The sequence below is a fragment of the Nansenia antarctica genome (genome assembly GCF_963989245.1).
Source record: "Nansenia antarctica genome assembly, chromosome: 4".
NCBI lineage: Eukaryota > Metazoa > Chordata > Actinopteri > Argentiniformes > Microstomatidae > Nansenia > Nansenia antarctica.
In genome coordinates, this window is record NC_137689.1 from 58325045 (window position 1) to 58460201 (window position 135157).

A 135157-nucleotide genomic window follows, 5' to 3' on the forward strand; every position below is an offset into this window, starting at 1 on the left:
AACAATACCCAAACTCAATACTGTTTGTATACACAGGCTTAAGCATGTGATTGGGCCGGGCCAGTGTCCGTGTAGAAAATGAACCAATGAGCCGCTGCCCCCTTTTTGGGGATATTCAACGGCCTAAACCTTGGCGGCCCACCTGCCATCGGGCATGTCAGAACCAACAAGAACCTGAACCTATGAATGTTACCTGTACATTAGATGTAATAAAATACATTCTGATTCTGATTCTCTTGGACCCCTGGTCTGGGATAGGTGCTATAGAAATTATAAAATATTTTTTTCTTCTAAAGATTACACAAATCCACTGTAGGTCCTGACAAGTCATTATGCTAGTAGGAACACCACATGAGCAAGTTTACTAGGCTGTGACAATATACAGGGCGGCGCTAGGGGGTGGCTACTGGGGCTCAAGCCCCGGATGTTTTCTGAAAAGCCCCGAATGTTTTACTTAAAAAAATATATATAAAAAAATAAAAAATAAAAAATATCTTGAGTAACGTGCAGTACCGGAGTCCAACAGAGAGGCAGCAGCTGCGCGACATTAGCCTGCGTACTGCGTAGCCTGCCCTGCCCTGAAGAAGAAGTGATCTCAATCAGTGCCTGACTTGCAAAATTGTAAGGATGGATATCCCAAAGTTGTTTTCAACAAAACAAGCGCCAAGAACTGTTGCAGCAGCTGTATCAGCAGCAAGAATGACATCACCAGCAGTGATGACATAGATGATGTTTCAGGTTTGTGAATCTTATTAGAAAGGTGACTGACTCACTGACACTACTTTTCCGGTTTGCTGATGCTAGCTGGCTATCATAACATAACGTTATGTTATAATGAAAATGAAACATAGCAAGGTACTGTTACGGTACATGGTAAGAAATCAAACAAAGGATAATACTTATACAAATAAAGTGAATAACAGGCTGATAGTCTTTGATATCTGCACTCTGGTTGACTGAGTAACAAGTGAAAAAGAATGATGTAACGTTAATGTTACAGCTAGTAAACATGGAGTAACCACATTAAGTATGCCCTTATGGTAGTATGTATGTATACAGAACATGACTCAAATCTATCCTAAGATGTAACGCTAACTAACTAAGTTTGTTTAATGTCCCAGGGGGGATTTGATTTCACAGTACTATACACAGGCCAACAATACATGTAATATATCGTCATATAACACAGGACAAGACTCTAAATACAATATAAGTGGTGAGCACAGAGTCTGCCCTGATATACATACTGTAACATAACTAGCCTCAGCCCATCAATTATGTAATTCTATACAAATATAAATGATGGTGACTGACTGACAGGGGGAGCTACGTGTGCTGACCTCCCTCTGTGCCCAGAACCACCACAATTAGTTTGCTTCATTAAAGGGTGTGAATGTATATGTGTTCTCCAGTGCCTTTTGTCCGCTTTAAGGTGGTGGTAAGTTGAAGGTTGAAGGCAAACATTTCCGGCGCGCTCCGCCCGCACATTACATTCTCCCTCTGGGCTAAGCCCCGGATCTCCTACGATCCTAAATCCGCCCCTGCAAGACATGATACTGTACAGTATAGTATATCACGGGAAATGATAACTACAACAACTAATGATACAATCCATTTGGTTTGGTCATGCAGAATGCCAGGTCACCCTGCTAAGCAGGTACCGGTGTTAAACCGGACACAGAGTCTATGGTATGGTATGATTGTGCTGGTTTTTGGGGTTAAAAGTGTATGGCCTCCCCGCTATGTATATTGTATTATAACTATATTATAATATAATAATAATAATAATAATATAATAATAATGATTATATAATATAATAATAATAATAATAATAATAATAATGAAATAATAATTTAAAAAAAATATATATTAATAATGATATAATAATATAATAATAATGATTATATAATATAATCATAATAATAAAAATAATATTAATAATGCTATAATAATATAATAATGATTATATAAAATAATAATAATAAAAACAATACAAATAATAATAATATGAATATTAATAATGCTATAATAATATAATTATTATTATTATATAATATGTTAAAATAATAATAATGCTATAATAATATAATCATAATGATTATATAATATAAAATAATATATAATAATAATGATTATATAATATAATAATAATAAATAAAATAAAATAAAAATAAAAATAATATAATAATAATAATAATAATAATAATAAAGAAATAATAATAATAAAATAATAATATTAATAATGATATAATAATATAATAATAATGATTATATAATATAATCATAATAATAACAATAATAATAATATTAATAATGATATAATAATATAATAATAATGATTATATAATATATTAATAATAATATAATAATAATATAATAATAATGATTATATAAAATAATAATAATAATAATAATAAAAAAGAAAAGAAATAATAATAATGATATAATAATATAATAATAATGATGATATAATATAACAATAATAATAATAATAATAATAATAATAATGCTATAATAATATAATCATAATGATGATATAATATTATAATAATAAAATTAATAAAATAAAAATATTAATAATGATATAATAATATAATAATAATTATATAATAATATAATCATAATTATAATAATAATATATATACTATATAATTATAACTATATAATATAGGTGTTAACAACAATTACAATATTGTTGTGGAACAGATAAAGCCCATAGTCATAGTTCTGGCCAGAGAGGAACTGGCTCCAATACTCCACAGAGAGAGACAGCAAGCGCTCCATCACCTATGAACATCAATAACAATGTCTCAATCAGAACTTGAATATAGACCACTGTGAGGAGAAAATAATGTATAATAATAATAATAAGTAATATACATACAGTATATGTATACAGTATACATACTCTACAGTATATGCATAGAGTGTTGTATGGGTGTGATCCATAATAAACATCTGTTAAAAGGTAGAAGGTCAACTTCTTTAGCAGAAGTACAATGCCTTAAATTCAGCTGACGGCAAATATTTCAGACCTGGATCAAAATCATGTCAAATACTACGTCTGCTTGATTTAGCTGAACAATTGCACTTTTGTTACTATTCCAACCGGAACTCAACTCTTTGGCATGCATTTTACCCATGTCTGGCACATGTCTAATATCTATATGATAAGATATGACTTCATCCATACCCGTGGCTGCCTATTGGTGTCTTGCAAAATAGTCATTGGATCGGGATCTGAGACGGCATGGCCAACCAAGGTGGGCCCGAACACACGGGCGAGGTTGGTGACATCCATCTTTGTGTCAACTACACACTGGGCCACCCTGTAAGGAGCAGAAGTTTCAGCTGTGAGTTTAAGCATTTCAGAATAAGATAAAAAAACAACTTTGTTCCTAAAAGCAGAACATGGAGTGACCATGAGGGAAAATGCTGACCTCTTAAGGTGGATCATCAAAAAGGCCAGAGTGTCTCTGTTGGGTTGAGGCAGCTCACTGATGGTCTGGTATATCATTGCAAGGCTAATGTCATCATCTTTGATTTCTGTGGGCAAGGAGTGGAATTAATTTAACTTGCATGCAGTAACGATAGAACAAGGCCATGATATGTTCTGCACGCTTCCACGAAGCACTACCAAACGGTTAGAAAAATGAAATGAAAATGTTAGCAATGGAACATGCATGCACATGTGCTTAGGCGGTAACTACTATGGTATGGACCAACCTGCTGCCTCCATGAAGGTGCGGTTGAGGCGGAAGGTGAGCAGTGGCTCTGTCAGTTTCCTCAGGAAGTGTTTGAGGAGACCTGTGATGGAGTTGATGTCCTCCACCTTGCAGAGGGGCGGCGCTGTCTTTGTCCTCAGGAACTTCTCCTTCAGCTTCTTCACTGTACGCTCGGCGCCCGAAACACGGTACAGACCCGTGTCACGGGGTGACATTTGCATGCGGAACCTTTTTCGTCTGTGTTTTGTTTCCCTTCGGTCGGGCGCACCGTTGGTGTTATGGTCACTGCCCCTCCTGTGCACACCTGGTGCTGGTTGATGGTGATTGGGGACTGGGAGTGGCACTCTTCCCCTTTTCTCAATTTAAGGTGCCAGCAAGCAGAGGAGGGGAGCGCAGTTCGAGAACGAGTGGCCAGACGGGAGTACAGAGACACCGAGTGCCGATAAGACGACCACTAGACGAACCCCTGCTGGATACCAGAGGGACCCGCGTGGAATCGAGAGAACGCCTGACTGGGGATAAGGGAGGGTGTGGCACAAAGCACCCTTCCCAGAGTTAAGTGGACTTTACGCCTTACCTCATCATCTGTCGCGGCCTGTGGGCCACTGTAGTCCCGCTGTTGTTGACGGGAACGTCCGGACTATTAGCTCGCCTCCTATACAGACATAGTGTTCTAGGGTTAGCCCCTCCAGTGTTTCTCGTGAACTTTATTTTGCTTTTGCTTGGTGTGTCTATTCTTTTGAGTAGTGTTGTTTATGACGAGCTAGTGGCAAGCTCCTTATTTGTGTGGTTTATTATTTCTGTCTTCTCGACAGTTGTGTGGTTTTCTTTGATCATTTAGTTTTAAGTATTGTTTTGAGTTGTATTATTTTGGAGATCGAGGGCTAACCCTATGGTCTAGCGTAGCTGGGAGTTAGTGGAGGTGCGCACCTTGAGAGTGACTGTCGTCTATAGACCACCTGTTGAGTCCCTCTCCCTCCTGTCCTCAGCGAGACCATTGGCGCCACGCCGGGATAGAGACGTGCCGGACCTTAGGGTCCTTGACCGACGGGATACGGCCGGGAGTTAACCCTGGGGGGGAGCCCGAGTCGAGACTCCATCGGATTACCCCATCCCATTGGACTCTGTTGTTTTTAAAGACTCTATTTTTAATTAGCTTTTGTAATTCCTTTTAATAAAGATTCATTGTGGACTGTTCCTGGTCTCTGGGTGTTGTCTGGGTAACCTTGGTTGGCTCCTCAACAGTATCCTCTTAGAAGGCAGGGGTGTTGGAAAGCTTTAGGGCTGCCCCTGCCCCGTTACACCCGTCTGGGGACGAGGGGATGAAAGAGAAAAAAAAAGAAGAGTGTGATTTAGTGAATACACTGATACACATTGAAATAAAGTTGATTCTGTATGAAAGGGAATGCCAGATGACAGTAGGGGGAAAAGAGCTATAATATCTATGCAACAACGATGCATTGACAATGTTAGTCAGATATGTCAAATGTGCTGATATTTGTAAAGCCCATCTATGTTCCTATTAACCATTTGATGACTGGTTAAAATGACGACTGACCTCGTGCATCCCCCTGTGTTCAATCTCCTTGACACAGTCGAACACTAATGCCGGGATCATGGGAGAGACGGTTGGAGCGTAGTCTGCCAGGGTGGCCTACACATGGGAGAAACATACATAGTTTGTCTAAGATCTTGGACACCACAGTAATAGAGCAAGACATACAACTATACCCAGGTAAAAACAAAGGCTGAAGGTGAGGGAAATATGGAGCTCTGATCAGTTGAAGTAATGGATGCCTTGACTAGGGTTGGACGGTATCACATTTTTGACACCGTTAAACCTTCCCCAAGTTTAACTGCGGTATAGAGTATTACCGCGGGATTAAAAATCACATGGATTGATTTGTGATCAAATCACTAAACTTGCACACAGCCGTGTTAAGATTTGCTGGCTCTCCCTTGTCATTCAGTCGGAACCCAAAATGCTGCCAAATTGCAGCAGTTGCAATTTCTTTAGACACTAACTATGTTGTGCTCGCCATCTGTTTTTCTAATACTCTCTTCTGAGGAGAAGCTGTCTTTGCTGTCTTTTAATTTGACAAATGACATTGTTTACAAAAAGTTCTGTCATCACTACATGACAAAACAAGATGATGATAGTAAACAGTGTAACAGACAATAACAGTCTGTATAACAGTGTTACAGGATAATAACAAACAACATGAACAAAACAAAAAACTGCTTACAGGTTTGTCTTTTCCTCGACCCCTTCTAATGGCTCTCCAAAGGCCACAGAACCATCCACATCCTTTCTTCTTCCCTTTCACCTTAGTAGACTTGACCAGGCTGTCAATCACTACAGCAGGCTTGATGTCCTGGTTAGGCTGAAGCAGGCTGAGGAATGCATTGGACTTGATATCCTCACTTGCCTGGAGAAGACTAGTGTCTATCATTGTAGGCTTTAGGGTGGCCATGACCTTAGAAAGACAATGCAGAAAAAACCTTTACAGAACAGCTATGAATTGGACATTCCAGTTACTGGTTGTAAAATAAATGAATAATGTATTAATAAAGATAATACAGATCTAAAATGAGAATAACAGTACAACAGTGTATCAGAGAGGGACAGTAGGAGCACTGCTTACAGGTTTGTCAGGCTTGAGGTCCTGGTTTGAGTTGACCAGGCTGGTGTCAGTCACTGCTGGCTTCAGGTCTGGGCCAGGCTGAAGAAGGCTGGCTTCAGAAGGCATGACCTCCTCACCAGACAGAAGCAGGCTGGCTACAGAAGGCTTGACCTCCTCACCAGACAGAAGCAGGCTGGCTACAGAAGGCATGGCCTCCTCACCAGACAGAAGCAGGCTGGCGTCAACCACTGCAGAAGGCTTGAGGTCCTCACCAGGGTGGACCAGGCTGGTATGAACTGGACATTCCAGTGACTGGTTGTAAAATAAATGAATAAAGTATTAATAAAGATAATAAAGATCAAAAATGAGAATAACAGTACAACAGTGTACCAGAGAGGGACAGTAGGAGCACTGCTTACAGGTTTGTCAGGCTTGAGGTCCTGGTTTGAGTTGACCAGGCCGGTGTCAGTCACTGCTGGCTTCAGGTCCTGGCTAGGCTGAAGCAGGCTGGCTACAGAAGGCATGGCCTCCTCACCAGACAGAAGCAGGCTGGCGTCAACCACTGCAGAAGGCTTGAGGTCCTCACCAGGGTGGACCAGGCTGGTAACAGAACCTCTCTGCTCGTGTTCCTCCAGCAGGAGTTGAAGAGTAGCTGAGTCCATTTTAAACATGGGCTCCCACACCATGCTGTCAAGGCCTGCCACATCTGAGGCTCCGGATTGGAGGCTGGTGGCCAGAATGGGGGCTGAGGATCACAACAGATTTTTGTCTCTGAAGACAACAATATTTGACAACAAACATATCCTTTCCCCCTCTCAGAACTCTTAAAAACGACATAAAGTATTTTAAAAGCCATTAATAATAAACCCTACACCAATGAATTAGATATATAACAGTATTTGTTTCTTGAATTGCTTGGAAACAAGAAAAACATATGTGAATTGAGCCAATTTCACCTATATTTCAATGATATCCCCATGCACCAAGGTTTACATTTTCAATACAAGACTGCATTTTAAAACTACAATTTAAATTATAGGCATGAGGTCCTCACCAGGGTTGACCAGGCTGGTAACAGAACCGCTCTGCTCTTGTTCCTCTTCTATCTCTAGCAGGGGTTGAAGAGTAGCTGAGTCCATTTTAAACATGGGCTCCCACACCATGCTGTCAAGGCCTGCCACATCTGAGGCTCCGGATTGTGACCAGAGACCCCAAGCATGTGATGGCGACGGCGTGCTTGGGGTCTCGTCCCCACGGGTGGGCGTGTTCTCGTCCACCTCCTCCATGTGCACAATGCCGGAGGAGGATCGGCGGTGGTGGTCGTCAGAGGGGGAGGCGGGGGAGGAGGCGGTGGGGGAGGCCGGTGGGGAGGGGGGGTCGGGCTGGAGGACGGAGATAGCTGAGCGGAGGCAGTTGAGCCACTGCTGCTTGTGGAGGACGTCGTTCCCCTGGAGGGTGTGAGACTGACCCTGGGACGGGTCCTGGAAACGCACCCGGAAGATGTTCTTGGCTTTGTCTGCGTTGCTGAAGGCCCCTCTGAAGGACCCCCCCATCCTGACGTCCCCGTCCTGCAGGTCGTCCAGGACCAGCTCCTGGACCGCGATGGGCTGGCGGTACACCTGGAACACCTGCCGCTCGTTCCTGGTCACCGGCCGCGTCATCACCAGAACCTCGTTGAACAGGAACACGTGTAGCTTCGTGCCGCTCTTGTTCCAGAGCTCTCCGTGGCAGAGCAGACTGTTGCATTGTGGGATGCGGGGGTGCCTCTGCCTCTCCTCCAGGTACTCCAGCTGGGCGGAGTAGAAGCGGCACTCAGACTCCCCCTTCCTGCTGTTGATGTCTGACAGCACGCCCTGGATGATGCTGATCGCCTGCTCCAGGAGGAGGGTGTCTGGGTGGTCGGCCGGCGTGTGTCTGAGGATCTCCTTCAGCAGAAGCGGGTACTTGACCAGGCGGGAGCGCGGGATGTCCAGGAAGCTCCAGAGGTCCAACTTCCTGCTGAAGGGCGACTCCAGACAGCGCTGCAGGAAGTCCTGCACCCGGTGGTCCTGCTTCTTCTTGTCCAGCAGAGCCTTGGCCGCAAGCTGGTTACTGCAGTACTCCCTGTACGCATTCAGCCCTGGGAGCCAGCTGACTACGATCTGCCCGACCTCCCCCACGGTCCCGTCAGGGCGCGTGGCCCGGCCCAGCTGGGCCAGCAGGTCCTCGTGCAGCGGGATGTAGGCGTCCAGCTCCCCGAAGATCTGGCTCAGCTCCTCCTCCGACATGATGGACAGCTTCAGCATGGGGTGGTGGTACGCCTTGCGTGCGAGTTGGAGATCCTCAATCAAGTACTTTTCTCCGCGAGACAGCTCAAATATGGCCTCCTGCCTCTTGATCTCCTTGGTGGAGAAGGTTCCCTTCTGGCTGACGTCCAGCGTCTCGGACCACAGCGTGCTGTTCCTGCGCTCGGCCTGCGGCCTAGTACCTATGACCAAAATCACAGCCGTGCTGATATTCAGTATAACACACTCCCTCTCGTGTGATATTGCTTAAGTATTTGTTTCTTGTATTGCTTGGTAACAAGAAAAACTGTATACTTTGATTTGAGCCAATTTCACCTATATTTCAATGATATCCCCATGCCCCAAGATTTACATTTTCAATACAAGACTGCATTTTAAAACTACAATTTAAATTATAATTTCGTATTCTCACCTGGAAAGTAATGGTAGTCCATTTTCGTCCGTAATTAATATTCCAAATAGGTTATCACTGTGTGACTGTCTTGATCGCAAGCAAAGAAGAACTAAATTATGGAGTTCTTCAGAAGTTATAAGAATGTGTTTGTAGTGATGCTGTCATTGTGATGCTGTATCGAAGAGATGGATTCGGATTCTTCGTAACTCTTTGTAACCACTTCCTAAATTCTATATGCGACACATTTAGCTACAGTAAAAGAAGTCTTAGCAAAATTGCTTTTAAAAGAAGGTCTTATACAAATGATGTTGTTGGCCCACACATTCAGACATAATGGGCTTTAAAAACGCCGTCCCTACTGTGACTTGCGAAATGGAAAAGTATATATTGTAGAGATACTTTACGTCCCAATATTGAATAGGCTATAGTATTCAATAACATCCGTTAGCTATTTTATCTTCATGTCTTTATAAACTAAGAATGTCTACTTAAGAATTGCATACGAGGCAAGTGCACGTTTGGGTGAAAAATGTCAGTGCGTAAAAAGAGCGGACAAGGGATGTGCGCACTGGGCCCAGTATTGCGCGCCTGTTTGCTTTCGAATGAATTGCTTTCAGACAGAAGGCTGAATACATGCCGTTTTGTTGAGAAACCTCCATCCGTACCAGCCAGTCTCGGATCCAGTCTCTTTCAGACAGGGGTGTTTGGAAAACTAGAGCTGCAGCTACTTTCCCAAACTCTTTGTCACTGTATGCAAGTCTCTCTAAGATGTCATGCTTTTGGTCTTTAACCAAGTTGGGAGACGTTGTTTTCAACGGCAATGTTTCTTTCTCTATGTCTGAACTCATGCTCCAGTGAAAAACGGGCCACAGTAAAAATAGCTGGCCACCTATTGTCCTGGTCATGGTCTAATATTTCTTTCAAAATGACTTTAAGATCGTCCACAGACTCTGGACAGGAATCAAAGTTTATCTACCTTATCATGCTGGTTTGGACAAAGACACAACATTTAATTGCAACCATTGTTCTGTGCAAGAACAAACATTTTTAGAAAATGCTGCCCAATAAGAAATATTGATATTTTCACTGTGGTGATATGTGATGAAAGGTTATTGTAGCTGGCGGTGGTTGGAACGGACTTGTGTCGTAGTTAAAAAGCGCTTCTGCATCATCCAGGGCAGTGTCAACAGAGATAGGGCAATATGCCTCATAGCATCATTGCCTAAGTGATATTTGGGCCAAATTGAGATATCTGCCTAACTCTACTCTCCTAACACTGCTGATTCACTGCGCATTATTGCCTACGCTATCGGCCTATCAGAATGCTTGTTATATTACAAAATCAACACAGCTTTACCTCATTTGATTTGTGTGTTCTCTTATCTTTCCCATGTTGATGTATGAATATGGGAATATGGGATCTGTGTCACCTCATATTAATACCCCAGAAGTCATGGATTACTGCTTGAAAGAAAAACTCTCTGATCAACAGCCAGTAAAATATAAATGGAAAAAATGCTTCAGTTATATTTTGTTCATAAGAATTTCTAGGTGTGCCAGTAATTGTGGCACACGTGGCCCTTAAAACCCACCTCTTCAAGCTTGCCTTCACCAGTTAACCCTCTCCCCCTCCCCTTCTAATGTGTCCCCAGCACTACCTTAATTAGGCCCCTATACTTTCTTTTATTTCTTTTATATCTTTTTATTACTACTCAATCTTTTCAGTTTGTAAAGCGTCTTTGAGTGTCATGACATAAATATGACTTAATGACATGGAGACAAGATAATCCTGCTCAGCACAGCTTGACATCAAATGTAGTCAGAGGTGTTGCAATTGTTGCAGTTGACCTCAGTGATGTGTGCGTTCCTCTGCTGTTGGACTCAGACACCAGTGTGTCTGTCCTGAACACTTACCCAAAATGGTTCTGCTCACTGCCACTGTCATGGTGTCTATGGAGACACCAGAATTGATGTGGTCGGCTCACTCTGAGTGACTGTTCGCTATGGAACCAAGGTTCTGCCCAACTTGGGTTTTCATGTCGCCAAGCGTGGAGCCACTCTGAGGGGATGGAACCCTTCACTGCTCTGAGGTTCTCCCTCTGGGGTTCTCCCTCTGGGATTTTCCTCAGGAAATAATTGTTTTGAACAAAACTATGTGTGCCCAGGGCTGGACTGGGACAAAAATTAGGCCCTGCCTTTTGTCTCAGACCGGCCCACCACAATTGGTCGGACACCTCCCATCAGTACAACATCCTTGCAGTCTGTTCAATATGCATATGATGCGTATTTATTGAACCATTCATCAAAACCCCTATAGAGCGCAGTAGTGTCATAGATAGATCACTGTTGACTAACTCCAAGGTGATGAGACGTGGCTGCTGAGCAAACAATACCCAAACTCAATACTGTTAAGTCATTGTTAAAGAAGAAGATATGCTTGAAGTCATAGGAAAGATTCCAATTATTTATTACAATTATAAGTAAACAATAAGACATTACCATTATATTCACCTTAGAGAGTTTAGGCCCTGACAGAATGGCATCGTTGCGCAGTGTTTGAATACTAGGTAGGAGCCATCAACATTCCACTCATAGCTAACTTTGCTGCTGGGGGAAGTGTGGCTGGTACTATCCGTTTGATAAAGAAAGACATATTTAAAAAGCTTATCTCTGACCGACCTATCAGGCCACAGAAAGCCAATGTCAATAGATAAGACAAAAGATGGGTGTTGCCCTAGCAACCAGGAGAGCCAAAGAGGTGGAGTTGGAGTGATTATTACTGGAGTTGAAATCTAATAATTTAGAGTTGTAGAGTTTTATAAAACTGCCAAAAATGATTCAGCAGATTTGTCCCTTTGTGGTTCTATCAAAGATAAAAGACTTAGTCTCTCATTGCTGGATGTTGCATTTAAAACTGTATGCATGTGTGACCCTGACCCTAATGTGTTCTACTACAGTACTACACTTTCAGTTTACCAAACCACTAACCCAACCTATGGGATATAAATCGATCACACATGGATAACATTGATCTAAATGGATAGTTCACCCAAATTACAAAATCACATACTGTATCCACACATGGTTGGTGTTGATTGAAGTCTGCCCTTCTCCATAGACTGATTTCAGGGTAGGGCCTATAGAACCAACTAATATTTATGTGATTTTGTAAACTATCCCTTTGAATCATTAAATGCATATGCAGTGGTTTCCCAGATGACCACGACGACTGTTCTGAGGCCATCCCAAGCTGACAACATCCTAAAAATGAAGACCGGAGGCAGAGATTGAATGTGAATGAATCAAAGCCGTTTATTTGATATTAATAGCAGAATATACAGCACTACCATTTGATGATAGTGGGAATAAAAACGGAAAAAACAGAGGTACCGGGGAAAATGGAAGCATGATGCAGACAAAACACTAATGCGCGCAATGTAAAGCTTTTTATGTCGAAACAGCAAATATAAACAGCACACAAACACACAACTGAATCGTCTGAGATAAAAAAGACTGGGATGTTCTGCGAAGGTTTTAAAGTGCCCAATACATCAACAACTTGAACAATATTTAAAAGCTCCAAATGTATGCAGTCGTTGAAACATGTAACACTGATACAGCTAGTTGTTATTTTCATTACCTTAAACGTTTTCGTTTTTTAATTTTTTCTAGTTTTTTTTTTTTTACACAGCTAATAATATTGCACAGATGAGAGGCGCAAATACTATTTTTGATGTCCTACCTTGTTTGTAGGGGTTCATATACAGAGCTTTAGAAAGAATTCAGACCCAATATGCACTGCTCAAATTGAAAGGAAACTAGTACTGAAATACATGCAAACAGATAGTAGTATGCAGTCATAATGGTTCCATCTCAGTTGTGTAAATATTTCACAGAGTAACTGCCTGCGTTGGGGAAGTTATGTGAGCTTTGGCACACACTGAACAATTCAGATGAGCAAGGACATCGACTTGGGCCTTTCTAACATTGGAACATCTGTATAGCTCTAGGTGTACTATCAGTAACAGTAAGTATAACAGCAGAGATATACTGTTTGTCTGGCTCCAAGTACATTATATTAACCATAAAGAGAGTTTATGAACTTTGGTATTTTTATCAACATAATGTTAAGGTTCATGAATGACAGAAAATGTTAAAGCTATTTCTTTGGTTTGGTTGTTGTCGTTTTCCACTAGGAATGATAAGGTACATGTGTTTGTTATCATTGGTTTGTCACTGGTTCATCATCATCAGCCTTCGTTTTCAACAACAGCAAATCATTTCCCTCAATGTCGGACACTCATACACTATACCCAGAAATGGTACATTCTCAGAGGGGCAAACATCACCCGCAGTATTATAACAACAGATCACAAAAGACATGGTCTCACCGACACAGTTCAGAGTGGATTTGTGTGAGATAGCTGTTGAATTGGTTCTTTGGTAGCTGATTCTGGTCCAATACATTCTTGCTATCTCTTTGTTCATAATGCTTGAATTGAAACACAATTTTCAAAGTCAAAGAAACAAAAGAAAACAGAAAAGATTGGCTTTCTTTAGAATGGTCTCATCTCTCTATCCTGGCTTTGAATCTAATAGCAGAAAACTGCAAGATTTCAAGTTGAGTGTCTCCATTTGAGACATAACAATCTAACAGAAGAGTATAAATTATACATGACAATAGTTTTCATCTCAAAATAAGTTTTTTGGGGTGTTCGAGTCACAAGGACGATTCATTATGTATAAGACCATTGTGATTTCATTATTTTTTTCTTTACACATAGGGTGGGAACAGCATGATCTCTGAATATCTCTTTCATTTTGATCATGATTCAATTGCTTACTATGATTCAACACCACAATTTCATCCAGTTCCCTTCTGTGTTCCAACCAATGAAAACAAAAAATCCATCCTTTGAACATAAGCAAAACACAAACAAATCACTGAAATTGAAAGAAAATTAATACTGTGTTATACCCGGGGACAGCACACATCTGCTATTTGGTCATACTTATTTGATCTTTGGAATTAAGCTTTTGCTTAGAAAATTAAAACATTTTGGAGGTCATCCTTTAGTTCTTCCTGGCATGAGATACTGCTATCACTTTGTTTTTGGTCTGAGCCGTTGTCAAAGGGCTCCTCAGAAAGGGGAATGGTTCCTCAGACCTAGATTAAGCCTACAGCTAGACTGCAACAAGCATGGACAGTCTCCATCCAAAATACCACTCAGTCCAGGACGTGGGCTTAACCTGTAACCAGGGGAACCAACCCAGCTCTCCAGACATTTTGTTCTGTAAAGCATTGGAGAGCGAGATTGCAAGAGTTTTTTTTAAATGTGTGTGTGAGTGTGTGTTTATTTGTAATTATTTAAATAACAAATGTTCTGTTTCAAATATATTTTTTATTTGTGTGTGAGTGTGTGTTTATTTGTAATTATTTAAATAACAAATGTTCTGTTTCAAATATGAATCTTTTATCTCCACTCTGTAAATAGTTATTTATTTAACCTCAGGGTTTTTAAGAGGTTAAATTGTTTATTTGTGTGTGAGTATGTTTTTTGTGATTATTAAAATAACAAATGTTCTATTTCAAATATAAATCTTTAATCTGAGTTTTATTTGATCATTTAGACACATTGCTAATAGCAAGTGATGCAATCCACGAGAGAAAGAAACAGGTCTGATCATTTTATAACAGATCCTGTCTCACAAAGATACACATGCAACTTGAATAGAGTATCGTACCTATAGGCCCATAGCACAGTCATTAAACATCATTAAAACAACATGCAACTTGAATAGAGTATCGTACCTATAGGCCCAGAGCACAGTCATTAAACATCATTAAAACAACAGCAACGTGTATATCATCTTCTGTCATGTCACATGAAGCAAGATGTTGGCTCAAGGGATCTTGAATTTACACAAAACAATACTGTTGTGGAAAGACAGTTCATCGCTGCAATATGTGCAGTGCACACAATTTTGTTTTAGTTTTTTGGCCCAGTCATCATGTCGAAGTTTGGACTGAAGTGTACGTTGAAGCCCAAATCCAATTTATCCCATTCCAACACTGGGTGTGGTTTTAACCTTAAAATATAAAAATACCTTTTATCAAATGGGGACACTCACTGGCAAGTAACACAACAAAAGTAGTCATTTCATAAACAGTGTTTTCCACAGAGACATCAGCCAGGGGTGTGACACTATTTACATCCCAATAACCACTGTAATGAGCTCCATACCAATTGTAATGAGCTCATTGACAATTTTGGCTGGGTTTCTGTGGAATGTTATTAAAAAGGCACAACAAAATACTGGAAAGAAACATATCACAATAATGAAAATGACAACAACATACTACTCATAAAACATACATTAAAATAAGATCAAACATGACTATACACCCAACTACTGAAACATTCAAATGTAATAGCAAGGTAAAAAAGGGGTTTGTCGATTTGATCACAGACAGGATGTCTGCTAGGTGCCTCATTCATCTGTGACACAAAGGACCCAGAACACTTGTAAAGTGTAAAGTGGTGTCAGCTGGGTCAGGCAATTCATTTGACTCCCAAGCATAGAGAGTGATCGACCCCGAGTCATCTGAATAAATTCGCTAGACAAGCCAATATATTGTAATGCAGTGGATTCGGTGAGTAATCCCTACTGCTACCTAGTTAACTAAAATATACTTTACATCAGTGGCGGGCGGTGCATTTCACACCTAGGCCTTCAGTGATGTCCTACCTGAATTATTCCACCTCTTAATACCATCATTATGACACGCCATGGCTCTAGAAACTATACATTTAGACAGAAACGCAGTATAACCGGGCGTTGCAATTGTTATTATAGCTGCACCTCGTCTGGGTGTATTCATTGCATGAAAACGAAAGCGTCAGTTATTATTTCCCTAACTTTGCTTATCGGCCTGTCGATCTTGATAGGAGTACCGTATCGAGTCCATTCTGGTTATCTTCCTCGTGTTCATACAGTCACGGGGGTGTGTCGTTTTCTACGGTAGCAAGTGATTAAAAGATCGCATTGAAGTCCCACTTACTCACACAGCTGAGTCAGCACACACATTATCTACGGACCCCAAGGTGGCTCCGTACATATCTACATCTCTTGCAGAAAAAATAAAATGCTTTGTACTCACCAAAACAACTGATTATTTGAACACAAAATCCATCCTCCTTTCTTTCCTCAAGAAGACTTCAATGTCTCTGTTGTACAGTTTATCAGTTCCACCAATAAGTCCTTTTCTACATGGATAGCGTCGCTAACGTCGGGGTTGGCCGTTCTCTTCTGATTATGTCTAGCTTTTCTTGGAAAGTTCTTCTTGAAAATGTCATTGTTATAATAATATCTGCCACCAAATCTACCTCTTCTCCTCCTTCAGCCATTGTGGCTGCTTGTAGAACAACAGCTTCCATCTACACAAATTAGCGAGATCAAGTTCAGTCTGCTAGCTCTGCCTCTCAATAGTGCGTATCCAATCAAAAGACGTGCAGGTGCTGATCAGGTGGTGCGCCATCCAGCAGGCGCGTTCGTCGGATTTGCTCGCCAACTCGAGATCTGACCACGGTACGCCACAGTCATTTTCTCGTTCACTTTAAATTACAATCTTTACTCGCGCCACTGTTGAATCTGCAGGCGGGCAGATTTCTTGGTACCCTGGCAACACATTATGGCTGAAATGAAATGAAATGATTGGATAAAAGCTAAAGGCCAGCCCTCCAAATGGCTGGAAGCAGCGCAACCAAGAGGAAAGCTATGAAATGAAGAGAATAGACTAAGGGAATAATTGAATACATATTTGTGGGAAAATATATCAAAATTAAATATCATCAGTCAGTATATTCTGATGATGTTTAGGCCAGCAGAGAAGGCCTTGCTGGCCCTGACGGCCCACCACTGCTTTACATTAATAGCTGGCTCACAAAACAAGCTGTGTTAGTTGACTAGCCAGTGTGTCATTGATTTTCATTGAAATGTATTCTCATTTTTCGAAATAAAAGTGCAAACATTAAACAGCTTCCACCCCACTGATGGAAATGTGTTTGTGTTGATGAGAAGTGATAATATCTTGTCTTCCTTATTGTTGTATTATTAGTATTTGTACCCCTCAGTAACCCCTCAGAACTGAGGTAGAGCTTTGCTTTGTATCTTGCTTCTCTAAGAGCTCTTAATAAACGGAGGAGACTTTGTTTCATCACATCATGTACCCTTAGTGGTAAGTTCTTGTGAGCCTAGCAACTCACGTGTATCTTTATTATTGATTAATTCGTAGAAATTACACGACAAGACACAGATGTATGTCACCCCTCATGGTTGAAACTCACTTGATCCATATTCTAGAAGTGTTGCTGAGTCCAGTGGTAGTAATCATGTTTAGCCTTGGAAGATTATTTGTGTACAATCCATTATTTGGATTGTACACAATCACGCCACTCTATCCCACCTGGAGAGGGGAAACAGCTACGCGAGACTGCTCTTTGTGGACTTCAGCTCTGCCTTCAACACCATCCTTCCAGACAGGCTAGTGACCAAACTACTAGACCTGGGACTATCACACTCTATATGTGCATGGATCAAGGACTTCCTGACCGACCGCCCCCAGAGGGTGCGGGTGGGCTCCCACACCTCCACAGCCCTCAGACTCAGCACTGGGTCCCCCCAGGGCTGCGTGCTAAGCCCCATCCTCTACAACCTCTACGACTTCACCCCCGTCCACCCCAGCAACTCCATCGTAAAGTTTGCAGACGACACCACCGTGGTGGGCTGCATCTCGGGGGGGGACGAGGCGGCGTACAGTGATGAGGTAGAGCAACTGAGCAAGCTGTGCAAGGTTAACAACCTGCTGCTGAACAAGTCAAAGACCCAGGAAATCATCGTGGACTTCAGGAGGAAAAAGTCTGAGATCCAGCCCCTGCTCATCGACGGAGAGAGCGTGGAGAGAGTCTCAGCCCTCCGATTCCTGGGGGTGCACATACAGGATGACCTGTCCTGGAAGAACAACACAACAGCCACCATCAAGAAGGCACAACAGCGGCTCTACTTCCTGAGAGTCCTCAGGAAGGAACACAACAAGCAGGAGATAATGGTGGCCTACTACCGCGGCGCAGTGGAGAGCATCCTCACCTACGGCATCTGCAACTGGTTCTCCAGCTGCACAACCGCGGAGAGAAATGCGCTACAGAGAGTCGTGAGAACAGCCCAGAAGATCACCGGCGCCCCCCTCCCCTCTCTGGAAGAGCTGTACAACACACGCTGTCTCAGGAAGGCCTCCAAGATCTCCAGAGACCCAACCCACCCTGGGTACGAACACTTTGCCCGGCTGCCCTCGAAAAGGCGGTACAGGACCATGGCCGCAAGGACAAACAGACTGAAGCACAGCTTCTACCCCAGGGCCATCCAGGCCCTGAACACAGCAAAGACCTAGGTTCTGGGCCCTGGACAGTCTGGACGGATTGATGGCAGCTGCTGGACTGAAAAAATCAGGTGTAGTGCTGAGGCACAAATATGTACAGTTCTAGCCTGCAAACTGCGACACTTCAAATGAATGTGCAATAACACTATGTGCAATATGACAACCCTAGTCGTCTATCTGTACAGTATAGTATAGTGCAGGGGTCGGCAATAGGCGGCCCGCGGGCCATTGCTGGCCCATCACCAATAATATTTGGCCCAGCAGAATATTTGGAGAATCCACTCTTTTTTTTTTTTTTTTCTTTTTTTTTTTTTTACAATATCCGACCGACAGTCCCACATATAGCGCCTATAATGTCCGAATAGAGAATCTACCTCCACCTGAATAATGCTTATTGTACTTTTATCCATGTTGAGAGTGAATGACACAGGGACAGACAATCAGGCAGCGGGGTGCACCGAAGCGCACTGACGCTGAACCCCTCATAGTGAATCATAAGTAGGTGGACAACGTGTAGTGCTGAAATAGCCGTGTGTGGTTTGAAAAAAATAACACCAGCTCAGTAAATAATTCAAACGTAATGTTTACGTATATGTGACTGCAACACACATATGAACAGTAACAAAGCAAATTCAGTTTAATATTCTGAAAAACATTGACAACAAAATCGGTGAAAAAAAGAAAAGAAAGAAAAGTAATCCGCTTATGCGAGGGGTGGTGGTGCATAGGCCTATGCTCCTGAAACGACAGAGCAAACACGCTATTAGGGATAATAATTACAATGAGCCATTCATTCAAAATATACAAAATACAATTAGGTTATTAAATACAATAACGACAGGCTTGGTACTCACTTAATGTGAAAAGTGGCATCTCCCATCGGTCAGTATTTGCTTGATATCTGGTTATATGGACGTCACTTTAATCCGCAGGCAGTTCTCAAGTTTTTTTTTGCATCAATCGATTCCTCTCGTGCGTCTTTATCACATTCATTGAGGAAAAGGACGACTCGCATGTATAGAAAGGGAACATTGTGAGCACGGAAGATGTGAGTCTCACAACGGCTTTGCGTTGATGAAACCAGGTAGGATGAACATTATAGTTCGCTGTCCATTCCTCTTTAAATGCCCTGTTTTCACCGTCAACTTTCCTCTTTACACCTTTGGAGAGTGACATGATGTTTCTCTTGCTAGTTAGCAGGTTAAATGTTTAGCTAACTTCACCCGGCAGGCAAACAACCAATCCAATAATAATGTGACCTTGTCTGGGAGGAGGGGGGAATCATTCAGAATGAAAGTATGTTAAATAATTATTAGAATAAGCTAGGCTGCGCTACATCGTCAGTCCACACATTTATTATTCAAAACTATGGAAAAGGGTGAAACTACGTTTCAACGTTGTTGAGAATCACAACACAAACTTGCTAGTCAAGCCAAAATACTGCAACGTAATGGATTGGACTGCTACCTAGTTAACTACAACACTACTTTACATTGTTACCTAGTTAACTACAACACTACTTTACATTGTTACCTAGTTAACTAGAACACGACTTTACATTGTTACCTAGTTAACTACAACACTACTTTACATTGTTACCTAGTTAACTACAACACTACTTTACATTGTTAGCAGGCTCACAAAACAAGCTGTGTTAGTTGACTAGCGATGTGTACATTTTTCGAAAGAAAAGTCAAAGCATTAGAATGTGTCACATTTTTTAACAATCAATTACTTATGAATGAATTAATGGTCTTTATTGTCATTGCTACAGTACAGGTACCAAACAACGAAATTTAGGAGGGGTGGCTCCCCTGGTGTTAGGAAAAAAAAAAAAAAAAAAAGTTCGGGCCCGCCATCTAGTGGCTCAAAATGTTTTTGGCCCGAGGCCAAACCTAATTGCCGACCCCTGCTGTAGCGGGTCATCCGGTGTCTTGGTGTCATTTTACGCGGACATTTTCAGGTCGGTTCAAGGCGGTTGCATTTTTTCTGAGTTGGGTTGTCCCACTCATTGATTAGATCGTTTGAGCTAGCATAAACTATTCTGCCGGGCGAGAGAAAGTAGTGTGAAACGTTAAGTGAACTTGAAAATGATAGCCAATCAGTAGCTCTTATCGGAATGAAAGAACTACTGATTGGCTGTAAGCATGCTTACCATGGCCACATTAAACAGCGGGCTGAGGCATCGGAAAAAAAGAAAAAAGAAATGTTCACGCATTCGAATGTACGTGAGGGAAAGCAGAGAGAGGAGTGCTTATAATGCAAGCAAGCAGGCAGAGTAGGAAGTGCTTACTCCTGCAGGTGGCGCCAAAATGCAACGTCAAAATGAATGACTCCTGCTGCCCTGGGACTTAAAATACGACTCTTTTAATGAAAACAAACAAATGGTTACATGCACTTTTATTTTAATATTTTCACTGTCCTTTTTTATTTTTCCGTTGGGTAAGCACTGCTTACCTCTGCTTATATGGACGGCACGTCCTTGGTGTGTGTATTGTATACAGTGTGTGTGTGTGTGTGTGTGTATGTATTTATGTATTATATACAGTGTGTGTGTGTGTGTGTGTGTGTGTGTGTGTGTGTGTGTGCTGAGTAGAGATCAACGTGGGTCTTATGTGTAAATTACCGTAGCGTCTTGAGTTAGAGATTTGTGCATTAGAATTTTGCCTTGACCTGTGAAAGTCTCTGGGCTTGACCCCTGTGAAAGTCTCTGGGCTTGACCCCTGTGAAAGTCTCTGGGCTTGACCCCTGTGAAAGTCTGGGCTTGACCCCTGTGAAAGTTTCTGGGCTTGACCCCTGTGAAAGTCGATGGGCTTGACCCCTGTGAAAGTCTATGGGCTTGACCCCTGTGAAAGTCTATGGGCTTGACCCCTGTGAAAGTCTATGGGCTTGACCCCTGTGAAAGTCTATACAGGTTAACTCTGGCACATCTGAGCTCTTATCCAAGAGATCAGAGATTAGAAAGACTTCACACACAAACACAGGAGGCTAATTCCCCATGTCAGACAAGTGTGTGTGTGTGTGTGTGTGTGTGTGTGTGTGTGTATTGAGCGCCCCAGTCCTACTCGCTGCAAAGGTGGACATAATGTTTAGAACCTATAGACACACTTCGTTGCATAAATGCATTTCATGAAGTCCAGAGAAGCTTTGCAGAAGCTTTATTTTGATCCATGCCATGATGGTAATTGTGTAGCATATATCTGATATAGTGATGCTCCGATCTGATCGGCGCCGATCAGTATCGGCCGATATGGCCTTGATCGGTTTTGATCGGAGTTCTCAAAACGGCCGATCAAACATGACCGATCAGTTTACAAAATGGCGTCGCCAGTCTGGAAATATTACACAGTGTCGGAAAGAGACAACAAATATGCCGTTTGTAATGTCTGCTCAAAAGAAATACCTTGCGGAGGAACGCACGCAAGGTCTTTCAATACCACGAATATCATACGGCATTTGCTGCGTTCGTCGATTCGCTCAGAGAGCGCCGAAGCGCACACTGGGCTCGACGTCATAAAGGGACCGAGTGCTTTGATTGGACGAGAGGCGTTCCACGAGTGCTGGTCAGAGTTCCAGCGCGACTTCACGAGCGTAGTGTAGGTAGTGTTCACCGACGTCATGTGACCCCGCGAGCAGGAAGTCACTTGGCCCATAGCAACAACAACTATTAGCGCGTGAGTTTTAGGTCTTCCTCTGTGCACCTTGCACAAGTGTAGATAGCGAGCGACTTTTCAGCAGCAGGACATATTTTAGATGATAAGAGGAACAGGCTGAGTGCCAAAAACGCTGAGATGCTTGTATTTCTCAAGGCTAATCTGCCAGTGATGCTGCTTAATCAGAAGTAAGGTTTGAGTCTGAAATCTCCTTAGGTGCAATGTTTTGTTTTTTTGTTTTATTGATTATTGCTGACTTGCTGTCTTATCTCCTCCTAAATATGACTTGAAACTGACTGACTTGAAACAGTATTTTATATTTGGCTATAGCCTGTTTATGTTGCAGTTTAGTTTGGGTATGTTTATTGTTCCTCAGGAAAGCTACAGTTACAGTATAAGCTCCAAGTTCTCTAAGAGCCCCTAGTTCCTCTCATTCGAGTGGAATGTTGCACATTTGATGTGACAGTGTACATTTTATTTATTATGATTTTTATTTTCACATTTTATTTGTTTTTCCTGAAGTAAGCTACAGGTGGTTGTGAATTCAATAAAACAGATGGTCGTCAATTCATGATACTTTCTCATCTCCTAATTTCATTTAAATACTTAATATACAATGTCAATGGTGTTAAGAATAATTTAAAACATAAATAATGCTACACAATAAATAGAATGCTTCAATTGCCATTTTCGACGCTGTGATCGGTGATATCGGATCGGCAGATCACTGTTTCCAGTGATCGGTGATCGGTGATCGGCATCCAAAAACCCTGATCGGAGCATCTCTAATCTGATAGCATATCCGATGAGGTTCTGTGGAAAGCTCTTGGAATACCTCTCAGGCTCACTATCAGGTAAATATATCTATCAGGATGTCAGCATCCTATTTCACCTGTGTACACACACAGACTCCAAAAGAGCTTGTCATATAGCCAAGTTAGGTGTCTTTAGTGCGATAGGTGTATTTGGGGCAAACAATGAGTCAATAGGAGAGAATCTAAATTTAAATAATTTTATTGTGTCTTCTGTGTATTGTGTGACTGTCTGTGTGTGTGACTGTGTGTGTGTGTGTGTGTTTGGCCATGAGAGTCCAATCCAACCCCTCCCACACTTCTCAGTGTCTGGGCCTTAGGGATGCAGAATGGCGTGTCCTCTGTATGCAATGGCTGTCATACTGGCGCTTCAGCTCAGTCTGGCGCTCTCCTCTCTTCTGGGCGCGGCCCACATAGACCCGCCTCCCATTGACTGTTTTACCATTCATGTCGTCAACGGCCTTCTGGGCGTCCTCGTGCCTTAGGAAGTTGACAAAGCCGAAACCTTTGGACTTCCCGCTGTCATCAGTCATGACCTGGACTCTCAGGGTCGGGCCATATTTCTCGAACCTCTTCGCCAGCCTGCGATTGTCCATGTCCTCTCCAAGGTTCTTGATGTAGACGTTAGTGAACTTGTCATTGAGCAACGTGCCGTTCATGAGGTGGGGGGCAGCAGTGGTCTGGGCCTTGGGGATGCAGAATGGCAGAGCTGCAGGCCGGTTGGGGTTGATGACTGGGTTGGGCACGGCGTCAATGCTGGCCGTCCTCTGCATGCACTGGCTGGAGGTGAGGGCCTGGCTGGTGGTGAGGGCCTGGCTGGGGGTGAGGGCCTGGCTCTCCCTGCACTTGCTGGTGGTGAGGACCTTGCTGGGGGTGAGGACCTCCATGCTGTCGTCCAGGTTCTTCACATACAGATTTACACCCTGGTAGAGAGAGACCCTGTTTAGTGAGATGATTTTTCAACCCCTCAAATACATAGACAATAATTACAAAGTACATCAACTTCTATGTTAGTATTAATAAAAACTAAATGAGAGTTTTATTTTCTTTATCCCCCATTTGGTGTTTGAACAGAGAACTTTTTTTTTTGCCCTAAACACCCACCCAGCCCAAACTCTCAAGTGAGAGACAAAACAAATTGAAAAAATAAAATAAATAAATAAATAAAAGACAAGCACAAAAACGCAATGTATAATTTAAGTAAATTAAATAATTATAATAAATTAAAAAACACATAGAAAATGAAATGAAATTAAACAGGGAGAAAAGTACAAAAGAACAGATACACTGGGTGCTCAACTCAAACAATAAACAAATTAATCAATTGGGATCCAGAGAGGAAAGAGTATTTACATAAGAAATGATAGGTTGCCATCTTTTATAGAAATTCGCTATCGAGCCTCTTAATGAATATTTCACCTTTTCTAGTGACAAAAATTAGATCAAGTCGTTTAGCCAGGTCGTAGCAGAAGGTGGAGTTGGACTTTGCGGGATGCTTACCTTGACCACATTGGCATATGAAGCCTTGGGTTGGTCGTCCCCGGAGGCAGCCACGGCCGTCCCCGGAGATAGCCACGGCCATTCCTCAGAGGTGGCCTCGGGTTCTACCTGGACCTCTAGGAGGGGGGCTGCTCCCTGGACCTGGTTGTCCTCGGGGGCGGCCATGATGGGGGCAACCGTGGCCACAGAGGCATTGGTGGCCTCGTCACCCGAGCAGACCTGCTGCAGGAGCAGAACAGAGGAGGTGTGGCATCATTCATGGTATATCCAAGAATATACAAATGCAAATTATACACTTGACTTAATAAAAACTAAATGAGAGTTTTATTTTCTTTATCCCCCATTTGGTGTTTGAACAGATAACTTTTTTTTTTTAGCCCTAAACACCCACCCAGCCCAAACTCTCAAGTGAGAGACAAAACTAATTGAAAAAATAAAATAAATAAATAAATAAAAGACAAGCACAAAAACGTAATGTATAATTTAAGTAAATTAAATAATTATAATAAATTAAAAAACACATAGAAAATGAAATGAAATTAAACAGGGAGAAAAGTACAAAAGAACAGATACACTGGGTTCTCAACTCAAACAATAAACAAATTAATCAATTGGGATCCAGAGAGGAAAGAGTATTTACATAAGAAATGATAGGTTGCCATCTTTTATAGAAATTCGCTATCGAGCCTCTTAATGAATATTTCACCTTTTCTAGTGACAAAAATTAGATCAAGTCGTTTAGCCAGGTCGTAGCAGAAGGTGGAGTTGGACTTTGCGGGATGCTTACCTTGACCACATTGGCATATGAAGCCTTGGGTTGGTCGTCCCCGGAGGCAGCCACGGCCGTCCCCGGAGATAGCCACGGCCATTCCTCAGAGGTGGCCTCGGGTTCTACCTGGACCTCTAGGAGGGGGGCTGCTCCCTGGACCTGGTTGTCCTCGGGGGCGGCCATGATGGGGGCAACCGTGGCCACAGAGGCATTGGTGGCCTCGTCACCCGAGCAGACCTGCTGCAGGAGCAGAACAGAGGAGGTGTGGCATCATTCATGGTATATTCAAGAATATACAAATGCAAATTATACACTTGACTTAATAAATTCACAAACCTTGTATGTGGTCGTACGGTCCAGCTTCTTGCTGTCAAATTGGCGCTTCAGCTCAGTCTGGCGCTCTCCTCTCTTCTGGGCGCGGCCCACATAGACCCGCCTCCCATTGACTGTTTTACCATTCATGTCATCAACGGCCTTCTGGGCGTCCTCGTGCCTTTGGAAGTCGACAAAGCCGAAACCTTTGGACTTCCCGCTGTCATCAGTCATGACCTGGACTCTCAGGGTCGGGCCATATTTCTCGAACCTCTTCGCCAGCCTGCGGTTGTCCATGTCCTCTCCAAAGTTCTTGATGTAGACGTTAGTGAACTTTTCAACAAAAACATCCTTGTCATTGAGCGTGCCGTTCATGAGGTGGGGGGCAGCACAGGTCTGGGCCTTGGGGATGCAGAATGGCAGAGCTGCAGGCTGGTTGGGGTTGATGACTGGGTTGGGCACGGCGTCAATGCTGGCCGTCCTCTGCATGCACAGGCTGGAGGTGAGGGCCTGGCTGGTGGTGAGGGCCTGGCTGGGGGTGAGGGCCTGGCTGGTGGTGAGGGCCTGGCTGGTGGTGAGGGCCTGGCTGGGGGTGAGGGCCTGGCTGGGGGTGAGGGCCTGGCTGGTGGTGAGGGCCTGGCTGGTGGCCGTCCCCGGAGATAGCCACGGCCATTCCTCAGAGGTGGCCTCGGGTTCTACCTGGACCTCTAGGAGGGGGGCTGCTCCCTGGACCTGGTTGTCCTCGGGGGCGGCCATGATGGGGGCAACCGTGGCCACAGAGGCATTGGTGGCCTCGTCACCCGAGCAGACCTGCTGCAGGAGCAGAACAGAGGAGGTGTGGCATCATTCATGGTATATTCAAGAATATACAAATGCAAATTATACACTTGACTTAATAAAAACTAAATGAGAGTTTTATTTTCTTTATCCCCCATTTGGTGTTTGAACAGAGAACTTTTTTTTTTTAGCCCTAAACACCCACCCAGCCCAAACTCTCAAGTGAGAGACAAAACAAATTGAAAAAATAAAATAAATAAATAAATAAAAGACAAGCACAAAAACGTAATGTATAATTTAAGTAAATTAAATAATTATAATTTTTAAAAAAACACATAGAAAATGAAATGAAATTAAACAGGGAGAAAAGTACAAAAGAACAGATACACTGGGTGCTCAACTCAAACAATAAACAAATTAATCAATTGGGATCCAGAGAGGAAAGAGTATTTACATAAGAAATGATAGGTTGCCATCTTTTATAGAAATTCGCTATCGAGCCTCTTAATGAATATTTCACCTTTTCTAGTGACAAAAATTAGATCAAGTTGTTTAGCCAGGTCGTAGCAGAAGGTGGAGTTGGACTTTGCGGGATGCTTACCTTGACCACATTGGCATATGAAGCCTTGGGTTGGTCGTCCCCGGAGGCAGCCACGGCCGTCCCCGGAGATAGCCACGGCCATTACTCAGAGGTGGCCTCGGGTTCTACCTGGACCTCTAGGAGGGGGGCTGCTCCCTGGACCTGGTTGTCCTCGGGGGCGGCCATGATGGGGGCAACCGTGGCCACAGAGGCATTGGTGGCCTCGTCACCCGAGCAGACCTGCTGCAGGAGCAGAACAGAGGAGGTGTGGCATCATTCATGGTATATTCAAGAATATACAAATGCAAATTATACACTTGACGTAATAAATTCACAAACCTTGTATGTGGTCGTACGGTCCAGCTTCTTGCTGTCAAACTGGCGCTTCAGCTCAGTCTGGCGCTCTCCTCTCTTCTGGGCGCGGCCCACATAGACCCGCCTCCCATTGACTGTTTTACCATTCATGTCATCAACGGCCTTCTGGGCGTCCTCGTGCCTTTGGAAGTCGACAAAGCCGAAACCTTTGGACTTCCCGCTGTCATCAGTCATGACCTGGACTCTCAGGGTCGGGCCATATTTCTCGAACCTCTTCGCCAGCCTGCGGTTGTCCATGTCCTCTCCAAAGTTCTTGATGTAGACGTTAGTGAACTTTTCAACAAAAACATCCTTGTCATTGAGCGTGCCGTTCATGAGGTGGGGGGCAGCACAGGTCTGGGCCTTGGGGATGCAGAATGGCAGAGCTGCAGGCTGGTTGGGGTTGATGACTGGGTTGGGCACGGCGTCAATGCTGGCCGTCCTCTGCATGCACTGGCTGGAGGTGAGGGCCTGGCTGGGGGTGAGGGCCTGGCTGGTGGTGAGGGCCTGGCTGGTGGTGAGGGCCTGGCTGGGGGTGAGGGCCTGGCTGGGGGTGAGGGCCTGGCTGGTGGTGAGGGCCTGGCTGGAGGTGAGGGCCTGGCTGGGGGTGAGGGCCTGAATGGGGGTGAGGGCCTGGAATGAAGATGAATATTAGGTGAGGGCCTGAAATGAAGATGAATATTAGGACCATTGGTGGATATTTGGTACTAAAAGGCAGCACCTCCACAGAATCTGTGATTCTAATACACTGGAGACAAACAATATGATGCTATGATAAGTTGGTGCTTACCCGGGCCTTCTCCTTATAAGATTGCAAGTCAGATACCAGCCTCTCCAGCTCCTGGGTTTTCTCCCTGGAGATGCTCAGTTCCTGCCTCGCCTTGTTAGCCTGACCCTGAAGCTCCTGTGCATGGCGCTCTGAGGCCTCAGACAGGGCCTTCTCCTGAGAGGCCTCAAGCTCCTTGGCCTGGGTCTCACACTGCTGCACATGCTTTTCCTATACAATGCATAAGAAGAGAGACATTTTAACTAATTACATCACCAATTGTTAGGAAAGGGACAGGGAGGGAGAGAATGATCAGGAAAAGGTCTGGTCAAGTCCCTATAATTTATGTGTTATAGGTTAATATGTGGCAGCACTCAAGAAAAGGCATTTCTAATAACATTCAAAGCCATTTCGGTAGTCTTCACCAACCTCTTATTTTCCCTGACTTTCAATGTTTTATCCAGATCATCACTCACCAGGTCAACAATTTTCTTCTGCAGGCTGTTTAGCTGACCCTGATGTTTGTCTGTGATCTCCTTCAGCTCCTGGTCCTTCCGGCCCAGTTCCTGCTGTTGTTGCTCTTCAGAACGTGCCATCCGTTCCTTCTCCTCTGCCAGTTGGGTCTGTAACTCCTCTAACTGCCTAAGAAAAGGAGGGGGAGAGGGGGATAACTAAACTACTACTACAAACTAGAGGCTCATTCTATGGAACAGTTTTAAAGAATGATAGACTGAATATTGATCATATCGATGGCCGAAACGCAAAACCTCCTATCTGCAAAATGTTCTGATTTGCGGTTTTCACTTTAAATTAAAGTAAAGGCCGATTTAAAGTTCTGCGTCGAATTTACGTGCGTAGCTTACGTAATCTACGTAAGGGGTCTCGCACTTTACACTTCTGCGTAGGCCGCGCTGCAATTACACCGTCACATCGCTAGGTGGCAGTGTGTTTTCTATGCCCCTGTGCTGTGCCTCTTCCGGTTAGGAACTCAACGGAGCTCAAAGCTCAAAGCGGCATAATAGCGATCTTTTTGTTGTTATGCTTGTTGTAAATAAAAGTTCTATGATGCATTGAAATGACACTAAACTAAGATAATACGATGGTTATCATAATTTTTCAAATCTTTATTAATGAGTAATTACAGAAAAAGTAAATGACATTTCTGTCATGGCTTCCGCATTTTGGCCGACGAGAGAGTCGGAATCATGTGCTACCAAGCGGACCAATCACAGAGCTTATGGTTGCGTAGAAACTGACGCGTTCTTAAATGTTTGGAGATGTGCGCGTCAAGCCTCTCCGTAGGCAAGGCGGGCCCACGCTGGCCGACGCAAGGCTACGGCGTCGATTTTACGCAGAAGTTTAAATCGGCCTTCAGGCTGCACATGATAAGTCTGTCTGTGAAAAAGTGAATTTTGCAGATAGGAGGTCTGAAGTGTTGAAAAACCCACTCAATATAACAAATAACAGTTTTAGAATCACTAAATACTTATAATTTGTGAATTGGATTCACTGTATCGCCAGCCGTCCTGTTCCTAGGCTACTGGGTTAGAGATACATGGCTTTTAAACAAACATGTTTTAAAATGTTCATGTTCAAAAGCAAGGACTGTGTGATCATCTAATTATGTGTAGTTATGTTGATGTTCTATCAGCGTGTTCTGATGTGCTAAACATGCAGTTACATGTCAGTATAGCGATGTTTTCTTTTTAGCTGCTAGGTAGCTCAACGAGATGATACCAACATTCAAATAAGCAAATCTTCTTTTCATAATCTCTGAACTGTAAAATTACCTTGCCCTACTTGGGGACTTTTTCACCAGACCATGTCACATATGGAGACAAAATTAACCTCAGTAAGACCTGATAAACCAAGATAGAAATATGGTGAGACCTACTTTAATATAGCAACTATCACATGCTTTATGAGCAACATCTTACTATTTGAGATGAGCATTAAAACTACAGTACAAGTACAAGATGAGTAATTTGTGAATATTTTGTATTCTGTTCAGCAAGCAATGTAAAGACACTTCAACATCACCCAAGATTATACAACTGTAATTTCTTAAATAACACTAAAGGCAAGTCAGGTATCAACATTTGTAAGATAAAAATTAACGTTTCATTGTTCTACAACAGAGCAAATAACATTTGGATTGGCATGTTTGAGGACACACCTCTGCTGAAAATGCAATGTACGAGAGACTTCATCAGAACATTTTTGGGCTGTTAAAGGCATGTACCTTTCTTTTTGAGTGAGGTCTTCATTCATTTTGGTGAGCTGTTCTGAGCGATCACCTGTTGACTTCATCATGTCTGAGATGTCACTTTTGAGTTGGGCCTTGTCCTTTGTGATCTGATCAAGTTTCTCATCCCCAGCCTTTAGCTTCCTCTCCAGGCCTGAATGTGAGAAACACAATTACATCTACTAGTCAGTCCCTGAACAAGAACACACGCCGTTTTGTTACAACATACGCATATTTCCCACACAATGGACATGTCAGTAAAGACAACTTTCCCACACAATGGACATAAACACAACTTTATCACCAAGGAGAGCAATAATGGTGATATTTTGTGATTTTTTTAATCATCACGTGTCCCCTTTTTAACCAGGCATATTCACACTTACACCGGTGTTTTATGGAATGAAAAATAACCCATAAGGAAGACAATTCATTGGAATTTACTCACACTTTACTCAACTAGAAAAAAAAACAATGTCACATAAATGGTGACTTGTACTGTGTGTGTGCTGTACGTTAAACACCACAATTCTGGCCAAAGCTCTGACCTGCAAGTTGGCTCCTTAGAGCCTCTGATTCATCGGAGAGAGATGTGCATTGCTCCTCCTGTTTGCCAAGCTTCTCAAGCAACTCTGAAAGAAGGAGTTGAATTCAGATTACTTCATGTATCTACAAGTAAGATCTGTCAAACAAAAAGGGTATGAAAGATCAACCCAAGTAAATACATTTACCTTGCATAGTTTGTGTTGATTTAATCTTCTCATCTGTGCTTTCTTCCAGTTTTTGTTTCTGAGGAAATAAAAAAAGTTATTAGTATGTGTGTGCATGCTGGAATGTGTTGTTCCAAGACACACCTCAAAATTACTCACAATTCATAATGAGACATCAAGTTATGCTTATACTAAAGACTGAAATTATGGTTTATCCATGATGATATAATAAGTCAAAACCTCTATAGGCATCTAGCCTCTTGAAGAATGTGTCACCACCATGTGATGAATCTTTGTAGCACAACATTGCATTCTTTGTAGCATTCACTAGCATGCTGATGATGCTATGCTCTTCCTTACCTGAGCTTACCTTAAGTCCTATCCCAACAGTCATGCCACCCATGCCCAACCCCTGGCTCCTCACCACCCTTCTGTAGGCCCCATAACTCACCAGCTCCTGCTCCAAGGAGCTCTTTTCCTGCTGAACAGAGGTCAGGCTGTGCTGCACAGAGAGAAGCTTCTGCTGCTGTCCTTCCAACTCAGAGCTTAACTCGTTGAACTATAGCACAGGCCAGATGGTGACACCATGCATGGACATGGAGGACATTTTGAAGAAAACAAAATGACAATAAGTAAACAAAATAAATATGGAGGAAAGGGTAATAATGAATGAAAATAAATTCAAGTAAGGAATTTGATGAAAGGGATAAGCTATAACAGATAGTATCATACAGATGTATTCCATGATCAATTGGCAAATGTGTTAGTTATAACATATGGGATTGGATATACATTTGGAGATTGAAATGGTGATTGACAATGGGAAGATGGATGTAGGCCCACCTTGACGCCCTGTGAGCGGGCCTGGCTCTGGGCCTCCTCCAGCTGGGTCCTCAGGCTCTGGAGCTCTAAGTTACCTTGAGTTTCCTGGGAATTCAGGGCCTCCATAGCTGCCACCTGCTCTTGGGCCTCTCTGGCTCTGTCCTGGACCTGCTGGACTAACTTTGCTTCGTTGTCTTCCAGCTCCTTTACCTTAATCTCAGCAGCATGCAGTTTGCCCAGCACATCCTCCATCTCCACCAGGTGCTGCTCCTCAGCACTCTCCACACTGGTCCGCAGAGACTCATCCAGATGCTCCTTCTCTTCTGACACAATCAGCAGCTGTGATTTTAGCTCCTCTGTCTCCTGTGCCAAGACTGCAGCCCCTGCCCTGTGCCTGGCCCCTGTCTCCTCCAGCGCTAACTTGTGGTCCACCTTCAGCCTCTCCAAGGCACTCTTGGTCTCTACTAGCTCTGTCGCCTGGGCACCTTCCCCTTTGCTGAAGGACACCTTCAACCCCTCCATTGCTTGTTGGTGAGAGGCAATGGCAGATTCCAGCTTAGAGCGCCACAACTCTATGATGTCTGCATTTTCCTTCTCACCTTGGCTCAGGCGCATTCGCAACTGCTCGTTGTCACCGGAGAGCCTCCCGGATGAAGCCTGAAGCTGGGCCTGTGCTTCACGGTGGGCTTTCTCTTCAGCCCCCATCCTCTCCTTTAGCTCAGTCAGCTCACCCTGTTGATTGGCTTCCTGAGAGGCCAGCTGAGCTCTTAGTGTGATCACCTCCTCAAGAAGAGGTGAGGCAGTGGAGTCAGCACCCTCAGAGACCTGTTGGGACTCCAGACGCAACCGCAAGTCGGCCACTTCCCTTGTCCGCAGAGAGAGGTCCCTCTCCAGCTCCATGATGCGGGACTTCTCGGACACCGTGGCAACCTATAGGACAGGACAACTCTGGCTCAAAAAGAGTGTGTTCTGTATACACTTGCAAGACAAGGTAACTGCTGAATATCCCTGGCATCGCGCAAGTCTTTGAGGAAGGGTCTGTATTGAGTTTAAATAGGGCCCTATACAAACACGTGGCAGAGAGGTCCATCATAGCAGTAGTATAAGTACATCAAATGACACTCTAATCCCACATTTGTAATAGGATGCCTGTTCCTAATGTATTGTGCTGCCCTCTAGTGGATATAGTTTGGTGGTACCAAAGTTCAAAACACCAGAGGTGTGCTGTGTGAGAACTGATATTATCAGTTCTCACACAGCACACCTCTGGTGTTTTGAACTTCACCCCCCAGGAGCTGCAGTGTCTCCTGGTTTTTATACTTCGAATTAGATCTGGAAACCCAGACGTGTACACTCTCAGTGATTCATTACATCAATTGAAAAAAGAAAACCAGCAGAGACTGTGGCCCTTAAGGATTGCAGTTGAATGCCCTTACCATATTGGTTGTGATACACCTAAGGGAGGAACACATTGGCTAGGAATAGGAGCAGGAGAAAGACTTGCAAGAGATGGGGAACCCCAGATAAGCAGGCTGGGAGGGTCAGGTGTCTGAGACACAGGATAAAGAATACATTTACATTTTGAAAGTGTTTATTTATTTATTTATTTTTTTACATTTGAAAGTGTTTTTTGTTTATATATACTTTATATTATAATATACCAGTCACATTCTGGAATGTGTCTGAATGTTAAAGTTCCATAAGTATAAGTAAAGTAATAGTTTGTAAATATTTTTTATTTTATTTTTTTCCTAGGTTCATACCGAACTGGACCGTTGCTGCCCTAGTGTCTATGAATGTATTTGGCAAGACAGAACCTGTGTCTTTTCTGAGAATAAAACCATTCCGGAAACAGGAGATAGGCTCCTGCCCTAAGGTCCATTAGGCTCAAGGATCATCGGTTGTCAAGGCTACGTACCTTGTGTACAGTGGGATGTCCATGTCCGCCCTCCTGTAGTAGCTGGATCCAGAGAGTTGACTTTACCACGGAGCTGTTCTGCTCTGCGTGCGGGCCTCCCTCATCTGTGCTGGGATCCAACGCAGCAGCATCGTCCTTTGACACAATGACAGATACAATATTTTTGTTTGTTTGTTTCTTTTTATTATTAGTACTGGATCTTTTCAGTTTGTAAAGCATCTTTGAGTGTCTAGAAAAGCGCTATCTAAGTCTAATGTATTATTATGATTATTATTCTTATGATTGCATTTTTTAAATATATATATGCATGTATACTGTATGTATTATATATATGCATGTATACTGTATTATATATATGCATGTATACTGTATGTATTATATTATATTAATATTCAACACTTTGACACATTGTTTACAATTTCTATAAACAGTTCACAAGGCATATACACATTACTACATTGTATAGCTGTATTATAGAACATCAAGTATCTTTACAGTTTCATTTACATTAAACTTCACTAAAGTGTCAGTCTACACGCCATGCAACAGCATACTTCAAGACAATATCTTCATTAAGATGCATTGCTCTAATGCCTAACCTGTACAACATACCGTGTCACTGTCCGAGTGAGACGAGAGTGAGATGGTGGTCTTCTCACTGTATTCATCACGGGATTCCTCACTCTTTTTTGAACATGTGAACATAAGAACATGTGAACACGTGACGTTAGAATTATAAGGTTCTATCTCCATTTTTGGTCAGAATTGAGTTTTTTACATAATCTGATCCATTAGGTGTTTATTAACGCCTGTGTGGTGTTATTTTAAAAATGCTGACATTTTTGAGTTAGTAATTAATAAAATACAAAGGTTCCATCTCACAAAACATAATGGAATGTAAAAACTTTGACGCTCAATATCTCTGAACTGCCCTAAACGGAGATAGAACCTGATCATTCTAAGCTCACGAACATAAGAACATGTGAATGGCTCATGAATAAAACTAGCAGCAGCCTGTCCTTACAGACAATAACACACCATTGAATCTGTCTCGTTAGACTTGAAGGGGCAATCTGGGATTGGTACATGCAGAATTATTATTATTATTATTATTATTTTCTTCTTTTTTTTTTTTTTACATAAAACTTCCAATGAGTCCCAGATTTAATTTAACCTTTATTTTAGCAGGGAGTCTCTTTGAGAGCAAGATCTGAGTTTACAACCATGCAGAATACAAATACAAAATTACAACATTATAAAACAATCAAGACAAAAACAAACACATAGAGGTCCTCAATCAAAACGTTAAACTGTTAAACTAGCTTCAGCACAAGAACAACCCACTGAAACGCTCTCTGCAGATTGGCCCAGCAGACGTGCATATAGATATCCATACTATATATACATCTATATGTTACGGTACATGTGGGAAAACGAGGGTTAGGGTTAGGTGCTACGTCGACTTTTGGTACATGCTGGCATGTCTAACCCTCGTTTTCCCACATGTACCGTAACATATACATATACAGTAGTGGCGGCTGGCCGATAGAGGGCGCTGGGGCGCCGCCCCCACCTTCACTTAGTTGCGTTTTTTAAAAATAAACATTGTTTATTCACAAAATGCGGCTGATATTCTGTCGGCGCCTATCAGCATTAATTAAAAATCCTCATTTATATACATTAAACTTCACTCAAGTGTTAATCTGCACACCATGCAACAGCATAATTCAAGCCAATATCTTCATAATAATAATAATACTTATAGCATACTTATATAGCGCTTTTCTAGCGACTCAAAGACGCTTTACAAACTGAAAAGATCGAGTAGTCAAATAAAAAGAAACAAAAAAAATAGATAAAATAAAGTATAGCCTAGGGGTCTAATTAATTTTTTGATGACTAAATCGAAGTGTCTTTGTAGGACAATCTACTCTGCATACTGCAATTACACCTAGTAGATTTCGGGCGGAGAAGCGGCGAACAAGCAACGGCAGCGTCCGGCATTTCTTTCTCTACATGATATCATACTATAATTGTTAGATGACTATACATAATATCGTTCTGTATTTATCAGAAATGACGAGAGTAGAACATACCGTGTCGGAGTCTGACATTCTGGTCTGTCTGTCAGTCACTCTCTATCACTATATATCTCTACACTTCTCTCTACTCTTCTCTTCTCAACAACTACTAGAATGGTGATAGAATATCATATCTGGCGTCTGGAGATTTCACGGCGTCATAACCCCTCTGTGACGTCATAACGGGTTGCTAGTATTCCGACATGGAATGTCTCTTCATTTGCATACAAGTCAAATCCTTCTTATTTAATGTGTCAGATAATAATAATAATAATAATAAAAAATCATACATAATATAATATATACCTGTGTATATATATATATATATATATATATATATATATATATATATATTTGTGTAGCGCTTTTCTTTGCTAGCATATCAGCCCAATAGAGCTCTCAGGTCTTCTGGCGCTGGTTTTCTCTGTGTACCACATGTACAAAAGAAGAGATTTGGTGAGGCTGCATTCTCATGTTATGCACCCAAATTGTGGAATGCACTGCCAGTTTACATTAGGGATGCAACCTCAGCACATATGTTCAAGTCAAGACTAAAAACCCATCTTTTTAATATTGCCTAATATTACCTGCTCTCCTTGGTTTCCAATGTAAGAACTCAAGAAAATGTCATGGTTACAAAGTTGTGTTAAAGGCATTTTCACCAGTATTTTCACCAGATCAAATTTCCATCGCCCAAAAACAAGTTTTCCTTGTTTTTTTCCCATGTTTTCTCACTTTAAAGTGCTCTATAAAGTATCATGGTGTGGGGCTGTTTCTCCTCTCGTGGTACTGGCAGACTTCATATCACTGAAGAACAATGAATGGAGCCATGTACAGAGAGATTCTTGAGATGAACCTGCTGCCATCCACCAGGGTGCTGAGGATGAGACGTGGGTGGACCTTTCAGCAGGACAACGATCCAAAGAATACAGCAAAGGAAACTCGCAATTGGTATCAGAGAAAGAAAATCAACTTGTTGGAATGGCACAGTCAATCACCTGACTTAAACCCAATTGAACATTTGTGGAAGCATCTGAAGATCCAGATTCACAATAGGGCCCCCCGCAATCTTCAAGACTTAAAGACAATCTGTCTTAAGAAGAGTGGGCCAAAATCACACCTGAATACTGCGGGCGATTAGCTACTTCATACAGAAAAGCGCCTTGAAGCTTAGCTGTCATTACAAACAAAAGCTTCTCCACTAAGTATTGAATTAATTTCAGTTAGTGTGTTCAATACTTTTCCCCTGTTTCATTCCACTTTATTACACAGAACTGTATTTACATATGGACTTTAAGGTTTACATTTTTTGTCTGGATTGTTTGAGTTAATGTGACCCGTGCGCTCCTAGTCAGGGGATTACGGTTAACAGGAGGGCGGGGGTTAAAAGGAGGAAGTGGAGCGCCAGTTTGGGAAGTCGGAGCCCTTGGAGGAGACTTCCGGGAAGACGGTGCTGGATGGCGAGAATGGCGGATCATGGCAGAGGAAGAGGGTGGGACCGGACTGTGAATGGACGTGAGATGACAGGTGGTAGGAACAAACCAGGAAGTGAGGAGGACGCAGGAATGGTTGTAGATGGCGGGGAATTTGAGAGTCCGATAAATAGGAAAGCTAAACGTAAAAAGAAGAAACAGCATCATGATGAATACAGTTCACGTACTGAATCCGATGATGATGTAATTGTTGAAGAGATAATTGATCGAAAGGAAGAGAATAATAAAGTAATTCTGAAACTGCTTGATGAAGGTGCTTCGTTTGGTGAATGGAATCCGATTCGTCTAACCACATCGATAAAGAAAGCGATAGGAGATGTGAGTAGTGCAAGAGTTCTACGGAATGGATCACTTCTGGTGTTTTGCAGAGATGGTTTGCAGCGAGGCAAGGCTACAAAGCTTACTATGCTTGAGGGTAAGAAAGTGCTAGCAACATTGACCAGTGATAAAAAGATGGTTCGAGGTGTGATATCGGCCATTCCTTCAAATGTGTCCATAGAACATATTAAGGATCACTTGAAGGGAGCTAAAATCAGTGAGGTAAAGCGCCTGAGAACCACTCGCAATGGAGAGAAGTGTGATAGTTTGTCAGTTCTTCTGATATTTGACGAGGAAAGGTTACCTTCTAAAGTATTCATCGGATATATGTGCTATGATGTTAGGCTATATATTCCCCCACCACTGAGGTGCTTCAAGTGCCAAAAGTTTGGGCATGTGGCGGCTGTGTGCAAAGGCAAGCAGAGATGTGGAAGGTGTGCTGGTGACCATGAGTATGGGAGATGCGAAGAGAATGCCAAACTAAAGTGTTGTAACTGCGGGGGGGAACATAGCTCTGCTTACGGGGGTTGTGAGGTCAGTAAGAAAGCAGCGGAAGTACAGCGTGTAAAAGTTTCTCATGGGATCACATATGCTGAAGCAGCTAAAAGAGTGATGAAGCCAGGTGGATTCACCGCTAGTGCTGAGATCGTCAGGGCAGAACAAGGAGAGGAGAGCAGCATAACTAAATCATGTGAGGGATGTAGTAAAGTAAAGGAAGATACATTGGTGGTGGGGAAACATGATTTTGTACTCTTTATGGTTGATGTAATTAATTGTTCCTCACAAGCGAACAGTAAGACAGAGAAGATAAAAAATAATAGTGAAAGCAGCGAAGAGATATCTGGGAATAAAGGGTCTGGAATGTGATGGAGTTGAGAAGATTCTAAAACTAAATGCACAACTACACTCATCACCTGGTGATGCTGGTCCTTCATAATGTGCTTAAGTATATTACAGTGGAATGCAAGAAGTCTCATTGCTAATGGACAGGAATTTAAAAAATTTGTTGTAGACTTACAAAAGAAACCTAATGTAATATGTATACAGGAAACATGGTTGAGACCGCAATGGGATTTTGTAATACAGGGTTATGTAGGTATTCGGAATGATAGGAAGAATGGGAATGGTGGTGGTGTGGCTACATTTGTTAAAAATGGGACAATATTTAAAGTAATTAACTTGGGGAAAGAACATGAGTCAATAGTGGTGAAAATTTGGACAGGGAAAGATGAGTTTGTAATAGTGAACTATTATAATCCATGTAAAAGATTATGTCATGACACATTAGATATGGTGGGTGCACAAGCACAGGGTAAAGTGATATGGTGTGGGGACTTTAATGCACACAGTGCATTGTGGGGGGGTGAAAGAACAGATGCAAATGGTTTAATTATAGAGGAATTTATAGAGGATAAGGGATTGGTGTGTATGAATGATGGGAGAGGTACTAGATATAATAGTGCTCAAAATAAGGAGAGTGCAATAGATTTAACACTGGCTTCAATGGGAATTGCAGGTATCACAAATTGGGAAGTGTTAAGGGAGTCTACAGTGGGGAGTGATCATTACCCTATAAGTATTATGCTTGGAGTAGAAGTAAATCAAGAAGAGGACATTAAGATACCGAGATGGAAGTTGGATAAAGCTGACTGGGAGAACTTTCAGCAAATTAGTTGGGTCAAGGTTGAACCGTTACTTAGAGAGGAAATATTAGATGTGGATGAGTTTAATGAGAAGTTGGTGTCAGCCATTATAGAGTCAGTACAGGAAACAATACCGATGAGTAAAGGGTGTAAAGATAGGAAGAATGTACCTTGGTGGGATAAAGAGTGTTGGCAAGCAGTTAAGCATAGGAATAGTTCATTTAGACAGTTGAAAAAACATCATTCTCTGGAATCATTAATTCAATATAAAAAGGCAGTACGGTAGTTAGGAAAACTATAAAAACAGCTAAACGGACATACTGGAGGAAATATTGTAATACGATAGGAAGGGAGACTAAGCTGTCTGATATATGGGGAATGATCCGAAGAATGAGTGGAATTAAAAGGAATTATGTAATACCAGTGTTGACAGGTAGCAATAAATCAGCAGTCAGTAATAAAGATAAGGCAGAACTTCTGGCAGAAACACTAGTGAAAGTTGACAGTTCGGGTAATTTAACAGTAAATGCTAGACACCGTAGGGATACAATTCTTGCTCAGAATATAGATGTTAATGTAAAGAAGAGTGCAACAAGGGATAGTTTAGATTTACCTTTTACATTGCTTGAATTAAAAAGGGCTGTAAATGTGAGGAGGCAATCATCACCAGGGAAGGATGGTATTTGCTATAGTATGTTAGCTCATATGAAGGATCATGCATTATATGTAGTATTAAAGTTGTTTAATAAAGTGTGGGAATCAGGTAAAATTCCAAACAAATGGAAACACTCAATCATTGTACCTATTTTAAAACCAGGCAAAGACCCATCAGATCCATCAAGCTACAGACCAATAGCACTTACATCACAGTTAGGGAAAACTATGGAGCGAATGATCACAGAAAGGCTAACATACTATTTAGAAAGTAAAGAGTTGTTCTCTCCTTTTCAAAGTGGGTTCCGTAGAGGAAGAAATACTATGGATTCCATTTTACGTCTTGAGTCAGAAATTAGGAAAGCTCAAACTAACAAAGAAATGGTGTTAGCTGTCTTTTTCGATGTTGAGAAAGCTTATGATATGTTGTGGAAGGAAGGATTGCTAATCAAATTAAGTAAACTGGGGGTAGATGGTAGGTTATATAACTGGGTGTTAGATTTTCTTTTTGGCAGGACAATACAGATAAGGGTAGGGACAGAACATTCAAAGGAATACAGGGTTGAGAATGGGACTCCACAGGGGAGTGTTTGTAGTCCAGTATTATTCAATGTCATGATTAATGACATCTTTGAACAAATAGAAAAAGGAATAGGGAAGTCTTTGTATGCAGATGACGGGACCTTGTGGATAAGGGGGCGGAATCTGAGATACATAGAGAAGAAAATGCAGATTGCAATTGAGAAGGTGGAACAATGGGCAAATGAGTGGGGGTTCAAATTATCTATACCTAAAACACAGGTAATAGTTTTTTCTAAACGATCGAGAGAAGTGTCATTGAAATTATATGGGCATACTTTAGAACAGGTTCATGTAATTAGATTCCTTGGTGTTTTATTTGATGAAAAGTTGACCTGGAAACAGCACACGGATAAAGTAAAAGATAAATGTAAAAAGGTCAATAACCTGTTAAGATGCCTGTCAGGGAGAGATTGGGGAGCAAGCAGAGCAGCATTGTTTAATGTGTATCAGGCTTTGATGAGGGCTTCTCTAGATTATGGATGTTTAGGATACATGTCAGCAGCAGTAAGCCATCTTAAAAAGTTGGATGTGCAACAATCACAAGGACTTAGAATATGTAGTGGAGCTTTTAAAACATCCCCAGTAGCAGCAATACAAGTTGAAGTTGGGGAACAGCCACTGTGGATACGCAGAATTAAACTATTGTTAGCTTACTGGGTTAATCTCCAAGGTCAGAATAGTTCACATCCAACTAGGTCTATTGTACAAGATTGTTGGGAGCATAATAAGACTCATTATATGAGTTTTGGATGGATAGGGAATACAATAGCAAAAAGGTACGATTTAGATAAATTACGGTATAGTCCAGTAATCCCGCACTCAATTATTCCACCCTGGTTATATGTGAATCCATTAGTAGATTTAGATATACAGCAAGAACTACGAAAGAAGTCCAAACATGCACATCCTGGGAATGTGGTACAAAACTATATTGGTCAGCACTATACAGGCAAGTTCTTAATTTTTACAGATGGCTCAAAAGACCCAGAGACAGGACGTACAGGAGCTGCAGTATTCTTCCCACAGTATAAAACAGGAATTAAAAAAAGAACCACTGATCATTTATCAGTGTACACAGTGGAGCTCCTAGCAATATTGACAGCATTAGAATGGTTGGTAGAGAATAGGGTTAGTAATGCACTCATTGCCTCTGACAGTTGGGCAGCACTGTCAAGTATCAGATCGTTGAAATCATGCAGACAGGATATTGTTTTCAAGATCCATCATTTAATTTATGTAATATATAGTATGGATATCACTGTTTGCTTTGTTTGGGTTCCTGCTCATGTAGGGGTAGAAGGAAATGAAGATGCGGATATATTAGCTAAGCAGTCACTTAAATCAGAATCAATAGAAATGGATATTCCACTTAGTAAAGCTGAGGTAAAATCAATCATTAAAAAACACATGCAGGAACTATGGCAAGAAAACTGGAACAGAAATGAAACAGGAAGGCATTTGTTTAACATTCAAAAGAAAGTCGGAATAGGAAGTAGGATGGGCAGGAACCGGAAAGAAGAGACAGTGATATCCCGGCTCAGGATAGGTCATACTGGGTTGAATGACACACTTTACAGAATAGGAAAACACCCAAACGGCACTTGTGCACACTGCAATAACCCGGAATCTGTTCAGCATGTGCTGCTGGAATGTGGAAAATATGAAGAACAGAGAAAGCTCCTGAAAGCAGCAATTCAGAAAGTTAAGTTAAGGTTTACTGTAGGGAACTTACTTGGAAACACAGATAAAGTAAATAACCAGGTAATTAAATATCTGAAAGAAACAGGATTGATAGGTAGGATTTAACCCTACCCCTCCCCACCATTTTGTTTATTTCTTTCATTTACATTTTTCCCCCTACCCCTCCCCACCATTTTGTTTATTTATTTCATTTACAATTTTCCACCTGTCAAGCTAACGTTCCACACAGTCCGGTAGGGGGTGGTAATGCGCCACACAGTCCAGTAGGTGGCGGTAATGCACCTTAAGCTGGTTGCCAACCGCCAATCAAATAAAAAGAAGAAGAAGAAGAAGTACTAATGTGAGTCCGTCGAGGTCGCCAGCTAGGAGGGAATGTATTTTATTTCTGGAGTGATTAGACGTCCGACAGTCCCGTTTTGAGCAGCGCCGGTATCTCCACATTCATTGGTGAAAACGCAGAAATGTAAGTAAAACGTGTTCGCAGCCAAGTCCTGCATTGCATTGTTTCATTGTTCTCGTAATGGTGGTTGTTTCTTGAGGAAAGTTTAAATGAGGTGAACATACTAATCAGAAGATATGTTGTATCTGTTTGATCGTTTCTACCGGAATACACCACGGATCAAACACATGTTCTGATGAGTATTTAGATTTCATATCAACATTCCACACGTTTTCGTCTGTCCTTTGTGCAACTCGTGTGAGGCCTTGGTTTGCAGTTACAAAGTCACAATGTCTGCTCTGAATGAGGTCGAAATGGGATAGACTGGATATCAGAGTAAAGAACAGTGATATTCTAGACTTAATAGGGTGAATTTACAAAGGCTGAATAGATGAGTCGCTTTGAAAGTTGTTGACTTCTGTTACAGTGTCCTCGTTTCCAATCTAGACCTTATTTATCTATGAAATATTGCAGAATGGCATTTCTAGTTAGTCTGCTTAGTTGAAAGGTTAGATAGATATGAGGTTGGAAAGATAGAAGGTTAGTCAGAGTTTGATAGATAGATAGATGGATTGTATGTTACAGATAGATAGATAGATATGAGGTTGGAAAGATAGATGGTTAGACAGAGTCAAGTATGTTAGAAGATAGATAGTATGATAGTATGATAGATAGATAGTATGATAGATTGATAGATAGATAGTATGATAGATAGATGGATTGTATGTTACAGATAGATAGATATGAGGTTGGAAAGATAGAAGGTTAGACAGAAGTATGTTAGAAGATAGATAGTATGATAGTATGATAGATAGATAGGAGCCTGGGTAGTTCAGTGGACTGGGTAGAGGGTTGGTTGAGTGTTTGGGTGTTGGTTGGTGAAGGAGTTGAGAGTGGGGTAGAACTGATAGCCAAGAGAGTGTTGTTGTGTAATCATTCTAAGAATGTTCTGCAGGTCTCTTGAGTCTTGAGTTTCCATAGACCTCCATGTTAAAAAGCGCTCTTAAGTCAGTAACGCTTAAAAAGTTGAAAAGGTATCAAAAACAAAACTCCTAGAAAACCCCTGCTGGTTCTATAACAGTATTACATGAAAATGCTTCATGAAGGGAGATTCTCAATGCAGAAAAAACACTCCTATGTTGGGTCCAATTGTCTACCCTGTGGCAGAATGGTGCACTTGTTCACAAATCCTGCAGGCATTCAAAGGCATTGGATTGGTGGCTAGCTTCATGGTAGCTTGCCGCTTTACAAAGGCCTCATTCGCCTCTTATTCACCCATTCACACACCAACGGCACACCACCATTGATGTGTGAATGGGTGAATGAGAGGCCATTGTAAAGCGCTTTGGAATAGGTCAGTCCATTTACCATTACCATTTGGTGCACACATGAGAGCAGTGTATTCCTTTTAAACCCACTCAGCCAGAGGGGTAGAGAATTGTGTCTCAGGTGCTTGGTAATCTGAATGTTTGTGTAATTAACTCTCCACTATGTGTGGCTCTTCCTTTGTTTACATTACACAGATCCATCTCACAGCCCAGCTACCATGTCTGAAGCCAAGTCCACAGAGTCCCTGGGTTCACAGCAGGGTCCAGAGATGGTGGCAGTGAAGTTGGAGGACTGCAGTCAAACACTGGAACATAATGTTGTACTGAAAGAGGAAGAAGAAGAAATGATGGTGAAAGAGGAGGAGGAGGAAGGGGAGGAAAACACTATGATGGTGAAAGAAGAGGAAGTAGAAGAGAAAGATGTGATAATGAAAGAAGAGGAGGCAGGAGAGAATTTACCGGAGACAGATAGTAAGTTGGATGGTAAGTTCATGAACTTGACTACTACTATAATGTATTTATTGTACATTGCTCTGTGGTGTTAATTTATTTGTATTAGGGATGGGTCCTTGTTTATTATTACCATTACCTACTTATTCAGAGGTTATCTGGATCAGGTTCATGTAGCTGTATTGAATATTATTTAACTGACAGAACGCAGTGTGTCTTAACTGATGTGGTTAGTCTAAATCAGGTTTTTTGGACATAACATAGGATGGATCAAGGATCGATTATTGGTCAGGTTCTTTTTACTATTTGCATTAAGAATATTGTGTTATCTGTAAATAATTAAGTAATAATAAAGTATCCTGCATTAACAGTTGAAGTTGGAGGTTTACATGATGATGATGATGATGATGATAAATACTTTATTTATCCCCGTGGGGAAATTCATTTTGCCGCGCCACTCCACTAAAAACCACACATAACAACACAACATAAAGGACAGACAACAACACTGGGCCAGCCATGTACAGTATATAAAAAACAGTGAGATCTGATATAAAAGTGGATTAAAAGGATGGCTATAGTTATTTATATTAAAATACTAAAAAAGTGATGATGGTGATTAAAATAAATAATAAATACAGATTCAGGAGCCTTGACCCCGACTGCTACTTTAGTTGCCATTGAACAGTCTTAGTGCAGCCGGGATAAATGATTTTTTATATCGCTCCGTCCGGGAGCGGATCGTAATGAACCGCCCTCTGCGGCGGCTGCTGGTTTGCCCAGCGAGGACATGATGGAGGGGGTGGTTGGGGTTGTCCCTGATGGACAGCAGCTTACTCCTAGTCCTTCTCTCCACCACCGTCCCCAGAAAGTCCAGGCTCCTTCCCACCACTGAACCCGCCTTTTTTACGAGCTTGTCCAGCCGTCCGGTATCCCTCTTGGTGATGTTTCCCCCCCAGCAGACTGCAGCGTAGAAGAGAATGCTGGCCATGACAGACTGGTAAAACATGGCCAGCATCTCTCCACACACTTCAAAAGACCTAAGTCTTCTTAAGAAGTACAGCTTGCTCTGGCCCTTCTTATAAAGTGCCTCTGTGTTGGTGGACCAGTCCAGTTTGTCGTCCAGATGCACCCCCAGGTACTTGTAGGTCTTCACCACCTCGATATCCTCGCCCCGGATGTTAATGGGCAACCGAGGTGGCTTAGACCTACGGAAGTCTATAACTAGCTCCTTGGTCTTATATACCTTAACCAAGTACATTTAAACTCAGTTTTTACATTTCCTGACATTTAATCCTAACATTCCCTGTCTTAGGTCTTATAGGATCACTACTCTATTTTAAGAATGTGAAATGTCCGAATATTAGTCGAGAGAATTATTTATTTCAGCGTGTATTTTTTTCATCATATTCCCAATGGATCAGTAGCAATTGATCCGCGGTACACATGTGTGCCGAACCGTGGGGGGCGATCCGTACGGATCACACACCTGGTTAGTATTGGGTGGCATTGCCACATAGGTCAAATATTTCTGGTAGCCTTCCACAAGCTTCTCGCATGGAATTTTCCTCCTGACAGAACTGGTGTAACTGAGTCAGGTTAGTAGGCCTCCTTGCTTGTGCAAGCTTTTTCACTTCTGCCCACAAATGTTCTGTAGGATTGAGTTCAGCGTATGACGACTGAATGCTCATATAATGTTTATACTTGTGTACTATTGTTTGTACAGATTTACGTGGTACCTTCAGGCATTTGGTTTGACAAATAGTTGAAGTTTAGAAACATACAGAGGAGCTTGTTAAAAAGCTAAGAGTTAAGATGGGCTTCTTTTAAAGCAACAGATCTTGGCATTCCCTGAACAGCACAAATCAGATCAACTGTGCCATCAACCTTCAGGCCAGTGCTTGATTATGGTGATGTCATCAACAAAAATGTAGCAGCCACTACACTTAAACCTTTGGATGCTATCGACCATAGTGCCCTTGTTAAGGGTTAGGTATGCAATGTTTAGGGTTGTTTTAAAACTAATCATTGCATACTTAATCAAACCGTTGCCTGGACGTTGTAAAAGTCCTGTAGATCTTGCCTTCTGAATAAACTCCCAGCTTACCTAACCTCATTACTGAAATTCAAGACCATTAATAGCTGAACTCTTTCTCAAAGTTGGTTAACTCTTGAGGTTACCTGGGTCTCCACCGAACTGGGTAAATCCACTTTTAGTTCTGGTGCACCTCACTGCAGGGAAAATCTACAAAAACATTCCAGTTGGTTGTTCTGGTGTTGCTCAGGCAATTCTGGGTGTTGATAGAGGACCACTTTGGTGATTGTTTCTCTTCATATATTGTGGTTTTAAGTGATGTATTGATGTCTGTATTCAACTGTATTTCTTGTTGTGTTGTGTTGTCTGTGTGTGTTGTTTTGTAATGGTATATATATTGTGGACAGGGGGCAACTGCAAAAGAAGCCATGTTCTCAGTGTGTTTTCCCCTGTATAAATGAAGGTTTAATTAAATGTTTCTAATCCTGTATATGTTCCTACTCTTACAGGAGAGAGCTCCAATCCAGGCTCAGACAGTGAGTCCAGCTCCGCCATGTCAGGAAACCACAAACAACCACAGGCTCACAGAGGAGAACATACTTACCCTGACCGTCAGTGTGGAAAGAGTTTAGCTTCCCCTAACACCCTAAAGAAACATCAGAGGAAACACACAGGAGAGAAGTCACACCACTGCACAGAGTGTGGGAAGAGTTTCAGTCAACTAGGAGACCTAAAGAAACATCACAGGATACACACAGTAGAGAAGCCATTCTACTGCTCCCAGTGTGGGCAGAGTTTCAGTGAGGCAGGATCCCTAAAGAGACACCAGAGAATACACACAGGAGAGAAGCCATTCTGCTGCTCCCAGTGTGGGAAGAGTTTCAGTGAGGCAGGAAACCTAAAGAGTCACCAGAGAATACACACAGGAGAGAAGCCATTCTGCTGCTCCCAGTGTGGGAAGAGTTTCAGTGGGGCAGGAGACCTAAAGAGACACCAGAGAATACACACAGGAGAGAAGCCATTCTGCTGCTCCCAGTGTGGGAAGAGTTTCAGTGAGGCAGGATCCCTAAAGACACACCAGAGAATACACACAGGAGAGAAGCCATATCAATGCTCCCAGTGTGGGCAGAGTTTCAGTCAGGCAGCAAGCCTAAAGAGTCACCAGAGAATACACACAGGAGAGAAGCCATTCTGCTGCTCCCAGTGTGGGAAGGGTTTCAGTCAGGCAGGAGACCTAAAGACACACCAGAGAATACACACAGGAGAGAAGCCATTCTGCTGCTCTCAGTGTGGGAAGAGTTTCAGTCTGGCAGGAACCCTAAAGAGCCATCAGAGAATACACACAGGAGAGAGGCCATATCCCTGCTCCCAGTGTGGGCAGAGTTTCAGTCAGGCAGGATCACTAAAGAAACACCAGAGAATACACACAGTAGAGAAGCCATTCTACTGCTCCCAGTGTGGGCAGAGTTTCAGTGAGGCAGGATCCCTAAAGAGACACCAGAGAATACACACAGGAGAGAAGCCATTCTGCTGCTCCCAGTGTGGGAAGGGTTTCAGTCAGGCAGGAGACCTAAAGAGACACCAGAGAATACACACAGGAGAGAAGCCATTCTGCTGCTCCCAGTGTGGGAAGAGTTTCAGTGAGGCAGGAACCCTAAAGAGCCATCAGAGAATACACACAGGAGAGAAGCCATTCTGCTGCTCCCAGTGTGGGAAGAGTTTCAGTGAGGCAGGAACCCTAAAGAGCCATCAGAGAATACACACAGGAGAGAGGCCGTATCCCTGCTCCCAGTGTGGGCAGAGTTTCAGTCATGCAGGATCACTAAAGAAACACCAGAGAATACACACAGGAGAGAAGCCATTCTACTGCTCCCAGTGTGGGAAGAGTTTCAGTCAGGCAGAAACCCTAAAGAAACACCAGAGAATACACACAGGAGAGAAGCCATTCTACTGCTCCCAGTGTGGGAAGGGTTTCAGTGAGGCAGGAAACCTAAAGAAACACCAGAGAATACACACGGGAGAGAAGGTTTAAGGAGGCAGGAGCCCTAAAGAAGAAGGGGGGGTCTGCTGGCTGCACCATCATCTACTGTATGGATATTTACTTGTTGATCGTATCAGGGAGAAGGTTGTGTCATGACATGAGCCTTTTCTAGATTATTATCTCTCAATTCCTCCTGTCTTCTCCTCCTACCCTCCCTTCCTCTCCCTCCTGGAGAGTGAAAGAGGAATCGAGGTCGTAGGAGTTGAGATGTCCTTGTCCCCTCCTGCGTCATTTGGTCACCGCCCCTTCCACCCAGATGTGGCCTTGGTGTTTAGAAGCAGAGTGTGACTGAATACTGGTATGTTGCAATAAATCCTCCTAACGTTTCAGCTGGAAGACTGAGATGTTATACATCATATCATATTAAGATATAGATCCTATCACTTCTCAGTTTTCTATTAGATCAGCTTATTTTCTGGACATACGCCTGGACGTACTCCAACACTGTTCCTCCCCCACATTTGTTAGATTGGCCTCTAACCTGTGTTACACATTGACATTGTTTAATGATGGGGTTTTTTTAATGTGATTTTCATATTTTTCATGTTATCAAAGTTTAAGGGTTGAAGAGCCTCAATATAACAAACAATAGTTTTAACATCACTTACTTATACTTATAGTTTGTTGTCTCAGTGAACTTGTGTTTTTTGTAGTCCACTAAATCTAGGACTACAATTCCCCAGATGTATGGCCATTAGGTGAAATATTTCACACGTGTGTTGTGCATTGGCTAATCAAGTGATGTTGTTTGAACCTTTTATACTACTGCATTCACTTGTCACTGCTTTATGCCTGAAGAAGGTCTATGACCGAAAGCTTGCAATAAAATAATGATTTTTGTACAGATTTCAGTGTGCGGATGCTGCTTTTTTCACTCTAAAACAATTCATAATCAAAAGTGTAAAAGCTGTACAGTAATAATAATAATAACTTATATTTGTATAGCACTTTTCCTGCAAGCGTTGAAGCTCAAAGTGCTCCAATCATTATATAATCATAATTTCATTATTTTGTCATTTAAAGGCAATATTAAAAAGATGGGTTTTTATTCTTGACTTGAACATATGTGCTGAGGTTGCATCCCTAATGAATGAATGAATGAATGGTCTTTATTGTCATTGCTACAGTACAGGTACCAAACAACGACATTTTAGGAGGGGTGGCTCCCCTGGTGTTAGGAAAGAAAAAAAAACTTTTTAAAAAAATCACAAGAAGGGAAGGAGCTGGTTTACATAAATAAAGGCTATGTACACTATCCACTGTACTATACTGTACAGATAGACGACTAGGGTTGTCATATTGCACAATAGTGTTATTGCACATTAATTTAAAGTGTCGCAGTTTGCAGGCTTGAAATGTACATATTTGTGCCTCAGCACTACACCTGGTTTTTTCAGTCCAGCAGCTGCCATCAATCCGTCCAGACTGTCCAGGGCCCAGAACCTAGGTCTTTGCTGTGTTCAGGGCCTGGACGGCCCTGTGGTAGAAGCTGTTCTTCAGTCTGTTTGTCCTTGCGGCCAAGGTCCTGAACCGCCTTTTCGAGGGCAGCCGGGTAAAGTGTTCGTACCCAGGGTGGGTAGGGTCCCTGGAGATCTTGGAGGCCTTCCTGAGACAGCGTGTGTTGTACAGCTCTTCCAGAGAGGGGAGGGGGGCGCCGGTGATCTTCTGTGCTGTTCTCACGACTCTCTGTAGCTACTCTCTGTAGCTAATGTAAACTGACAGTGCATTCCACAATTTGGGTGAATAAAATGAGAATGCAGCCTCACCAAATCTCTTCTTTTGTCCATGTGGTACACAGAAAGCCAGCATCAGAAGACCTGAGAGCTCTATTGGGCTGATATGCTAGCACAAGATCTGAACATATTCTGGTGCTGTGCCAGTGAGAGCTTTATAAACAAGCAGAAGGATCTTGAAGTCTATTCTGAACTTAATGTACATGGCTTTTATTTACCTCAACACAAGAGAGCACCATGCTATTATAGAGACAGACTATTATAGAGACAGGCTGTTATAGAGACAGACTATTATGAATGAATGAATGAATGAATGGTCTTTATTGTCATTGCTATAGTACAGGTACCAAACAACGAAATTTAGGAGGGGTGGCTTCCCTGGTGCTAGGAAAGAAAAAAAAACTAAAAAAAACACAAGAAGGGAAGGAGCTGGTTTACATAAATAAAGGCTATGTACACTATCCACTATACTATACTGTACAGATAGACGACTAGGGTTGTCATATTGCACATAGTGTTATTGCACATTCATTTGAAGTGTCGCAGTTTGCAGGCTAGAAATGTACATATTTGTGCCTCAGCACTACACCTGATTTTTTTCAGTCCAGCAGCTGCCATCAATCCGTCCAGACTGTCCAGGGCCCAGAACTTATAGAGACAGACTGTTATAGAGACAGACTATTATAGAGACAGACTATTATAGAGACAGGCTGTTATAGAGACAGACTATTATAGAGACAGACTATTATCTTTTCAGGAAGGTACAGTATGTCTAAAATGCAAGGTCATTCATCCTATTTAGTGCCAAATAATATTACTGGTAGCTTATACGTAAGGAAGATTGTCAATCAGATAATAATAATATTTAAGTGACCTGATATCTGTCGTAGTAGAATTTGTTCAAGGATCAGCAACATCGAAGATTTACCAGAAGATTATAGTCTTTATTTACACAAAACAACTCTTCTGGAGATTTATTTTAATTGTTCTGTTGCTGGTGGGTTTCATACGGTGGCCGACAAGGGCAAACGCGCTGCAAATACCGGAAACGCGCTGCATATAGAGAAACGCGCTGCAAATACCGGAAACGCGCTGCATATAGAGAAACGCGCTGCATATAGCTCACAACACAACGGAAGTGTAGAAAAACGCTGCAATTCAGTTCACAACACAACGGAAGTGTTCTCACAACGGAAGTGTTCTGGGGGGGAACGATAAGTGGAACGGACCGGAGACGTGTTTTTGAAGTTCCGAAAAGCAGTTCTGAAGAGGTTGTGGAGTGAAGAGGCGACATAAAAGGTACATATTATATTTCTTATTTATGTCTGCAGATAACATGTGCTGTATTTCAAACCGAAGGGTTCATTCTATGCCCTACACCCTATGAAGGGTTCGTAGAAGCTTGTGCAGTGGAGGGATTCTTCAGCCTGGCTGGGGTTCCATACTATAATTGTGTGTGTGTTTGTGTGTGTGTGTGTGTGTTCTGGTACTGTATTTTCCCCATCTCTACCGTAATAGGAATATGGATGAGGGAACACACACACACACACACCCTGTGATGTTTTATTGATGAGTTTTAAAGGAAGGGATATGGGGATGAAGAAGGAATAGGTTTATTTTCCTCAAAACCTAGAATCTCATCTCTAGATTTATATTCTGGAGCAGCAGGAGTTTTTCTGCCGTCTATGATGTTTACACCACGACTTACACAAATTGCACAAAATGGAAACAGCTTAAGATCTTCACACACCGATGACTTTGCTGGGGCTGCCAGTCATATGTATGGCTCCTCAACAGCAAACCAACTAATCGAAAGCTGGTGGTCATACTTCCGCAAACAGAGGTGTCCTCAACTTTTAAAATATTTCTTACACCCCTAGTAGGGAACACAGTATATCTTAAAATACCCATGGAATTTCATTCGTTCTGATTACTTGGTGGTACATCTAGTTGTTGGAGCATTGATTTCCATTCCACTGAACTGATCAGAAACACCTTAAAACACAGAGGGACCCCTTCTATTTAGTAAATACCTTTTGTGGCACTGCAGGTTTTCTGTTGTTTGATGATCATTATGCTAATTCTAAATCCATTACATGGAAATGCATCACCTACAACAAACTACATCTCTAATTTGAGTGTTTTTTCAGATCTCAATTCTGGATGGACCTCATGAATGACCTGAGGGAGAGAGATCTGTTCAGTGGCAGTCATGAGCACACATGCCTAGTGCGGTTTGTGTTCATGGGTGTGCTACAGCGGGACCTTGATGAATGCAGGGAAAAGTGGAACACACACACCATCAGACCTGTTCACCAGTCTCGTTGTCCATCTGGGAAACCAGATGTCATGTACAACCTGCCTCACAGGTTTGGTTCTATCAATTACAATAATTTTTTCATTCTTGTACTTCTACATTCACAATTCACATGTACTTCTAATTGTCTAAAATGCAATCAACTGTAGTTGCCTGTAAAAAATGATTATTTGATACAATGATACATTTATAACAAAATGTTTTAATGAAAACAGTACAGTTAGTGTGCCAGTTAACTGTTACCCACAGGTTTGGCAGAACTGACTGTGGGTTCAAAGTCCCACCACACGAACTAGGCCAGTTTGTTTCGGAGTCTACCTACAGTCCATGTGGAGATCAGCATCTCCAGGGACACTTTGAGAACCTGCAGAGAAGGCTTGGTCTGATGCAGGCCTTGACCTGGCAGTCTGGTGTACAGAACTATATCAGACTGAAGAACATGGCTGATATGTCATGATATGTGAGTACACATTTCAAAGAACAAAGTTAACCCTTTAACTACTGAAATCTAGTTAAGCCAGTTTAGTTTACTGTAGTCCAAACCCTGGGGAATTTTGTATCCCAAAGTCCATGTTGTTCTGAAACTCATTGTAATTCATGGCCATCGGTATCTCTATTGTGTTGGCGCAGGTTCTGCTCATTGGGAAGCGTGATGTCCGCAGAAAAAGCAGTTTTGGGTGGTGGCTGGATCCCAGAGGGAGGCAGTGCGTCGAGTCCTGTGGCGAACATGAGGATGTCCTGGAGGAAGATTCCTGTTTGTTTCTCTGAAAAAAGTAGATTTAGTTTAGTTGTAAAATATAATATTTCAATGGAACTGCCAGCAATAGAAGATGATATCAAGATGACATAATTAAAAGATCTGGGGACTGTTCAGGTCTTCTGCAGGGTAGGGAGTGTGTTTATGATGAGATAATTAAAATAAACCTTCTGTGTCAAGAAGATAGTCTCTCCAGAATCCGAGTACACAGGTTTCTTCCTGTCGCCTTGTGCACCCTGCTTCACTGAGCTGAAAAATAAAAATACCTACGGCTTAAATTCAGATGTCAATCCTCGTCTGGTTTCTTTGAAAAACATTAGGTTTAAAACATACAATACCAGCACATTTGGCATATTGGTGCACACTGCCCGTAAACATTTGACAAAGATGCAAGAAATACATTGAAAATCCACACAATTCTGAGTAAACTAGCAAATGTGTAAAGGTTGCATCTGTCAACACAGCTTACCTGTAGAAGTTATTCTGACCCCGGGCACATTTGTCTTGTTCCTGGACTGCGGTTTGTCCTCCATCCTAGTTTTACCCCAAAAATTAGCAGTTAATTTAATGACAGTGTTATTGGCTTAGTAACGAAAACAGCACACATTACATGTAGTTTGGCTTGGTGAATTAATGAAATTATTTACAGGCATTTCATAATTTCAGGTTCACACATTCAACACTAGAGGATATGGATTTTCTTACTTGATGAGATGCTGTCTGTAAGCGTCTGGCAGGTCTGGAAAAAAACAACAATTTAAACTGCTGTACTGTATTGTGCTGCTTGTGCAAGAAAAGTTCATGTTGACTGTGCTGTGTTTTACCCTTGCAAAATGTTCTCCATTCTTGGAGTGCCCACTTCATTTGGAGTGCTCACTTCATTTGGACCGTCCCACACCTGCATACAACACACAAATGACAGATTAGATCAAATGAAAATATTATCAAAATATTGTCAATTCACTTCATTTAAGGAGAAATGCCATGATGCAAACTGACCACGGTGTCTGAAAGTGGACTGTCTCCAGATGCCAAATTAACCATTTGAACCACACCGTCATCATCTTCACTTGAAGACTGTCCACTGTAACCTTTGAAAAAGAATAATTGGCATAATTGATGTGGGTATAAAGATGAATTTCACTCATTGCCTCAGTTTTACAGAGTGGAGCTTAAAACAAGGTGGAAACTTGCACTTACAACTGTTTGTGAATTGTTCACCAGGGCAAATGTACAGTGTTATTCTTTGGTAGGCCTTTCCAATGGCCTCCTTGTATTTCTCCACTGTGAAAGCGGTGTCTGTTCCTGGAATGTTTCGAACTTCCTGACCATCGGGGTACAGCAAGACATAGGAAACATCTTTCATGTCCTGGTTAAAATCTTTCAGCTTCTTTAAAGCAGCATCCAACAGTTGGTCAGATGACCATTGTGGTTGAACATCAAGGGGAAGTGACTTCCCTCTCACAGGTTTAAGGAAGTCACCTGTCCTCCTCATAATGCCAACAAATATCTTGACAGAACCAGCCTACGTTATGTCTGAATACGATCCAACGGCTAATTCCCAATAAAGAATCCCTCCACTGCACAAGCTTCTACGAACCCTTCATAGGGTGTAGGGCATAGAATGAGCCCTTCTGTTTGAAATACAGCACATGTTATCTGCAGACATAAATAAGAAATATAATATGTACCTTTTATGTCGCCTCTTCACTCCACAACCTCTTCAGAACTGCTTTTCGGAACTTCAAAAACACGTCTCCGGTCCGTTCCACTTATCGTTCCCCCCCAGAACACTTCCGTTGTGAGAACAGTTCCGTTGTGTTGTGAACTGAATTGCAGCGTTTTTCTACACTTCCGTTGTGTTGTGAGCTATATGCAGCGCGTTTCTCTATTTGCAGCGTTTTTCTACACTTCCGTTGTGTTGTGAGCTATATGCAGCGCGTTTCACTATTTGCAGCGCGTTTCTCTATATGCAGCGCGTTTCCGGTATTTGCAGCGCGTTTGCCCTTGTCGGCCACCGTAGTAAGGTACACTTTAATTTAATTAAAGAAGTAACAAAGAACACATTTATTATCACAATTGCATTGTGTTCCATGTCTTTCTCCATTGAATAAATAATGCCTAGTTGAATGGCTACACAAGACAACTGTCTGGACAGTACAATCCATTTGAGCTGCGAGAATTATTCACCTTACCGCTGCACAGATAGACAAAGGGTATAAGTCCATTCTGTTAACATTAGGTCTACTCTGCTAACAAAGACTATTCCAGTTGATTTGTCAGTTGTTGTGCATTATATTTTTGGTGTGTTTGCAGTTTGCCCTTTAATACAAGTTATATATATATATTCTCATGCTAAAATCGACTGTAAATCCAGATTCTAAAGTTGATATTGTAGTATATTTTACTTGAAACACACACACATACCATGAATTGTATAGGGCCTGCAAGGGCATGTCCTCTGACAATGGGGGTTTTATGACAGCCAGATGACCAAACACACGCACGCACGCACACACACACACACACACACACACACACACACACACACACACACACACACACACACACACACACACACACACACACACACACACACACTTTTTTCTCAAAACAGCCAGATGACCAAACACACACACACACACACACACACCATATTAGGATAAAGAACGGGGGAAAGGCCCATTATTGGCTAAGAGGCTAGGAACAAGCTGTAGAATAACGGTTTATGGCTTCTTGACCATACCTCTGTTTTTGGTTGGGCCATGAGTGAAGGTATTTGCATATGAAAGGGTATAAACCTGCTGGGCAAGAAATGTTCTGTCTCTCGACTTCCTGCGACCCCGCCCAGCTGACCAGCCAGACCAGACGAACGTATGCTGTGTGTATCTGCCTTGTTTGAATAAATAGTCTTAAACTGCTCAAGAACTATTCTTCATTTTTAGCAGCCAACAGATAACTTAATAGACGACAATATTCTTCCCCGTGGAGCATGCCCCCATAACCTGTGCCCCACCCAACATTTTTATCACCAGCCGCCACTGTCTACTACCCCCCGAACTGTTTCTCTTGAGACATCTACTACCCCCCTGTACTGTTTCTCCTGTGTCATATTGTTAAAAAGAAAATCGTCCTTCCTCTAGCACGACGACTGACAATGGCCCCTGGATTGACCTTAGATTACTTTTTCCTACTAAGACTGGTGGATAGATGATTCACTTACTTAGTCAAATGTATCTGTTGTAAGTAGCTTTGGAATAAGGCGTCTGCTAAATGCCAAAAAATTTACACACACACTTATAAACTCTGGAAACAGACGATGCTAGGAGTATGCCCCAAGGTACTTTTATTATTTACAGAGCTTTTCATTTATCAGTCTAATTAGTTGGTTGTCTAAGGCACAGTATAAGGTGGCATAGCCACATACACGTAATATTTGACATCATTATGGTTAAAGAGCCCATATTAAAATGCATACTGTGCAAATCCTTATTAAATACATAAGGACATTGGTGTTTGTATGCTATGCTTTTCTCATTCATTCATTCATTCATTCATTCAATAATAGATAAATAATCAAGACTATCCATATACTGTATGGTCGGAACCATATATATACACTGAACAAAAATACACTTTTGTTTTTGTTTTTCCAATTTTTCACAAGTTGAAATCAAAGACTTTTTCTATGTACACAATCTAAAATGTGCAGTTTTATCACACAGCAGAATGCCACAGATGTCACAAGTGTTGAGGGAGCGTGCAATTGGCATGCTGACTCCAGGAATGTCCACCAGAGCTGTTGCCTGTGAATTGAATGTTCTTTTCTCTACCATAAGCCGTCTCCAAAGTCATTTCCAATTCCAATTCCAATTCTCGGAAACGCCTTTGGAAACGGCTTATGGTAGAGAAATTAACATTCAATTCACGGGCAACAGCTCTGGTGGACATTCCTGCCAATTGCATGCTCACTCAAAACTTGCGACATCTGTGGCATTGTGCTGTGTGATAAAACTGCACATTTTAGAGTGGCCTTTTATTGTAACCAACTTAAGACACATCTGTGCAAAAATCATGCTGTCTAATCAGCATCTGGATATGCCACACCTGTCAGGTGGATGGATTATCTCAGCAAAGGAGAAGTGCTCACTAACACAGATTCAAACAAATTTGTGAACACAATTTGAGAGAAATAGGACTTTTGTGTACATAGAAAAAGTCTTAGGTCTTTGATTTCAACTCATGAAAGATTGGAGCAAAAACAAAAGTGTTTAATATTTTTGTTCAGTGTATTTATAAAACTGCCAACAGTAGGTGGCGATAAAACATTATGTCAAACACCCCAGAAGAACATTAGGAGCATGCACATTGATGGGCTTCTTCTTGAGCGACGAATAAATGTTGCCTCTGGATGATGTAAACAAAGGAGAAAAACGCAGTTTGCGTGTGGACAAAAGGCCAAAACGCAGACAAAAAGCTATGTTTAAAAAAAATACCTGTGTACGTGTGCAAAGGGCTGTCTCTTTAAAAAAACGATTCTACAGCAACTCAAAAAGTTTTGGGTTCCTTCATCTGAACACAGGAGTGGTTTTCATATGAACATTCTCAATAACACTCTTTAGGACAGTAATACAATCTGGGCTCCAAGGTCAACAGCACTGGAGGTATTAAATTGATTGAATAATGAATGCCAGAAAGTCCATGCTTCTGGTGTCCCAGCCAGGTCTAGATCAGTCCCTGATTGGAGGAGGGAAACAAGTTGTGCTGCAGAGCCCAAAGCCCAGATCTGAAGACCCTTGCTTTAGCTGTGTTTAGATAACACAAGTTCAGAGAAAGTAGGACAACACAAAGAAAGAGAAACAGATAGGCAATCAGAAATTCACATTATAACAGAGATTGGGATGCGTGTTTGCACTGAACCATCTTGGCATCATCTGAGAGTGGATGTTCATTGGTGGGGTGGACAGACACCCTCTTATCAGAGGGAGAGACAACCAGGGCCAGGGGCAGGACTGTGAACCGGGTGGTCCTGACCAATAGTCAGGAAAACAGGGGACCTCTGTTCAACAGTGCCTAGTCGCCCGGCCAGGTCAGCACCAGGCCCGGATTCTGAATCTGGCGGCTGACGTACAGTAGAGATGGCAGTGGTTTGGGGGTCCAGTGTCCACTTTGGGGACCCGTACTGTTTGTGAGGTTGAAAGGTATGTTTGTTTATGTGTGTGTGTGTGTGTGTGTGTGTGTGTGTGTGTGTGTGTCTGTGTTATTCCATCTCATCCTGTAGTAGAGGGTCTTGGTCGTTGGGTGAAATCGTCACATTGGCATCTGGCACGGCTGTCCTCTTACATTTTATCTGTGTCAGGAGGGGAGAGGTATTAGGGAGAGGTGGAGTGTGAGAATAGATATAGAGGCAGATACATCATTGACAAATGTTCTATGAGAGGAGAAACAGAGATCTATTTTCCAAAAGACAAGCTGGGTAACAATAAGTCTAGTTTGGGGATAATCTGTCTCAACATGAATACTGCCTGGCATGGCAACTGCACTGCCCTCAACCGCAAAGCGCTACAGAGGGTGGTGTGGACAGCCGAGGGCATCACTGGATGTAAGCTTCCCTCCATCCAGGATATATACAACGGTGTGTCAGCAAAGCCCGGAGGATTATCAAAGACCCCAGCCACCCCAACCACAGTCTGTTTGACCCCAGCCACCCCTACCACACCCCAACCAGTCTGTTTGAACCGCTGCCGTCCAAGCGAAGAGGGCTAACCAACAGCTACTTCCCCCAGGCGATCAGGCTCATGAACAAGCCTACTGTAGACAATTGGCTATCCTCCCCAAGCACATCCCATGTATATGGACTCCCCAAACCTTAAGCTCGAAGCCACTTTACTACTGAACTATCTATTATCACTAGTGGCACCATTAGTGTATCCCGTCTTACCTGTACTATAGTCACCTTTATTTTTGTATTATGCCTATAATTCTTTGTCACTTATGTCCTGTAGGCCTACTACTGTCACTTTTTTTATCTTGAATTATAATTGAATTATTATTGCCTTATGTCTTGTGCTGCAATGCAATGTAAGGAACTGAAGCCTAAGAATTTTACTCTTACACACATAACAATAAACTTGAAACACACACAGGCATAAAACGTACACACACACACACACACACACAGGCATAAAACGTACACACACACACACACACACACACACACACACACACACACACACACACACACGCTACAATATGTGGGATGACATTTCAAAAGTAACACTGCCAAACAGTCAAACAAGGGACATGACCTCTTTAGGCAGCATTCGAGAGGGAGGATCACAGGGAGGGAGGGATGATGAATGCCTGATGGTAAAAGGGTGTGGAAGTGTGTGTGTGTGTGTGTGTGTGTGTGTATGTATGTGTTGTTTCAAGCCGCATTAGCCAGTCTGCCCCTCACTAATTTCAACGTACCTTTCCTGTCTTTTGAAAACCTTGAAAATTACAAAATAATTATTGACCATCAGAAGGGTTCATAACTGTTTTTCCACGCAAGCCTGCATGCCTCCTTAGCGCAGTAGGTAGCGCGTCAGTCTCATAATCTGAAGGTCGTGAGTTCGATCCTCACAGGGGGCACGGTTTTTTCGACACTCTTAAAAGGCAGCAACAAAAATTGAGTACATGATAGTTCGGCTGAAATACGTAGGCCGATGTTAGTAGGCCTACCTTCTCCGTCTTTTGAAAACGTTGACATAATCTGTGTTCCATGTTACTTGTTGTTTTCCGTATCCCCTATATTGTCAGTGTCTTTGAGCCTCGGAAAAGCGCTATATAAATTAAATGAATTATTATTATTATTATTATGACGTTGGAAAACAAAATTGCTATAGAGACCAACCCGAAACGCTGTTCCAAGTAATGCTACATGCCTCCTTAGCGCAGTAGGTAGCGCGTCAGTCTCATAATCTGAAGGTCGTGAGTTCGATCCTCACAGGGGGCACGCGGTTTTTTCGACACTCTTAAAAGGCAGCAACAAAAACTCGATGGTGAACGAATTGCTTAAAGGTTTGGTTGATGTACGTAGGTCTATGTTTATATACGTAGGTCTATGTTTCAAGCTGCATTAGCCAGTCTGTACCTGATCTATTTCAAAGTACCATCTCAGTGCTGCCCACTGCTGTCAGTACTGCAGGACTGTGTCACTACCTATTTTCCACCATAGATTGTAGACGCATCTCTTCAGACTACTATCTTAACTGTCCCGCCTGAAGACCTCTTTTTCCCCAGTAATAATAATATTAATATATATATATATATATATATTATCATAATAATACTAATAATCATAATCATAATAATCATAATAATAACAATAATAATAAAATCTTCCTTTTTCTAGCACTATGACTGCCAATGGCCTCTGGTCCTAGCATAGATTACTATTTCTTATGATGACTGTTGGATAGATGATTCACTTACTTAGACCAATGTATTTGTTGTAGGTCGCTTTGGATAAAGGCGTCTGCTACATGCCAAACAGTGTAACAATGTAATGTATGCGAGTGAGGGAAGAGGAAGTCTGGGTGTTTTCATACTCATGTCGGCCTGAGACCCACCTGTGTTGTTCATGATAAATTTGTCCTGGTTTCCGTCGGCATCTGTGCCATTTACCATGTCTTTATTGGATGCCTGGAAGATAACCAGACTTTTACTCATCAGAAAAGCTATGGGAAACTTCAGTGCATTCTGATTGCGTGTCAAGTGGTGTGTCACAGATTTGACAGCGACATTAGACAGCAGAAGCTCAGTGTATAGTTGCTCAGCCTCAGGGTTTTAATCAGTGTGCAGCGAGTGTTTGAATGTGTGAGGGATGGATAGTTCATGCAGTGTGTGTTTGTGTGCAGTTATGGATTGTGGAAGGGGCATGCAGATAATCCAGGATACATGCGATTGGTTAATGAATGACACACTTACAGACAATCATGACTGATCTAGTGTGATCTTTGATTGATTCTCAGCCCCCCGTCAAGGACTGATCAGAATTCCAAACCCACAACCAGCCCATAGCCTCTACACTCTGTACACTTGTGGAGATCTGAAAGGATTGGATAGGTATTAGCAACAGGTGGAGGTGGAGCTAGTCCCAAACGAATACGAATCCATATCTTTAAGATCTACACATGAAATGCCATGGGAAAAATCTGTCAGGGTAAATCATATTCATCCACTTTCTGATTATGATGATTGAAATCTGTCTTTTTGGAACAGTCAAGTAATGCTGACAAACCCCAGGGTTCTGGAGCACGGTGGTGCGCTTTCTCTTGTTAGATCTCTGCAAAAAAACAAAATACAAAACCGATATCCTGCATCAAACCACAATAAAGAAATCAATGACCTATTTAGCCTGTGCACTGAAGAGGTTCTGAAGAGGTTCTGTAGCACTGTGGGGAGCACTGAAGAGGTTCTGAAGAGGTTCTGTAGCACTGTGGGGAGCTTTTTCTTGTCATATCTGTAAAAACTAAATTACGAAATGGACCCCCTGCATCAAACCATAATAAACAAATCACTGACCAATTGTGACACTGTCTGGTGAAAAGGTCCACATGTTGGAAATTCTCAAGTCGCGCAAATGACCAAAAAGCTTCTTTTTCATATTAGGAACATTTATGTGTCAAAGAGAACACTCAATATAATAAACAACAGTTTAAGGATCACAACATTTGTGAATTGGATTTACTGTATCACCTGCTTCAGGCTACTGGGTTAGTGATGCATGGCTTGTAAACAAACTTACGTTTTAGGACGTGTTCAAAAGCAAGGACTGTGTCATCATCTAATTATGTGTTTTTAGCATGTTGATGTTCTATCAGCATGTTGTGATGTGCTATAGTGATGTTCTTAGCTGCTAACTAGCTACCAACGCAATGGTAGCAAACGGGTGTGTTTTGATTTAGAGCGAGTTTCTCCGGTATTCGGTTTGAGGTGTACCAACATTCAAATAAGCATATCTTCTTCAACTACTTTCAGATTTCAATGTATGACAAAGATTTCAATGTATGACACAGTTTACAATCTGCACTTTCATAATCTGGGGGAAAAAATTAAATGACTTTGCCCTATTTGAGGACTATTTCACCAGACCCTGTCACAATTTAGCACTGAAGGGGCACTGAAGGGATTCCTGGCACTGAAGGACCAATTTAGCATGTTATTCCTGGCACTGAAGGGATCCCTACCATGTCTCTAGCCCAATAAACTGACTTATAGTGTGTGCTCATAGACACTACATAACCAGTGTGTGAGATACTACTCCTAAATCTTAAAGGTTTATTGTTATTTTGCTAGCTGTGGCTAAAATTAGCTGAGTAGTAGCTATTTAAACAACTCTGAACCATGGTTTACAGTTTCTCCTGTCCCATAGAATACTTTCACGGTAAGGAACCATCTGGCTATTAGTTGAAAATTAGTCTTTATCATCCATGAGTAACATTTAGTTTTACAGCACAGAGCACAAAGAGTTCTCTTAGCAGCAGTACATTGAAAGTATATAGACGAACTACAGGACCTAGTCTGGCTCCAGATTTGTATGTAAATTGAGAGTTATGTGTTAATCAAATTTCACTGGTTAACCTATAGGGTTTGCTTTGTGAGATGTGACCCAGGACTTTGGACATCATGGACATCTTTAGACATAATAGGAGAGCTTATCTCTCTGACGAGAGTCAGGCCATGACCTCACCGGCGCCTTTAATGAACAGACCCAACTCGAACTAGACCATGGGACCATATCCCCAAGTTTCACGTTATTACATGACTGCACTGTGAGCTCCTCTGAGCACACATCTGTTAGGAAAGAGAATGTTTTCTCTAGTGGACAAGAGAAAGTTACTTAGCTGCCTTGGGAGTTACAATTATTAGTACAAACATGCATAAGTATCTGCATGCAATGCAGTGCAAACTGACAAACAAGAACAATCTTAGGCTTTTTCCTTTTCTGAACATCTAGCATTCCTAGATATTCAATCATGGATATATCATGTATGTATATATATATATATATATATATATATATATATATATATATATATATATATATATATATAATCACCTTCACACAAACACAGCTGAGCTGTGTCCATGCTGTATGTCAACCTTACCTTCTCTCTGAGTCCCAACAGTATGGCCCCTAGGGAAGTGAACAGTCCCAGGCCAATGAAGGCATACGGCATATACACCATCACCGCCGGGAGCACGACCAGACTGGTGTAGAAGGTGTCCAGGATAGGACCGTCTATATACCCACTCTGAGAGAGGGAGTCAGAGACAACAAGAGAGAGAGAGAGAGGGAATGAGAGAGAGCAACACAAAAAGAAATAAGGAAAAAAGTTAAGCGGGTGAGGGGTTGGGAGTAGAGGTAGGAGGTGAGGAGTGGAGCTATTGGGGCGAGGGGTAGGGTTTGGGTGCCTGGAGTTGGGATTTGAGGTGGAGCTATTGGCCATTGGCCAGCAGTATAAGAGAGCCCATTAAAACGGCTGTATAGGACACTCACCTCCTCAAACCAAATCATGGGCATCACCGCCTCTGAGAACTTCCCTGTTTCCCTGCAGATACAAAGACATTCATGCTCAGAGCTTTACACAACACAACACCACCTGGGAACCGCTGGGCGGCGGGGGTTCTAGTCCTATAGAGGGCATCTGATTTCATCTCTGCCTGGCAAGATGCGACAGTAGAATGTTTGTTCTAACGTTACCTGATTCCTGACACAGTCTATAGTTGTATATGATGAGCTACTGGCAGGTGGGATAGGGTTCAGATGCTGAGGTAAGAGGTAACAAAAATGGTTATTGGTTATTGTCATCTTACGTGATTCCTCGCACTTGCTTTATGTACAAGTTGAGCTGTAGACGGATGGACACATTCAGAGGGACGCCAGTCATCTGTAGGGAGGGAGAGAGAGAGAGAGAGAGAGAGAGAGAGAGAGAGAGAGAGACACACACGTAAAGTAAATAATGGCTACATCAAATGACAACCTATAGCCCATATAAAGAAGTCAGAAGTTTACATACACCTTAGCCAAATACATTTAAACTCCCAATGTTTTCACAATTCCTGACATTTAATCCTAGTAAACATTCCCTGTCTTAGGTCAGTTAGGATCACTACTTAATTTTAATAATACTAGAGAGAATGATTTATTTCATCTTTTATCGCAATTACCGTATACGTTTTCATCACATCACTTTCATCACATTTAACTTTAAGCTTGTAACAAGTTTACATACACTTAGTTAGTATTTGGTAGTATTGCCTTTGAATTGTTTAACTTGGGTCAAACGTTTCGTGTAGCCTTCCACATGCTTCCCACAAGAAGTTGGTGGAAGCAATTCCTCCTGACAGAACTGGTGTAACTGAGTCAGGTTTTTCTATAGGATTGAGGTCAGGGCATTGTGATGGTTACTCCAATACTGTGACTTTGTTGTCCTTAAGCTCTTTTGCCACAACTTTGTATTGAAGTATGCTTAGGGTCATTGTCCATTTGGAAGACCCATTACGACCAAGCGTTAACTTCCTGGCTGATGTCTTGAGATGTTGCTTCAATATATCCACATCATTTTCCTTCCTCATGATGCCATCTATTTAGTGAAGTGCACCAGTCCCTCCCATAACATGATGCTGTCACCCCCGTGCTTCACGATTGGGATGGTGTGATGTTGGGATTGGCCTGCAAGCCTCCTCCTTTTTCCTCCAAACATAACAATGGTCATTATGGCCAAACAATACATTGTTTTATCAGACCAGCAGACATTTCTCCAAAAAGTAAGATCTTTGTCCCCATGTGCAGTTGCAAACTGCTCTGGCTGGCTGGTTTTACTGTGGTTATAGACACTTTTGTATCTGTTTCCTCCAGCACCTTCACAAGGTCCTTTGCTGTTCTAGGACGCTCAAAGTACGCTCATCTCTAGGAGACAGAATGCGTACTATTGTTTGTACAGATGAATGTGGTACCTTCAGGCATTTGGAAATTGCTCCCATGGATGAACCAGACTTGCGGCTTGGCTTATTTCTTTGGATTTTCCCATGATGACAAGTAAAGAGGCACTGAGTTTGAATGTAGGCCTTAAAATACATCCACAGGTACACCTCCAATTGACTCAAATGATCTCTAAAGCCAAGCTGTCTGTAAACAATTGTTGGAAATAATACTAAACTTGTGTCATGCAAAAAACGATAGTTTGTTAACATGAAATCTGTGGAGTGGTTAATGATTTCAACTTAAGTGTATGTAAACTTCCGACTTCAACTGTACACAATATGTGACATGGAATGTATTCGGAGTTGCAGCCAGTGTACTGTAGGGTTAAAAAAGACAGAGGGAAACAGATGGTGCTCGTGATCCCTCCCGCTACAGTTGGAGAGACAGTCCTTTGTCTTAGTGAGAGAGCTTACTAGTCCCACAAAAGGAATTACAACTCTCCCACAAAATACCCATGCAGTTTTTTATCATTTCATTCCACTCTTACTTGCATCCTAAAGAAACTACATTTCTGCCATCTAATAATATGACTGGCAATCGTCATTACAAGCTCTCAGCTCGCCAAATCAGCAAGGCTCACTGACAAAGGTTGTGGTGATGAAGACCAGACTACAGACCTGTTGTTACAAACCACTCGCGTTATTGGAAACGTTATTGGATTACATTCCTTTGCAGGCTATAGGCCTGTATATCCCTATCAGGCGACCTTCAACAATACAATAGACGTGGAGAGGCTTCAGCTAATGTACAATAACCTTGAACCCAACCCTTCAACATAATAACTGCCATAGTGTTTACCCTCCATAGACTTTACACTTTGCCCTGCCCAATCATATGGGGATTTTTACTGACTGCACTGCAAAATGGTACACAATAGTATAGGGCTTTCCACAGCGGGTCTCACAATCACTCCCGAGCTTCAACAGGCCTATTTGTTGCTTAAAACTTGGGCGTTTTAGCCTACCCACCTGGTTCTTATGAGGGTTAGGGGTGCAGTTTAGAGCAAGGGCTGGATATCCTTCATCATTCAAGTGCTTCAGTTGGCTAGCAAACTTGGTGGGTGGCAAGCATAAAGTTCCAATCCAATCCTCTGCACAGCAGTCGTGCTGCCCGATCACGTCTCTTCACAACTCTGGCTCCCCGCTGGTGGAATGAGCTCCCCACGGCTGTCAGAACGGCAGAGTCACTACCCATCTTCCGTCGTAGACTGAAGACCCACCTCTTCAGGTTACACCTTAACTGCTCCTCCTGAGACATCTTCTGCCCCTCAGCACTACGTCTCCTAAAGACGTCCACTTTCCCCTCTACTGTGTCCCTAAGAACTTCTATCGCCCCCTTTGTACTGTTTCTCTGTTCCTCCAGTATTTAAAAAAAAAAAGTTTTAGAAGAAGGTGGTAGAAGAAGGTTTCTCCTTCTATCAATGGCCCCGGGCCTGAGCTAGATTACTCTTCCTGCCACGAATGGTGGACTGATGATTCACATGCTTAGCATTCAAATGTATTGATTGTAAGTCGCTTTGGAATAAGGCGTCTGCTAAATGCCAAAAATGTAAATGTAAATGTAAGTTAGCTGGCTGTAACGACACAATCAATTCGATTTGAATAGCGCTTTTTACAAATAAAATTTTCATTAAGTGCTTAAGTTACCAGAAACTGTTGGAAAACCAAAGGATTTGATGTGTTGCTAGTGTCTCCATAGTTCACTGACCTTAACCATTATGAACTTCAGAGTGTAAATAAACCGGAGATCATACGGGGCCAAAAAGCACAACTGTGGAAATGTGTGTGTGCGTGTGTGTGTGTGTGTGTGTGTGTGTGTGTGTACGTATGTATGGGGGGGGGGGTATAGGATCCTGTAAGTCTTGCGAGTGTGTGAGTGTGTGTGAGTGAGTGAGTGAGGAGGGGTGTGTGTAGAATAGTACCTGCCATTATCTGATATGTGTGTGTATATATATAGTGTACCTTCATTGATGTTTATTTAGTTTGATGTGTGAAGCAGAAGCATTTTAAACATCCAGGACAGAGAAACCCAAGGTGACAGTGTTGGTTGAACATCAAGTACTAGATGACAACTTTCACATGATGAGTTCTCTAGTAGTAGCTCATGTCACTAATCCGCCAACAAGATGCGTACTTCCTCATTGCCATTTTGGTCTGCCCGCCCACAGAATGTGCTCAGTATTTGCTCCCGGCTAGAACAATGTGAGAAGAATGCGTGAGTCAAAGTCAACCCCTGAGTAGCCCCGGGAAGGTCTCTGCCAATCGAGCATTCACACTGGGTTACCAAGACAAGAACACGTCTCAACACTCAGCCATCAAACATTGCATGTATTGAGAAGCGCCTAATCTGCCTAGCTGCTTAAAATACACCAAGTGAACAGGTTCAATATGGCCACGAACTTCCATGCCGTTTCATCATGACCAGCAATTTTATGGTCTACTTTTTTAGGATACCCTGGTCATCATGCTTGCCTAACTTTCAAATGAGTGAAAGTGGTGTTATCTATGCTCTGTCCTCTTAGGTTAGTCTTCGATCATAAACATTGTCTTATCTTATCACTGAACTCAGACATAGAGACCACATCTTTATAACCAATGTTTGTGTAAACCATACAGAGTGGTGGGGGTAAAGACACAAACTTCTACTCCACTTAAACAAGATAGGGTGGTGGTAAAGATAACATATTCCATGTTTACAAGACAGAGAAAGTGAATACCAAACATATTCCATGTTTACAAGACAGAGAAAGTGAATACCAAACAGCACATTGGAACTCATTGTTTAACAGGGTCCACTAAAGGCCAATGCACACGGCGTGCGATTTTGTGGCACCGCGAATTCGATTCCATTGTTTTGAATGAGACAATGCACACGGCGTGCGATGCGATTTTGTCGCACGACAACATTCGATTCTCCATTCACACCCACACACTTCGGTGGTGTGAATTGAGAAACGAATGTTGTCGTGCGACAAAATCGCACGCCGTGTGCATTGGCCTTAACACCCCTTCATTAGAGGCACGCCTGTTCTACATAAGATTTCTGAACCTGTCTGAACATTCCACAATGTTGTGTTCTGCTGCACCAGGACCGAGACACAATTCAACTGGCTCCATTCAACTGGCCAGCTAAAGAGCTGCCTAGTGCAAAGTTCCAATCATAAGAATACACTCAGCTAGCAATTGTGATTTATGGGGGCTATCCAGTTTACATCATGTCAAGCAATTAAAATTAACAGTTCAATTTCCAATTACCTTATCTCAGATGTTACACAGCCATATTGCTGATAAGACTCTAATCTCAGATTGTTATCAGGGACATAGGCAAAACACTTCTTGATCAAAAGGGCACAGCCCGTCCTGATTAGCAGCTTCTTGATTGAACACAAAAAGAAGTGGTTGTGGTTTGAATTGAATTGCAGACAGGGTCGACGTGTCCTCTGTTCCCAAATGAGTGAAAGTGGTGTTATCTATGCTCTGTCCTCTTAGGTTAGTCTTCGATCATAAACATTGTCTTATCTTATCACTGAACTCAAACATAGAGACCACATCTTTATAATCAATGTTTGTGTAAACCATACAGAGTGGTGGGGGTAAAGACACAAACTTCTACTCCACTTAAACAAGATAGAGAAAGAGGACACCAAACTCATCTGAACTCTGTTTAACAAGGTTAACATTTCTGAAGCACAGCATTAGTTCAGACAGAGCACTCTTAAGTCGAACGTCACAGCTATAACTGTCTGGTCCGAGAATCTGGAACACCTTGAGCTCGCCACTGAGATCAACACCTCGATCGGCTTTCAGAAAGCAACTGCAAAAATATCTAATTTCGTTATGAGCTGTTCATTTTATATTGTAGTGCTTTTCCCGTTGAAAGGTGGGCAAGATGGAAATCTATGTTTATTTTTTTACTAATCTTACTATCCTTGTATCTATTTTCAGTTTGTTTTTTTTTTGTTTTTTTTGTCTTGTGTGTTTGTATGTGCTATCCTACCTTTCTGCCCGATGGATATGATTTTGTTTGTGGTTTCTTTTCTCTTATTGACATGCATTAAGTGTTCCTTGATGTTTATTTGAAACATAGATATTGACGGGAGTGGAACTACAGTATGTACAAGCCTTCTGGGCTTCGTTCCCTCCTTGCACAATCTCTTGTGTGCTAAATAAATAAAATAAAATAAAACTAAACTAATAACGTATAAAATAATGTCACAGTTCAGGTGACATGTTCAAGGGACGGAGGGTTGAAATCAGCAACGTTTACACCCCCCGCCCCCAGCTGGCACAGTTATTATGGCACGTTTGTACTGACTTGGAGTGTACGTTTTATGTGGTGAAAATAACCACCACCCCAGTCAGCGAGAAAGCAACCTAGAGCAAAGTTCCAAAAATAGGAATAGCTCAGCTTTTTTTAGATTAGATTAGAGTCAACCTTTTTGTCATTGCACAATGAAGTGTATTTTGTGCTCATGGTCAGCCATAGTCAGCACCCCTGGAGCAATTAGGGGTTAAGTGCCTTGCTCAAGGGCACAACGGAAGTGGTAGGCACCCTCCAGTCACCAGCTCACATGCAGCTCCCGCCAGAGGCTGGGATCGAACCAGTGACCTTCCAATTGCTATCCAGCCTCTCTAACCTCTAGGCTGCCTACTGCCCCATTTACAATTACCTTATCTCACAGCTCACACTCACTTTGCTGATAACGCTCTACACTCTCTGTATCCAGGAAGTGTATGTATTATAAAAGTATCATAATGTTACCACACTCATAATAACTAACTGGCATTTGTGATAATGTGGACATTTTCCATTAACTTGCCGTAGAGACAATTGCAATTCAACTGGAGACAATTCCATTTCAATGCAGTCAATTCAGGGTGTGAATTGAAATTCCAATGACATCTGAAATTAGTCCGAACAGTTATTTGAACCATAATGGACAGGATGTCTACATTGCCAAAGCTATCAGATCAGCTGAAGTTTACTCAACTAGATAAGGCAGAGGCAATATTGGTGTAAAACATGCACACTGACTGGTGGTGGTAAAGATAACGTATTCCATGTTTACAAGACAGAGAAAGTGAATACCAAACAGCACATTTGAACTCTGTTTAACAGGGTCCACTAACACCCCTTCATTAGAGGCACGCCTGTTCTACATAATATTTCTGAACCTGTCTGAACATTCCACAATGTTGTGTTCTGCTGAACCAGGACCGAGACACAATACAACTGGCTCCATTCAACTGGCCAGCTAAAGACCTGCCTAGTGCAAAGTTCCAATCATAAGAATACACTCAGCTAGCAATTGTGATTTATGGAGGCTATCCAGTTTACATCATGTCAAGCAATTAAAATTAACAGTTCAATTTCCAATTACCTTATCTCAGATGTTACACGGCCATATTGCTGATAACACTCTAATCTCAGATTGTTATCAGGGACATAGGCAAAACACTTCTTGATCAGAAGGGCACAGCCCGTCCTGATTAGCAGCTTCTTGATTGAACACAAAAAGAAGTGGTTGTGGTTTCAATTGCAGACAGGGTCGACGTGTCCTCTGTTCGCTGAAGTAAAGACTGACCCTGGTATGTTGTAAAGTGCTTGTATCTAAGATCATTAAAAGTTATCTAATCTGGGCAAATAACCGAAAGAGTACGAGGGGAGGATTCCATGTATATTAGTGACTCAGCACTTTCTGTGCTGAATACAGCTGTTCCACAGCTGAGTGTGTGTGTGTGTGTGTGTGTGTGTGTGTGTGTGTGTGTGTGTGTGTGTGTGTGTGTGTGTGTGTGTGTGTGTGTGTGTGTGTGTGTTACTCACAGGATGGATATCTATGAAGAGGCCGTGTTCCTCCTCGGTAGGACGAAGTCCCAGTACGAAGTCCAGCAGCACAGGGTCAGCATTAAAGAAATGAGGATGGGAGATGAAGACTGGAGAGTCTGCATAACAGAATAATAACACTCATCATCATCCTTTGATAAACAGACACACAAGCGCACACACATGCACAGGAGATGTTTCAGTGTTGAATGCCGTTTAAGAGGGTCAGAGTTTGCAAGGCCTCTGGTCCTGATAACATAAGCAGCTGCCTCTTGAAAATCTGCCACAAACTGCTAGCTGTCATCTCCTGTCTTCAACTAGCTGTCATCTTCTGTCATCAACTAGCTGTCATCTTCTGTGACCCAACGACCTCCACCGTGTAGCTCTCACCTTGGTGGTAATGAAGAGCTTTGAGCACCTTGTTGTACAAGGTTGTACATTTCCTATTTATATATACATTTCCTATTTATATATTTATATATATTGAGCACCTATATATTTGAGCACCTTGTTGTACAAGGTTGTACATTTCCTATTTATATATACATTTCCTATTTATATATACATTTCCTATTTATATATTTATATATATATATATATTATATATTATACAAGGTTGTACATTTCCTATTTATATATTTTGGGGGGGGGGAAATAAAAGCAGACACTAAAATGCGTAGCACTCACCAGTGTACCCAGACAAGCTTTATGAAGAGAGAGAGTGAATGTGAGTGCGAGTGCGAGTGCGTGTGCGTGTGCGTGTGCGTGTGTGTGTGCGTGTGCGTGTGCGCGTGCGCGTGTGTGTGCGTGTGTGGACACTTACTGCTCCTGCAGCTGCTGACGTTGAGTATGCCAGACTGTCTGCAGGGGCAGAAGCCTTCGTTGGGGGCATAGTCAGATCCGTTAGCAAACATGGTCTTTGGTGCTACATAGCGATACAGGGGGATACCCTTCATGATGCCAGGACGCTGGTACACCAGCTCCAGAGACCTATACACACCAGAGAGAGGGGGGGGGTGAGTGTGTGTGGGAGTGTTTGTGTGTGTGTGTGTGTGTGTGTGTGTGTGTGTGTGTGTGTGTGTGTGTACCTGCAGGCGTCAGGACTGTAGAAGGGCAGGGTGGACTCAGGAGTCATGAAGGGGGGCCACATCTGCCCCGCTGTACCATTGATCATGTTACATTGATTAGACCTCCAGTAGGACAGCTAGACCAGAGAGGGGGGGGGGGGGGGGGAGGGGGGAGTAAGGGTCCAGGTTGAGAGTCAAGCTGAAGGTAGAAACAAAAAAAATATTCTAATACCCCCACTATCAACCTTGAAAGTTTATAGCTATTTCACCCTTACCATCTTAAGGCCATTCCAAGAATCAACTTTGTGGATATTCCTGATGTCATCCTTTCCAGTGAATATGGTGAACAGGCCACTGTCGGTGTTGTTGAACTGATGGAGGAAACAGACACACAGACTGACATTTGGCTCATCACAAGCTCCCAACAGACAAAGCTCAAGCACAAGCTCCCAACCCAAAGTCTTCAAACTCTGACTCTGTTGTAAATCTGCCACCTCTAGCCGCCATTGCGAAATTTTTGTTACAATTTGAACAACATCCTCCCGCAATAATATGACCCTCCGAAATGGATTCGCAGTGTTGGACATTAACTGTGGTGTCTCTGCATGAGGCGCACCACTCAAAGAGGCAGCCTCCAGAGACAGGAAGGCGGTGAGTCCACTCCCCGTGAACACCTCTGGCAGTAACAACATGTTTACATGTAAGCAACAAAGAGTGTCGGGTAGACCACTCCATTTGAGATACGTTCTTTCCAAATAGTGTTTGTCAATTAAACATTTTTTTCTTCTTCAAAGGGATCTCATTCCCTAAAGACCTGACACGAACAGAGTTAGACCTAGACCTGCAAAACCGGGGATCAGTCAGTTCTCTGCTGTGGGGGAGCAGTCACTTACCTCAGAAAAGAGGCCAAACTTGCCCGTAGCTGGCAGCATGCCAGGAAACCATTCGTTCAGGAAGTCCACCAGCTTACTGTCATAGCCCCACATAAGCTCTCCTACTGGCTTGGTCAGGAATGGTCCCTCCCCAAAGGTCTTGAAGGTCGCGCTGATTAGCATACGCACAGCATACGGCTGGTTCTCCATCATCACTGCTGCCCCCTGAGAGAGCGACGTGCGAAAGAAGAAAGAGAGGGGTGTGGAAGGGGCGGGGCAGAGATAGACAAAGAGGGGGATGAGGTGATAAATGGCACAGAGAGTACGTACAGTGGGAAAAATCGAGGTGTCAATCTGTTTCAATAAGCCCACTTATTGTTGTTCGGCGAGGCAACAATGTAGCATTGTTGAATTCAGAAACGTTATTGCACCTAGGTTAGATGAAATGATTCCTTAATTGCATTTGAGGCATATGAGCATTTGCGTGTGTGTGAGTGTAAGTGATCAGCACTGTCTTACCAACACGAGCATGTTGGGAATGGTGACCACATCCGATTCATTTCCTACTGACATGCTTGGCTCAAAGAAATACCGCCGCTCTTCCCGGTACGACACCGTTGAGTTAGGATGGAAGGTGATGTTGAACTTCTGGATACGCTTCCTGAAACCACAGACAACCTCATTAGTCTAAACTCCTGCTAAATTATTATTTAAACCTAATTACGAGGTAGGGGGAGGGAAACTTTCTAACTTGGAGAGGGTACGTTTTTGAACGTAATTACCAGAATTTCCCTATACAAGAATCTCTCAACCTGGTTTTGCAGACCATGGACCTTTTGCACATTAAATATTGCACTTGAGATATGATCTAAATCACTCAGCTAGCCGTCTGTGGAAAGAGTCAGCAACATCCCACTGACCTGGTCTGGAGTGAGTGAGTGAGTGGGTGAGTGAGTGGATGGGTGGGTGAGTGGGTGAGTGGTAGAAGTTATGGTGGAACAACGTGTCAAACTTGGCCTTCATTTAACCAAAACAATGATCAAGAAAAACTTCAGACGCAAAGCCATTGGCTGTACCTTGCATCAGTCATCTCCCACAGCACCTCTGATTCGTTCAAATCAAATAATGAGCAATACTTAGCACAGTAAATTCACTCCCACTAAAGGCAGGCATTATTCCAGGCTTATATGCACAATAGCCTGGGGAAAAGGTTATTAGGGAAGCAAAACACCCAATTCTGCTTATTTGCCGCATTCACCATTTTCCCTGTACATGTGTGTACTGTTTACTCTGTTGAGTCTTTGTTTAGTTCCTCACTAGGGATTAGAGAGTTCTGCCAGACAACTGACTTTCAACATGTGATTATAACCACATTATGTATGTACCATTTAATTGTATAATATAATTCTTCTACAGTATGCTGAGATCTTCCCTCTAACACAAGATGAATGACGATGTATGGCATTGAGGTACAGTAAGCCTATCCATTGGAATTGCTCAAAGACGGGACATAGACTCTCTACCTCTGTCTCTGTAACCATGCTCTGTTGTCGTTGACTAATTCATATATTAAACTGACTGACGTCCAGCCATTCCTCCCATTCTCACAGCTGACACTGCCAGCCATTAGCCTGAGACCTTCAAGGCCCCCCTGCCTGCTATGCAGCACAGCCCCAGATTGGAGCCTTGTTCAAACCCTCTCTTCCCAGACTGCCAGCTCACGGGTTAGGGTATGGGGTTACCGTAGGTGTGTACCTGTATACATAGGGTCCTCTCTGCTCCAACATGGGTTTCTCTCCCTGCAGTGTCTCGTTGGGGTTGAGGACATTAAAGAAGTAGACAGACATGAAGAAGGGAACAGGGACGTCCCTCCACATGGTGTAGGACATATCATTCTTGGGGTCAATCACTAGGTTCTGAGAGAGAGAACAAGAGTGTATATGATGCAGTCATATAGGCTTCATTGCATGTCCATTATACATCGTCAAACACATCGTCAAACACTACGCATTGATAAACACAAAGATAAAGGTTAAATCATTGGTTTATCATCATTTAAAGCTGAAAAGCTAAATCCCTTATTCTGTAGTGTAGTAGGCCTATGGTGTGCTAGCATATAGAATAATGCAATATACAGAATAATGCAATATATACATCATGACATTTTTTAATTTTTTTTTACAAATCTTTTTATTGTGGCAAGTGACAAGAAGTAATAGCAGTCTTTGTTTACATTATTTTTTTGGGTTCGTTTGTTTTGTTTTCTAGCCCCCCCCCCCCCCCCCCCCCCCCCCCCCACACACACACACACACACAGGTATGCTTGGGCCACAAATAATAATATCAATAATTAAATAATAATAGTAATAAAATAAAAAACGGTATATTAAATAATTTATCTAAAATATGATCAGTTCATTTCATGAATCCAAATACTGATCCAAATAAAAATTTTGCTAATAGAGACATTTGTTCAGCCTAATAAAAACCTTCATCAATCGTCAAGATTTTGCAGAATTAATAATGTCGCATATCGAGGGGAAACTGTGTGCTTGCATTAGCCGGAACAAGTAACCAAATATACCACCGAACGGACCATACCTCTTCTGGTGAGTATTTTGACTTTATTTAAACTTTGTCTGTGTTCGTCTATGTATGTGTGGGTAACCGAATGGGAAGCACTCTGGTTGCAGTTAGCTGTTCTCTTGCAATGTCAATTAAGCAGCCAGGAAAGGAATAGCAATTAACTGTTTCTTATCACACAGGCTATCGATTGACAGGTCAGAATCAGAATCAGAAGACTTTATTGCCATGACATGTAAACATGTTAGGAATGTGGTTTGGGACAGCGGAGCACAGTTGGGACAAAGACTATCAAATTGGAAAAATATGTGGTCCTCTGTGGCTCAGTTGGTAGAGCAAATGAGCAAGCGTTGATGATAGAGCAACAACCGTTAGGTTGTGGGTTCAATTCCCGCTGGGACCGTAGATACTGAACAAATGCATGCATTCACTACCAATGTAAGTCGTTTTGGTTAAAAGCGTCAGCTAAATGGTAGGCTATTATATGATATATTTAAAAAGTAAATCGTCATATGTTCACTTACCTTTACTATTTGATCGTCAATAATCACAGGTCCAACAAATACAAGAACAGTCCCCAAAACAATTGTCAGAATTCCTGTAACTAACCATCCGACAGCGCATTTAGATTTATTACACGCCATAGTCCCTGTTTAACTGTAAACCAATAAAATAAAAATAAAAATAGGCTAAACACACTAAAACGAACAGGCTGTAGCCCTAGTACAAGTTCAACTTCACAGGCTTTTGTTTTGTACGAAGCGCTGCTTTGAGACAGACCACAGACAGACAGGGGCTGCGACAATACTGTTGGATTGCGTCTCTTCCTCGACACCTTCTTCAGGTCTTTGAGAACCTTGTCACGGTAGTTGGCTAAATATATGATTTTAAAGTCCAAACATAGATAGATAAGACTCGTTCTGCTGCTGATAACCAAATGTTCGCCGGTGTATGTTATTATCATATTGGCCACACCTCCTAACCCGGGAGATTTCTGGGGGCTGTAGTTGTTCATGCACTTGAGACATAGCCTGTCAAGAGATGAATAAATGAATGAACTCACTGAACACTTAATTAGGAACACTATACTAATATACAGGGTAGGGTAGGGCCTCCCTTTGCACTCAAAACAGCCTAAATTCTTATATTAGTGGCATTGATTTCACAAGATGTTGGAAACATTCCTTTGAGATTCTGAGTCCAAAATGACACGATTGCAAGTGCACCTGCAGATTTGTTCAGGTGCAATTTTAAGTTGTGAATCTCCCGTTCTACCACCACATCCCAAAGGTGTTCTATTGTTTTCAGATCTGGTGACTGGGAAGGCCACTGAAGAACACTGAACTCATTGTCATGTTCATGAAACCAGTTTGAGACGACTTTTGCTCTGACATGGTGCATTATTTTTAGTTGGTTTTTTGTTAGTTTTTAGACTATGTAGGCCATGTTTTGTATTGTATTTGTTTGTGGTGGATGTTGTATGCCTGTGAACAGGTCACACTTGAAAATGAGCCCTTGGGGCTCAATGTGTTTCTTACCTGTATAAATAAAGGTTTAAAAAAAAAAAAAGACTTTCTATAGGCACTGTGGGCACAGGGTCAGCCATCTTCAGCGACCCTGGAGCAGTATAAACAACATCAGATTTTCAGGTTAAAAACTTGAATCTCCTGATTAACTGTTTGATCATATTTGTTAGTTTAAAAGAGCTAGAAAACAAGGTGCCTTGTGTATATTATGTTTGTGTATGTGATATTCGCCTATTATGCCTCAAATGTTTGGATGAAGGTTAGGGCCTAGGACACACAAGATGAAAATGGCCCAGATGGGGTCACAAGGTGACCCCACATGGGCGGTGGAGTCAATCAGTCTTATCTTAAGGTGTCTGTCAATCATCTTAAGCGCTTTACGTTTGAGACCATAGAATAGGGCAGGCTGCTTAGCTACACAACACATTATAATTATCGATTTAGAACCATGAAATTCAAGAATGACTTGTGGAGCTATGGTTGGACCAACACTACCTTTTTGGTAGATCTAGCAAAAATGATCATGAACAAAAAAAACAGCCCCTGTCCGCACCTGGGTAGCGAGTCTAAATTGTCCTTGTTTTTTGGCCCTTTCTCTTTGCATTAGAACACTATGACTACAGCCAGAGGATACTTTGCTACAGCTACATTTTTTTACTATTTTGTGATCAGTGAGGTTTCTTCTCAGAGAGTGTAACCATGACTGGTCCACACCCACAAGGGGACAGAGGGCCACAGGATAGCAGCCCACCACAGTCTCTCATCTGACTGGCCTGTGAAATCTCTGCCTGCGGTCTGTTTTTAGGAATTAAAAGCAGGGTTTGTACTGTTTTATAGTGATCCACTGGCTGGCGTGGGTTCCTCTATCACATGTCTTCCTGCCCACATGCTGACGGAAGCATGTGAGATCAATGAGATTGACACACACACACACACAATGGACGCACTCTGGCATAGACACACACTAACAAGCTGACTCACACACACTCTGACACAGTTCGGATCACATCATCAGTCACATGGGGTTATCTGAGCACTTCTGTTTCAAGTTTTCAAGTACATTTTTACAAGTATTATTTACTATTACCATTATTTAAATGATCAGGTCAAAACAGATTACTTCAATCAATTGAAGTGAATACAAGTTGCTTTTCTGTTTGTTCACTAATAGTTCAGTCATAAACTGAATTCTAATTCAAACTTACTTATATCAATTAATTAAAATCGGATATCAAAAGAAAATAGCTAACACTCCTTGCCAACATATAAAAAATGTTGATCCCTCCAGGCCAAAAGCATAGTAGGTTCTCTGTCCTCCCCAGGGAAGTACTGTACCCACACATTTGTTGGAAGAAAGACCAATCAAATCACTGAGAGAGGCACATGATTACACATCAATAGAGGCTTTGGAAAACCATTTACAACAACTGCATTGGTTTCAGATGAAAAAGTATGTATTGGAAAGCCTAACACTGGAAAGCCTAACATTGGAAAGCCTAACATTGGAAATTCACAATGATGTATTTCACTGTATTTCACAATGATGTCGTCAAATGTCGAATGCTGGTACTGTGCTGAAGAAGCTATGATGTTGTTCTGAATAAATCTTATAGTACAGATTCCGACCTGTGTTTAACGTTCTATTTTCTTGTCAAATCGTGTATGCTGCACACCTAATCTATCCTGAGATGACACAACACATTTAAGATCACGAATCCTCAATAGATTGATCCATTCCATCTTTTTACCGACAAGAAGATTCTACAATACGTTTTTTGGGGGGGTAAATTTCACTTTATTTCACAGACAGGGATGATGGAAAGGTATCAGGAATGATACTGCTGCTGTACAGCTTATCTAATGGCATAGATTAGATTAGATTAGATTCTACTTTATTGTCATTGCAGAGTACAAGTACTAGATAACAAAATGCAGTTTAGCATCTAACCAGAAGTAAGTAGTAAGTAAGTAATTATTTTTTATTTATATATCACATTTTACAACGACAAAAACAGCCACCCAAAGTGCTTAACAGAAAACACTAGTAAAAGAGAAACTGATAAAAATACACTAAAAACAAGGTGCAATACAAAATACAAGTGCAGAAATAAAAGTACAAAAAGTGCAGTGTCGGGAGGCAGGCTCACCTCAGGTCAAAGGCAGAGAGAAAAGGTGTGTCTTTGCTCATTTTTGAAAAGCCTAGATGCTCTGGGTGGATCTGACGTGGAGGGGAAGGCTATTCCAGAGCCTTAGAGAAGGCTCTATCCCCTCTCGTTTTGAGTCTGGTCCTAGGGACCTCCAGCAGCAGTTGGTCAGCTGACCTAAGGGCTCTGGATGGGACATTGGTGGTGCAATAGATCAGCCAAGTACGGGGGTGCATGCCTGTTAAGTGCTTTAAAAACAATCAAAAGTCATTTAAAATCATTACGGAAGCGGACGGGGAGCCAGTGGGGTGAAGACAGGATTGGGGTTATGTGGTCACGCTTCTTGGTGCCGGTGAGTAGTCGAGCAGCAGCATTTTGGACTAACTGCAGACGACGGAGCAGAGACTGGTTGATACCAACATACAATGAGTTACAGTAATCCAGCCGGGTTGTTATGAAGGCAGGGATCACCTTCTCTAGGTCCTTCTGAGGAAAATAGGCCCTTGTTTTAGCGAGGAGTCTGAGGTGAAAAAAGCTATTTTTGACCACAGAGCAGACCTGCTTTGATTGATTGATTGATTATACTTTAATGTCCCCGAGGGGAAACTTGTATTGGGCATGGTACTTTCATGCTTCAAGTGCAACAGAGACGATACATACAACATACAGCAGGCAAAGTAAACAACAGGACAGCAGCAACCATTGAGTGACATTGGCAGCAGCAGCAGTGCTTGGTGAATTTGAAGTCACTGTCAAAAAGATTTCTGACTGAGGAGCAGACGTTTGAGCCAAGGGGACCTAGAGCATCGACAGAAGGGCCTAGAGTGTTGGCAAATAGAATTATCATTTAAATTGAGGAAGTTTGCACTCAACCATGCTTTGATGTCAGTCAACCATGCTTTGATGTCAGCTGAGCAATGGCTGAAGTGCATCCTTTCCTCTAGATTTTAGTGGCAGATAGACCTGGACGTCGTCAGCATAACAGTGGAAGGACGCGCCACGGTTTGCCAGGATAGGGCCATGGGGCAGCATGTAAAGGAGAAATAGGAGGGGGCCCAGTATCGACCCTTGTGGAACCCCACAGGTGAGAGGGGCCTTTATTATGGCAGGTGAGAAAAATTCTCCTAGCTGAACAGAGAAACTACGGCCGGGACGTGACAGTAGGATCCAATGATCCACTATATCGAAGTGCAAATAGTGATATAAGAAAAGGATATAAAAAACATGATATAAAATCATTGATAGTGACAATGATAGTGATAGGTACAGTATGGCATGTACGGTAGTTCAGAGGTACAGTTAAGGTAGCTTATGTACAGTATGTAATGTCCAGATGTATAAAAGAGGCTATATCAAAGAGGTATGTGCAATAATACAGTATGTGCAACAGTAGTATTGTAAGCATCAGTAGTGCAAAGGGTAAGAGTGATCACATTGACCAGGGGTGTGCGTGACCTGAGGATCCTGTACTTCCTGAGTCTCTTAGATTTATGCTCTATGTTTTCACCTGCATCAATCCATCTAGGTGCACAAAAACACATAAATCCCTTGTGCTTTTGTAGATCTGAATGGAGTGGAGCGGTATATGCAATATAGCAATTGCTCCACCTTTCTCTCTGATGGGTTTGCAGTAGATTTTGCCACTTTGCTTACACCTGTACAATCCTTTCAGAACTGCACATATCTGTATACTCAAGGGATAGGGGCTAGTGGTCAATTTGGGTATGGGCAAGTAGCAACCTAATCATTGTCTCTACCAGGTCATACAAATGAGCATACTTAAGGCCTCCGTCAGCTAACAGTCACTCTGGTGAGGCTCTTTCTGACTCATCTCTTGGTTCCTTCTTGTTGTTGTTTTTTCATTTCCGCATTGGTTTCCCGCCAATGTCTCCATGTGTCCATATGTGTTTAGTTTCCTGTTCTAAAGACACAAGAAATTATGTATGGAGGCACTGGAGGCTTCTGCACGCATAGCCTAGATATCCTGGTGCCTTTTACTGTGACTAACATAGAACCTTGAAAAAAAAACAATTGTCATTTCGAACCATTCTTCAGAATTGGTCACATGAACTGAAAAACACATGATCCGACTCTGTTGCAACTTTGTGTGCAACAAAATGGCCGTAAGTAAGATTTAGCAGATTAATAGCATTATTACTCCCAGTAGTAGGGCGTGTTCAATCATAAGTCATACACACTGCTAATACAGCTGAACAATGTCTGCCACCTTTGTCAGCTTTGTACAGCCACTGTATGAGTCTGTCCAGAGACTAGGATGGGAGAGGACACGCAACACACAAACAGAGATGAATGCAAACCAGTGCTAGATACTGTATATGCAAAAACAGTATACAGTCATTGTATACAATGGCATATGGCATAATATATCATATCTGTCCATATGATCAGAAAGCAAAACTACAGGACATGGGTAGATATGTAGAGGTATGTTGGTTGTCAGGGGAAGAGGACTGTGTTAGGGGTATGTTGTCAGGGTAAGAGGACTGTGGTAGGGGTATGTTGTCAGGGCAGGAGGACTGTGTTAGGGGTATGTTGTCAGGGCAGAAGGACTGTGTTAGGGGTATGTGGTCAGGGCAGGAGGACTGTGGTAGGGGTATGTTGTCAGGGCAGGAGGACTGTGTTAGGGGTATGTTGTCAGGGCAGGAGGACTGTGTTCCCTGCACAGTAGGAAATTGCTTGGCTTGCAGAACTTGTATACATGGTAGTTCCCAGGATGGGCTTGACGTGGATCATCATAAAAGGGAGGAACTTACTGCAGCAGTGTTCACTCTGTCACCAAATCTGAGTCACAGCCTGGAGGAGATCGTGGGCTGGTAGGACGACCCCAAACACGCTAAGTAATACCCACATGTTCCCTCACTGGCTGTCATCATCACAGACTGCACTGTACCATGGCTGTCACCACTGAGGGGAGAGTGTTTGGGAGGAAGGGTTTATGGTTTTAGGGGGGCACTAGCCCTAACATGTGGGTGGTGCAGCCATGCTGCTTCCCATGGCTTTATGATACCTTGACTGTAGTAGGTTCAGATAATATCTGTCAATCTAGATGCTATCTATCTGAGGCGTTGACTTATCTAGGTTAGAAGCTTTCATTTCATTTCAGGACACCTCAGTCCCAGCGACTCCCCAACCATTGTGTAGAACAGGGTGGGTGGTTGGGCAAGAAAGAACTTGGGTATCCAATTTGTTTTCGAGGTTCTTACATACTTTGTATTTGCTTCTTAACGCACTCTAACAGAAGGCTTAAATATGGACCGCTTGATAGACAGGAGGAAAGGTGGCTGCCCAGACCATTGTGTGCAGCGTCGCCGTGCCACATTGGTCTAGCTTCAGCTGTTCTAGTGGTATTTTTTCTCTGCCAAGAAAAACATTTTGGTGAAACACGGCTTCAGACATTTTACTGCTGCGCCGCACACAGTCTGAGGCGATGACTAGGTTAGCCGTCCTTGAACACTCATGCTGCCAGAGTTGGTTCAAGCAGTATATAAACTGTTATTGTAGTCAGTGACTAACTCAGTGACAGAGACATCCTGGGGAAGTGTACATTAATGGGCACTCCCCCCCCCCATTCTCAGGTCACCTTGCTGGGGCACAGTGTCCCTGGATCTGGGGAGGGCCTGGAACCACCAGACATCCAGACAGAAAGACTGATAGTAACCACACAGCCCAGCCTATACACACCCTGCTACTGAGGGGGTGAGGCCAGCTCTACTGGTGGGACTGCTGGGAATAATGATGCTGGGAAATGTCAGGACGGACTGTTCGTCCTTCGGCGAACCTCCCCAAAACAAGTCATGTCAGTCATTAAAATTCCACCAGTGAAAACAGAAGGTGTTTTCTGACCCCCCCGTCCCTTCCTTCCTCGGAATTCTCAGAGTACAAGTGTGTTTACGTTTCACTGTGATTGCCTCATAGCTAACTACACCTTGGGGGTGGCGGTAGCCTAAAGGTTAGAGAGGCCGGCTAGCAATTGGAAGGTCACTGGTTCAATCCCTGCATCAGGAGGGAGCTGCATGTGAGCTGGTGACTTAAGGGTTGCTGGCATCACTGCCGTTGTGCCCTTGAGCAAGGCACTTAACCCCTAATTGCTCCAGGGGCGCTGACTATGGCTGACCCTGTGCCTAGAGCAAAAAATACATTTTGTTGTACTCTGTTCAATGACAAAAAGTTTTTTTCTAATCTAATCTAACTTTGCGCACTCAGCCCTTCTGAAATTGAACCGTTAATTTGAATTGCTTGACATGATGTAAACTGGATAGCCCCCATAAATCACAAAGGCTAGCTGAGTGTATTCTTATGATTGGAACTTTGCACTAGGCAGCTCTTTAGCTGGCCAGTTGAATGGAGCCAGTTGTATTGTGTCTCGGTCCTGGTTCAGCAGAACACAACATTGTGGAATGTTCAGACAGGTTCAGAAATATTATGTAGAACAGGCGTGCCTCTATGAAGGGGTGTTAGTGGACCCTAAACAGAGTTCCAATGTGCTGTTTGGTAGTCACTTTCTCTGTATTGTAAACATGGAATATGTTATCTTTACCACCATCACTCAGTGTACATGTTTTACACCAATATTGCTTGTAAAGTTGAGCCTTATTCAGCCTTATCTAAATTAGCTGAGTAAACTTCAGCTGATCTGATAGCTTTGGCAATGTAGACATCCTGTCCATTATGGTTCAAATAACTGTTGGGGCATTGAAATGGAATTGTCTCCAGTTGAATTGCAATTGTCTCTATGGCAAGTTAATGGAAAATGTCCACATTATTACAAATGCCAGTTAATTATTATGAGTGTGGTAACATTATGATACTTTTATAATACATACACTTCCTGGATACCTGTATGGATCTCCTCTCCTCTCAGGCCCTGATAAACAGAGAGTGTAGAGCGTTATCAACAAAGTGAGTGTGAGCTGTGAGATAAGGTAATTGGAAATGGGGCAGAGGTTAGAGAGGCCAGATAGCAATCTGAAGATTGCTGGTTCGATCACAGCCTCTGGAGGGAGCTGCATATAAGCTGGTGACTGAAGGGGTGCTGGTATCATAAGTGCTACCACTGCCATTGTACCCTTGAGCAAGGCACTTAACCCCTAATTGCCCAGAGGCACTGACTATGGCTGACCCTTGTTGTACTTGTGCAATGACAAAAGGGTTGAATCTAATCTAACCTTGCGCACAGCCCTCCTGCCCACCTTCTCCTCCACAGGGGGAATGCTGTTGACCAGTCTGTTAACCACAGCGAGATGTGTAATTATAATATTGCAAAAGTGTTAGGGATGAATTCAAATAAGCGTGAGTGGGATTTTATAGAGCCAAAGGAGATGTCTTGCTCATCTGTGAGGTTGATAATGCTGCTCAGAGCACAGGTGTTGAGCAGGACAGGGTTCTGCTTACATGTTCACTTTACAATTGGTTCTGCTCCTTACCCCCCGGAATCTCAGGAAGCTCTTCTTTCTACCAGATGAGGTGAGGTGGCTGACATGAACTGACAGATCTTACCTTGCAATCACCTTACAGGGCAAAATGTATCTGACATAGTAAACCTAAAGAACCAAATATTGAATAACTCACACTGCACACATTTTGCAAACTCAAAAACCTTTATTCCTCCTCAGAGGCATCACTGTATGGATCAAGGATGAGTTGTTGGGAGGGAGGGAAAATGTTTGCAGTGACATTGACATTGTTACAAAATAAAATCTCTAATTCTAATGTGGTTAAATAATGATATGTATTTGAGGCATGTTCAGTGAGTAGGGATTCAACAGATTTCAAGCTTTAGGTTGCTGCGTTCAGTAGGAAATGCTAGTAATGAAGTCATTACCTTGAATAATTAAATATCTTAGGTCTATTCATATTTCTATCTGTGATATTCAGCACTGTAGCGAACGGGACTAGGAGAGTAACTAATAATTACTAATTTTGCCATTTAGCAGACGCTTTTAATCCAAAGCGACTTACAATTATGAATTACAGGGACATTCCCCCTGGAGTAACTGAGGGCTAAGTGCCTTACTCAAGGGCACACTAGTAGTGGTGTGGTTTCAGGCGGGATTTGAACTCACAACCTTCCGATCACAAGTCCAACACACTATCCACTAGACCACCACTACCCGCACCACTACTCGCACCATGCGGGTCTCGGACCCCGATCTCCCACATACCAACCGGCCGCACTAACCACAACCCCAAGAGAGTTAACTCCCGTTGGGGGAGCTGCTAACGGGCCTCATACTGGTTCATTACAGTACATTGCACTGTCCTGACAGCAACCGTGAACTTCCCGTTTCAAAATGTTTTCCCCTATTTGCAGCCTTGTGCTCATGTTGAGGTAAGGTCCTAGAGAATACAGTGCCCCCCGTAAGTATTGAAAAGAGGAAGCACTAAATTGGCTTAATTGTTGATGTTACTCCTGACAGCAGCAGCAGAATGTATTCTGAGGTGTACAGAAACACGTACAGTCTACACGACTGCAACCAAATGCCTCCAAATCCATCCAGTAAGACAATGACCCCAAACATACTGCCATAGCAACTAGGGAGTTTTTCAGGGCCAAGAAGCAGAACGTTCTTACCAGGCCAAGTCAGTCTTCAGATTTAAATCCAATTGAACACACATTAAATTCCCTGAGGATAAGATTTTAGGCAAAAAAACTAAAATCAAACAACTGAACATGGCTGCAGTACAGGCCTGGCAGAGCATCACCAGAGAAGACACCCAGGGCCCTATTATGCACTTCATAAGTCTTAAGCAATAAGACGAGGCGGTAGATCTAAACTTAAGACGTGGAGGCGTGGTCAAGGCCACTTTGCTATTATGCGTGCGGTAGTGGGCGCCTAAGACCCGGCGCTAAGCCCAGAAATTAGTCATGGGTGTGTTTTGGGCGTCTTCTCAATCAACCCAATCAGCGTGCCAGGTGCCATTCCCTTTAAGAACCGGCTGCGTTAAGTCATAAGCGCTATGCTATTATACAGTTCATAGGCGCTAGACTTCATGCACGTTTTGAAACACGAGCGCGCCTCCGCGGTTTGCGCATGCGCGCTGACCCACTTCTTGTTAACATATGAACACTCCCACAATGAGTAATATATGCACGGGAGTCTTACGTCTTATGTGTGGGCGCCTAGCGACACCTGCATAATAGCAGTAGCGCGTATGAAGCGCATAATAAGGGTGGCGGTAGGTCTTAACCTGGCTGTGCGTCTTAATTAAGACTTAAGACGACAAGTTAAGAAGTGCATAATAGGGCCCCCAGTGTCTGGTGGGGGTCAATGGGTTATTGCATGCAAGGAGTGTCGACAAAATACTAAACATAAACATACTTTATTTGGATATTTTTTTCCAAAAAATGAAATAGTGTGGAGGGGGAGTTAAAAAATAGTTTTTTCTAAATGATGAAGAACCCAAATCTGAAAGCCCCCCCCCCCACATTGAGTTAAAGCTGAGAATCTACTCTGACCCTGAATTGTTTGATTTCAAATCCAAACTGTTGGAGTATAGAGTAGTGTCTGGAGTGTCTTCTCTATACTCAATGACTTGAATATAGAGAAGACAAAATGCTTCCATGCTTCCAATACTTATGGAGGGCACTGTATATCTGGTATATTGAGAGAGATCTAAAGCATTTGATCCAAGATTATACAATGAAGACACACACACACACACCTCCCGCCTTGACTATGAAGAAAACAAAGTATAAGCAGCTGTCACTTATTCTAATAATAAATACATTCAATTAAAATAAAAAATAATTTGAACAAATAAAAACATCGGTCAAGTTAACATTTGACGTTCACTGGCTGTGTGATCACATATATCTCCACTCTCCTTATCGGCTTTTCTCTTTCGACCAATCACTGCTCTTCATCCTCCATCTCTGTTTTTGATTCGGTCAGGCTTGTCGTCTGTCGAATAGAAGAAAACCCTTTTTTAGTAAGTCCTTGTAAACCCCCTGTTCTTAACTTTGACCTGCATAAAATATGTATTGTGCACCAGATGGGTGAAACTAAGTGTTTTCTTGTAGAGACCGTTTCCTGGTCTCACCTTGTCCACCATTTCCTGCATCCTCTGGATGACGGCAATCATGTGACCAGTATCCTCCTTCAGCTTCCTCTTGTAGGTGGAGCTTTGAATCTCAGCTCTCTCCAGTCTGTGGTGAAGCTCCTCCCCCTGTCCCTGAGTGACCGTTTCAGTCTCAACTGTGAGGGGATGTATAGGGGATAGAGAAAAGGATAGAAGAAAAGAGAGAAGGGATGAGCAGTGGAATGGAATGAGAGGGAGAAGTAAAAACATGTAAAAGGAGGAGGAAGAAAGAATGAAATTAGTCTATGGAAAAGGACAGACTTCAATCCACACTTTGGTTCTGTTTATCTGGGTACCGTTATTAACTTTTCACATGTTTTAATGAAAAAAAACAATGCAACTCAATGGACCCTAAATTAGCATGCTTGTAATTTCATGGCCAAATCATCCCAAATTGCATCTAATTTCTCTGAAAACACTCAATGACTGAATTGATTTGAATTACTTTGAGATGATTCAGGCATGACATTTCAAACATGCTAATTTAGGTTCCATTGCTTTCCATTGGTTTTTGGTTTAAAGAATACTAGCTAACACTTGTGGTTCGTGACAGCGCCCAGAAACATGGAGAGTGTATGAGAGAAAGGGAGAGAGTAAGGTAGTGTATGTAGTCCTAGTACCCAGTGTGTCCTGTAGGGCAGCAATACGTAGCTCCAGGCCTTGCCGTGTCCTGTCTGCTCTCTCCAGGGCCTGCAGCAGGCTTGGGATGTTGACAACACCCCCTTTAAAGGAGACAACCTCAGCCCCACTAACACTCCCTGCCTTGCGGCTTCCTGCCCTCTTTGTCACTGGAACTCCATGCAACAGGCCACGGTTACCTGGAAACACAGAGAGAGAGTTAACATGGGAGATGGGGGATGTGTACTGTGCACACATTAACTAGTTCCAAAGAGATTGATCACATAACAATGAATACTTATGGTGATTACTATTAGCCATAACCAGATAGGCAAGCATACATAAAGTGAGATGCAGAGAGTATGTATTGTATATTTGTGTGTGTTATTGTTCAACTCTGACCCTCCATGTCGATGTCAGGTTCCGGGTGCTCTGGTTCCTCTAAGCGAGAAGCTAGCTTCCTGTATGGAAAACAACCCCCCTCCAAGACCTTACTGACCAACTCCTGGACCTGAGACACAGAGAGATATCACTGTTAGAAGCATGTGGAGTTGGGTGTGTGTGGGGGGGGAGGTTGGGGGGGACGGAAAGGTGAAAAACGGTGACTGTAAACCCAGCGTTGTGTCTATCGTTTGCTTATGCTTTTCACCCAACATTTCTGCTTCGACTACAACATACATGAGTGCACACATACCTGAGTGGGTGTTAGACATAGTCCCAGAGACAGTAAGATGTTCCGAAGGTCTATTTCTCTCAATCTGCCACTGAGCTGCCTGTCAAAGAACACACAAGCCAACAACACTCTACGAGACAGCACCTACAGAGAGGGAGAGGGAGAGAAGGAGAGAGAATACTGAATACTTCAGATTGTGTTGCTTTGGCAAATTGTATGTCATGCCAATAAAGCCAGTTGAATTGAATGAAAAAGAGAGAGGTGGGGAAAATACAAGCACAGATTGTGTCAACAGTCGGTTGCACCTTTCATACCAATAATGAATCTTACATAATAATTGAATTGACAAAGAAAGACATATCATATAGTCTCCCCCACCGTGCCCCAGTATCCTCTCTCTTTGACATTCACACTGTTCAGGTCGGTTATGTGTCTACGACTTACATGTTGTTTTAAGATAGTGTCTGAGTTATCACATGTCATCCCCTCCTCTCCCAACATCTCTGCAAAATAGAGAAGGCAAGAATGAAAGAAATGAGTTCATTCTTTTTTTTAATCCATTGATTCAGTGTTGTTGAAGTCGAGTCTCCATACTCACTGCTTTCTCTGTCCTTCTCCTCCTCGGTTTCCTTCTCTTCCATCTCTTCTCCATCATCATCTGTCTCCTCCTCTGTGTCCTCTGCTTTTTTCTCTCTGCTTTTTCCTCTCCTACTCCTGCCACCCCTTGCTTTTGTCCTCTGCTTTCTGTTCTTTTTTATTTGTTCATCCTCCTAAAGTAGAGAAAGGATAGATACACTAAAAGACTACACACCTGAGAAGCATGAGTATGCATGTAGTCATGCTGTGTGTGTGTGTGTGTGTGTGTGTGTGTGTGTGTGTGTGTGTGTGTGTGTGTGTGTGTGTGTGTGTGTGTGTGTGTGTGGTGTACCATAGGTGCATGACTGGGGTGTAGGGAATAGAGACAACGGTACAGCTGCAGACCAAAGTCCCTCTGCAGCATCTCACTGAATAATTCAGCCAGCAAGCCAACCTGGAGAGAGGGGGAGCAGGGGTAAATGGAAGGAGATCGGGTGGGGCCACAACAATTTATTCAATGCCAAGACTTTGGGCCATCATTTTCACAGCTGTATAGTACCCAAAGGTACTCTAGTGACAAGTCACTACTGTGTCATTTATTTTACTGCATAGTAAATGCTTTGTAATTATAAAACAGTTGAGTGTTTCTTTTCTCCATAACGACAGAGACACTGTACCTCAAAGGCCTCCTTGGTCTGGGCGCTGTGGGGAACCAGGAGGGAGGAAAGGGAGAAAGGGCAGAGAACCAGCCCAGGACAGGGCTTAACAACCAGGCATGGGCAAGCCGGGAGAGGGGCCTCCTCCTCCTGACATACATAAGAAAAAGACGTAGCCTGAGCATGGCAGAATGGACATATTTGCTGCTATTGGATATGGAGTGGTGCACACACACACACACACACACACACACGCACGCGCACACGCACACGCACACACCTCCCGCCTGGACCACTGCAATGGTGTACTGTTCGGGGTACCCAACAAAACCCTGGACAGGCTCCAGGATGGACAAAACTCTTCTGCCAGGGTTCTCACACACGCCAAGCCGTGGCAGCACATCACCCCCACCCTCATCCACCTCCACTGGCTTCAGGTCAAGTCCTGCATCTCTTACAAAATCCTCCTCCTCACCTACAAGTCTCTCCATGCCCGCGTGACCTCCTCCGCCCACATACCCTTCCCGGAAACTGCGGTCCTCAGACTCGGGTCTGCTTTCTACCCCCGCACCAACCTGCGAACCTTCGGGGACAGAGCATTCGGGGACAGGCAGCCCCCACCCTCTGGAACTCTCTCCCTGTGTTGATCCACAACATCCCTACCCTGGACGCCTTTAAAACAGCCCTCAAATCCCACCTGTCTGCCAAGGCCTTCGGCCTCTAATTTAGTTTAGTATTATTAGACACACAGACAGACACACTCACAGACACACACACACCTCCTGATCTTTAGTCCTGAGTGTGTCCCATTCCTCCTCTGTAGGTACGATTCGCCACACATCTGGCAACAGAAACACCACTGTCTCCACCTTCCCCTCACACACATACTTCAGCTCAGCCATCTTATACCTGAAAGAGAGGGGGGGGGGGGGGGGAGAGAGTGAGAGAGAGAGAGAATTCTTATTCTATACCAAGTTGTAGTTGCAAACATGGACTACACAATGGCGATGTGGCCGACACATTGTGATTAACAGTCCCTAAAGAACTCATTGATGGGGCAGAAGTGGAAGTCTGATTCAGTGGGGGGGCTACTTCCTGAAAAAAAAAGATAAATAGACTACAAATGGTTCAGAATGCTGCTGCTCGTGTCCTTACTAGGACCAAACGAAGAGCGCACATCACACCTGTCTTGAGATCACTACACTGGCTCCCTGTCAGTTATAGAATAGACTTTAAGATCCTTTTACTAGTCTATAAATCACTAGGGGTGTAACGGATCACGGATAATCCGTGATCCGTTCGGATCGCCCTCCACGGTTCGGAACGCATGTGTACCGCGGATCAATAGCAAAATCGTTTTTTTTTTTTTTTGTTTTTTTTTTCCTAACACCAGGGGAGCCACCCCTCCTAAATTTCGTTGTTTGGTACCTGTACTGTAGCAATGACAATAAAGACCATTCATTCATTCAAATGTAACCGGTAGAAAAACAATCATGTGCGCTTTATTCTCACTCTCTGCATGTGTACTGAGTTGACAACAACATTCATTCACTCATCTCTGTCCCAATTATATCACGTCATATCACCCGCTAAGCAGCCTGGGTGATTGTGTAAACACACAAAAAAAGTACTCTGTTACTTTGCAGCAGTGATGTTATATATATGTTGTTATATATATATGTTGTTATATATAGATGTTATATATATGTGATATATATATCAGTTTTGACAACTTGAATGTTGTTTTTTTGTTTCACACATTAAAAGTGGTGTTTTTACAGAATTCAAGGAAAATGTTGTTTTTATTAAAAAAAAAAAATGTTTTGTGTTGATCCGAAAAATGATCCGATCCGTGACTCAAAATCCGTGACACGATCCGATCCGTGAGTTAGGTGATCCGTTACACCCCTATAAATCACTCCACTGCGACGCGCCCAATTACATGGTGGACATGCTCATAAGATACACACCAGCTAGACCCCTAAGGTCTAGAGGCACGGAACTTCTAATAGTGCCAGAGGCTAGGACAAAGAGATTTGGAGGATCAGCTTTTAGCATATATGCTCCTAGATTGTGGAACACCCTACCTGAGGGCCTGAGGTTGTCTAAAACTCAGGAAATTCCCACCGCTGGGTGCTGGTAGGCAAACTGGCTAGTAGTCGCTCTATGTATAGAGGGCTGCAAGGGAATTTTCCTGGCTACATAGTGTACAGGTTTTTACTTTTGCCTGCCTGCGGCTCTGTCAGTATTGATTGATTGATTGATTGATTGACTGAGAATGTTTGTTATGTGAAGCGCATTGAGTTGCATCTTGTAAGAAATGCGCTATACAAATAACATTTGATTTGATTTGATTCCTAGTAGGCAAGGAAGTGTCCACTAACCACTGGGAGCAGCCGCTCAGGTCCAGCCCACTCTGCTCCCTCACACAGCGCACGGCTGTCTTTAGTAATGCCTGAGGGTCCTTCGCCGGGCTCCCACCGTCTGCCTGAGGACACCAAGGACCACCGAGGAGACGCAACTCCCCCCCGGCATCCCCCAGCAGGAACTGAGAGAGAGAGTGAGAGAGATAGAACTTTCAAATAAACAATAATTAACTAAACAAAGACTCACAGAGTCTGTGTCTATGCAGATGTACAACATAAATTAAGCAGAATAGTATGAATTTACCCCAGTGTAAGTTTTACCTCCCTAAACGTTAGGGTTAGGATTTGAGGAGGGGAAGCATATCCTAGAACTGTGCCTTGGGGCAACCTCTACCTTAATGAGAGACGTAGGGTGCACAGTGCCCTCTAGTGAGTCTGACTGGTCCTGCAGGCCACAGCAGAGTCTGTACAGCTCCTCTGAGCTAGGCATGGACAACAGCAGCACCTGCAGGAGGGAACATACACACCATACACACCCGGACATCAGAGAGAACACACACGCATACACACATAGGCGTCCACATATGGCACCCGCCATACCTTGGCTTAAATGTATTTATTTAACACGTTTTGTAATTTTTATGGTGTTATCTACTCCAAAACTCAAAATCCTCCCGGCTCCATCTCACCCCACCAGCCAGCCTATAGGCGCTGTAGTTGAGCGGGACATCGAGGTTTCTGCTCTGGTTAGTAGCCTACTAACAGTTCCTCAATAAATAAGCCACAGAGTAACGTTAATGTTAAAACCATGACTCTCGTTCATTCAGGTGGATTAAACAAACCGTATAAACGCCATAATACCGTTGGTTCAAATGTAACATATTAATGAACCCTAAGTCAATGTCATGTTGTGTCAATACAAACATGTTAACTAATATGTTATTTCAGTGAAAAACCCGACCTACAGTGATTTTGAACGTGGCATGGTTGTTGGTGGCAGGCGGCCTGTTTATTTCTGAAAGTGCTGATCTACTGGGATTTTCCCGCACAACCATCACTAGGGTTTACAGAGAATGGTCAGAAAAAGAGAAAATATCCAAGACCGGCAGTTCTCTGGGCGAAAATGGTAGTGGTGATGTAATGGTGTGGGGGATATTTTCTTGGCAGAAATCTGCAGCAACTGCGTGATATTATAATGTCAATACGGACCGAAATCTCTGAGGAATGTTTCGAGCATTTTGTTGAATCTATGCCACGAAGAATTAAGGCAGTTCTGAAGGCAAAAGAGGGGGTCCAACCCAGTACTAGCAAGGTGTGCCTAATGAAGTGGAGTTAGTGCAAATTAACTATTACGTAGGCTTATTTAAGTGCTCTCGTAGTTCATTATTGTGGATGTTATAGGTACATTGTTGGTTGCCTATCACTAGTGCCATTCTGAAGTTCGCCTTGCGATGTGTTCGTCTTAAAACATCAAACCTAAAATATACGATCGCATCGAACTACATGAAAATAAGCGGCATTGAGAAGAAGCGAATACACATTCACGCAAATGGCACTAGTGATAAGCGACCCACAATGGCTGCATTCGTAAACTCGCTCTGGAATCTGATCAGCACTCATGTAATGCCTCTTGTCCAATCAAATTACATGGTCCCTTTATGACGTTGAACGCAGTGTGCGCTCCGGCGCTCTCAGAGCGAATTTACGAACTATGAATGAACGTCTACTCTCATGAGAGACTTGTACTAAATGTTGTGTGTGTGTGTGTGTGTGTGTGTGTACTACCTTGACTGTGTACTCCGAGCTCTCTCTCTCCGTAGGTGTTTTTCCATCGGTCTGAGGGGAGCCTATGAGATAGAGGCAGGGGTGGAGAAGGGGGAAAGGGAAGGGCTGGGAGGGTGGGAAACTGTCAACCCAGCTGATTGACAGGTGACAGACGGAGGGGGGGAGGGACAGGTGGGGGTAACGTCGTTGCAACTCCAGACTGTCACATGCCACACTGGGTGGAGACAAAAGGAGATGGGGGGTGGCGGACGCACAACATTTTAATTAGAGATTAATTCATTGAATGAACTGATTGGATGACTGAATGATTGACTGACAGGTGCACTCACCAGTCTCTGGGGAAGCAGGAAAAGAGGGCAGGACTTTGAGGGGGCACAGGGTTTGTCTTTTTTACGTGCCCCCCGTCCTCTGTGCCCTCCTCTTCTGTCCCCTCCTTCCATCTCCTCCTCTTCTGGTCACCACCACCCCATGGTCCACTGTCTTCCCTAACACACAGGATGTAGAGAGATCAAACACACACACACACACACACACACACACACACACAGACACACACACACACACACTCACCGGCGGTCTCCTCTTCTGCCTGTGTCAGCGTGTCTCTTCCTGGTGCCCCTGCCCCACCCCTCAAACTGACCCCCCCAAGAAGGAGTCTGCAACAACCCGGCTGTTTGAGAGAGGAGGAAGACAGACAGAGAGAGAGAGAGAGAGAGAGAGAGAGAGAGAGAGAGAGAGAGAGAGAGAGAGAGAGATAGAGACAGACAGACAGCATGACAGAGTGAATAAGGGAACAGCAAGTGCATCAATCAATAAATGCAGAGAGAACAGAGATGTGCTGTCCAAATCTCAAACGACACCCTACTGCGCCCTACAGGGAATAAGGTGTCATTGGAGATGTTTTGCTCTGACCCTCATAGTTCTGACTCACGTTTGGCTGGAACGTGGAGCATGCTGGGTATGAGAGGGGGAATCTTGGGAGATTTGAGGAGAGGCTGTGGCTTGCTCCCCAGAATCCCTTGTTTCTGGCCCGGCGTGATGGTGGACAGGAGAGGGGGAGGACATTTAAACGGCTGGCAAAAATAAAGAAAATGGAGAGAAAGGCAGAATGAGTAGGGTTGGTTTCAACTGAAAATGTCTGTTGACAAGAAAGGGAAAAAAATGCATCCACTAGGCATTCTAGTCAGTGCTCGTCTATTGAAGGTGAGACTGTACCTCGTTGAGACTCTGTACTCTCTGTGCACTCCAGCTGTGAGGCTGGGACGGGTCCAACACGGCTTTCACCAGTACCCTTTCCCCCAGCGCAGGGACTCTCCCCTTCACCACACTGACACACACACAACACAACACAACACACAGGGATAACACAGGGCATCATTTAGGGTGCATCTCTGTATCTCTTCAAAACACCCCATCTAATCCTTTCAGTACTGAGAAGCGTATTTGGGTCAGGTGTGGCTATAGGCTAGTAAATCTTCACATCTACAGTGTGTGCAGGCTTTTGTTTCAGCCCGGCGCTAACACAGCTGCATTAACTAACCAGTCATCAAGACTTTGCTTAATCAGGTGTGTGAGTGCAGAGGGGACACACACTCTTCCCTCTCTAGGGCAAGAATTGAGTCACTGTAACATCATGTTGATCCCACCTCCTCTGAAAGCGTACGTCCTGGTCTACCATCCCATAATGCTCCTGGAGTTGGGTCACGACCCCAGTGAAGACACGCTGCTTCATCTGAGAGAGAACACACACATACCAGACCTGGGTGAAATACATGTCAAATACTTTTCGATGGTCGATTTTGTTTTGCCCAGCACAACTAAACCAATGGAATAGTCCCAAAAGTGTAAACAAAATCAAGATCATCTCACACTTTTATACGTTAAGTATTTAACATAATCACTGTTACGACACTGTTACCCCGGCTCTGGTCTCCAAACATTAAACTTTCTTACTCTCACCACTCGCTGCTCTCTTCTCTCTCCTCAGTTCACTCACATCTCAACGTGTCTCGACACACGCACGCGCACACACACACACACACACACACACACACACACACACACACACACACACACACATCAAAAGCCGCCAACTGAACTACGGCATCATTACTTGGACACACAACATGTGTTTTAGACAAATGGCAAGAAAACAATAAACGAAATTAAAGAGAGAAAAAAGGGGGGGAAACCTAGCTGGGCGGGGGCAAGGTAATTCCTTATTAATTATTAATTACAAAAAATTAGCTTCATAAAACTAACTAATCGATGTGCATCTGGACCGTCGTAACAGTCACACTCTTTCAAGCATCAATCTCTTGCCTCACCTGTGTGTCCATGTCTGCGTAAATAGTCTCCACTCTGTGTCTGTGTCAAGCCTCAAGCTGGAACATACAAAACACACTTATCATCAAACAATCATCATGACCTACTGGGACATTCATTCTTGGGTTTGGGTGTCAAATGATCCAAATGTTGACACAACAAACTGGTGAGACAGAACTCCAACATTCACGTGTAGCCAGATCAATGTCCTTATATTTCCTTACAGGACTTCCAGGATTGTCAGTTTGTTGACAGATTCTGCTCGGGTCCATAAATGGTTCTACTGCCCGCATGGATACACCAGGATCAGGCTGCACAGTTGAGTCTCGTGTCCGGCCTTTTATGGTGTTTCGATGTTCCAGTAAATCACAAATACTTAAAAGATGAGATCTGAGATATATTAGGGATAAATGCAACGAGTGAATGTACTGAATACTGTCCGTTTGGGGAACCCGTAATCTATTTTGATGGCTTACTAATGGATAATTGATGCTGTGGAGAATAGAGCTTGCAACAACCCAATGAAATGTCTATTAGCTATTCACTGCAGCTGGGGAAGCTGTTACTCGCTGATTGTAGCAAAGGAGGATCGGCAGCCAAGCACTCAGCAGATGAAAATGAAACTTAGAAATAGACAACTGCAAAATAGCATGCTAGCTACAATGCTAGCTATAGCAGCTAGTATTGAGTAGTACCACTACTGGATAACCAAACTGGTCGATAGGTAGTTTAACAAATATAGGATGATTTGTTATTTATACAACATTTTTCATCAAATAAAAGACACTCAGTGGTGTCCACTCACTCGACCGCTGCAGGTCTTGTTCCCTTGTTCCGTTCTGGTTCTCCCTGCTTTGTTTGTTTGGGAATTTGGAGTAGATGCTAGCGGTTGTACTCTTCACCAAAGAGAGCAGTGATTTATGTAGCAAATTATTGATGAATCTGCAAATACTTCTTCTGGTGGAAAAATACAGCAGTTAAAATATTGACACTGATTACGTGATTATTTAACCGTCACGCCACACCGTAAATGTATTTGCTTTCGTTTGACTTATATGCCTAAACCCTGCGTGTCGCTGTGGTGGTTCGGGTCGGTGGCTGTGTTCGGAATGGCATACTAGCATACTGCATACTAGCATACTCAATTAGTATATACTGCATACTGCTTACTAAATTCAATAAGTATGCCAATACCAGCCGACCGAAAATCTAGTATACATTTCTTGCATACTCAAATTTCACATAATCTACAGTGTGAACGCACTGCATACTCAAAATCTACGCCATATCTAGTATGAGTAGTATGCTAGTATGCCATTCCGAACACAGCCGGTGTGTGCACTAACTTGCGTGCGTATTGCGTAGAATTCCTGCGACGCGACACACGTGTGGAAGCGAACAGTGCAGAGATGGCTACGGACAGGTTACAGTTCCACGAGATGGGCTTAGATGATCGCCTTTTAAAGGTAAATATTCCTTTCTCTGGATATAGTCAAGGAATCAATGTAGTATTAAAACCTATGCCTGTCTTGTTTTCACTCAAAATGTCATGGTTCTTGAACCATCTGCAGAATGGTCATCTAACCGTATAGCTAATGTGCTGTTAGCAAGCTAACCCGTCCGCACAATAATACATGCTTGTTTTTATGTGTCAAACTGGATAGCCATATAACATTGGCATTAATTGACCTAAACCTAAAACAGTTATTATTATTATTATTATTATTACTGTACCTGTCACATATAACGAGATTTTTGATATCCGATCGGTTGTTGCTACGTCTGTACGCAGGCAGTGGCAGACTTGGGCTGGGCTAATCCCACCCTCATCCAGGAGAAAGCCATCCCGCTGGCTCTGGAAGGGAAGGACATTCTGGCTCGGGCCAGGACCGGCTCGGGGAAGACCGCTGCCTACGCGGTGCCCCTCATACAGCGCATTCTCGCCTCCAAGCAGGTGAGGACAGCAGCGCTGCTGCCAGGAGAGGAAGGAGCTACTGGGAGAGGCCGTAGTAGTGGGTGTCTGGCAGCCCGGTGTTCCTCTCCTCTGTCTCTCCACCTTAACCTGCACTGATTTGAAAATACAAGACAGATGATAACAAATTCATGTTTGTGTGTTTCACCTGCCAAGTCAGAAGGAATGGAGATGAGAGGAAATTGCTTGGTTTGTCTGGGACTCGTGCTATTGGTTTGTGTTGATCACACTTGCTTCCTTTGTTGTTGTCGTGCGTTCATCAGAGTGTTCGTGAGCAGGCGGTGAGAGGTCTGATCCTGGTGCCTACTAAGGAGTTGGGCCAGCAGGTGCAGTCTATGATCCGTCAGCTGACTGCCTACTGTGCTCGGGACGTCCGAGTAGCAGACATCTCTGGCAAGGCCGACCTGTCAGCCCAGAGGTCAGTCTGTTCAGTGGAAGTCCACTCCAATAGCAGTCTGTAGCCTGCCCTCGTCCCACCTACACTTTATGTAGATCTGTAGAGCGATGCTAGAATAGATTGAACTGCTTTAACAGTATGGTAACAGTTCCACTCTCACGACTCTCATGTTAGTCTATGGGAAATTGTCAACGTATTTCCACCTAGATCTACACAGGTGAAGGATGTGTATGCTTAATGTATGCGATGCTGTCTCTGTGGCAGGCCCATCCTGATGGAGAAGCCTGATGTGGTTGTAGGGACCCCCTCTCGGGTGCTGGCCCACCTGACTGCCCAGAACCTGGATCTGCAATCGTCCCTGGAGACCCTAGTGATAGACGAGGCAGACCTGCTCTTCTCTTTTGGTTTTGAGGCAGATCTCAAGAGCCTTCTGTGGTGAGACCACACACACACACACACACACACACACACACACACACACACAAGCATGTCCACACATCCACACCCGTATATACATGCTCTATTAGCCAATTCATCATAATTCACAATAATGCTCTGAAGGCTGCGGTCTGATGTGTGTTCCCTCCCCATCAGTCACCTACCGAAGATCTACCAGTCCTTCCTGATGTCTGCTACTCTCAATGATGAGGTTCAGGCCCTGAAGCAGCTACTGTTGCACAACCCTGTAAGAGACCCTGAAACAAACAAACACACACACACACACACACACACACACACACACACAACCCTCGCAAGAGAGACCACCTGGTTAGCTGGCGTGCGGTATTCTTTCAAATGGACAACACCTAACCCCTGACCTTGGTCTTCTAGGTTATACTGAAGCTGCAGGGGTCCCAGCTCCCTGACAGTGGTCAGCTGCAGCAGTACAGTGTTCAATGTGAGGAGGAGGAGAAGTTCCTGCTGATCTACACACTGTTGAAACTGCGCCTGGTTCAGGGGAAGACACTTGTGTTTGTGGGAGCAGTGGAAAGGTGCTACAGACTCAAACTGTTTCTGGAACAGTTCAGCATCCCCGCCTGCGTACTCAACTCTGAGCTGCCCGTCCACTCCAGGTAGATGGGGGAGAGAGAGAGGGATATGGATGGATCTTCATTTGTGTTAATGAGAGAGGTTAGTTAACTTATCTCGATTCTGTCCACCCCCCCCCTCTCTCTATCTCTCCGATCTCCTTCTCTTCCCCTCCCCAGGTGCCACATCATCACTCAGTTTAACCAGGGGTTCTATGATTACATCATCGCTACAGACGAGCAGGAATTGGCTGATCCCACCGCAAAGAGCTCTGAGGGGAAGGGGAAGAAGAAGAAGAAGAAGAAGAATGCAGGGATAGCTGGGAGGTATGGTAGTGTTGTATGATTTGTGGTCATTATGTGTTATTCACATCATTTCTGAATGAAAACTAGTTGTGTTTATGCACAGTTATGAAGGAGGTCTGATTTACCTGATAGAGACCGACGTTGGTGCAGAGCTGCTGCTCTTAATTTGTTCAGAAGTGGAAATGATTGCATGTTGACCTTTGACCTTTGTGTGCACAGAGCCAAGGACAAAGAATACGGAGTATCCAGAGGAATCGATTTCCAGAACGTCGCCAATGTTATCAACTTTGACTTTCCCACAGACGTAGAGTCCTACATACATAGGGTCGGCCGGTGAGTGTGAACTAGAATTGAATAGAAATGTGTCTACATGGAAATGGTTGCACCTCAAAGGTCACATGATCACTAAGGCTATATATAACCTCAAGTTACACCTTACACTCGTACTTCTACTGTTAGGGCCCTGTTGTCTTCGTTTTATCTTTTTTCAGCCAATTGTGTGTAGAATAATGATCCGTTTATCTGCAAAGGTTAACCATTATTGCATAGGTCGGGTACTCAACCTCCCCTCTCTTATGTAGAACGGCACGAGCAGACAACCCGGGTACAGCGCTCACCTTTGTCTCACACACAGAGCTCCCTCTCCTGGCAGAGGTGGAGGATGTCCTTACAGCAGGTACACACTGGCCATGGTCCTATTCTGTCAATATGCTTCCTTCCTCCCGAAGTAACCACTGATCTAACAGGGTTTAATTGGTGAAAGTAACAGGAAAATATTGCCTTTAATTCAGTGATTTTAAAGGTAAGGGAGGAAGAGGAGGCATCATTGCACATTTAATAGTATTGTATCCTAATATGGACATGGAAGTTACTGTGGTGCTGCTGCCGCTTAGTTACAGGACTGACTTCTTTTCTCTGTATGTCAAGACAACGATGACTGTGCGCTGAAGCCTTTCGGGTTTAAGATGGAGGAGATCGAGGGCTTCAGATACAGGTGTCGGGTAGGTGACCTCATGATGTCATACAATCGCAAACCACAGGCCCATCAGCAAGATTAACTACAGGCACTGGCAGAATATGTCCCCATTGTAGCCATGCTAAAAGTTCTGATATTGCTCTAAACTCTATACTATTGTGTGTGTGTGTGTGTGTGTGTGTGTGTGTGTGTGTGTGTGTAGGATGCTATGAGGTCAGTGACTAAGCAGGCAGTAAGGGAGGCCAGACTGAAGGAAATCAAACAGGAACTGCTCAACTCAGAGAAACTCAAGGTGAGTGTACCTGGACATTGTGGTGGACCTTCGCTCTCCTTTGTGCTAAAGAAGAAAGAACGGGGGCCTACAGTGCACACACATGCCCATGTTGGCATGGGTTCGAATTCATCCAGTCTTGCTGGCATGCCCTCTCCTCCTTACTTTCCTGTGTCTCTCTCACATTTAAAATATATATATATATATATAAAGAATTGGACTGCCCCACATGAAGAAAAAAAATGTTTAAGGGAAACACTTTAACTGATTGGATGGTTTTCCTGTCACTCAGACATACTTTGAAGACAATCCCAGAGATCTGCAGCTGCTAAGACACGATAAAGACTTGCATCCAGCTGTCATCAAACCCCACCTGAAGAACGTACCGGACTACCTTGGTAAGTGTCTCACACACACACAAACCTGGCTTGTAGATTGTTGGATGTAAAAATATGACACCATTAGTGTAGGATAAAAGGTATTTACAGCTCAGATTTCAGGTGTTGGTTTATTGATAAAGGTGTAATATTGTATCTGTTGAACTTTCAGTCCCTCAGACGCTGAGGGGTGTAGTCAATCCCTTGTCGGGCAGGAAGAGGAAGAGGAGGGAGAAGCCTAAACCAGATGCCGTGATTAATAAGAACATCAAGGTGGGGATAACCTGTCCACAAACAAACAATACATCCCCTTCTGTAACCTCAGCTTCACCTATCCAGATGACACTAGTTATTATCAGTGGTGGCACGGAATTTTTGTATCATTCATGAAATGTGTATGCATACAGTGACCTAACCCTGCCCACCTTTCTTCCTTGTAGAAGGACTACCGAGGCAAGAACCCCCTGAAGAGTTTTCGCTATACTGGGGGGAGGAGCAGAGGAGGCAAGGTCGGCCGATCCTAGTCCTTACTGTAGCTGTTTACCAAACAGATTGCTGACCATGCGTCACCTATGACATCATCCAAAGAGCTCTCACCCAGCCCTTAGGACCAACCACCTCTCATCGACACTGACCGGTGAAAAGTCAGTTCTCTCACCTCTTTAGGTGTTTACTGTCAGTGCAGCAGTTTTCTTTGAATCTGATTTGAAAACCACCTCTCAGTGCAAGTGCCTTCCCTCCTAAATGCAGCAGATGTTGAATCACAGTGGAGGTAGAGATCATCCCTAACCACAGATCTTGGATTAGATTACTCTACCCCTCTGAATCATTAGGGCGATGGAAACATGTCTGTCCCTTTATCGGTGGTTTCTGAGAAGTCAATATGAGCTCCTCTCAGGTGTACATGGTCACATGGGTTATATACCTTCATTGGTTTCTTTGTCGTGTATAAACAAAAACTGAGAAAATTGTCCTGTATTTAGTATTCAAATTTCATGTTTATTAAATGTTTTGTGCTTTCAGCATAAAGTATTCTTGCCACATTCTGTCATGTTGTGACTTTGGTGTTCTGATGAGATCTTGTCAGTGTAGAACATAGAATAACACTGATCTGGTCATTACAGACTATAACCACAATAAAGATTACATGTTTTGAATAATTTAATTGATCATGATTACATCTTCCCATGGTGCCTCACATTGACATTTAATGCCATGGTTTTATTGGTACATACATTTGAAAAAAGAACTTTAACCATACAGCATGAAGATAAAAGCGAGATAAGGATAAAATAGTCATGGTAAGGTATGCTACAAACACTTCCTACTTGTGTTGTTACATGTTGACATAGTTAGTGTGGGTTCCAGGATCTGTGAATACACCATTGTCATGAAATGGCTCTAACAATGCATGACCGTTTATAAAAAAATTGCCACACATGTATTGAGATGGAGAAAAGGCACACAGAAAGGCCTGCTGAGATTTGGAGTCTGTACAGCAATTGCATTACCTGAAACTTTACTTTTAACACACAACATAAAACCCATAGAATAAGAATTACACAATAGGGTCTAACCACTCAAACTCTCACACACACTTAACTCAGAATAGTGAATGAACACCCTCAATCCGCAATACTACAGTCAGTTGTTATAAACTATCAGTCTGTGTTAATCAGGTTCTGATTGAAAGGGAATTAATTAAAGTTTCCCAATAAACTACACGAGAGGTTGGGAGATATGTTACCTACTTTCTCACTCAGTTTAACATCATTTAGGACAAAGACGGGGCTGACACAGAGTTGAGACACACAGACAGACACATTCACACTCACTTATATCCTGTATATATAAGGCTTCAGGCTTAACATGCTGCAGGTCTGCAGGAGGCAATGTGTTTCTAATTAAGGTACAACACTAGGAATGTCTAGAATTCACAGATAAGTTATAACGCAAACAAACATTGACCCAGAAACATACATAGTGTTTGTTAATAGTGAGTATGGATTAAACACCTCACTTTACTTAATCTGGTTCAAGACCGTCAGCACATCATGTCAAACAACTTTATTCTCTCACCATTTTCAGAGAACAGCAAGAAGGCTGTTCAACAGGGGAGGCTGGTGGTGGCGAATTCTACCTCCACCAGCCTCCTCTGTACAACAACCATTTGACTCTGACGCACACATATTGACAATAAGAACAGTATATCAAGGCTGAAAGTAATGGCACACATAGGTGATGTATTGTATAAGTTAAAGACCATTGACATCTAACCAGTCAACATACACTGACTTTGACTGGCTGCCCATCAAGTGGCCTCATCTATCCCAGACTCCTGACTGCAACGTCACCCACAGAGGCCAGGAGGATTACGGAGGCAGGTTCAGTCCAGCCGGAGAGTTCAACAGCATCACATGACCTCACAGCAAGAGTTCTGCTTCCGTGCCTGACAGACAAACACATACATGTGTGCTTAGGCAAATATACAATATGTCTAGGTACTGTCTCACTCTGCACAGACATCCTTGGAAAGTCTTGCAGTGTTTCCCCTAGGTTTGCTGCCTTGGGGGGGTGGCATGGACCGTGGAATTGGAATTGGCATTGAATTGGAATTGGGGTGGCATGGACCCTGCGACATACCAGCGTCATGTCCAGGGGGTGTACTTGTACATCAAGCCGCCTCACGCTACGGAAACAGGAGATAGGCTCCTGCCCTATGGGCCGTTAGGCTCCAGAACCATCGGTTCACAAGGCTACTTATGTGGTCTTGACTACCTGTCCACTTTCTCACCTGGTTCTTGCTGTCTCTCTCTGGTGTGCCGACACCATCCTGCTCTCGCTCCTTCTCTCCCTCTCGCTCCTTCTCTCCCTCTCTCTCCTTCTCTCCCTCTATCCTCCTCTCCCTCTTTTGCTGTCAACCAAAAGGCAAACATAACAACCAGAGTATTTCTAATCTAATAAGAGGTATAAATTGATCCATATCAATTTATAACATAATTATAATAGCTTTTGGATTGCTGTGGGCAATGCAGTCAGATAATGTCATTTTGACATTACTCTCACCTGAAAAAAGATCATGTCCAACTATAAAAAAACAGACATTTCCAATGCTTCAATCCACTGTCCATGTACTGTAAATATGCCATTATGGTATTACCATGAAGCCCAATTCTAGCAGAATAAGAAAGATTGTATATCTACTTTAACTAAAATAATAAAGTCAAGTGCATCCAGTTAGCTCTTTAGCTGACAAGTGTGCAGCAGACTAGCTCATCTCATCACCTCTGAGCTAGCTAGCTAGTTCTTTGACTATTTACACCATGGAATTATAGTCACACACTTTCTAGTCACAATAATAACGACCAATTTTAACCAACGTTCTCTGTCAGAACACTCAGCAAGTATATTTGCTAACGTTTCAACTTGCTTACTTTCATCTGCAGACTCTCACCCGGCAAAAACTCTCTCGCGTCTCGCGCACACTCGCGCACACACTCGTCTCGCGCACAATCTTGTATTATTCTCCAGCGCGGCACAGTGCGAAACGAAGTGTGGAGATAGGTTTGACTATGCGAGACTACTGGCGGACTAATGTTACCAACGAGCCTATGGGCTTGCCACTAGCCAGATTCGGGTTGGGTGCGTTTAAAAAACGCAGATATTTTAGCCTGCTTGTCAGATGTTTACATCCGTAATAATTCCTCTTTCTAAGGGGGGCGGGTGGTTCCGTTGCCCCCAAGGCAATGGTAGGGGAAACACTGTCTTGTATACTCGTATGGGGCCATCAATAGTCCTGAATACTGTTGTACTCTAGTGAAGTCCTACATAGCCTTAGTCTTGAGTAATCTTGTGCTCACCGTTTTGTAAAAGGCTTTGGACTGGGTCCCCAGATGTTCGGACTTCTGTACAAGGTCATCCAGCTTCTCTCCTCTCTCCAACAGAGACTCCATAGTGCTGTGCTACAGAGAGAGATGGGTGTAAGGACAGGAGACTACCGCAAGATTACGTTGTTCACTTTAACACAGACACACTCGTGCATAAACGCACTGATACACCACACATCCCACACAGTGTTCACGTAGTAAGTAAGTAAGCAAACTTACCAGAATGACTTTAGTCTCATCCAGCTCGGCTTGCACTTTACTCATGGCGTCTGCCTCACGAGGATTCTAAACACACACGACCAGAGAGTAGTAATCAGATAAACTTTAGAGCGATCTGGTGGTCAGGTTAATGAACCTGTGGTGTTTGGAGGTGAGAGACACCTGGTACTTAGCAAGGTAGCTGTCCAGGGCTGTGTAATGGATGGTAGCTGGAGAGCCAGAGGGCCAGTCTATACTGCCCACCTGCCTGGAGAACTCCTCCAACACCTGAGAGAGCACAAGAGAATAAGACAGAGCCAACAAGAAACGTCCGGCTGAAAATGGTCACAGTGGTACACTCCTGATCACTCTTCATTAAGAACATGTACATTACAGAAATGTTTTTGCCTTTTGAAGACAGAGGCACACTTCAATGAACTTTAAATCCTTTTTCACAAAACGTGAGGGAAACATGTCACTTCGAGATATGCATAAAGGTAGGCCTTCTGCTGTCCCCATTGCCTTCCAGGAGGGGTAGGCCTGGTAAGAGTCTGAATGTAAGGCAGGTCACATAAACAGGACAATATTGGCTCCAGTTGTAGTCCGGGCATTGGTAAATCCAAGCTAAGCCTCCCTAAAACCAACCTCTGTTCTGGAAATAGCATTCAAAATTTACATGGGGCTATTGCCACTTTCTATATATCCATTTCTACATACATTAAGCATGTGTGTGTGTGTGTGTGTGTGTGTGTGTGTGTGTGTGTGAGACAATTTAGCCTGAGCTGTAACGGTCTCCTACCTTATCCAACAAGGTGAAACACACTCTGGAGGGATACTCTCCATCAGCAATCACCACAGCACCCAGGTTGTCGTTCCGCACATACACGTGACACAGGTACTCTGAGAGTGAACACATACATAAGTCAGTCTCACAGACCCCATCTCTTTTTTTTTCTTTAGACTCTAGAGGGTTTGTGTGTGAGTACACGCATGTCCATTGTCCTAATACTGACCTTGCTCTTTGACAGAGGCTCGGCTCCCTATAGATGAGCGTTCCACTATAAGGGCACTGGTAAACGTCATGAACTCCTGAACACTGAAGCAGACAGAAGAAACAGACACACAGGTTGAAATCATAAAGTGGCCAGCTAAAAAACACCTCCCTAATATCCCCTCACCGACTCTTCAAAAGTCAGCTGGCAGATGGCATGAACCAATGTATAACTAGCCTATTCCCCCAATCCTTTTGGTAGACTATAACAATACTATTACACTATTGAAGCTGGCTAGCAGATGTGAGACCTGGCGAAAACGAACCTGCTCCTTTGGAAAAAGCTGAAGGATGAGAGGTCGTAGGCAGATTTGAGCAGGTTGGACTTGGTCGTCCCCTTGTAGAGGACACTGAGACTGTAGAGTTTCATGGTTCCTTTCTTCTAACAAAGCCTGAAACACAACATACATGTCCTCTGTCATGCTGAATGTGTACCCTGTTTCTCTACCACGTCAGTTTGACAAACCTTTACGAAGTGGCTACACCTACAGTATGAGACGCTCCTGTTTTTAATCTACATATTCTGTGAGGGAAAAACTTCCCAGCAACAGGCTGCTAAACACATATTTATTATATTATACACATATTTACACAATATTATTGGGGCGGAGACGTAGATTAAGACAAATCCTGGACTGAAAAGCATCCTCAATGGAGTTTTTGCATTGCAAAGTGTGATTTAATTCTGGACTAGGTGGTTTAAGCCTTGTCTGTGAAACCGGTCCATTGACTTGTTGACAAATAGTTGGTTATTTATCTTTCATGAAAGATTCGAAGTTAAAACTTACCTCAACCTATTCTCGACCGAAGTCTGGGACGCCAAGTGTGTGTAAATGCCAGCGAGAGCCAGACAGCTAATCACACCAGCTAATTCTATTAGCTTATCAAATAAGTTATTGGTTAGCCTTGTACCAAGCAATGTTGCTAAGAATGCGAAAAATAGTTACAAAACGTTTCAAGTTTCGTTACGTGACTTAAAGTCGGATACAAATCTGGTTATAAAATACGGAAATGTTGTCACTGGCTTTACTTTTTAAACGATAGTTTTATCTTACAAAAAGAGAAAAATCCGTTCACTTTCGCTATGCTACACACCCATAGACTTGGCCGGCTTAACCCGACGTCATAAACGGATATACGAATATTATCCGTCCCCGAAACCTCCCCATGTTATGAGTCCGTAAATCTAGTGGGAGAAAAAAGAATGGTTCCTGATTGATTGATTGATTGAAAACTTTATTAGAAGATTTGCAGGAGTAGGTACATGAAAGTACATATTACATACAAGGTCAACTAACAGGATAAAAACCCAAGAAAGCCACTGGCTTATTTCCATTGGGGTCCTTGATTCTCAACCAACTTCCTACCCTAGAATGGTTCCTACCCTATCTCTCCAACGCCTCTCTATGGACGTCATTGATCATTTCGGGTTTATTTTTAGAACTGCACTTGTGTGACTGAAACTCAGTCAGTATTGATGTTATGTTATTTGCCTAATATTTATGGAATCATCAAATCCAAATATAATACAGATTATTTATGAACACATTCACGTCTATCTCTCAATCATGTCTGGTGTTTATAATATAAATATATTATGAAATAACATATAACCGGTATACATGTATATTTTTCAATATATTCATTGATATATCGTCCTCATGTCTTTAAAGCTATTAGATTCCATGAACAACACTAGGAAAAAGCACATTTAGAAAAGTCCTTTAATGAGAAATTACATGAAACCATACACATGTCAGTTTCCACTGAAATCAAGGCAAGGCAATGCATACATTTTTGTCAAGAAACTGTATTTCAGTTTCAAATAACCTGCTTGCCCTCTCATTTGTGTGAAACATTTCAAACATTATTTCTTGTAAATGCTCCAAGATGTCTCAGATGTCACGTCAACTTAGAATCTTGTAAAACATTTTCCAATGACTGAGATGTGTTTTTGTAGCTAGCTCTCTGCTCAGCAGAGAGAATGTGGTCTTTTCAGATCTATACTCTGTAAGAAGAACAAAAATATGTAAAAATAAATTGAGGCTATGATGAGGCACGGGCCGACATAGGCGGAGGGGCATAATGTGTGCACTGTAGACCGCAGTGCTAGACCACTGGACCACCCCAGGCCACCTATTCATATTTTCATATAAAATATGTTACAAAAAAGCAGCTAGAATGTTGGGGCCTGTTCACTAAGGTTCAGATCATTACAGATAGAAATGTAGAGCTGACATTTTTTTTTCTACATGACAGGGAGGTATATCTTTTTAACACAATACGTGATTTTATCTGAACGTTCTGTAACATCAACCTTTATGAACAGACCATAGGCAAAAGAGCTGTGAGTGCTGGGTAATTGAGTTTAGTAATCATCAATCTCGTACGCAAATGCGTAGTCCTGCGTGGGCTCAGACTCATCAAGACCCTCAACAGGTGAGGCCTCTGTGGACCAACTTTCCACAGGGAACCATGAGTCATACCAGGACTCAGTGTTCTCCACCTCCAGCTCCGGTGTCGTTGTGGGGGCTGCAGTTGTTGTGGTGGTGGTGGTTGTAGTTGCAACAGTCGTTGTGGTGAGCTGGGCTCTGAGTCTCTGCTGACGCAACCTACGCATGCGCATTATCCGTAGCCGACGGAGACGCTCAGTATTCTGGGAGTTGGAGTTAACTGTTGCTGTCCCACTGGTATCTGTACTGGTGGTTCCCACACTACCGTCTACACCACCTCTGACATCACTTGTTGTTGTCTTAGTGACCACCCGTATGGGCCTTTTCCCTCTGAGGGCCATGATCTCTTTGATGCGGTCCCAGTTGGATTTGCTCAGAGTGAAGCTGCAGGGGGTGGCCCCGGAGTCATAGCCCACCATGCAGAGGCGAGTCTGGGGAGAGTGGCCATCAGCACGGGCTGTCACACGGTACTCCCCAGGGTTCAACAGCCGCCAATAATCCCCACCAGCAGCTACAGAGAGAAGGAAGAACACAGGAGAGAGAGAGAGAGAGAGAGAGAGAGAGAGAGAGAGAGAGAGAGAGAGAGAGAGAGAGAGAGAGAGAGAGAGAGAGAGAAAGAGATGGAGAGAGAGAGAGAAAGAAGGACGGTTTGAGCAGTTAGGGACATAGGGGGACTGAAAGCATGAAAGCAGTGGGGCTGACATGTAGCGTATTCTGATTATGTGCGTGGTGTTATATCATCAGTTTGACCATTTCTACGTCTTTTCTATAAACGTCCCTGGTACTGACTGGCTGGTCTCTCACTGCACTGCTATGTGTGTGTAAGTGTGTAACACTTACCAGTTTTGATATCATGCCTTATTCCCTCCACGGATATGGTGGCATTAGCCAGTGGGTTCCCTTCCATGTCTCTCACCAGACCCTTTATCCCACGATGTACCTAGCAGAGAAAACAACAAAGCTCAGATACACAGTAGCATACACACATACCTTTTCACTTTGCTTGTAGACATACACTGTCTTATCAGATTTTTCTGAACTGCTCTAATGGCAGTGTGTGTCCAGTTTATCCTCACCTGCTCTATGAAGGACAGCAGGGACTCGCGGTTGTTCTCCCACTCCTGAGCAAGTTCACTCTCATGAGGAAACTTGTCACAGCCCAGGAAGACAGAAAGCTCAAAGCAGTTGGTGTGCAGGTAACTGAAGTCATTCATACCTGTGGATTTATAAAGTGTTCAAAACAGAAGGTTAAAAAGAAAAAAACACACCACCTCCATCTATATATCTTTCGCCCTATCCCCCCCTCTTGCACACTCCCTATTCCCTATCCAACCCTCTCTTCTCGTCCTCCTGTCTCCTCGCTCTGTTGACACTCACTGCCCACCACAGGTTTCCAGCTGGCTCTGTTGATGATGCCCTGTCCCCCAGTGATGTCATCAGTATGGCAGGACCCTCTGTATGTCTCAGTCATGGTGAGGTGGCTGTGAGCGTACGACATCGCCAACCAACGGAACATGGTGTCGTCCGGCGTCTCCCTCAGACCTCCCTCGTTCTCTCTCTGGATCCGGGCCCACGTCTCCTCATTCATCTGGTGGTCCTCCTCTGGCCTTCCCTCACGCAGTGACCCCCCAGAGACCTGGAACCATATCCAGAGGTGATTTTACAAAAACATAGGTCCAATAAGAAACCAGGAGATATCTATGGGGACACGACTGCTCAAATCGTTGAATTCAATCAATGAGAGTTCCATTTTATCCCGAGGGTAAATATGTGGTTCTTGGATAATCTTGATTCATATTCACATCATGGTATAATTATTTTTAAAATCTTTCAAGTAGAAACCTACGCCCATAGCCATAGCCTTAGGTGGCCTCTGCATGTCGAATGGGTATGCCACAACCTTCTCCCCTCCCTGCAAATTGGCCCCTAGCACAAATGGCGTCCGCTCCATCCAGTTAATGATGGCTTTGGTCTCAACACCAACCTACACATACACACACAGACACAGACACAGACACAGACACAGACACAGACACACACACACACACACACACACAGAATAATAATAATAATGGATGAATAATGATAATAAGAATAGTCCTTACACAAGGAAAAAGAGTCATTCAAATTCACAAAAACATTAAGAAAGCAGAACAGAAATCTCCTTGATAATGTCTGAAACCAGAGCAAACACACACAGAGCCATTGAGGAAGTTCTCAGGCATGGGGAGGTGGTGATTGGGTACAACACGGGGGACCCAGCCCCGGTCCTCCGCCCCCCACAGAACACTGTTGAGGTCTGGGAAGTTCTGGAAGATGTCGTACCCCTCCTCAGTCCAGTGGCCCAGGCCCCAGTTCCCCATCTCAGAGCCCTGGTTAGTAGAGAGAAGAGCCTCAGTAACACCACTAACCAACATAAACACACACTGACAGACACATAAACACACACTGACAGACACAGAAGTGCTACAGCACAATGGAAGATTGATCAATTAATCGATTCATGCATTGATTGGTTTATTAGGCTGCATTTCATGTCAGTATCAGTATTAGTTATTCCTTCATTTATGCCTTGTTCATTCCCCTTCACAGATCTTTACAAATAGGGTAGAATGAGTTAAAGCCACATGGCAGGCACCAGGAGGTGCTGTTGCTCATGCCAACCCAGTAATTTCAGTCAGACCTCTGATGAGGGGAGGTCACGTGGGCTAGTAATGGAGTAGGACGTGTTTAGTTTGAGCACCCGCCAGACTTCTGTTTTATTTAAGATCTCTGATGTGGAGGGAGCAGGGACAGAGAGGAGGGTGCAACATTTTTGGAACCTCACCATCTCGTAGGCCAGTTCATAAGCATCAGGGTTGAGCGAGGGCACCAAGTGTATTCTCACTCCCGCCACCAGGCGGCGCACCCTGGGATTGTCATCGTTGTACTCTCTACAGATGAATTGCATCAGTAGTAGTAGCAACTCACGCCCCAGCACTTCATTACCGTGGAGACCCGCCGTGTAGCGGAATTCCGGCTCGCCTGGCGAGGAAGACATCATTATGTGACAATGGGCTTTCGATTCACCTGTCACCTGGCTAAATTGCCTCACACACACACACACACACACACACACACACACACACACACACACACACACACACACACACACACACACACACAAACACACACACACACGCACACAGCCTCTTTTACCTGTCTCTTCTTTGTCTCACCTGTCTCGTGTTCCCCAGGGTTGTCAGAGATCTCCATGGCATACATCTTCAGACCCTGGAAGCTCTTGCCGACGTTATAGATCCTGGTGATGTTGGGACACTCTTCGTTTATCACCTTCATCATCTGGGGGCGAGAGGGGTGGTGGTGGTGGTGGTGTGTGGGGATTTGGGTGGGGGTGAGGGAGAGAGGGAAGTTATAGAGAAAGTTGCAGGAGATGGAGGAGGGAGAAACAGAGGTGGTGGTTGTGTACAATAGACAGTGTGTGGCTGCTGTAGTATTAAACAAGTGGTCCTTTAGTCAGTCATCTAGTTCTACTGGTCTCGGCTTCTCCTGTCTCTCTCACCTGTCACAAACTCACCTGTCTCATCTCCTTGTAGTTGTGGTGTCTGAAGTCCAGGTCGTCTGACGGGTTGACCTCATTCTCACTTCGGAAGCTGCCTGTGGGGATGAGCGTCATGATGAGGTGATGGAGTTGATTATTGTCGTAGTAACAGAGGTGTTATGGTTATGGAGGTAAGGGTTTTATGGTTATGGAGGTGATGGTGTTATGGTTATTGAGATGATGGTGTTATGGTTATAGAGGTTATGATGTTATGGTTATAGAGGTGATGGTGTTATGGTCATAGAGGTGATGGTGTTATGGTTATGGAGGTGATGGTGTTATGGTTATGGAGGTGATGGTGTTATGGTTATGGAGGTGATGGTGTTATGGTTATTGAGGTGATGGTGTTATGGTTATAGAGGTGATGGTGTTATGGTTATAGAGGTGATGGTGTTATGGTTATAGAGGTGATGCTGTCATGGTTATGATTATGTTATGACTGTGTTATGACTGTGTTATGACTGTGTTATGACTGTGTTATGACTGTGGTGAGTGTTGTACTCACTGGACAGTTGACAGGCCATGACTTCTGCTCTCAGGCACATACTGCCATTCCAGGCCTGAGGCAGGATACGCATGTATCGTGCCACCACTGGCCAATCAAACTGCACCATTACCGGAGTGTCCCTATCCACATTCCCATAGAACAACTGGAGAGGGAAGGTGGAGGTGAGAAATATGAGTCATTATTGTACTTCTGATTGTAACTGACATTTGGGGATCATTAACTCTACATTCTGCTCTCTCTCTCTCTCTCTCTCTCTCTCTCTCTCTCTCTCTCTCTCTCTCTCTCTCTCTCTCTCTCTCTCTCTCTCTCTCTCTCTCTCTCTCTCTCTCTCGTTACACTCACCCACTCAGCATAGCCGTCATGAAGTACTGTCCAATCGCGAGTGTCGTTGCTGAATGACACGAAGTAAGAAGATACGAAATCCTCACTGTAATACAGAGACACAAATCTCAAACTACAGCGACGGCCTCTCATCAGTTATGGAGGTGGTTCTGTCATGTGACCACAGGGCTTACTGCTTATCGGAGTTCCTTCCCTGGGTGATCACTCCGGTGAACTCCACCTCTCTGCGGGCGTCCACCTCAAACCAGTGGCTCTTCTCCTCTGGGTCAGCACACCACGCCCCGCCATACACATCCTCCTCATCATTAGAGCTCTGCAAAGAATGATAGTCTCTCTCTGGTCAAACATGGCAGGGTAGCTTAGGCTAAGCTTGATGATCTTATGTGAAAATATGCCTTTTTTAGTTTAGTTCACAGGTAAGAGAGGCACAGATGGCATGGGTTGAATACCTAGTTGGTTATAGTATATAAGGATGTTTATTGCTGCCTGTGCCTGCATGTTGAGCTATACAGCAGTACTATGACACTGGTCCACTGGTTACCAGCAGTAATCATTTACTACTGTATACCTGGATTTTGAGCTTGATAAAGCATTTTCATGCATACAGTGGTAATGAATATAAGTATCATAAATATAATGTGTACCTGCATGTTGAGACGTCCCCTCTGAGCAGCGAAGCCATGATGGGACTGAGAGGAGGACAGTAGCTGGTCATCCTCCACGCGGTGGGACTCCAAGCCCAGAGGAGGGCATTCTGGAAGGAAAACATATAAACATATACATATAAAGCCTTCTTGTGTTGTAAGGGCTCTTGCACTGAGAGGGGAGAATGACTTGTTTTTTTGTGTGGTCTATTTTATATTTCTGTCACAGCATTTTGTTTGCTTTTAATGAGGATTTGCTGGCAATAAAAGACGTTTCAGATTTGACTTTAAAGACTAAAGAGAACGTGTTAAATGTCTGTGTCTGTTGATGGGAAGAAAGCCAGTTGGATACAGGCAAACACACTTATCCACATTCTCCAAGTGCACTGTGACACCGATAAAACCATAACCCCAACCCTACTCGTAAACCTAACAGGATATTACTATGTCAGGGATATCTGCATGTCTGGGACATGAGGATGCCTGCTGCAACTGGATAGTCCTTGTTTAAAGCAGACCCTTCCAAAATTTAACGGTGGAGCTAAACCACTCTCCTCATATATTTTTCCTGCAAACCTAGATTCAAATTACCTCTTAAATGACCTCTATCAGTATGACATTGGAGAGAGATAGAATGTAACTACATCAAAAAGGTACTTATAAGCGTGTATTCCTAACTCCTCATGGAGAGCCAATAGTTTCTCCAGAACAGCAATGCTTCTCTTACTCTTCGGCTCCACGTCCAAAGGTATCTGCTTCAGTCTCTCGTCTTCCTCCTTCTCCCACTCCTTCCTCAGCCGTTCAGCTGTGGAAAGTGATGGGAAAACAATATGTGACTAAGCATGTTTTCACATGGCCTTGGCTCTCCACCAAGACCATATGTGCTGCTACAGAACAGCGCTGCGATTCCATTTGTTGTCAAATTCCACATCTTTTTTGGATTTGAAACACATGGGTCAGTTTTCCAAAGAAACCAAGTGGACAACTTATGTTAACTCCTCACATGCTGAATGTTTTAATCCCATCATTAAGTCTACACACTATTTTCTTAGGTGAGTAAGCTTATTTGTGTTGTGGCTGATGAAATAGTCACATAAAGTAATGCTGAGGAGACATAATCAAGCAATGCTTTACATTTCATAAGAGCGTACTTATGGCACAGATGTTCTGATTTGAGTTGCAGTGAAGTAGATTTTCTCTCTCTCCAAACAGCAACGTCTGCACAGACTCATAATGACCCCCCTCCTCACCCAGTCACCCAGACCCAATCCTGACCCATCCTCCCCCTGTCTCTCTAGTGATATCCACAGGGACCCTCCACGTGGCAGCAACTGTTTTGATAAGGCCTCTTCTTTCTCTGCCCCTCACCACCTAACCACCCAAGTGATCAATCTACATTTAAGGGTGCCTAAGTGGGACATAAAACGGCTTTCCCTTCTAAAAAAAGATTAGGGGATTCAGACCCTTTTCCGCCTTCTCCTTGCGAGCCTTCTCTTCCTGCATTTTCTCCATTTCCTCCATTTTCTTTCCTGCCACTGTGAAGAGAGACCACAACAGTTAGAGAAGGGTTGAAACAGTGGACCAAAGCCAAGTACTTGACTACTGATAGCTATTACAATATAGTGTAGATACCTGGCTGGATAGATAGATAGGCAAACAGACAGAAAGGCGATGGACTTACAGTCTGAATAATCATATTCTTCATACCAGGGACCTACGAATGGTGTGGTGGTGGTTTCCTCTGAAACGGAAACAGATTGTCACCACATCAGACATGTGTTTACAGTGGAATAACATACACAACAACCAACTGTAGAAGATGTTTACTGTTAACTCCTTATATTACCTGGTATGTACATGATGATCTCTGTAGTTGTGGTCGGTCTGTTACGAGGGGGACGATCTGGATCATCAGCTAGAGACAGAAAGGACAGACATTAAGACATCTGAGACATTTCAATCAATCAATCAAATGTATTTATATAGCGCCTTTTGTGCAAAAATGCAATACAAGGTGCTTAACGGTAAATAGAACATACAACAGTACAGTAAAAAAATAAACAACCATACAATACATACAAATACAGTGTAGAATAAAAATAATATAAAGGAATGCTAAGCTAAAAAGGTTTGTTTTAAGATGTCTTTTAAGGTGTTTACAGATTTGATAGAATCACATAGTTTTGTAGTTTGAAACATACGTCTGGCATTCCAGTACTCGTCATGCTCTGTTAGGGTCTTCTTGGCAGACGTGGAGGGTGTGGGCACTACTGGCTGTTCAACTACGCCGAAACAAAGGAGACAAACCACCAGGGTCAAAACAGAAACATTGGCTAATTTACATGAATGAATGGAATGATAACATGAACATGAACCTGGCATGAACCTGTTTTTAAAGGTCTGACATTAAAATAACCAGCTCATAGGGAAATAATTAGCTCATAGATTAGCTCATTTCTCATAGTGATTTCATTGTATTATCTCATTATCTTTTGTTCCAGCCGTGCACTCACATACATGATTTAACTAAACAATGTATCATGGTCTTCAATCAACACCATGACATTTGAATCAAGTGTGCTAAAGCTGAGGCTGTAAGCAAAGCTTTTACAGCAGTTGTCTGGTCTGTCCATGTCTTACCCTCCTTCTCAGGCTCCTTTTGGGTCACGGGTGGGATCACTGTGGAGACAGAGCAGCATGTGACTTCCTCTAAGTGACATCACACAGCCTGACACATGTGTATAGCTGGTTATTCCATGGCTGCTATGCTAGGCCTCATGTCTAGTTACACAGACACACTCTATTTGATTCCTGTGTTTTTCATGTATGATATTGATAACATGTGTGACCCTTGACCCTAAAGATTCACCGATTAAATTGATTGAGAGCATACATACGTCTGTCCCAGCCAAGCTCAATCAGCAGTCTCTCCTCTTCCTCCTCCAGGGTGGGGTGTTTGGTCACTGGTTGTTTGATCACTGGTTGCACCGCCTCATCCTTCTCCCCAGTGCTCTTAGGGGCCTTGGGTTTCTTAGTGGGTTTAGGCACTTTGGGCTTCTTGGTGGGTTTAGGTGCTTTGGGTTTTTTGGTGGGTTTCGGTGGCTTGGGCTTTTTGGTTGGCTTGGGGGCATTCTGTTTCTTTGCTTTGGCCTCCTTCTCTGCAGCTTTCTTTGCCCTGGCTGAGGAGAGAGTGTTTCAGAGAGAGAGAGAGAGAGAGAGAGAGAGAGAGAGAGAGAGAGAGAGAGAGAGAGAGAGAGAGAGAGAGAGAGAGAGAGAGAGAGAGAGAGAGAGAGAGAGAGAGAGAGAGAGAGAGAGAGAGAGAGAGAGAGAGAGAGAGAGAGAGTGAATAAAGTGCAGACTACAAGCTAGTAGTCTGACAGAGAAGTGGGGGAAAGTACTCTCACTCTTTCCCATTAACACTCCCTGCAGGTACAGTATAGCCCCGTTGCTCTCTCTCTCTCTCTCTCTCTCTCTCTCTCTCTCTCTCTCTCTGTCCTCCTTCTCCTTGACTGTGAGGAACTGGCCTGAACACATTCCTCCCCTCCCACTGTGTCATACAGTAATGAAGTTCAACCCTGGGTCTAAGGCAGAGAGGACCGACTCTGAATAACTCCAATGACTGAATAACTGCTAATAACAATAACAATGTCATTCTTTCAAAGAACATGTATGTGTATGGCTAGTTGTTCATGATTTAGATACTGTAATGTGATTAACCTAAATGTCATCGTAATTAATTACTTACAGTTATTATAGATAAAAGACAAAATAATGCATAGGAGTTGGTTTATAAGCAGTTTATAAGCAGTGAGTCCATTCATGTCCTGTCTTGTTACATTACAGTTGTCAGACTCCCCTGGCAGACACAGACCTAAAACACACAGAGAGGTACTTGTACTTTCCTTTCCGTAGACCTGACCTGGTCCTCCAGATCTGCGATGGTGCCATAATGAGATCATAACATTACCTACATCTTTAAATGTCAACATCCTCACACAGCCAGCTAAGCACACGGATCGACGTGTTTTTCCACATGCGCTGTCAACCAATGATATTATAGAGTAGGCCTAAAATGAGGAATATGATTTTTCTCAGCCCACCGGCAGTAATGTTAAATTACTGCACCCCTTTTAATGTAATGAATCATCAACAGTTTCTAACTCTGTCTTTTCCAGTCTTGCCATTTCCCATCAGGTCAACACATGCACACGACACATACCTTTCTATGACACATTCATACTCAGTTAGAAGGCATGTCGTTTATATCAGCCATATTGTTTCCAGCTACTCACATCAGTAACAAAGTAAACGGATGTGGAATGACGGCCGCTATAAAACAGTGTTGGGACAGAGCCTATTTTAAAGTGGAGACAGACATTAGAAATGGTTAGTTGGGACAAGGCCTTTGGATTTGGTGAGCTACACTATTAGAATTTCTTCACTATTTTATTTTATCCTATCCTTTTCTTCATGCATAGGGGATGGGTCGTGTTATGCCTACCTATGCTGTGTTTTCAGATTCATATTTACAACACAAGCTAAACTGCCAAACAGTCCAATAAACTATCTTGTGGGTTTCAGGTTCTGGCAATTCTGCCTTTTTTGTAAGGAAACCTGATTCAACCACTCATGAATGGCTTTGGCAAGAACTACAGTGGTTTGTGGTTTTGCTTCTTGCGGTGGAAAATGTAATGGTGCACATGGAACATCAGTGCCATTGCTACAACAGGGCTCTGTCGAAACTCTCTCCTGCCTCCTCGTTTATAAAAGCTGTTTTGGAAATATTTCTTATTCTGTATCTTGCATAACTACTGTATGTTGTTTTCACAGATCTGCAGGCTTATCATGGTGGACTAGTGAATCCATGTTAGAGAAGGAGAAATGGGTTACTTCTGCCAATAGAAAGCTGTCAAACCACTAAGTGTATATTGCTGCAAATCTCTAGACTGACTGAATCCATGTAATGTTCACCGTCACTCACAACCACATGAGGTGGCACAATTAAAATACATTTAGCTCAGGAAGCCTGTTTATACAATATGTCTCCATGCTGCGAAACAAATTGCTCTTTGAGGATAAGTACTCTCCTAGGGAGTTAAACGAGACGGTTCAGAACAGCAGCTGGGAACATGGGGACAGATAAGTGAGATGAGTGTGGGTTTCTCAATGTAAACAAAATATTTGTTTGCCTGGCAGATGGATTGCAGCTTTCCTATCAGTGTGGCGAGACCTCACTGTGTTCTGCGTCGATTGAAATGAGAGAGTAGAGAGGAGGGATGTGAAGGGAAGAGAAAGGAGAGGCGGTTAAAGAAGGATATGAATAGGAGGACATTAAGACCCTAGTCTGAACAATCAGTTATCACCCTATCAGAGAGACAGACAGACAGACAGACAGACAGACAGACTGACACACACACACGCACGCTCACACACACACACACACACACACACACACACACACACACACACACACAGTTGAGCTCTATTTCTGTGTTTCTGAACAGACTCTGTGTCTCTGTATCTTGAGTTTGGATAAAGCATGGGTCTGGTCCCACATGTGTTCTAGTGAGGAAGTCCAGCTGTGTGTCTGAAGTTCATTATCATCTACCCTAGAGCAGTCTGACGCAACTGCCTGTTCTACAATGATGATTTTTGTTCTTGAAAAGGCTAAGTGAGAGAGAGAGAGAGAGCGAGAGAGAAATGAAGTCATCTCTTACCTGCCTCTACCTCTTCAGGCGATTTCTTCTTCGGTTTGGTCTTCTTCTCTTCTACCTCTACAGCAGGGTCGTCCATCATAGCAACATCCTCCTCCTCCACCCCCTCCACCTTTTCCCCCTCTCTCCCATCATGCTCTACTAATCCTCTGACCACTCTCACCTGAGAATGACCTGTCAAGTGTTTGGTCTCCTCTGTGCCGTGTGTCCCCACGCTGTCAGCAGAGACCAGCACCCAACACAGGGTCAGACAGACCCAGAGAACCAACACAGACCCCTTCATCACCACCTCCACGACCCAGTAAGATGGGAGAGCACCAAATGGACCAAATGGCAAAACTCCTGTTATAATGTTACTGTGTCAAGCCCACCCAAATCTCCCACCACACAGGTAGTGGGAAGTAACAGATGACTTGTTAGAGATCCAACAGTCGGCCGGTAGATGTCTCTGTCAGTCTTAGTCTTGAGGAGGCTTGAACAAGAGGTTCTGTTCTGGTTGCTTTCTTTCCAGTAGCTGTGTACAGAGTAGACAGCTTTGGTTTGTAGAAACGTAGAGAGCTTTGTTCTGTCTGGTGGTGTGTCAGAGTGGGGAGAGGGGGAGAGAGCTGTGGGCCTGAAGGTTTTAAAGCTGCCTCCTGGCAGAGGTGGAGGAAAGGAAACGCAGCTGTCTGGAGCAGAAGAGCACACCTCCCAGCTTCGCTCCTGTCCGTCCCCCTTACTCACTCACCCTCCCTCGCTCACAGATACACTCCTCTGTCTGCAGGCATTCCTACCTTACCCCCCCGCCCCCCCCCCCGCCACCCCCTTTCTCGCCACTGCACTCAGGGGGAGGACCACTAACACGTCACATTCCAGGGGCGGAGAGAGAGAGAAGAAGAATAGGAGGGAAGAGTAGTAATGGAACATAACAAGGGTTTGTTGTTACTGTAGAAGTCATTACAGTAAAGCTGTTTTGATAAAAAAAACATTTTGTTACACACATGAGGGATATTTTGCAGAGGAGAGGTGGCATTTCTTTTCAAGTGTTTCATGATTCCTGAAAAAAAGCATTTTCTCAAGCAAAAGGAGAAAAACAAATGATATGTTTAAGAATGCATCCAAGATCTGTAACTGAGAGTAAGCATTTAAGCAGACCTCCTGGAGACACACACACACACTCAGCCCCATATGCCTTCAGGTCGAACAAGAGGTGTCGAGACCTGTCTCTGCTTCTTACATCGCACTGAAGCAGAAAAGGAGAGATAAAGAGCTGAGGGGAGAAAGGGGGAAGGGAGATAAAAGAGGGATGTAATCTGTCAAAACACTGTTCAAAAAAACATTAATTGTACTCGTGTTCCCCAAAGGTGAGTCGGGACCCACTGGTGAGTCGCAGCTGATTATGTTTGCGTCTCAGCTTAGGGACTGGCTAGCTTGTTATGCTCAAAACTCAATGGCTCACAATAGACGTCTCAAAGAAGGGTCCTGGTGGAAAACCTGAAATGGCCATACAGAAGAGCCCACTGAGTCATCTATTTGTACGTTCTACAATAACTACAATCTGATGTTGGGATTAAGTGTTCTATTTCTAGACGTAAGACTTAGTCAGACTGCAGACAGTTGTCAAGATGACATTCCTTTCTGATTTACTTCATCAAGCCTGCAGCCCAGCATCAAAGAGCTCCTGTATCTGATGTAAAGGGAAAGGATAGAGAGATATGTTATCATTTAGATCACAGCACACGTTAATGAAAGTGTTATGAACTTTGAAAGGCACTTTGGTTATGTATGTATTTAGTCCTAGATAGATTGTTATCATATGATGTGTGAGAGTTACACATTAAGGCATTGTGCATTCCTGTATAGTGTATGGTTTGGAGGGTATTTCAGTCTTGAAGCCTTAAGGATGGAACCACTTTTCTTTCATTTCTGTAACATGTAACCTATCACCCAGACAAATTGGTAATATCTGTATGTCTCATGGAAAACGGTCTGATTTATTTCCATGTCAGTTCTCTTTCCTGTTCACTGGGATATGCTTTGGCTTTGCTGTCAGTAGTAGATATTGAGCACAGGGGAGACTCATGCTACTCCCATGACATGTGTGTTTATGTGTGTGCGTGCGTGAGTGTGTGTGTGTGTGTGTGTGTGTGTGTGTGTGTGTGTGTGTGTGATCCAACGCTTAATTTAAAAAAACATCAGCCTTTTTTTACGATTAAAAATGGACCAATAACCCCACACATCTGTAAAAAAAACTGAAATCAATGACAGATCTATTTGGTTTTGTTTATTAAGATCCCCTTTAGCTGTTGCAATAGCTGTAGCTGCTCTTCCTGGGGTCCACGCATAACAAAAATGTACTTTTAGTACTATGTCTAATGTTGTGCATTCTTGTCCAGTCTATCCATCTGTTTCTAATACAGCGGTGATAGGGGACATGCATAGTGGCCCGAGAAGAAAGATCATCTTTAAGATCTTCCTAATAAAACAATCTGCAAGTGAGAGGGATCCATCCGCCATTCACTGCACTGATTTCAACCCTTAGGTCTCTATATTGCAGAGTACAGATTCTTCTTGTATGTTTGTGTGTGTCTGTGTGTGTGTGTGTGTGTGTGTGTGTGTGTGTGTATGTGTGTGTATGTGTGTGTGTGTGTGTGTATGTGTGTGTGTATGTGTGTGTGTGTGTGTGTGTATGTGTGTGTATGTGTGTGTGTGTGTGTGTGTGTGTGTGTGTGTGTGTGTGTGTGCGCGCGCTGTACACTGTCATACTAAGATAACTCTAGTACTGGAACAGCAATGTCCATCCAGTCCTACTAAAATGCACAATTCTGGTCATGTACAGCTGTGTTACAAGCAACATGTAAAGGTACATTATCTGTTGTTGTTTTTTTAATTGGTTTTGTTTTATACAATGTAGATTAATATTAAACCTATAGATTATAATTTATCTGAATAATGTGAAGTCACAGAGCTCATACTTTAATCAAACCTATTCAACAACATTTAGAGGTTCTACAGGGTTCAACATTGGCTTATGGAGTTACCTAAAATGAGGAAGTATTTAGCATTGAGGATGATATGTCAGTCTTCAGTCTGAAACACAACAAAGGATTTTTTCAAAGCTGGTGATATCGGATGAATAGTGAGGGGGCTTATAACTGAGGACATCTGAGGATAACACACAGCATGTGCTAGATTGCACACAGATGTGCTTTGGCGTGTCAGATTCAGTGTGTGTGTGTGTGTGTGTGTGTGTGTGTGTGTGTGTGTGTGTGTGTGTGTGTGTGTGTGTGTTATCCATGCATTTCTCTAAATGCTCCTCTTTGAGAGTCTTTCATGTGATTAGCCAGGAAACTGCTGGAAAGACTGGTGGCTATGACTTATGATATTTGCTCCACCTTTGTGCCTCTCTGCTGGTGTGTGTGTGTGTGTGTGTGTGTGTGTGTGTGTGTGTGTGTGTGTGTGTGTGTGTACGTGCGTCATGAAAGAAGCAGGGAGAATTGCTATCTCTTTTATTTCTAAAGAAAATATGTATATATCTTAAAGTGGACATAACAAAATAACACATCAGCTTTTATTATATGAAAATATCATTTAATATTTCACATCAATGGCAACAAATGACACTGATGGTCATAGTTTTTCATTGGCTTTGACACCAAATAGTTACATAAATAGTCATTCATTATAAATACGTATATACAGTAGCCTATTAGAATATTTCACAAATACATTTATGATATAGCAGGTTAAAACTTAATTGTATATTACAGTCTATTGTATATTACAGCCTACATGTTATCTTGAATGTTCTGCGGAATTATCAATCATTTTTCGTCAATATGCATGATGATGATTGTATGTTGTCAGAAAGGTTGATGGCGTAGAAGTCATCATCTGAAAGTGTGAGCCCTGATGACAACGCATTGGATAGAAAGGCAGGTGGGTTGAATACGAGGTAGGAGCTGAGCATCTGAGTCCATAGGAATATTGCTCCTCGGGCACTTTTCCCTCGCCTTCTTTCTTCCATTTAGTGCGTCGATTCTGGAACCAGATCTTGACCTGCGTTTCGGAGAGGCGGAGAGCCGTGGCGACGGTGTAGCGCTCGAACACCGACAGGTAGTGGCTGTTGTGGAAGCTGTGTTCCAGAACCCGGAGCTGCCCCAGAGTAAAGGCTGTGCGGATCCGACGGCTTTTGCCCTTGGAGTCCTCCATGGTAGGGCGCGCGGAGCGGGTGTCGCTTGGAGACGCATCTGCGTCCACTGCGCTGGAGCATTCCCTGGCTGGACAAGTTGGCAATAATTCCCCTCTGTTTTCAGAAACGGTTAAGCAACCTGAAATAAAACAGAGAAAATATTACCTCACTGAAGGAATAATGCCTGAATAGCCTAAGTGCTAAATGAATGGTGATATGATATGTAACCTGGTGAGAAGAAATAGTAGGCCTAGACCTAAAAATGCAAATCACATTATTTTTAATTTGCCAGTGCCATGTAAGTGTAAGTGGCATACATAATCCAACAGTGGCCTCTCGTGGGAAATAGCAAGCCTTTGACTAAACTGCTGAAAAAATGTTTACTTCTGACCGTAAAAAATGACAACCTCAGCTCTAAGCCTAGTTAATATGTGTTTGACCCAATACAGTGTTTGACCCATTTGCCCCCAAAAATACACCTCACCTGTACTGTCTGGAGTTGAACCCTGGCTCGCACGGGTCTGTTTCCCTGTAAATTTAATGGGGTCCAGAATGTCTTCCACAGAGAAAGATGTTTTTGAGATCTGTGGTAACTTGTCTTGCTGCATTTTAAGTTCTTATCTTTCAAGTTGATTGGCGTAATGTTACTCAACGATCCTCTGCGTGTGCACCTGCGTTCCTCTGATGCATGCCGCTCTCGAGAGCCATCTATTTATACTAGACCAGCACACGTCGCAGACGCGCATTACATTTACATTACAGAAGAAACGATTCACAACATAAAAAAGTTCAACAAGTGTATAGCCTACCACTGTGCCCTTCAAGACAAGCACGGCACACGCACTCCCTTCCTGCGCAAACACACACATCACACACTTCGGCCCCATGGAACCCCCGCGCGAGCACTTTAAAATGTTAATGCGCACGGCCACGGGCTCAGTTGGTGCTCAGTTCTCCTGGTTATTTATTACAGGGCATCTGGGTAAAATGTGCCCTTTTCTTTACAATCGTGTTCCTTTTTGTCGTTTGCCTTGTCATTATTTGCAATTGTGTGATTTTACGCTGGTAGGACACGTGAACTCCGGTTGTGATGCTAATTAATCGACTCTCTTGAAGGGAAAGTGGCGTTTCTTTACTTGTGTCCGAATATCAATAGAGACATTTGTGTTTTTTATTGAATGCAGTTAGCCCGTATAGCTTTGGGGTAAAAAAGCTTTTTAATTAGAAGCCCACACAATTAGAACAAACAAAGTTATGAGAGCAATAGGCCATCTGGTCATAATAGCAGAATATATTATAATAATAAATGTCTATAGCCTATTAATCTGCTACACATTCTGAGAAATAAGGATTGTCCTTTGTGGACTGTTTACATCACATGCTTTTATAAAACTTGTTACTATGTTAACAGATGATATAATAGACAATATGTTTGTTCTCAAACCTCCTGTTTAGTTGTATCCTCCATGATGATTAAACTCCTTCACACAGACATGCAGAGGAGAATTACATTTGAATACTTCTCAGTTGTTCCAGATTTCTGCATGCTCTGGTTTAGTGTATGCACTCACAACAGTTGACAGCCATTAGATATCATAAGTAGACTGTAAGTGCACTAAGCACTTTAAAACCTGTCTAATAGTATTTCCCTTAGCCCAACATTAGTATATTAATTACTGATCAATAGTCCCCATAGTATATGCCTGCCCTGCACTAAGCCCCAGCCCTGGACTGAACAGTGGGGGGCAGAGGGCTCGGGGCAGAAATAGGGGGTAAATGACCCTGTGGAGGTTGGTCGTAAAGGTAGGACAGGGTGGCAGCTGCCACCATCCTCCTAACCGCAGACACCCACCGAGTGGCTGGTATTGAGAGGAGAAGAGAGGCCGGCCCACCAGGACAATTAGCAGATGTCACCAGTAGGCCTGACCCTCCCTGACCCAGGTCTTTGTCCAACAGGACCACGGTAACAGAGGAACGCAGGGGGAGAAGAGTTGACTAAGATGGACAGATAAAGATGCAGATGGAGAAAATGAGAGAAAATAGGGGAATGGGGTAGGGAAGTGAAGCGGAGAAGAGGTGGGGGAAGAAGAGATGCAGAAGGAATACCACAGAGGTGAATCCAATCCTGAATCCTCTTCACACTCTACAGTGCATTAGAAAACTCTAAATTCTAAATTAAGGTTGCACTGGAATTTAATTCCCAACATTGTGTAATGACATGAATTTTCAAAAGATGTTAAATAACAAAAGTAGGTGAAATGGATTGTCTAACATTCATCCATATCTCCCTCCTTTTATTAGATGTATATCAAATGTGTCGCAAGTCATGCTGTAATTGAGAACTGAATGGGCATAACAGGGGGTATCTTATTGGTAACTACTATCTCCCCCTTCCATTCTTCTCTCCCCACCCCATCACCTAACAGATGGGTTTCTCCACTCTCCAATACAATGACAAAGAGGAGGAGACACAATCAACTTTAAAAGTACTTTTATACAGCTCTCAAGCCAAGCCACCCTCTACATTCCACAGCAGTAGGATTCCTGACTGTCTGTTTGCTACATTTAATCTATGATTGAAACTGTTGTCCTGTGAGCCACCTATCACGCAAGCTGTTGACTCTCAGAAACATTTCTTTTGATTCTGTTGTGGGTTTGGGTGTGCCGGACCTCTTCCTGTCAGAGTTTCCTCCAGTTTCCAAGTGCCTTTTGATGGTGTAGAGTAGACAACTGTACTCACTGATACCGTGGCTTTCTTTGCAATTACTCTAAAGGAAAGACCTACACCTTTAAGGGTTATAATGGTCTGTTTGTCTTCCTTTGTTAATTGCCTTTTTCTCACAATTATGACAGCAATATACTATTTCCTGCAGTGCAATATTGTCCAAATAATGCTTTAGAGGTCTGTTCCAACACTGCTTTCATACAAAACGAGAGTTTTTAAGGAATCAAAAAAAGGTTGGGACATGTAAAAATAGTTTGCATCCACTTTCAAGGCTTAATTTACTTCAAGGTAAGTTCTTAACCTTAACTTGTTCCCTGAAAAAGGCCTTTTTTAATAACTTGTTTGAAATTAACATTATTTTTCGTTTTTTGGTAACCTAAACTTTGTTTAACCTCTGGCAAGTTTAAACAGTTTAAAAAGTCCAGGAAAATTAGTGATATTTGAGCGCCATCCACTGGACGTGACTTAACTAATTGCACTAGCCAAATTAATCCTTAGGTAGCCTGGAATTGTCACAGACAACCTCTACATAATAGTGACAGTCACAGACAACCTCTACATAATAGTGACAGTCACAGACAACCTCTACATAATAGTGAAGGCGTCTCATACTGAGCATCTAGCTTATCACTGCTCCTGTATTGATGGACATTTACATTTACATTTTTGGCATTTAGCAGACGCCTTATTCCAAAGCGACTTACAATCAATACATTTGAATACTAAGCATGTGAATCAGCAGTCCACTATTCGTTGCAGGAAGAGTACTCTAGCTCGGGCCCGGGGCCACTGATAGAAGGAAAAACCTTCTCCCTATTATCGCCTTCAACTAAAAGTTTTTTTTTTGTTTTTTGTTTTTTTTGTTGAGAAACTGAGAAACAGTACAAGGGGGGCAGTAGAAGTTCTTAGGGACACAGTAAAGGGGAAAGCGGGTGTCTTTAGGAGACGTAGTGGCAGTGGCAGTGCCTCACCCAGGCATTTAAGAAAGAAAAAGAATATCAGTCTTTTTAAAATATTTTTTTATCTAAAAAAAAATAATATATTTTTTATTTATTTTACTAATTATTCTTAACTTTAATGTGTTAAAATGTTGTTAAAATAAAAATAAATGATGTAAAATGTGTTGTTTTAAAAATAGAATGCATGCCCTGGCACCAGGAGAGTTTGCTCCCAAAGCTAGCTGATTGCTGATTGCTGGCGAGAGGCACCTGTGTGTGCGAGAGGCAGACTGTGCTTGTGCTTCTGTGCTATGCGAAGTGATAGACCAACGGTTTCGTAGGTTTGCGCATGCGTAGTCTGTTCTCACATTGTCTTCATTGATGGACGTTGAGGCACCGTCCCACGCTGCTTCTGACTGTCTGACAGCATGATTGACAGTTTGCGTTTGGCTTGTTTGGCTTGCCGTAGCGGCATTCCTCTGCTGTTCGCGCCGCGGTTCTAAATTTCCCCAGCTAACTTGCGATAGGCATCATGGATATCCAACAGTTAAAAAGATGTTCAACCTTCAGTTTTGAGCAAAAACGAAATGTGATTGAAAATGGGAGGGCAACACCTGACCTATCTCAATTAACCCAAAGGAAGGGACAGAAGATTGTACGAACATTTCAAAACGGAATGGTACAAAAAAAAGGACTGGCTGTGTGGATGTAGCCAGGCTAACAAGCTATTCTGCTTCCTTATTTCTTATTTCTTATTTCTTTGCCTATTGTTCTCGTCTAGCGACAGTGTGTGGGTGAAAGGGGGCTACTGTGAAGAAGAGCTTTAGAGAAGCATGAAAAATCCACAGCCCACATCCACTCTCAGGTGGCCTTGGAAACCTTTGGCAAAAGTCGCATAGACATGGCCCTGGATGAGCAGCACCGGCTGCATGTTACTGCACACAACGCAAAGGTAAAGGAGAACAGGGACATCTTGAAAAGCCTAATTGATGCAACATGCTACCTTGCTAAACAAGAATGAGCATTTCGGGGGCACGACGAGAGCAGTAGCTCCATCAATCGTGGGAATTATGTCGAACTTTTACATTTGATGGCAGAAAAGGATGAGAAATTAGCCGCACATTTGCCTACGCATGTTACATATGCTTAAGATAATGTAGGCTATTGCGTGCCGGTTCAAATGCTGTAAATCCTGTGTTGTTGATGCAGGTGAATTTATATTGTCATTGAGCTGTTTTGCGTGCTGCTGTAAATCCTGTTGAGATGCAGGTGAATGTAGGCAATGCCATACAGGCTGTTGCGCTACGCTGTGTGTAGTTATGAGATAACAATACATTTGACATTTTTGACCAGCTATTTGATAGTATAGTAGTATATATGGGCTATGTGATTGACGTTATAGTATAGTATATTAGCCTACATTACATTACAGTCATTTAGCCGACGCTTTTATTCAAAGCAACTTACAATAATTGCATTTAACGTAGGAGTGTACTGCTTTTTTAAGGCAAAATGAAGAATAGCAAACAAAAAATACAGTATAGCAATATAGCATAGAGAAGAATAGCAAACTAACAATACAATAGGTGCTTAAGAGGGAGGATCCTGGTAGTAGGCCTACTTCTTGAAGAAGTGAGTTTTGCGGCAAAAGATATAAGGGCTATTGATTGCCTTTATAGTATGCGCTATTGAAGTCTGGCTGCTGCGTTAATCGCATTTTTTTTTTTTTTTTAATAGCTCACTGCCTACCCAGCCAATGACCTCACTGCACGTTACTGCGTAGTGGTGAGGGTCAGAAGATGTCTCAGGAGGAGCAGTTAAGATGTAACCTGAAGAGATGGGTCTTCAGTCTACGACGGAAGATGGGTAGTGACTCTGCCGTTCTGACAGCCGTGGGGAGCTCATTCCACCAGCGGGGAGCCAGTGTTGTGAAGAGACGTGATCGGGCAGCCCGACTGCTGTGTAGAGGAGGTGGGGCCAGTCGGCCAGCCGAGGTGGAGGAACGGAGTGAGCGCAGTGGCGTAGCGGACGGGCCCGCAAGCGACGCACCGCGGGGGGGCCCCAGCCACTAGGGGGCCCCCTAACATTGGATCCAAACTTTTTTTTTTTTTTTTTTTTATAATTTAAAAAAATATAAAATAAAGAAAATAAGTGGCCCTTCATTGTGTCAACCTTAATTTTAATATATAGGCCTATATTAAAAAAGATATACATAGTTAGCTGTATCCAATAGCAACATGACTTTGACGTCACACGTAGGCAGCGAGACACAAGGAAAATGAGCAAGCGAAAATACAATACAAAGTACAATAAGCATTCTTTAGGTGGTGGTAGATTCTCCATTCGGACATTATAGCCGCTATATGTGGGACTGTCGGTCCGATATTGTAAAAAAATCTAATAAAAAATGTATGTTTACGGAAGTACATGTCTCAAGTATTATCTCGGTTAGTCGAGTGAAAGAAAAACAACATACAGATGATAATTCACACAATATAATACCACGAAAGCGTACAGCACTAAACAATAACATTTATTTGGGCAGCATCATACTCAAACTCAGGCAGAAGTACATACTGTAATTCAGCATGATTAGGCTATATATAGCTGTTTCTTTTTTCTATTCTACTATTCGAATCTACTTCTGCTGTCTGCGTCTCCCTGGGTATTCCTAGACCAGATGGCAAACAGTAAAGAAATGCCACAATATACCAATATACGAGATGTCCAACAAAGGATTTGACTAACCCTGGCCAATTTTACGCAACAAGTAGACTCTGATGCAGCGGAGACAGGGTTGCCAGATGGGCTGGTTTTTGGTGGATTTAGAAGTGTTTAGATTGGTTAGGTTGGAAATTCTCAATCCCATCTGGCAACCCTTAGCGGAGAGTCTACAGATATGTTTACAGATATCACACTGCTGTGCACACCACACTTTGTTAAAAGAAATAAAGCTTGTACTATTCTACTTATAATACATTCTACTGATGTAGTGTAGTCTACCATTTGGTTTTAGTTATAGGCTATTGCTCTCACTTGTTTGTACCTTTTGCTAAGTCAAGCATTTAGAATGTAGAGTGCATATTGCGAAATTTCGCAACGTCAATAACGCATCGGCCTCTAAAAAACGCAAGTTTTTTTTTTTTTTTTTTTTTTTACTCCGTTGCGAAAGGGCCCCCGCCGCCACCTTGCGGGGGGGCCCCGGGATTTTGCGCTACGCCACTGCCCAACAGTATCATGGTGCAGAGATTCAGTTGTGTGTTTAGGTTGAACATCCATTGCAGCCTGTATCCATATATCAAGTTCATCTTGAAATTCCATAAAACGTTTAATTTTTGGTTCATACTAGTCCGTCTGGTCGTACCCTTTCTCCTCCTCAGGGTGAAGCACTTGCACTGATTTATGAAGTCGTTTGAATTCATTGAGATTTGTATTGAACACATCCATACGATTGACAACATTTTCAACATCATTCTCTTGCATCAGAGCTTTTATTTCCTTCATTTTTCTTGTCAAAGCACTCAGATTCCCTCTGCGTGTCCCAATTAATTTAGTTAATGTTTCATTTGCATTTTGAATTGGACCTTCGTCCGGTTTTGTGTTACTTTCGACGTCCATTACGTCGCACAAGTCCTCTATTTAGATAGATAGAGCCGTAATGTTGTTTTATTGCATGGAACAACGTGACAGTTTTATATTGACGGTGAAAAGCAGCGCTTTTACGTAAGCGCTTGAGGTACGTAAGCGCTTGAATTCCTTCCCGCCCCAATTATTCAATTGTCGGCTTTGACAGACATCCACGTTATCAACACTTCACAAGCGCTTCCAACAAACATCAAACATTGTATCAAACAATGTGTCCCAGGGCAGAGCAGAGCTTGGGCATTTCAGCTTTGTTCTACTCACGAAACGATGGTCATATAGCGCGTTCTGTGATCCACTTGCGTTGTCCTTCCAAACAATAGATACAAAGTTTTCGAGCAGGTGCGTAAAGTTTCCACTTGAATGCACCTGCGTTGTCTTTCCAAAACAATAGAGCGAAAGCTTCAACTTAACAATCAATTGTTATTTCTCGCCGTGAGAAATAGAGATGCGGCGTGAGAGCGTGAGAACTGGTTGAAATGCGTGAGTCTCACGGCGATTGCGTGAGACTTGGCAGCTAATGCTCTTTAGAGAAGTAGGCTACCTACAAAAACCTTCTGATGCCAAAAGCGCTCTCTCTTTGTTTCTCTCTCTCTCTCACACACACACACACACACACACACACACACACACACACACACACACACACACACACACACACACACACACACACACACACACACACACACACACATACTTTTCTCAATACACATATCCCATGCCATTTTTAACAAAAACACAATGCAAGAATGATGAAATGATTGGCTACATGATAGAAGAGACGCTCTATCATAGCCTAAGCCAACAATATAAGAAAAGGACCACCTAAGGAAAACCACCAGGAAAACAGAATATTCAGGCACCAGATGACCAATCAAAATATAATGTAATATAATGCAATATAAGGCTCTCAGGCATTCTGTACTTTCAAATATGTATTCTCCTTGAGCAGTCAACATCAACTATCAGCTATTTCGCTAGCGAAAACGAAAGCTAACTTATCCCGCCACCACGTCGGCGCAGTGCCGCAATTGCAGTTTTGTCGGAGGCGGCCGCCTCATAATTCTCTATGCAGGAAAAACCCTGCATATGCACTACCAAACGTGGTCCAATTGTAATATCTGCCAACAACTCAATTGTTGCTTGGGCCTACCTTATTTGAAGAGAAGCTCACATCACCTTTCTAGGACGCAAACCGGTTAATCACCACATGTCTTAGAATTAATGATAATGATTTTATACATATATGCATCATAATGCATCACAGCACTGGCAGTGTCTACACATCAACATCCATCACAGACATAATGCAATAAAACCATGGGCACACACACACACACACGCACACACACACACACGCAAGGTGATGGTTGATATTAGTTCTCTTGATCATCTCGATCTCTTTACGCTTCTGTCTCTTTCACAGCTGTTGCTTGTCTCAATGTGTTCTTTCATTCTGTTAATTCATTACATGAAAACAGGTCCATTTATTTGTATAGTGTATGTAAAGAGATGGACTGTATGTATGTATGTTCAATTTGCGCTATACACTCTTCAAAATGGGTGAAACATAGGTGAACCAATAGGTGAAACGTATTCAGTGATTGCTGTCTCGTGATAATACTTGAAGATACAGTAATTGTAACGTGGTTGTGTTTGTGTAGGGAAACCAAAGGCTGCTGTGAGGTCACAGCCTGACAGGTCACAGGTGTTCAGTGGAGAGTCTATCAGATGTGAGATAGATGAGGGACAAGTCACTGACTGGAAGTACTCCTGGAAACGGGATGGTAATCTTACCCAGACCAACAGGATGGAGCCTGAATTGACACTCGGTCGTACTGGGGAGAACACCAGTGGGGAGTACACATGTGTTGGTAGAAACGCAAGTGGCCAACAGTATTCTGATTGGAGTGATCCAGTCAGGTTGATAGTAACTGGTAAGTCAGCACATCTCTTATTCGTATCAGAGCCTTCTTGACCATCACCATGGGCCCCATTTTAATGGTAGAATCTGGGATTTTAGAAACAGTTCAATGGTTAACTCCCTGATTGATTCTCAAAGAATATAACTTATAAATACCCTATGGTTAAATTACTGCACAACTTCACTGTTTGTAAACAATGTCCTTGTAAAGAAATAGGTATGGATTTTTCTTCTTTTTGGCTCAAACTACTATGAGGTTATTCAATATTCTCAGCTTTTATTTGACGGTATTTGTGTACAGATTCAGAAATTATTAGGAAATTTAAATCTGAAGATTGACTTGGCCAGTCAAGAACTTTATACTTTTTGGTTGGTTTTTGGCAGTATGTTTTGGTTCATTACTGTTGATGAATTGCCATCCAATGAATTTGGAGACATTTGCTTGTACTTGAGCTGACCAGATGTTTTTGTACACGGCAAGGCAAGGCAAGGCAAGGCAAGGCAAGTTTATTTGTATAGCACATTTCATACAACAGGGGCAATTCAAAGTGCTCAAACAATATTTGAAAATACAGCAAGAGCAGCATAGTAAGAAAATAAAAGTTACAATGAATAAAAGCAAATATAAGAAGTAAATAGATAAAACGTTTAATAAGACAATAGTAATAAAAATACATTGATAGAAGTGTTTGTGCTTAATCATAACTGCTGCAAAACAGATTTAAATATTTGAAGGCTTTGGGCCTGTTTGATTTCTTCAGGGAGTTTGTTTGCCAGGAGCAACAGTTAACAACCTGTAAGTAACCATCCTTTTTGAGGATAACTAGTGCTTTGCATCTTGCAGTGAAGCTTCTGTAGTTTGGCTGGTGAAGTACTTTGCGGATGGTAGTCTGACACATTCACACCTACCTTTGGGAGCAGTGGCGGACTCAGGCTGTTTGAAGGGCAGGGGGGGCGAAAAGAAAAAAAAGGCACCTACTGCACAACATGGGACCCCATCAGTGCACATGGTCAAGTTTAGACCATTGTAAGGGCAGCCAATAGGGCACATCCTCTAATTTTGCCACTCAAAAGGGCACTTTAGTGCGACGTTTTTCAACTGTGGGGGCACACGGTCAAGTTTAGACCATTGGAGGGGCACCAATAGGGCACATCCTCTCATTTTCGCCACTCAAAAGGGCATTTTTGCCACTCAAAAGGGCACTTAAGAGAGACTTTTTTCAACCATGGGGGCACCAGGAGGGGCGGTCGCCCCCCCTGCCCCCCCCTTGAGTCCGCCAGTGTTTGGGAGTGTTCCTGACAGTGGGACAGACAATGTCTAATCAGTGAAGAAAGTGATTAACTGGTGATAAAACACTTATTAGACAAAACTATTCCATTACAATTATGACTGTATTCCATTGAAGACGGAGTGTATAAAAGGCTGCATGCAGTGCTGTATTTTGTGCCAGTATGTCTGAGTATAATTGATAAACAAAAAATCTTCCTAAAAAAATAAATGTGGGAATCTGTCTGCTTTCTAACAGATAAACCCCAGCCTGTCCTGAGTATCTCTCCCTCGTGGTGGCTAAACCCTGGGGACTCAGTCACTCTGAGTTGTGAAGTTACAGTGCCCTCTACAGGCTGGAG

The 135157-nt window shown here is 42.9% G+C and overlaps 5 protein-coding genes and 1 long non-coding RNA gene across 6 annotated transcripts; 2 read left to right on the forward strand and 4 right to left on the reverse strand.

Moving 5' to 3' along the window:
- The first annotated feature begins 52449 nt into the window (after positions 1–52449).
- On the forward strand, positions 52450–53495 carry LOC308155422. Its single transcript, XR_013937401.1, has 3 exons — positions 52450–52550; positions 52748–52958; positions 53129–53495. It is a non-coding gene; the product is annotated as an uncharacterized lncRNA (long non-coding RNA).
- Positions 53496–58515: 5020 nt separating this feature from the next.
- Positions 58516–76286, reverse strand: scarb1 (scavenger receptor class B, member 1; the record flags this gene model as incomplete). Its single annotated transcript, XM_080529524.1, has 12 exons — positions 76159–76286; positions 74807–74967; positions 73571–73712; positions 73073–73276; positions 72455–72550; positions 72201–72316; positions 71936–72102; positions 71113–71231; positions 64119–64192; positions 63802–63853; positions 63410–63556; positions 58516–58605 (listed from the first exon to the last, which is right to left on the reverse strand). Exons 1-12 carry the CDS (start codon positions 76276–76278, stop codon positions 58516–58518), a joined length of 1488 nt encoding a protein of 495 aa, XP_080385650.1. The 5' UTR covers positions 76279–76286.
- A 10806-nt stretch (positions 76287–87092) lies between these two features.
- Positions 87093–97330, reverse strand: ccar2 (cell cycle and apoptosis regulator 2). Its single transcript, XM_080529525.1, has 20 exons — positions 97209–97330; positions 96406–96462; positions 95725–95810; positions 95294–95405; positions 95010–95151; positions 94649–94748; positions 94408–94563; positions 94092–94292; positions 92688–92898; positions 92312–92475; positions 90707–90836; positions 89949–90077; positions 89624–89725; positions 89294–89465; positions 89140–89198; positions 88717–88839; positions 88425–88533; positions 88025–88222; positions 87366–87520; positions 87093–87226 (listed from the first exon to the last, which is right to left on the reverse strand). Exons 2-20 carry the CDS (start codon positions 96415–96417, stop codon positions 87176–87178), a joined length of 2412 nt encoding a protein of 803 aa, XP_080385651.1. The 5' UTR covers positions 96418–96462; positions 97209–97330; the 3' UTR covers positions 87093–87175.
- Positions 97331–97787: 457 nt separating this feature from the next.
- On the forward strand, positions 97788–102309 carry ddx56 (DEAD (Asp-Glu-Ala-Asp) box helicase 56). Its single transcript, XM_080530380.1, has 14 exons — positions 97788–97869; positions 98196–98357; positions 98639–98793; positions 99037–99207; positions 99367–99457; positions 99604–99845; positions 99981–100127; positions 100326–100439; positions 100688–100782; positions 101034–101107; positions 101285–101374; positions 101646–101751; positions 101903–102003; positions 102171–102309. The coding sequence occupies exons 1-14, from the start codon at positions 97813–97815 to the stop codon at positions 102252–102254; spliced, it is 1689 nt and encodes a 562-aa protein (XP_080386506.1). The 5' UTR covers positions 97788–97812; the 3' UTR covers positions 102255–102309.
- ykt6 (YKT6 v-SNARE homolog) lies at positions 102276–107948 on the reverse strand. The gene is made up of 8 exons (XM_080530381.1): positions 107655–107948; positions 107133–107258; positions 106829–106911; positions 106615–106715; positions 105999–106103; positions 105837–105902; positions 105591–105692; positions 102276–104179 (listed from the first exon to the last, which is right to left on the reverse strand). Exons 2-8 carry the CDS (start codon positions 107234–107236, stop codon positions 104144–104146), a joined length of 597 nt encoding a protein of 198 aa, XP_080386507.1. The 5' UTR covers positions 107237–107258; positions 107655–107948; the 3' UTR covers positions 102276–104143.
- Positions 107949–109234: 1286 nt separating this feature from the next.
- aebp1a (AE binding protein 1a) lies at positions 109235–120411 on the reverse strand (the record flags this gene model as incomplete). Its single annotated transcript, XM_080529527.1, has 21 exons — positions 109235–109830; positions 110160–110259; positions 110396–110535; positions 110697–110931; positions 111166–111303; positions 111518–111691; positions 112147–112343; positions 112538–112661; positions 112897–112976; positions 113426–113570; positions 113771–113855; positions 113944–114083; positions 114415–114524; positions 115142–115219; positions 115878–115949; positions 116096–116155; positions 116261–116329; positions 116616–116696; positions 117055–117093; positions 117312–117593; positions 120132–120411. 21 exons carry the CDS (start codon positions 120409–120411, stop codon positions 109235–109237), a joined length of 3225 nt encoding a protein of 1074 aa, XP_080385653.1.
- Positions 120412–135157: the final 14746 nt, after the last annotated feature.

What these genes read in the sequence shown, in the direction of transcription:
- ddx56 (XM_080530380.1), top strand. Translation starts at nt 97,813, where the DNA reads ATGGCTACGGACAGGTTACAGTTCCACGAGATGGGCTTAGATGATCGC. An exon ending in AATGCAGGGATAGCTGGGAG is followed by an intron (nt 100,128 to 100,325) that starts GTATGGTAGTGT and finishes TTGTGTGCACAG; the next exon opens with AGCCAAGGACAAAGAATACG. An exon ending in TACATACATAGGGTCGGCCG is followed by an intron (nt 100,440 to 100,687) that starts GTGAGTGTGAAC and finishes TCTCTTATGTAG; the next exon opens with AACGGCACGAGCAGACAACC.
- ykt6 (XM_080530381.1), bottom strand. Translation starts at nt 107,236, where the DNA reads ATGAAACTCTACAGTCTCAGTGTCCTCTACAAGGGGACGACCAAGTCC. An exon ending in GCTACCTTGCTAAGTACCAG is followed by an intron (nt 105,903 to 105,998) that starts GTGTCTCTCACC and finishes GTGTGTGTTTAG; the next exon opens with AATCCTCGTGAGGCAGACGC. An exon ending in ATGAGACTAAAGTCATTCTG is followed by an intron (nt 105,693 to 105,836) that starts GTAAGTTTGCTT and finishes CTCTCTCTGTAG; the next exon opens with CACAGCACTATGGAGTCTCT.
- ccar2 (XM_080529525.1), bottom strand. An exon ending in ACACTATCTTAAAACAACAT is followed by an intron (nt 88,840 to 89,139) that starts GTAAGTCGTAGA and finishes CCCTCTCTGTAG; the next exon opens with GTGCTGTCTCGTAGAGTGTT. An exon ending in TGCCCTACAGGACACACTGG is followed by an intron (nt 87,521 to 88,024) that starts GTACTAGGACTA and finishes ATCCCCTCACAG; the next exon opens with TTGAGACTGAAACGGTCACT.